Here is a 120,696-nt window from a genome sequence, read left to right on the forward strand (position 1 = left end):
TCAACAGGGAAAGAATCCTCCTGAGCTGCAAGCACATGCCTATGGCAATGGATGGTGGTAATGGCTCCTCTGGGGCTGTTTGTGGACAGCATTCAGGTCTGCTGTGGTGTAGCCAGTATTGCTTTGCTTAAGACAGAAGAGTTTGCACTAGTAAAAATATCTTTAAAACTGAATAATTGGTGTCCAATGAGACAATATTTGTAAGATACTTCTCTTTATTCCAGATCAGTATGGTTGGGTTGACCCCAGCTGGATACCAAGTGCATACCAAAATTTGTTTATAACTCCTCCTCTCAGCTGGACAGGTGAGAGGAAATATAATGAAAACCTTTTGGATCAAGAAAAATACAGGGTGCTTTGCTGGGTGTTTTGTGAAACAGAAATATGGCACATCTCCTTTCTAAGTACTTTTTTTGGTCAGGGACATCAAATGTTGCTAAAAGTCATTAACTGTTCATGGGCTGAGAAAGTTTTTCTCTTTGGGAATCTATATTTTTCAATGACAAAATAAAGCATAATAAATGCATGCTTTGTACTGATAGATTCTCTTAGTGAAACATGGCTATAAGGAAAAAAATTCAGCTGCCCTCTAATAAACATGCATAGCAGTCAGAAATAAGGTCTGCTGAGTTTGCATCTCAGGGCAAAGATAATTTAGAACCATTAAGGTAGTCAAATGACAGTCCTGGGATGGTAACAAAAGTCTTGAAAGTACAGACACAGGACCATGAGGGGGTCCTAATATTGTAAGCACAAATGAGTATTTATTGATCACTCTGGATGCAATCTGGAGAGAAATTTTTTTTAGGGTATAATAAGACATGTTGTTTGGCTTACCTGTGCTGACTGAAGAGGCAGCAGTGGAAAAAAAGTGTGTATCCTGAACAGTGTTGAAAACAAAAATCTCCTGCTAGAAGAATCTGTATATTGTGAAAAATGGTAAGGAAAATCAGCAAATGTCTGCTAATTCTTTTGCCAAGAACTGTATGCAGGATTCAGGTAGCTTAATCATAAATAGAATTGTGCATCAGCCTGTGAAAATTGACTATAACTTATTATACAGGTGTCTTTGGATTGCTTTTGCAAGACTGAAAGACAAATCGCTGAGTTAACTGTTTCTATATTTTGGTATAGAACATGCAGAACTGATCAGTGTGATATCCTCTGCTGTACTGATGTACACACAAGAATCATCACTAAAAATTCTACCCAGGTGTTTGTTTAAGGTTTGGTTGATTATGCTTTGATAAACTTCTTTGGTAATATATCTTTGAAAACTGAATATTAATCATGAATGCAACTGGACTTTGGGAAGGGCTTCAAAATTTCAGTCTGTATTCATGGTCATAGACATATTTTTCTCTCTGCATTTGGAAATAGTGCCCTCTTAATACAGCCACTGTAGCAAATCCTTCTATCTGTTCAGTTGATCACGCATTATGGTTTGGTTTATCCTATCAAGTGGGTTAGAATAAATGAGATTTTCCACAGCTGAATTCTTAAATTGCCTTAAGCTGAACTTGGCTATTGATGATGCTGTGAAAATGGTGAAAGTTGCATGACAGCATTAATCAGTATACTGGGAAAGTAACATCTGAAAGGACAGGAATGAGGTAAATGTCACTTGTTAAAAAAAAAAAAAAAAAAAAAAAAAAAAAAAAAGGCAACAAAACCTAAAAAGTTACATTATTATTTACACCAGTGTTACAAAAATGTAGAAAATACCAAACATAGTTGCTCATTTCCTGTGTGGAAGAAAACCAAAGAAGACAATATATTTGTCTTGAGAATTTCAGACAACATATTTGATTTGATAAAATGCGGAAAACAGGTGATTAACAATATCAAAAGAAGCCAAATTGTGTGAGGTTGACATCAGCTAGCTGCCAGACCATCAACTTGCCACTGTTTCACTTTGGCACAAAAGAGATGTTGGGAGGAACCCTGGGGGGGGGGGGGCGGGGGCGGGGGGGGGGGGGGGGGGCGGGAAGAGGAAGAAAATAATAATTTTTAGCATATAATTAGCATATGATAAAGAAGAGGGGAGAAGTAAGGAAGGAAATAAGGAAGGAAGGCAAGAAAGAAAGAAAGAACAAGGGAAAGAAGGCAAGAAGGCAAGAAGGCAAGAAGGCAAGAAGGCAAGAAGGCAAGAAGGCAAGAAGGCAAGCGAGAAAGAAAGAAACAAGGCAAGCGAGAAAGAAAGAAACAAGGCAAGCGAGAAAGAAAGAAACAAGGCCAGCGAGAAAGAAAGAAACAAGGCCAGCGAGAAAGAAAGAAACAAGGCCAGCGAGAAAGCAACAAAGAAAGCAACAAAGAAAGCAACAAAGAAAGCAACAAAGAAAGCAACAAAGAAAGCAACAAAGAAAGCAACAAAGAAAGCAACAAAGAAAGCAACAAAGAAAGCAACAAAGAAAGCAACAAAGAAAGCAACAAAGAAAGCAACAAAGAAAGCAACAAAGAAAGCAACAAAGAAAGCAACAAAGAAAGCAACAAAGAAAGCAACAAAGAAAGCAACAAAGAAAGCAACAAAGAAAGCAACAAAGAAATAAGGCAGGAAAGAATGCAAGGTAGAAGGCAAGAAAGAGGGCAAGAGAAAAACCAAGAAAGAAAATAGGCAAGAAAAAAGAAGGCAAGAAAGAAATCGAGAGAGAGAGAGAGAAATCGAGAGAGAGAGAGAGAAATCGAGAGAGAGAAAGAGAGAAATCGAGAAATCGAGAAATCGAGAAATCGAGAAATCGAGAAAGAGAGAAAGAGAGAAAGAGAGAAAGAGAGAAAGAGAGAAAGAGAGAAAGAGAGAAAGAGAGAAAGAGAGAAAGAGAGAAAGAGAGAAAGAGAGAAAGAGAGAAAGAGAGAAAGAGAGAAAGAGAGAAAGAAGGCTAGAAAGAAAAAGGAAATAACAGAAGAAGGAAGGAAGGAAAGAAAGAAACAAACAAACGAACTGTAGTAATAATTTCTGTGTGTCCAGACACTCAGAAAGGATGGCCAAATTATTATTACAGCTTTATTCTTGATGTGGTTTCCACACTAGGCTGTTGGAGCACCTGACTTGCTGCTCTTTTGATTTTTAAATGATTAGCTTTTAATGAAAAATACTAAGCTCACTTTTTGGCAAAGTTTCAGAAAGAGATTATATCAAAAAACCTGAAGACTTTTGTGTTTCAAATGATCTGCTGGGAACTCAGTAGGTTTTAACCCTTGTTGGAAGTGACACATGCCATCATGGAGTCACGGACAAACTGGGCCTCACACAGCCTGCAGCCCTGAGTGCTCCTGCCTGGCTTTCCAGAGAGAGAGAATGAGGAGAAATAATACTCAAATAAGTGTTTGTCTAAGTGCTGATATAATTTGGGGTGCTCATATTGGAGAACTCTAGCCTGCAATTCATTAGTCTCTCCTGCTTTTACCCACAGCTCTTCATGAGCCTGCTGCAGCTCTGGTGTAATGAGCAAACTGGACTTGAGGTAAACTGAAGCAGTACAAATAAGGATCACTGCCATATGCACAAACAGTACAAAACAGAGGTGAAGTTGAACCAGTACTCCTAGTAAACACAGAGGCTTTAGGTGGTGAAATAACAGATCCTTACTGTTTCTTTAGAAATGTTATTCATGGAGCAGTAGTAGCTGGTATAAATTTCTTTTACTGACCTCTTTGGTGCACAGGCAAGCAGTCTGAGATTATACCCAAGATTTAATGTGGTATAGATCTAGGAATTAATAGAAGAGCCAGGCACAAATTTTAGAGTTTGATTTCGGTTTGGAGATCTCCCTCCCTGAAGCTTCACAAGCTGAAATGTCTACAGAGTTAGATCAGAGAATAGCAGTGAATCTTAAAATACCAAAGGCAGATTTAGCCAAAATACACTTAAGTAGTTGGGTCTTAGTTCTTTTGGTGTTATGGGAAGTGGTCTGTATCATAATTTCATCAAGATAATAAATCATAAATTTATTTCTCTTATTGGCATTAAACAGCTTTGTGGAACTGAAACTTCAAGTCATATTAGAAGATAATCAGCAAAAAATCACTATCTAGCACCTTTTTTTTAAAATTTGTAGTGATTTGAGGATTTTTTTTTAATTTTATTTTCCTTCTCCAATTAACTTTTGGTATTTACTTGGAAATTTGAGAAACCAAAATATTTTGTCACTAATGCCTCTGTAATCCCTCTTTTGCAAACTTCTTGTCTATATCATGTTCTAATACTTGTGTTTCACTTTCATATATAGTAAGTGTAGTGGTTTGAAAGTAAAACAAGTGAGAGGCTCCAAGTCTGAAATATAATTTAATGAGAAGAAAAGGGAAAAAACGTAAAATAAAATAAATGCAATAATACAAAAAGACCACTGAAAGAGTCAGAATACAACCTGATCAGGGTGATGGAAGCAGTCCAGGTGAGGTGGTCTTCCTGAAGCAGTGATCCCATAGAAAGGTCTGGTAGCTCTGGTCCTCTGGGAATCTGGTGGGTAAGGGCTGCCTGTACTGTCCCAAATCCCAGCTTATATCCGGGTGAGAATGCTTGGCTCCTCCCCATGGGCGGAGCATCTCACAATGGGATGATGAGTCATACAGTGGGTCCTTGATGGCCCATTAAAGAGAGATAGCTCCCGGAGGGAGTTATCTATGAGTCATGGGCAAGGCACTGATGGGCCATTAACAGAAGGCACCCCAGAGGGAGGGGGGCCTGGGAAGAGCACTGCTCCAACAATTGGTTTCATCAGTTCATGGAGATGGTGATAGAATACATCTTCATGTCCTACAACCCAGGACAGTAAGGAATGTGCTTTCTGTCAAACCGTGCATTTGCTTAATCTCTACATGTTTGTTAGCTAATTTCTTTCCAGTCTGAACTCCTTCTCTTTGATGAACAGCCTTTGCTCCTTAAGAGCTTTTGTACCTTTCATCTCTAGACCAGGTGAAGTGCTGCGTTTCTGTATTTCTGAACAGATTTTCTTTAAGAGCATTCTATCTTCACAAAGAAATGAATAGCTCTTGCAGAAGAGATGGGGTTAGTCACAATTTGAAAAGAATGAGAAAGAAAGCAGTCTCCTTAATGAATGCTTTCCTACTGTATGTGACTAATTAAAATCCATTATTGCTTCCTGCTTTGCAAAAAGCAATTGAGCTATGGATCACTGGTGGCTTGTGGATAAAGCCTGAAGAAGATCACATTGTAAAGCAGTGAGAATTTGCAGCTGGATATCGAATGGTAATGTAGAAGTGATGTATATTTGAACTGACTGAATGACCAAAATACTGTAAAGCAAAACTGAGTAAATTCTTACGGCAGACAACCATGGTTGACAATGAAACACCCAAACGCCATTTTTAAAGGCTTTAATCCTTCTGAAGAGATGAACAATGTCTTCAGAAGGGTCTGAGTACACATGGAAATTTGAATATCTACAGAAGGAATTGGATGCCAGGTGTTGAGTGGTGCCCCAAACTTTGAAACAAGTATGTTTCTTTGAGCTAGTCTCCAAGAATTCCTATCTGTTATAGTTCTATTGGAATAACTATATCTAAGCTCATGTATGGAGTTGAGATTTCCTTTTTTTTTTTTTTTTTTTTGTTTTGTTTTGTTTTGTTTTGTTTTGTTTTGGTTTTGTTTTGTTTGATTTCAGGTTTGGTTTTTATTGAAAAACCTGGAAATCTTTGAGCACTTCCATTTTAGAAGGTGTTCAGAGTTTGCAGTTTTTTGATGAGATTTGAACTGGCTAGGCTGACATGGAGAGGGGAAAAGACATGCTAGTTCAAAGTTGATCACTGCTGCCTGAAAGTTTGCCCTTGGTGTAGTTGCCACCACTTTCATAACAGCCAGACTGGAAGGGTAGGAAGAGCTTCATATTGGGTAAGGCAAGAACGGTTTTCCAAATACTAGCCATGTGTTTATGGAGAACTTCTACTGTAAGATGCTTTCAAAGTGCTGCCCAGATCGATACACTGGTACTTAAAAAAAAAAAAAAAAAAAGGTTCTGTCAAGAAAGTTTTGGTAGCGTAAACATAGCAAGGTATTGCACAGAAAATACCATTTTACAGTAGGGTAAGAGCTCATGTACCCCTAGGGGCTGATTTTCGTTGCAGGATATGCTTTCATATCCATTGAAACTGCAATTTTAAATTCAGATGGTCTCTGTTGTGCTCTGATTACTTTATGAAGGGCCTTGCTTTCCAGCTCCATGCTGGCATACTAATTTGATAGTTATTTCTTTTCTAATTTCTTAGTCTCAGACCTAATCTTTACACGCCTTCTAATTGTTTTTTATTATTACATTTACTGTTTTAAGCCCTTCCTTCTCGCTGTACCTTAAGTAGCTTGCTGCCAGTGCAGCATCTTTGCTACACCACTGTGCACACAATGTTCACTGTCTGTATTTGCATAATGAGCTAATCTTTGTTGGCTGATTACTTTGTGGAAAGAATTGAACTTTTAACTGATAATAATTGCAATCTATCAAACTGCACAGTCACCTCACAAATGATCAAAGTGTGTTTGCTCAAAGTTCTTCTGAAATTTAGGACCTCTCACTTTACATATCAACACCCAGCTAGAAACTTTACCTAACATTCAGCTCTATCAGAACAAAAACTGGGATCTTATTAGGTCAGTTGCTCTGGAGCTAATAAAAGTATGATATTTCTAAAAAAATCCCAATACTGTTATTTGTATAGGTAATGATGTATCTTAATAAAATGTTAGTTTGAGGCCAACAGAGAAAAGCATATACTTTTTCAAGCTATAGTTTTAAGCTCAGTGCTTTGCCTTGTGTACTGAGCTTATGATGCTAAAATTTTCTTTGCAAGCAGAACACACAAAGCTATAATTTCTTCAGACAGGTTAAGTATGTCTAAAGCAACATATTAATTTACCCATCACATCTAGCCTAAATTTCTTAATTTATTTTTTGTGGAAAAGATATACTAAGTGTTAGCATTTCTTTCTCTATTTACAGATGAAACTTTTGAGGTAGAATTTGCAAATATATAATATTAGTGAAATTGCCTCTCAGGATTAAATAAAACAAAAACGCGTCAACATAGGCCTTTACTACATGTCAAAGTTGAATATTTTGCTACATTGATAAAGTGCAATTAAAGTCCCTTGGTCTTTGTGAGCAGCACATTCTTTTTGTCAATGACTTTTTCATAAACACAAACCATGAGATTGCTACTGTATTTCAAGGAATTCTTCATACATTCTGTCCCATGTCCTGAAATTTTTTGAAATTGCAACAGAAACTGCTGGTACAAATATTAAGGAGAAGGCTCTTTACTGAAGATCTTGCATGAGCTAAGATGGAGGAGACCAAACATTCTTCTCCATGTTCTACAGTTGTGGATCTGCAGCATGGAGAACTTGATTTGTTCATTTGCCATGAAGAGGGATGTGGAATGAGGAACTGAGCACAACCCTTTCCTGGGAAAAGACACTTGAAGACATATATGTAGAGTACTCCATACTGTTCATTCTTCTAAGCAACAATCAGAGTATTAAAATTATGACAAGCTTCCAGGCAGACTTCTGTTAGGACTTTTGGTAACTTTTAAAGAGTAGCAAACTGAACAAACCCTTGTGTGAAGAGGCTGCGGCTTGTTTCAGAGAGACTGGAGAAAAGCTAAACTTGATTGGTCCAAAACCATTATCAGAGTTGACTGTATTGTCATCAACTTGGAATTTGCAAGTAATGGTTCAAGTATCCCTTTAGAGTTTGTAAGTACCCCAAAGATAAGTTTGCTATCTTCTACTATTCTACTAATATGTATTTTCTATTGCAATTGTGTAACTTCACAGTTGTTTTCTAAAAAGGTGTAGCAGACATGGTATACAAGGACCTTAGGGATAGACACTGGCAGCTGTGGTATACAGTAGAGGAAAAGAACGGATCAATCAGCAAGCTGAAATAAAACTGTGTGCCAAAGAAAATCTGCTGAGGGTCTTAGCAGGGGTTTTTCCCAAAGAAAAACTTTTGTTTGGTTGTAGGTGCTAAGCTGGTTTTCTTAGTGTCCTGGGGTGATTTTATGGTGCAGAATTGTATCTCCATTTGTCTCCATTTACCCAGAAATAACTTTTGCACCTTTAAAACTAGATCTGAGAGTGAAGTGGGGGAGAAGGAGAAACAGTGGAATGTCTGGGGTGGCTGTATTCACAAACATGGAAATAAGAGCTTCAGCTCTCTCTCTCATCGATGGTGTTGTCTGCAGCAGGGACAGTGGGAGAGAACTCTCCTCTACTTTTAGTTAGTTGTTTAAGTTATCTGAGGCAGAGAAGTTCCTTGGACTGTGGCTTTTCTTTTTCTTAGAACTGGTTGGCCCTGCTCTGGACCAAAAATCCAGAAAAACATCAGAGCCTGGGACATGGCATTTTCCAGCACAGGAGGGACTGATAAGAGACTGAGCAAGCCAAGCTACAACCCACGACAAGGACTTTCTGAATTTGCCATCTCTTCAGAACAGTGGGAGGTTCCATTGTTTGATATTATTCATTTTTCCATGTTTGTGAGTACTTTGCTTATTAAACAAACAGGTTTTTTCTGTTTTTCTCAAAGGAGATTTCTGTCTCCTGAACCCGGTGGGGGGAGGGGCCACTTCAATCTGCTTTTTAGAGGGACACCTTTGGAGATTTCCTCCCTAAATTTGCCCTAAACCAGGACACTCAGTTAGAGATAACATTTGGGTTGTTTTTTTTTTTTTTTTTTTTTTTTTTTTTTTTTTTTTTTTTTTTTTTTTTTTTTCCCAAGATTCTGGCTCATTTTTATCTTCTGAAAGGGTCATTTGGAAGACAAGTGCTGACTTTTACCTCCTTTACTCTTCAAAGTCAAATCAAACTGGCTGCTCACAATCCAGAACATGATGCACCATCAAGAATGTTAATGTATTTCTTTAAATCTTTCAAACATTTTCAGTAGCTGAAATTTACAGTTGAAATAAGTTCATGTTGGGAGAAACAAACTATTTTTACTTTTGGATTTTGACACTTTCATCTTCTCTACTGTAATAAATGACAGTTTAAGTGCTTGTGACACAAGTGGAGGAGACATTTTTTCCATGTGCACTATTAGTCATGTTACAGGTTCACCTTGCAACCCTGATGGGGCTCCCACACCCCACCTGAGCGTCTAGAAAACAGCCCTCACAAAATAAGATTATGTCCTTCTGCTGTTTTAATTATATAAACCAGATAGTGGAAGGATCTGGTAAGAATCAGAGTGGCGCAAGCAGTGAGAGCATTTTTTGCAGAGGCAGGGATTACAAAAGGTAGCAGCTTCTTCAGTTGTTTTAGCTGCTCAAAACAGCATGTTCCAGGAGTTCTTTATTACCATTTTGCTGTAATGAGTATTATTTATAATTCCTTGTAATTTTGGTGGCCAGTGCTGACGGCGAGGGGGGCTACTTTTTCATGAGAGACATTTAAAATGATTTGCCATTCTGAAAAGAATCATTGTGCTTTTGGAAAATATTTTATGAAATCTGTTGTCAAAATTCTGTTGAGGCAAACTGTCCCATTATAATTCACCACAGAGAATGAGCTAGTTGATTCAGGGTGGAAAATAATCCCTGTTTTTCTCTGCATAGCATGTTAGTATTGCATGATGTTGTCCATAGCTGTGTGAAACAGCTGGCACTAAGAATTGCCAGAGTGATAGCTGCAGCAGTCATGCAGGCTAAAAACAGAATAGTTCTTAAACACTACACTGATAATCTCCCACTCCTTCAGTTCAGGATGTTTTGGATGCTTCAAGTCTACTGCATGTTGAAAGTCAAGGCAATTATTCAGGACAAAAAATTTGTTTCTCTAGGGGAGAAAATTGCATGGCTCTAAGTGACTTGGCTGAAAATTCATCAAATTTAATTTTCCCGGGAATGTGGAAGGGTTGGGATATCTAGAGACCATGGTTTCCTCTCACTTCCAGATTCTGTACAAGATTAATTTCCTACAAATACCTGAATGACTCCAAAGTGACTTAGACAGATGGTCTAACTGGCTTAATGAGTCTGTAATTTCCCTCAGAAGGAATTCCAGGCCAAATTGTATTTGTTCCAAACTTTGGTTTCCTATTTTCCAACAGGAGGCTTTTCTCCGTTGATTTAGAACTAGAGGAAAAAGGGCATTGTAACAAAAAATCCTGAATCAACATGGGGAATAAGTTCTTGGAGAAGAAATCTTTACCTAGAAAATCCATAACAGAAATTGTAACAGTATACACATCATGGCTTTGTTCACAACAGTGGGCTTTAGAAATCAAGAAAAGGTTGATCTGAAAAAAAACACCTGTAATTTGCCTTCTAATTGAAAATTGTGTTGCAATGGATAGCCTGGACAACTCAAAAAACTTACCATATCTAAACGATCAAAAATTTTGAAGACAAGAAAGTTTAGCTGGATAGTTGTGCTTGTGAATGCTTGTATTGAAACTAAGCAGCATTTTAAAAGCTGAGTCAAATTTTAAAGGAGTCAATTCCCACAACATCTAATTCCATGACAGGCTTTGAGTTAGAGCAGGTAACATGCCAAAAGCAGATAAAATCTTTTGAGAGAGAAAACACTAATTTCTTTTAAATGGTTAATTTCCCTTGGAGTTTTTATTCCTGAGGTGTTTATTCCTTAAAAACGTACCCCAAAAAAGCCTGCTTTCCTCATTCATCATTTTAAGTGAATTTTATGTCTTCTCCTTGCCTTGTTCTATTTCTGAACAGGAAGCTGACCTTGTGAAATATTAGTCAGATGTCAGTTCCTGATTTAACACCATCTAAACTAATTTTTCAAACCATATTGAAACCTCCCTGTGCAGCACTGCTCTGTATATTATGCTTTAAGGCCTTTTGGTTTTTGTGATGAAACAGAATGAAACAACATTATGCTCTGGAGCTGTGGGGATTTTTTTTATTTACTGGTGTTTTGGTATCAGAGGAACAGGGAAGATGTGTTTTCCCTGATAGACTGCTGAGTATACAAAACTTCTTGAATCAGTTCTTGCTAGGTGAATTAATAAAACTGGTACCTCATTCACAATCTGAAATGTGAAGAATTGTTCTTCTTTAGCTTAGATGTTTAATAAAAATGAACTCTAAAAGGACAGGTTCTGTCTATATGGAAATGTCATTTTAAATTACTGGAGATGACCTTGAGTAATCTAGCTTGGAAGAGTCATACCTCTGTCTACTTATGTATGATCAGTTAATAAACAGAATTCCAGAAGAAATGTCATAAATATAGACCATAGATTTGCAGAAGCAGTACCAACACAGCAGCAGCTCTCCAAATGAATTTCTCATGGGAAATAAATGATAGTTACTTCTCCTGTCATGAATACACTGTTACATTTCAAACAAGTTTGTTTTTTTTTTTTAATCTGCTTGAGCTAGGTAAAATTTTATCTTCAGTTCTAGTCCAGTGTCTATACAGGTAGATATTATAATTTGAATGGAAAAATGTGCGCTGAAGTTACCATCTAATCTTGAGTCTATGGACAATTACTATGGATTAGCAAAAAAGTACTTTAAGACAACACAAAATGGTTTAGAAAAGCTGAGACTTTTTATCTGTTGTCCCAGTGATTGAGCTGGACCTATTAAAACAATCAAACCCAGAGTTTTGAGTGCAACTATATACCATTGACTTTTTTCCCTACCACATCTAAAATATTGTTTTAAAGTTTTTAGTTGCTTTCACTGTGTCAGTATTTCTCCTGTTGCATGAATATTCTGTATAGTAATGGAGAAACTGTTTCCACCTGTCATTTCCAGAACTGTCATTTTTACAAAAAAAACCCCAAAAAAACCCACTTTTACTTTTTTTTTTCTTTTCTTTTTTCTTTTTTTTTAAGGTACTCAAAGTTTCCAGAAATAAAATAATTTGGTAAAAGGCAACTGGGCAGACATGAAGAGGTGAAAAGTATATTTGGATATTAGTGCTTTTTTTCCCAAAAGGCTGACTCATGCTGCAGAGACTAAAGGAGGTAGTTTGGAAATTGCATCTTTTTGAAATAATACAGCATGGCATCCCAGCTGATGGTCAGGGGGATTTAACAGACAGGTAGAAGCAGCAGCGCTCAGTTGCCTCAAGTAGGAGCCTGGTTCAGGGCTCCTGACAGCACATTTAGGAGTCATGTCTTCCTCCAACTGGCATCTCAGTTTTTCCAAGTTGGGGATTTATTTAGTGTCTTGTTTGGGGGAGTTTGCACCATTATGTTTATTTTAAATCAAGTTTAGTTACACATTTTAGGTACAAGCCAGGAAATACTTCTTTTCCTTTAGTGTTTAGGCTGTCACTGGGGACTGGGAACAATGAGACAGCTGAAAATAAGAGAGAGAAAAAGCCTGACAGAGGTAAATACTATCATGATGGAAAGCAAGGAAAAAGCAGTTGGAAGAGAAAAACCAGAAAAATACGAATAGATTTTGAGATAGAAACTGTCTACATCTCAGTAGAATAGCTCCCTGAAAGAATATAGGGAGCTGAATGGAGAAATTTATATATAAACCAGCAAAGCTGGATAAGGGAGTCTTCAGATTGGAGGTAATATAGCATGTGAGCATGTCTTCAGGTATCTGTTGCTAAAATGGTTATTTGTTCTCAGACTGTCATTGATCTAAAAAAGATGCCATTGGTTTCCCCATCACCTCCACCTTTATTTCAGTTTACTTGTAAAAGGTGTCAATGTCCTGCCTCTGTCATAGGGCACAACAGAATTTTAAATTATTACCAGGTATGAAGATGTAGCATTTATATAAAATTTTCATGCACTAACTGTTTTATAGATGCTCTCTAATTAATCACTCAGCATATATGGACCGTATGAAAATGTAGCTGTTTTGCAGATGGGAAAACTGCAGTTGATTGAATTGCTGAAAGTAATGCAAAAATTGCTTTTACCAGTAGCACTGCTTGGTAGTCAGGCTGTTTACTTTCTACTATTTCTATTTGACTTTTCTTTCTGGCTATTGTGTACTGCATTTCCTTGGATTAATTTGATGCAGTAGTGATGGAAGTTGTTAATACTAAGGGTCAGCTCTGCAGTATCTCTTCTTTGTTGGGGGACAAGGAATACAAAATGACAGCTATTTATGTGGCAAGAGTCCATGGGTTACCCATATGCCTATCACAAGAGCCTATTTTCCTGAAAAATTTCTGCTGCTGCTAAAGGAACTAATGACTTACTTCATATTTAATCAACCATAGTCTGTCTAGAAACATGTATATATTAGTGTTTGAGTGTTATTCACTACTTGGATGCTAGTTATTTGTTGTTTCTTGTTTTGAGGTATGTGCCAAAATAAGGTTATTTAAGAAATGAGAAAGTGCTATTAAGGTTAAAAGAATAAATATCATGCGAGTCATAATGTTCATTGGCCTCAGTGTCAGGCAAACACTTGGTTCTATCAGTTCTTGTCATAATTCCTTCCTCATATGTGCCAGCCTCTTTTATTTATGTAGGTGAGCTAACACAGTTCAAGAAAGTGCAAAAAATATTTAAAACATATCTTTGCTAGACAAGAGAAAAAGCTAAACTTGTGAACTTATGAAATGCACAGTCAGGAAAGTAGAAATTCGTGGCAAAACCTTTGTCAATGCTCACTTTTAGGTTGCATATAATTTCAAAAATTTCACTGCAAGTTCTAATGTGTTTTATAATTTGAATGAATATGTGCTCAATTCATGTACATATATTCATTTTATCTAGCAAAGCTGTTTTTAATAAATTTTACAGTAATGTTTAGTTTGCCTCCCAGAAATGTGGTAACAATATTGCATGAATCTAAATTTGACATTTGTGGTCTCCAATGGACTTGCAAAACATTTACTATATCATTAATTTCTAATCGAAATATTTTGGGATTCTGGACATTCTGTAAAGAAAATGTTATTGAATGTGTTGACAAAACACAGTATTTTCCCTTCTTCTTTAGCCAAACAATAATTTTTAAAGATTCTAATTTCATTCAGAACGAACGCTAATAAGGCTTTATTACATATATTTATGTTTTTAAAGACAGGAATATCAAGTCTTTTCATTGCATATATTCAAACATCCCTTTTTCTCAACATTATCCAGAAAGTTGGAACAGAAAATTTGGTTTTCATTTGTTGAGTTTTCATGCCCATGAATACTCAATAGCAGTTGTTTCTTAAAACAAACAAACAAACAAACAAAAAACTCTTTATCAGACCCCAGCAAAATATGAAGGCTTTAGTATGGTGCTACAAGCAGATGACAAAGAGACATTGAGCTGAGAACAGGTTCAAGGCATTATAAAGAAGACACTTCAGCATCTTAGAGGTGGCTTTTGAAGCTGCCTTCTGCTAACTGAAAATGAGGCTGTGCACATAACCTGTCTGGGAAAATATGGTATCAAAAGTAGGTTATGACTTATTGAAAAACTGTATTCTGAAAACCCTTATTTATTTTACAGTATGTACATTTCAACAGACTGGCTGCTTTTAGGTGAGACTGATATATAAATGAATCAATCAATCCATCAATCAATCAGCATCCTTTCAAAGGATGTAATCAAAACTGTAAAACAAAGTGCTTGCTTGCATCATCTATGTATTCTGTGCTCTTATGGTCCTCATGTCTTTCAGCAGCATTGGTCTGTAGATCTCCTCCAAGCTTTCCATGTAGTCTAAATAATAACTCACTCGAAATCCATGCAGTGCTTCCTCCTGCACAAATACACATAGAAAGCACTTATTAGCTAGGAAGAAAAATGTACAACTCAAATTTAATGAATTCCAAGCTTCTAAAGATAGCTCATTTTGTTCTGATTGTCAGACCCTGGCTGTTTAAAATAGATTTTATTGTGTTTTATTTAGAAATACAGATTTGCAAATTCTGCTTCCAGACAGTTTCTTTTTCTAATTACACACTTACTATCCAAGAATTTTATTTCATGGAGACATTGCTTACCTCATTTTTGGAGAATATTTCATTGAAGATATTTAAGAGAAACAAAGTAGGCTTTAAGAAGACAAAGCCAGATACTAAAATATTTTTTTGAAAGAGGATTTCTACACTGGCACACGGCATAGGGTTTATAAGTGTGGCCTTTATATCCAGCTAGATCCTAAAGAGAAACAGTAGATCTGTGTTTTTAAAATCAAATATAAAAGAAATCTATATGAAGTGCTTAAATAAAAACAGAATAAACTGTTCTGCACCACTAAAAGTGAATAATTCTTACTAATTCCAAAACACAGAGTAAAAGAAAGCGCCCTCAGGAAACAGAAATGAACAGATAATTTTCCTTCTCATGGCAACTATAATGGAGGGATAAGGAGGATGCACCACAGAACACAGGATCCTGAAGCATGGTTAGGTAAAAAGGGTTAATTTGTTGCTGAACTCATCATCTACTAATCATTATTACTTGGCAACATGTGCTGCAAAAAACTCTCTGGAGGCAGCTTCTGTGGACATAAGCGGTACCTTTGGTGTGTTAACTGTAAATCTCTGCTAAGTAGAATTCTCCTGAGAACATCTACTCAGGCTTGGAAAACTGCACTTTGGCATCTGAACAGGAATTCAAAATAGTCTTTGGATTTCTTCTCCTCTACACAGAAGCAAAGCACAAATAAGATTTTACCTTCCAAGTTGCTCCTCATGCATTGTGAGAAGGCTTACTATGGTGGAATATAAAATTATATCTATCTGTCTGACTATCTATCTATATACATATATATTTGGAACTAAATGGCACATAGTGACAGGACAAGGGAGAATGGCTTCAAACTCAAAGACAATAGGTTTAGATTAGGTATGAGGAAGAGCTTTATTGTGAGGATGGTGAGGCACTGAAAAGAAATTGTGGAACACTCTGGAAGTGCTCAAGGCCAGGTTCAATGGTGTACTGCAAGATGGACTGGATCTGGATGATGTTTAAGGTTCCTTCCAACCCAAAACATTTTATAGTTCCGTTTATTTTTTTAGTTTCAATTAATTAAAATTTAACAACAGCAGGAGTATGAGTAAACTATGTTCCTTTTTCTCTGCAGTGGTCACTCAATAAATTGCAGATATTTCAGTACTGCATTAATTTAAATTCTTTTCTCATTAATTCAACAGTACCATGTCAAACCTTTAGTCTATTTTTACTGCATGAAGCAACATACAAATTCTCTCTTCTGTATTTTACATATTCTATCCAATAATGCCATCAAGATACAGTTTTTAAGATATGTTTTCCAAAACCAGAGGAAAAAAAAACCCCAATACTTTCATTAGACTGTGTATCAAACATTTTCAAGGAAGCTGATTGGGCTGCGATATGTTTTCATGTTTAAGAATATATAAGTTGGATACAAACCAGTCAGAAAACTATTATTCTTAGGACAGACTAAGATGCAGACATCTAATTCTCAAAAAAATTTTGACAGGTGAAAAAAGACTAGAGAAAAAAATTTCCCTGTGAAGAAGAGTAAGATACTGTATCTATTTATGACTGCAGCTATAGCTATGCACTACCCTCCAAAAAACCCCAAACCCAAACATAATTTATAATTGGGAAAGAATAGGAAATTGTGAGGGTGGTTATATAGTAATTGGCGTTCCTTCAAACTACCAGCTTGCTCAGCTTCGTGCCACATCTCTACAAACTTCAGCAAGAGACCACTGTGCAAACCCACCTTTCTAGACAGCACCTTGTTTGTTCAGTGAGATTAAGCCCACACACAGAGAACTGAATCAAATGCTCTCATGACTTAATGTGCCTATTTTCTTTGCTTATGAAGGAAATTGCTCAGTACAAAATGCAGGAAAGCTATTTTCTGTAAAATACTATACACAATTTCCTGCTAGGGAACAAATAAAATTAAAGTATTATTTCACTCATTTAAAATGACTAAGTGAAATTCAGTAAGAGTTTCAGATTAAGTAATGTATACATCCTCAGTATTCACAGCTTTACTTATCCTCAGCTGTTGGAAAATTAAGAAACCCTTACCTTCAAAAAAACCTGAAGATCTCGGGCTTCTGTGTGCTTCAGGATGTCTTGCTGTAGGTGTCTGAACACAGAAATGCACATATATATTTGATAATCAGGACCAAGAAAAATACATATGGCAATATAGTGACAGATCTCACTCCAGTCCATGTAATTCCAGAAACACTGAGTTATCCATTGCAGACAGATCTAGATGACAATGAAATTAGATACAATTAAATCATTCTATACATTCAGTCATAATTGATCAGCTTTATCTCTTTTTTTATACTGCATAACCTTTTCCCTGTAACATTACCCCAGTTGCGAAAATAAAAGCGATTAAGTACAAAAGAAGCTTAAGCAGAAGTACAAGATTCACCATTTTTTAATGCACAACCTCTGATTAGACTCCTAGTGAATTTGACTAAACATAACACCCTGTATCCAAGCATCTCAGTTGTACAACTATATTATGACACCTCCTGAAATTGAGACTCAAAGTCCAAGGAAAGCAAAAGTGATTTATTTTCAAGATTTCATTTTAAATGTGGCCTAGATGACAGTGATGAAGGCATGTTCAATGTGGGTTTTCCTTTCAATTAAAGCAGTTCTCTGCATTATAAATGGATGTTAGGCCCTTCACTAAGACATGTTTCATTTAATGAAGTGAGTATGAACACAGTGACTCCTTTGCCCTGCTCTAAATTACAATGTATTAAGAGGTATAATGCACATTTCATTTGGTTCTAGATGACAAATCTTCTGCTAATCATTCCTTAAAGTGTTTAAAAATATGCAGCAGAATTACCATGATTCTAATTAGATGACAATCACCATAGTCTGGCAGTAAATCTGTTTTGAGGTATTTATTGAGGCACACAATCACTTAAATACATCAGAACTGTTTCCACAGTTCAGAGTGTGTTTTTAATGCTGCAGTAGAACTACAAAATCACATAGAAGATACAGTGGCACCACAAATGGCATTTCAGTAACTCATTAAATAAATGAAAAATATCCTTGCAAGCAGTCTAGAACAGTATTTAATCTATTACTAAGTGCTCACAATTAAAAAAAGAACATAGTGTAACTTGCACAAGAATAACTGAAGGAGTGACTCTCCCCATGTGTTTTCCTTATCCAAAACCTTATTACAAGCACCTTTTTCCTATCCTGAGATAAATTCCTTCATCTGCTACTCTTTCCTCAAAAACAAAACCCCAAGGTGACTACTTTAAGCAATGTTTGTACCACACTGGCATCTGCCCCCATTAAAATGTCTCTTCACCTGAAAATCTCACAGCAGAAAGGAATTTTGAAGGTATAAGATAAAAAGTATTTTTCTTGCCTGGGCACAGCAATACGCTTTCTCACTCTGGTGAGATGTCCTTCACATGGACAATCTAACTCCCTGCACAGAGCTCTTTACCCTTCATCATGATTGCAATCTTTACAAACAGTGCTTCATACATAGCTTTCCATACTACCAAACAACTGCTTGTAAGCAAAATGAAAGCTGGCATTGCAGATAATTATTTTTCTGTTGTAATACATCTTTAATATGAAAGAATAGTGTGTTACCTGATTTTAATAGAGTACCTCATACAAAATTAATTTTTCTCTAATAACACAGGAACTGATTCCTAGTATATAACTACTGCAAATTACCCATTTCTCTCCTATGAAAATTTAGATAATTATTCCAGGGAATAAGATATTCTGTTTAAATGCTAAATCTGAGGATTTAGTATATATTATTTTTAGCAATTTTCTGCATGAACATGTAATAAAGGTCATCAGCTCCGGTACACTGGTACTATTCTATGAATCAGTTACATTCTATTTTCAGATGCTCTAATTCACTATGTGTTCTTATCTCTTATCCTCATTTTTATAAACACCACACAAGTGCCATTTAGAAAAAATGGCCAGTAGTTCCTCAGTGTCTTTGATTTTGTAGATTAAAGTAATTAGGTTGCTGTTACTTTAATACACTTTGATTGGTTACCTGGGATGGAGTGAAACCACACATGTGGAAAGCGGAACAGACAAGGGGTAACTCCGCTTTCAGCAACATTTCAACGTGGTGAGCACTGCAAAAATAGACTGGATGGATGCCATATTCCACTGTTGTAACAGGCAGGTGCATCTGGTTAACAACAACAAGAACATCATCAACAATGAAATTGAGGAACAGGATCACAAACTACAGAAATGTGTCGGTTTTTTAATTCCTTGCTGAGAACAATTTATAAAAATATACACTTTAATATGTAAAATAAGTAATTCTGATTATTTTAGAGACAGGAAACAGGATAAACAAAATAGGTTGTACTACTATTGAGAAAAACATGTAGGTAACTAAAGAAAAGTGTCAATAAATATATCCAGATTGTTACTGTACACTAGCAGTTTAGCTCCTTATTGTATTAATTGTCAAAACAGGGATGGAAAAATTGTTATATTTTAAACAGGAGAACAGAAGGAAAAAAAGGCCTGATTTCTGCTGGAATTTTCCCTCCATTTAATGGTGGAGTAGAATGTCCATGATATTTGAAGTTGTTTTTTGTATGCACATATCTTTGCAGTATGTGTGGAAGGTGTGAGTGAAATTCTATTATGTGCAGCAAAAGGAGCAAAGGTTTTATCACTATGGAAGGCGCTGGATATAAATGCCCAGTTCCAGTTCATGAATCCTTGGCACCCGTGGTTTTTAACACACACAATGGAGCAAAGTTTAGCATAAATTTCATCACAACCTCAGGCCAGACTGACTCAGACTCAGTGCTGAATGGACCACTACCATCATCCCTTCTGGTGACAAGACAGATCACTTGGTATTGCTACAGAAGCCTCCATGCAGAAGAAGTACAGAACCTGATCTGTGCTTCTTTTATCCCAGAGCTCTCTGGTAGAGAGTACAGTCCAGAGTTTATGTTCAAAACATTCAAGGCAACATGACAATTTACAAAGGGTCTTATTTTAAATAGTTGGGAACGCCCACAATGAAAGATAGAAATTATACTTCCTATATTACAACCTCAATCCAGAATACTGACAGTTTCAAATTGTCAATCATACAGTATTTGTGCAGCAACCATTTTTAAAATTTAGTAAATATACTCAAATTACTGAGTATATTTCAAAACTGTCACTAAAAAGAAAAAAATGCATGGATGGACTTGCTTTCTTACTGGACTCTAATAATTAAAAAAAAAGGTCATTCAGCAGTATCATAGATTTCACACAGAATTTAATGACACTAACAAAGTTTGTTTTATTGCCAGCTTTAAAATTCATTAACCTTTTCTTCACTATCAGTCCACATGCTTCATCTCTCCTTTTAAACAAAATTTTGAGCAAATATCAAATCTACATTTTTCCACTAATTTTTCAGGTTCATGTATTTAGCTAGAGAGCCTTAAGGAAAAGATAATCACTAAAAAAACCAAACAAATAAAAAATCTAAGGAAAAAACCAAACTAAGGAGATTAATAAAGTCTCATTTGTAAACTTTCACAGGAGCCTTTCAGAAAGAAATAGGTTATAAATTCTTACGGATAAATGCAGTCTTGGTAGCCAGAGAAATGCTGAAACAAGAAGACATGAAAATTGCTGAAGAAACATCAGTGTCTTCTCCCTGTCTCCTGACATTATGAGGAAGATGGAAGACACAAACCAGTCATAACCAGCATAGTGCTCCTGTAAGCAGCCTGAATGGGAAGGTTAAGGAATTTGGGCAGAGATGTCCTCCTCACTCTCCTGCAGCAACCATAGCTCTCCTCCTTCTGAGGCCCACACACACAGAGAGCCAGGACCTGGGTTGTTAGACATGGTCAAGGGGACACAGAGCTGCTCAGAAGGCAGCATCAAAGCACAGCTGTTTCTCAAATGGAATTAAGAGGAACAATTTAAACTGTTTACCCACACATACTTATTTTTTCCAGTTCATCATTAGTCAAGCAAAATCAATAAAAGTAAACAAAAAGCTAGTTAAATGCAAAAAATCCCTGCACCAAAATGAGTGTGCTTATAAAGTGCAAGAAAGGAGAATAATGGAGGAATAAAACAGAAGTTAAAATTATTGGGAAAAAAAGGTAAAAGAAAAGCCTTAAAATGAGATTTGGCCAATTCTGACTAATTGACCTGAAGTATAATTTAATAGTGGCATGCAAATCTAACAGAAAAGAACATAGCAAAGCATGCTTAAAAGCTGTTACCTGTTTTAGTTTTTTTTAAAGAAGTTCCACAGTAGATCCCAAAGAACCAAAAGTCTAACCACTCCTGTTGATCAGACTACATCTACTTATCACATTTATCACTACATGGGCAGCATCATTAACAGCATTGGTATTGTGGGAGTACCACAAATACTCATTAATGTTCAGAGGTTAATTGCTGCATGCTCTTTGTCACATTCCAAAATGGAAACCACTCCAAAACAGTTGATGCCAAAAGTGAATGAGATTTGCACTTCTGACAAACTATGGGAACAAAAGGGTGAACATTTTCTTGATTGCACTGGGTATGCATTTAACTTAATAAAATTTCTAAGTAAAAGTGCTCTTTAAAAAAAAATTCTTTTCATAAATATTGCATACCTACACCTCTATTAAAAGTACAAACCAGGAGTTGAAATTCTACTGAAATTTTTAGACTATATAACTTATACCATCAGGAAAGGATACAAAGTGAAGATACCACAGTCCTTTGCTGTTGTTTCAGAAACTCCTCACAATTCATTAACACGAAACATAGGTCATTTTCAGCATCTTCTTTTAGCAAGTTTAAGTATTTTCCATACCTATTTCAAAAAGTTAAAAAAATCACATCTCTGTAAATATTTTTTGAAATCCTAAAATGGAAGAACTCATACATAATAAACCTTTATTTTACGCTTAAGCTGCCATATAAATGTTCATCACTAAAACTATGCTGTAGATATACATTTAAATGATTAAATAAAACCTTATATGCTCTTCCAAGAAAGGATACACAGCAAACATCTGCTGCTCATTGCTACAAATCCTCACTCAAATTCCCTTTAGTTCAGTTTTAGAGATTGTGTTGGGGAGGAGTAAGTACTCTAACACATACAACTCAGTTTCCTCACGTACAATATTTAGAATTTGACATAATTATTGTATGTGTAATTATTATAATCAGAATTCAAACTTTAATGCTAAAGATAGCAATCTGTGGAAGTACAGACATCTAAGATTTTTCCATCATCACAGCTCTGCAAATTACGACCTAAACAAAACGTTTGGATGGCATATAACTAAGCTTAGCTAAACAGAACCATTTAGAGAAGTAATGCAAGGGAAAAAAAGACACATAATTCAGGATAATGCAATTTTATGGTAAATCTTACCAGCACGTTACAATTAGTCCTTACAAAAATAGGATAATAACATACATAAACTGTATGTAAGATAATTTAATTATGTACTAATACCTTTTTCAATTACAGTTAGAATTCATTTTCTTAAAGTTTATCTTAGATTTAAATGGTATAAAGCAATGAGTTGATGGATTAAGCATTATTAAAGTCATTCCATGAAAATCAAACAAATCCTAGAAATACTCTAGGGAAATATTTTAATACCATGTACCTGACTGTCATTTCAACACCAAGCTGCTGCAGAGATGAAAGGTTTTCTTTCTTCACATCTGCATCCATGGCTAAAACAAAAGAAAATAAATTAAATAAAGTATTATAAGAAAAACTATTTGAACTGAATGCTAATGTAAAGCTCTTTCTGTGTATGAATACCAATTCTGGAGAACTGCTGCCTATTCAAAATTATTTTGGTAGTGTTTGGAAAGGATTCATAAAGAATCTGCATTCTTCACAGACTTTTTTAACTGAAAATCACCCTCTTTATAAGGAAATCTTCATGGTAAGTATGGTTATCATGATCGTTATCATTAGATTTACAGCAAATGACATCTTTTTCAGCCCCATATCTTAGTGGAACTTGGCCCTTTCCAGCCTAGAAATCAGCCAAGGCACCCTTTTCTGATCCATTTTCTTCCATTCCAGAGGCCTTAAAATTTCCTAGCTGTAATTCCAACTTTATTAGCAAAAAATCTACTTTGATATGAATCACAGGAAACTTTAAAATTATGGATTTAAAAATTAATTAAATCCTGTATTTACATGCTTTTTTTTAATACAGTAAAATAAATATACTCCATTTTCTGCAGTTGTTTAAATTAAAAATCCAAGCTAGAAAAATTTATAAATAATGATTTAAAGCAACCACTATTGTAGCATTTCCTCAAAACTTTAAACTCTAAATTAAATTTCAAATGGGCATTTTCCCTATCAGGTGTGTGTTATCATCTAACTATATCACAAATAAAGCTAACTATATCACAAATAAAAATTGCAGTCCAAAAATATAATGTATTACAAAGCCGAGGGAATAAACCTTTAACACACTTCTTTGAAAGTGCTACTTAAAAACAGCAGGGAATGAAACCCCTTATTACCCCGACAATATTTGCTAAAAATGTAAATAATAGATATGGTGGCAGAAGTTAAAGTATATTCATGTAAATGATAAATGTAAAAATCTAATTAAGTAGATCACACAGTAGCTTCCTCTGTATTTTTTCTACACCCTCAGACAGACAGAGAAATCAAAGGATGAAGGATTCTCTGGCTATTCATGCAGGTAAATACTATGTTCCTGGCACACAAACAGGGACTAAGGTATTAAAGATGAAATAGTTACAAGTTCAGGGAGGAAAGGACTCAAAGAAAACAAAAAACAAAAATCTCCACAAAAAAACCTAAAAACCAAAAAACCCAAACAAATAAACAAACAAAAAAGAAGAAAAAGACCTCAGCCATCAAAAAGAAGATTCCATCTGCTCATATGAGATGAGGTAGGCTAAAACTTTTATGAAGAAAATAATACAGCAAAATTGCACTCCACAATGAAGCAATAAAATTCAGCAGAGGAAGTATGGCAAGAAAAAATATAGCAAAAAACTCCACTGTATTTTATAACTTTTACATATAACAATAGTTTAAGTGTTACAGTTGTGAGAAATTAACCTTGTACCTTTGACAATATATTTAGATGTAACAAAAATCAACTGTGCTTTGAGTAAAATGTTCTTATTCAATAATCTGCTGGGACTGAAACAGTAAACCCACATCAGAGAGGTTTTTTGCAATCCAAAAGACAGAAGTTCAAATATCTTTTACATAGCATACCAGCAGTGCAATCTTTGGAAGAATACATATAAATTTGCAGGGTATTTCAGTTAAAATCCCACAGAGATAACTGAAATATTCATAACTTTTACAGCTCCTGTTCCAAGTTACCTGTTCGCTGAGGCTGCAACTGCCATACTAAGTCAATTAATTTTCAAGTTTGTGTGTACAAGTGGGAAGGCAAGAGGCATACATACATGCTAGAAAATAGGAGCTTGAATGAGTTGGCCATGGCTAATGACTAATTCAGTCTTAACACCACCATGTTCAATGGCAGCAGAGGGCAAGGAGAATTATGATCTCTAAGCTCCCATGCAGTCCTGTTTCCATTTTGAGGTGGAACCTCTTGTGGATGGCAATGCAGGTATCCCAACCCTGCAAGGGTGTAATGAGGAAAAGCTGTACCACAACCCACAGAGTGAGCCCAGTGTCCATTCTGTAACATTTTACAGCAAGTACTGAATTCTCATTGTCCGTTAACATTAAAAGAACACAGCTGACTTCACTGATTTTTGTGGATTTTTCTTCTCTGTTGTAACAATTTCTTAGGGGCTGAAGTGACCTTTTTTCCCCACCACACTTCCTTCTGATATTTTCCTCTGTATTGTACAGGGAGATAAAATTAACCTGGTCTAGATTGAATAATGATTCTCTATCACACAGTACCTAATTAAGGCGAAACCCCTTGCTTTCAGACACCACTGTATTCGACACAATCACAGCTCTGTACCCTGCTAATCCACAAATTGTGCTTCTTTGTCCCGTCAAAAGTTTTTATTTTCTTTTTTGTTTATCACTTAACAAGCTGGGAAGACTAGCCCTAAGAACATTGTAAAGTCATTAAGAATACACAAAGGACTACTTCCCACTGATTAAAAACTGGACCTAGAAAGCTTAAATGCTCCATTAAACTTAGAAAAATGCTATGAAAATCAAGTGGAATATTTAAATACTGCATATTGCAATCCATGGACAAAAGGCTTGCTTGTTGTGACTGTACTATTGTGATGATGCCCATATATCTGATTTAATGCATTGAGTTCATTTAATACAAAATTTTTTGACAAATATTTTTCAATACACCTGATATAACTGTCCTGAAACACAAAAGGTTTCATAACAAAAAGGCATGGAGAAAAATCAGTTCTCTAAATATGAATGCCATTCATCCTCAAAGGCCAGACCGCCTCTCTGAACTGTGAATTAATAATATTACACAGAACTCTGGCTATTATTAAATGGAATGAACTTTGGCAGCTTCATTTTTATTTATCTTTAAGCAAAAAAAATCTATGTTGAACAGATATTTCAAACTTCTTTCTTTAAAAATTAAAACCACTGTAAAACAGAAGCCAAAATTAAACTAGTGACTTGAAGGATATCAGAATTCTCTAGGACCTGACTGACAACTTAAGAAAATTCATAGAAAGCATCTCAGTGGGCAGCACTTTTCAAAATGCTTGTAGCATTCAGGAGCACAAAAAGAGACTCCCATGAGGCATGATTTCCAAAGGCAACTCTGTATTATTATTAAACTCAGGCTATATTTATAAACACTCCAGTGTAAATTAAGTGGCATGCACAGTTCTATGGCCTTCTTTCTGATCAGCCTACACTTCAATTAACTTTACAATTTGTAAGAAAGATTGCATTCTTATTCATTTTCCCTCCTACCATGACAAAGCTTTTATGTGTTTAAGTCAGAAAATGGGCCACATCACATTCATACTGACATGACAGGATGCCAAGCTGAAACAGCTTTACATCATATTTCATATAACTTGTATGGTCTTTGGATAATATTTAATTTATTTCCCTGTTTAAAGTGTTGTTACACCAAAGACACCACTGGCTTCCCTTCTGTCTTAAGTAAAGAATATTACTAAAGCTGTCACTCACATTATTGGTTTAGCTCTTCCACTTCCTGATGCCCAGGCCAAACGGTTTTATGTCTATATAAATAATCTTTCAAATTTGCTAATGGATGCTAAATTTTAACTTTAGCAGTGATAAGAAAGATTAGGTTTCTTGCTAAGGATGAGAAAGACTTTTGATTCAAAGAAAATATTTAAGTACAGATTCTGCAAACAGCTGAAAACACCATGAGAGCCTGAGCTACCTGCATAATTCCCACAAATGCTTTAAAATACTTAGAAGTATAAAGGTGTATTTTCGAACAGATTTCTAGTCCATGGCTTTGTCCATATAAACTGAAATTGTAGAACTCATATTTTTTTTCCTCTAATTTATTATTTTTGTTAAAAAATAGCAGGTTTTCACTTACTCTTCAACAGGTACCTAAACACTGACCCTGTCCTTTGGCAGATACCCAAGCAGTCAATACTAATCTTTATGCTTTGTTAATAATTATCCTTTCTCAATCTGACGTTCTTACAAAAGTTTTCTATTTTAAACATTATTTGGACTCGTAGCAGAGCAAAATTTACAATTTTCTCTCCATATTCTGTTCCACAACTTTGCTACTGTTTCTTCATTATGTCACCTCCTTCACCAGGCTACTTGTCTAGAACACTTCTGACAGACTGACCTCATATTCATTGTTAGAACTGTCTATAAAAAGAATCTTTTTTCAAAGAAAAATATTACTTTTGTTGGATTTGAACTGGGAATGGAGACAATGTGAACAAGATCCAAGAGTAATTGCTGGAGAATGTTGATGGCTTCTCAGAGGTAATCTCATGTGTAATTCTACCTTGACTATTGAAAGTATCTGTTATGTTATCAGTACTCTTTTCATAACAATACAAGACCAAAATATTAATATCTAGAACTTTACTATGTAATGATCATCGCAAATACTCAATACACAAATACTTTCTGGCAATATCTTCATTAAGAATGAACTACATTTTCAGTCCTGTTACCTAAACTGGCAATGGGTAAAATGCTTTCTGATAACAATATCTTCAAAATGGTGGACAGTTTGAAAAAGTGCATTTGTCAAATGATGCAGAAAGAGTGGAAGAATTCCCTTCCTTCTCCTTCCCTTTCAGCCTAATTTCAGGTTGTAGTCCTGTATTTCTCATTTGCTGCTCCTTCTGAACAGCTCTATACTGATACCTTCCCACTAGTGTTTTTTAAATTTCTCAGTTTGTTACCTGACCCACCTGACCCTTCAAAGATTAAGAGCTCATTAAATCGCAAAAAGCTCCTTTGAGATTTTGTTCAGTCAGAGAACTAAGGCTCATCTAGGAGAAGGAACACACCATGACATTTGAGTCTTATGGTCAAGACCTGAAATCCCTGAGGTTCTGTCCCTTTGGCAGTACACAACAGAGCTGTTTCAGAGAGAAAGTCTGTTGGCAACTGAGGATTTGGCAGCAAGGTCACCTGCAAAAGCAGAGCTTCCTGCTGATCACAAAGCGTTACAGCAGTCCCAGCTTTGGGGAGTCTGCAACACATCATGGAGATCAATTAAGCACAGACACCAATACACTAGGATGACTTTGCACTTCTCTGATAAATGGATTTGTCGAAACCTTGAGAAAACGATGACATCTTCACAACGCGTTTCTGTTACACTGAACTGGATTTGTTAACAGAAAGAACGGGAGGCTATTTTAGGAACTTTGTATCCCTAATATATAATGCATGGTATTTTACTACTACAGCAAATTTCAGTTTCTTGCCATTTTATTGCCTATTACAGCTAAACACCAATGATTTGGTGTTCAATGTTTTAGGGTTTATAAAGGAGAAAGAAAAAAATAAAAGCAAACTAGAAACAAGTAATTCTAGGAAAGGGGACAGACAGAGAACGTTAACATATACACAGATTCAGTCATCTGAATAAACATCACAGCAGTACCATTGCTGCTAGCAGAAAGTAAACTTCATGTAAGATTTGTGTTACTGTTTATAATTGAACATTGCAACTGCATTGTGTTTAATCAGATATTTTTCCTTCTCTCTTATCTTGAAAATGGTAACAACCCAATCTAATTTAATTTTTTCACATTTGCAAATTTTATGAGACTAAAATCCTGAGGGATTCCACAGCAGATGGATGACTGTGCTATTCTAATTACAACTAGCTACAGGTTTACAAAGCTGTCGTTTCTTAAGATAATCAAATTCTCATTTCAGGAAACATGATAAATGCTGAATATGTGCTGTACTGAATCCACTTTCATGAAAAATGTGACTTTTCTTCATTGAAATTAAACAACTACTAGAAACTGGTTTTCAGTTCCTCAGGCCCAAATTTATTTAAGAGAATGGTGGATACATACAACTGCCAAGTTCTTGTTGGTTTACTTAGATGTAGAGCTAGAAAGTTGTTACCCTCCAACAACTCATTAGCTTTTCCTCATATGTCTCTACTGTAACTAGTTTTAGAACTTAGGTTAGATGGGTCTTACAGGAGTACATGGAAAATATACTGTGGAATAATATGGCATTCAATTATTCTCCTTGAAGAAAATGCAACCTTCATAAAGACTATCAGAAAACCTTGGGAAATGCACAGAAATGGGGCCAATTGTTATTCAATCTGTGAGAAATCTAGTTTCAGACAAATAAGGTCTGATAAAGACTTGAGTGTGCTTTGTTGTCCCTTTGGTACAAACATAAGAAGCATAATGCATACCTGGGTTCGCAAAGTGCATTACCCTCCCATTGGAAGGTCATACTCTTTATTTTATGATATAAAAAAGAACCCAAAATGAATGTAAATTTAGGTGTATGACCAATTCTTAATATTGCACCCTTTTACTGTTTCAAGGTAGAATTAGAATATGATCACATATTCAGTTTTAGAGCCAGATTTCTGTTTCAAGTCAAACAGCATGAATTTATAGGCTTAAACTAACTTCCCTGGTTAACCCTCACTGCCACACCTGTCTGAAAAAGGTGCTATGAAGTTTAAATAACTATTTTCCTAAAAAGGTTAAAAGAAACCTTTGATGAAATGTGCTGTTTGCTTGAGCAACACTCTTTCCTGGGATGGAGAACTCTTCATGAAAAAAGTCCGTGATAATGTTATTGCTGACAGAGAAAGAACTCAGTAAGGCACCACCAGTCCTTTGCCTACCTCTTACCTCCAGATTACTGACTACCCTTGAGAAGACTTCTTATTGTCCCATTTCAAAGCTTGTCTTCATTAAAGCACATGGAATATCAAAAGCATTTGCACATGAAAACTGTTCATTAGACAATACTTTAAACGTTGGAGCCTCTATTTGATAACTGAACAGGCAAACTTATCCAGAATTAATGTCCACTAGTGCTTGTATAAGACCCCCAAAAAAACTCCTCATTCAGAAAATACAAAAAGAAGTATTAGACAGATGCAGTTTATCATTACAAGAAAATCTTTAAGGCTCAAAAAAAAAAAAAAACCCCAAGAACTGAGGGTTTTATTCTGTTATCTTTGTTTCTGTATCTATTATTTCGGATTTTTCGTTCTAGATAATTAATTGAATATATGCAATTGTCACGGGATTTTCAAACTTGGGACAAGTTTTCAGACTTGTCAACTTCGAAGATGACATTAAATTTTAGATAAATAATGCAGTGTTGATGCCACCCTCCATCTAATCAGTGGTTCATGATGAAATCAATTAAATAAAAAATCTAGGTTCAGCCTTCCTGAATGTATTTAAATCCCAACTTTGACTAAAAGGCTGAGAGGAGTGGATCAGAAGTAAGGTTCTTGATGACTAAGTGAAGGGAGTAAGGCCTGCTGCTTCTCTTTTGAGATCTTTCACATTGGATAGAAGCACTTAGCTGTCAGAATTATGGAAGAACAGGATTGCTGTCATTGTTGGGCTAGGCATCCATTTGGAAGATGTATAGTCAGACATTTGTTCTTCCTCTAGTTAGTTTCTGCAATTTGAGCTTTTAATGGAACAATCAAAATTTTTATTTGGATTAGGAAGTCTCAGAAATATGTAATTAGCAAGTTTTGTGAGTCCGTGGAATTATTTTATTGCTCATTATGCCTCATGAAAAGTAATATAGAACAAGACAAAAAACTTCCAGTATCTTCTTAGAAAAAATAATATTGTGATAGAAATAACTGTTCCATTAACAACTCTGTTCATAAAGCAAAGAGACAGATTCTCAAATGAAATTAAGGGTATCCTGTTAGCAAGCTTTTGGAAGGTAAAGGCCACTACATAGAAAGAAAGACAGCTTCTAAAATTTCTAAAGGGGTTTTATGACTTGAAACTTCAAAGGCAGGCCCCAAATCTTCAAGGATATTATATTTGCATCCTATGGAAAGTAAAAATATCAGTATACATAACAGACTCTCCCTAAAGCAGGCTTTATTCTCCACAGTTAGTAAGAGAGTAACTACTCTAAATGGCTGACCTACAACCTGAGAGAAGGGTCATGAACAAACAGTAAAGAATGAAAATGCATTTTCCTGCATATATTAACATTGGTTCTAAATCTTCTAATTTTACCAGTGCTTCAAAGTATTAAAACACATTAGAATAAATCAACTTTATAATTCATTCTCTATTTTTTATGTCATAAGCATGACATCTGTACAAAACTAACACTCAGATTACTCTGACAACAATAAAAGTTGTTTAATACATATGTTTTAATACCATATAAATATATAATACATTAATACATATCCTTTAATACCATATAAAATATATGTGGACCTTTGTGGGGCTTTCAAAAGGTGAACCAGATTGCTTACATCATCTTAAATATTTATGCCACCAGCTTGACCAATTATCCATATTAGGTGTCAACAAATACCTGAATTTCACCCTCACCTGTTGTACATCTTTCCATTGTACACACAGAAACGTAAAAGCGCATCATTATTAGTTATCTGTTCTATTCACTTGAGCACATTGACTTCTGCTCAGGTATTTCCCTGAGTGAGGTATTTCCAGCCAGTGAAGTAATGGATTCCTGAGCTGTTAAAGAACATTTTAAACAACACCCAAAATGATACAGATACATTTGGAAGAAAGTCAATTTAAATACGATGAGGCTGCATGCAATAAATTATTAGGAGACTGACCTTTACAGCTTCCTGTGCTGAAATAACAATCTGTTTTGCTTTCAGAAAGATGTGACACGAACTTTTCAATTAATTCTGCCAAAACTGCAAGAAGAAAAACCCATTAAAACGTTAGAGGCAACAAACAAAATATGGAACTACGTCACCTAAATAAATGACAATATGTGGGAAAGTAAAGCTATTTAAATTCCTGCATATTTATTCATATTTTTATGGGTGAACAACTCAAAACATGCATTGCACTTTTACATTCCTAACACCATTCTTGACTTAAATTAAATTTTAATAGCTTTACTGAGAATATATTCAGAGTAAACAGAAAGAGAATCTCATATTATCATTATATCCTCCAAGGATTACTTCAGAATTTGTTATATGGTTTCAATATGAAATGAAAATTAACTATAATTAAAGTATAATATCCTACCACATTTATCTGTGTATGGCGATAAGAAGGGAAACAATAAAACAAAGAAACCAAAAAACCAACTAACCAACCAAAAACCCTAAATAAACCAAACAACCCACACAGAGAAAAAAGCAGACACCATCCCAAAATTTTGCTAAAAAAAGCACATGAAGTTTAAGGGCTGTTTCCAAAAAAACTCAAAATAAAACCACCTATGCCATCACAAGATAAAAATTATTCACTTAAATTTATGCAATAGGAGTATTAAATTTGGGAAATTCTGTATTTAATGATGACCATAATGTTCCTCTTTAGTTCTTGCTATGGAACTTTGAGTCTGCAGATACTGCATAGCTAAGTCTGATGCTGACATTTGTTCACTATGGAGTAAATCTTATCTCCCACCCTGATAGGATGTTAGCCAGGAAGTTAGCAAGAACTCTTGGTGACAAATAATTATCCAAACTGTCCCTGATTCTTTAATTCTGCAAGTCTGAGGCTATGGCAACAACACAGGACACCATACAAGTTTAAACAAAGGTGACAAGGAAGCCTTTACACAAACTGCATGGAGGAGGCCCATATGAGGTATGCAATATTAGGAATTTAGGATAGCAACAATGAACCTTTTTTGTAAGTAAATGCTACCCTTAAACAGCTGCTGTTGGATCCATCAATAGGATATAAAGCATACAGATACTCATACTGATACTTCTTCTCACAGGAATGCAAAGCAAGGGAGCTTATTTAGAGAGTAACAACTGTTGCTACCTGTGGGATTTCCTGTTTAAAGACCATGTTACCTGTTTAAAGACCATGTTACCATTTCCCTGGCAGCACTTCCAGTTAATAGCAATGAAGCTCCAGCTCCTGTTCCCTCATTCTTGCACATAACTTCAGGCGCCCATTGCCCAGGTGGGTTTGCTGGTTTTAAACCGAATAGTTCACAGAATCATAGAATGGCATGGGTTGGAAGGGACCATAAAGAACACCCAGTACCACTACACTGCTTAATCAGACAGTGGCAGGAGCAGCTGCAGCAGCACAAGTGAGGCATAGCAAGAATACATGCTAGAGGTGGCAACAGAGAAAGCTAGAAACCTCTTGAGCTAGCCATGATGACAGGAAAACTGACACAAGCAGTTAAAGAGCAGTGCAAGTTCTTTTGAGAATGAGGAGGAGGAGAAAGACAGAACCACCTCCAGCCACAGTCTGATTCTTGTTATTCCAGAAAAACAGTGAAAAAAAAGATACAATAAAGACAATTCTTTTTTCAATTATTTTAAGCAAATATATTGACATTAAATCACTTTTTTTTTGTCTTGACTAAAACATTTATAGAAATTAGTTTACACTGAATGAGTTCAGAAGTTTTTTAAAGGTTGCGTTTTGGTAATGCTGAAGAAGTTTTGAAGTTTCACTAGAAGAGGTAAACATGAATTTGCCACTAGAGTTCCAACTCCAACAGTAAAAAAATTAATTTTGCATTGCAAAAAAACTACTAAATTAAAACTAAAAACCTACATGAGTAATTTATATTGTTATACACTCTTAGGTTGAAAAGCAACTGCTATTAAATATGACATAGCATTAATCACAATTAATGAAACACATGGGGCTAAAAATACAATTTACAGAAAAGAAGCAATTTATTCTTTCTTGAAGAATATAAAAACTCACTAATATGCTTAGTGGAATTTGGCCCACAAACAATAAAACAAATATTTGTGTAAAACAAGCAAATATGTCTATTCCTGAAACTGTAGACAGCAAAAAGCAGAAATTAGACTTTAAATTTATAATTAGCAATATATTTACTGTATGACTATTAGTATGGCAATTACTAATAATATAGTAATTATTACAGGAAATATTATAGTATACTATATTGTAGTATACTAATATTATGCTGTACTAATGTTATGCTATACTATATTAATAAACAGGAACTGTGTTATGACTAGAATATCCATTAATTCAGAAAATTTAAAATCAAGTTGGGACATTGTACATTTCTTTCCTTTTTGTCATAAGGCATCAATATGCTTGACCTAGCAGGTGAATACCTCAATTCAGTGCTTGAGTTAATAGGAGAAGTGGCAGTTCAACTGCTAAGCAGTATTTTTGAAACTCAAGCACTAAACTGATTTCCACCATTTGAAAGTATTTATCTAAGTGCCTGTCAGGATGTTTGAAAATATTTTAATCAAGCTTGAGAGATGAAGACACACAAGAATGTGTCTCAAAACACATGTGGCTAATACATAAAGAGAGGGCTTTCACAGGACACTGCCCTTTCCAAATGAATGTCCATTTGAAATGAAAAATAGCTATTTTAATTTTTGCCTTTTAATACTAAATTATTTTGCTGCCATTTGGACACCACTGTAGATCCATGGTAGGTTCATTTAATTTAACTGGAAAACTAGACAAAAGACATTTAGGCATTGTACAATACAGTGAGTATTGCTGTAAAAGCCCAAATTTTCAGGTAAAGTTTATGTCACCTATCAACACAATGAGAATGTTGATTTTCTTAAAATATGATAGCTTGGTTGTATTAATATTGCAGTTTTTAAGAGCCTAGCAAACATCTCATGGAAATTTAATTCTTACAAACAAACTAAAGAGAATTTTAATTTAGGTGCGTGTAATCATATACAAAATAAACAGAAATTTTTTAAATTTTTTAAATTTCTTAAATTTCTGCAGTACGCTTATAAAACACCTACATTCCTGCAGTTTTCTTTTTCCTCGAAGAAGAAGTGTACAACAGGAAGGTGACTGAAAACAGCTTCAAAACTGCATAAGAACACTGCCTTAAAAAAAGTATGTGATTAAAAGTGTTTTAATAGGTAACAACCACAAGCACTAACCTAATTCTTACTCTGAAAGTTTTAAATCAAAAAGGTTAAAAAGTGCAAAAAAGCATCAGACTTTTTAAAATCTCCTAATATAATGAGTGTTACTGGATCATATTCTATGATCCAGATGTTTCAGAGGAGTTTAAAAGAAAATACAGAACATTCTTTAAACAGCAGTTCTGCTCTCAGGTGCAAGGTGTGACTCTTTGGGATGCTCCTGTGAAAGGCCAGGAGCTGGACTCAATGATCTTTGACATTCCCTTCCAACTCAGCTGATTCTGTGATTCTGTAACTTCTGTTAGAGGCCAGAAATTGAAGAGTGAATATCTTGGACAGATTACTTTTTTGCAAGAGTGATGTTAGAAATTTTCAACTCCATCAACAATAATTCAGATTTATAAGTATACGAAAAACAGAGGTACCAATTCCAGCATTGATGACAACAAGGTGGACCTTGAATTACTGTACATTAAAATGACAAATAAACAACACATTTTTTCTGAAAAGAAGAAAACAAGATAATAAAAATTCTGGTAGTGTTTCCATTAGAGATGAACATTGCATATGTTATATCCATATACAAGCATTATCTTTATTAATGGAAAAAAACAGCCCTTCAAATCCAAACCAAATCTTTAGACACCTGCACCCACATTTGTGTGCACTCACACTGCTTACAGTGGTTCCAAACAGATTTGGGGGGGCAGAAGAAAGAATTTCTGATCTGCAGTTGTTCTTCCTGAATAACATAAAGACCCACTGTTCCAGTCAAATTCTGAGACAAGCTTCCTTGGCAAATCAAGGACGCAAAAAGGAAAACATCTATTTTGTATTATTTAAAAAATTTGTTTTGCAAATACAGTATCAGCATTTTTTTATCCTGAACTAAAAACACTATTACAGCACAAAACAGTCATGGGTTCTTTATCCTATGGGCAAAGTCCTGCAGTTAGATTCAATTTTTTGTTGCAATTGCTAAAAGCTGCAGCACACATTCATCACAAACAATGACACTGCCTCAAAGGCTCATTGTATTTTCTGTCGGCATGTTTTGATAGTGCTCAGATGATGCAGAGCTCACAAAATGTTAAAGGATTCCATAACACTGTGTTGACTGTAACCACTCTGTTTCCATCAAACATTTCACTTATAAAAGTTAAAGAAAATTCCTATGTTTTACAGTAAGTTCTCAAATGCAAGTTCAAGAGTTGCTATCTTTTCTTTTCTTGGTTGTTTTTTATTAAGTAAAAACTATTTGGAAGTAAATTAATAGGCCCTAAAAACTGTTGGAGATGTAAATCCAGATCCTCAGGGAGACAGGTGATGGAAAATCTGAAAGACTCTATGGAACAAGTAATTTTAGCTGAATTTACTCACTATCCACATCATTTATGAATATAAATTTGAGAAGAACAGGATTTGGGGATGGAATATCTCATTATGAAGGGAAGAATGTTAGCATGTAATAGAAAAGATCTCTGCAACACCCCTAATTTATTTTGCTTTGCGTTTCAAGTCTCCTAAAAGTGGAGAGGAATAAGGATGTTGAATCTGCCCAGAAGTCACTTGCTGATACAACACTAACTGAGAACAGATGAAGAAAGAAGTTGCTGGAAGGGAAAACAACAGAAATGCCTTCTGCCATACCTGAAGGACAAAAAGGAGAAGATAATTGAAAAAGGCATGGCTAAAATAGTCAAGATGAGATTCTGGTTCAAGAGAAAAAAAAACAACCCAAAACCACAAGCCACCTCTCAGTCATGTGAACTATTTGAACATGCACTGTGCTACACCTGGATTCACGCAGAGTAAAAATTTTCTACATAAAACTAAGCTATTGTTCAGAGGAGTTGATTTTCCTGCTTCCTTTTCTGCCAAAGCTTAGATGCCAATACACAGAAAGCTCTTCTCTAGATGTACTAAAGACACTTCAGGGAGGCCACAAGCACTGTAAAGATTAGTCCAAAAGAAGCCAAGACATACCTGACCAAGGGGTCTCCCCATGATTCTCTAGCTGATAAGTGATCCAAAGAAAATAAGGAGCTATAAACCCCAACACCCACAAATCTGTGGCACCTAAATGGAAAGAATGACTGGAAAAATGCCTTTGTCATAGTTTATTGTGCTTAGAACAACAGATGTTAGGAGCTGGTTTTCTGCAATATGTTTTGCTTTTAGGAGACCAAGAAAATCCCAGACTTTCAGTCCTGATGCATTAAAAGACATGCAAGCCTCAGGAAAGCTTGTATCTCCTTTTAGCAGTTCAATAAAGCCTTCTTGATGTTTGAGCACAAAAATTACTTAAAAGCTACAGTCAGAGGTGGTGCTTTAGCAGAGAAAACACCAGTCTAAGGACATCCCAAAAGCAATGCATTACCAGAGCATTTAGCACTAAACTATTGACCAAGTTGACAGGAGAGTAATCAACATGGGAAGGGTGAATTAGAGATATTGATACTGTACAATTTGCTCAAGAATTTTTTGATGGAGTTCAAGCAGGTTCTATAGATTCAGCATCTGGTAATCCTGACACGAGATCACAGAATGTTTTAAACAAATCAATACACATTACACTATACAGTCCTTGAATTTAATGTTGTCTTTGCTCATTATATTCTGGTTTGACTCCTGCTAATGTCAGTCCCCCTTACAATGGGCCCAGTACAGAAAGCACAAGTGTGCATCTTTGTTCTGTAAACCATGGAGATTGCTCCATCTGTAACAACAGAGAAAGCTTTGATTTCTGGGCATCTGGACAGAAGTCTCTCACTCCTCTGAAATCTGGGAGAGCTTCACATGCTGCATAAGATACACAGCAGAACAGCTGTCTCTTGTAAAATGGATTCAGCAAACAGAGATGTTGTCTCAAACCACAGAGCTGCAGATATTTTGCTGCTTCTGAAATATCTCCAAGCAGATACAGAACATATGAAGGGCTTTGCAACAGCCAGTTGTATTAACTATTTATCTAAATAATATAAAGGGAAACCTTGGACACTTGTAAACAACAAGCTAGACTACATACTGACCATATGGCCATAATCAGAATTCCAGTGGGAATGGAAGCCACCAATTTCTGAGAACACCTTGCTTCTTTATGGCTACACAAGCTTATATGACATCACAAGGGAATTATTATGTATTACTTCTGCTGATTTATGTCATATAGATGATCTGTGTTTTTGCTTTGGCTGCTTTGGTTTTTTAACTGAGCTATAGCAATGCTCCTGTATAATCACACTGTTCATTAGAAATGCATATGAAAATTAAGAAAAACCTAAATGAACGGGTACTTGGATGTTTAGTATGGCTTAGTTCTAACATTTTTTTACTGAAATTGCCCACTAATATAATTTCCCAACCCAAGCTGACTCATTCACTGATCTCTGAGAAACGTCTGTTTTCTTTCAGGCTTTCTTTTTCATTTTCTCAGTATCTCAATAATGGATTTCTTAGAGATTTGGAACAAAGACTTGTATTTGAACCCTCTTTCTCTGACAAATTTCACTGACAACATAGAGGGATAACAGTCCTAAAGAGAAAAATAGGACATAAAAGCATAAATCTTGTTTTATTGGGAAAATCCCATTGAAATAATTTTCATAATCAACACAAGATAGAGTACTTGTACAGATAATGTACTCCTCAGTGAAAATAACAAGAAGAGTTGCTTACTAGTGGTCTTTTCCCTGCTTTCTTTGTTAAACTTCTTAAGTAATACTCACTTGGTCCACTGATGCTATCTGGTCTGGTTTTCATGACTTTGCAGAACTGTTTTCTACAAATTTCTGCCCATCCAGTTGGCTTGTCTGGACTTTTTAAGAGTTTCAAGAGCTTGTCAAGATCTTTATCTGTAAGAAATGAAAAATCAGTGTTATTCTATAATGGTCATACACTAAAATAACAGTTTGAGTTAAAAGGGACCTCAAAGATCACATACCCCAACTCCATTGTCACATATTTTTGGCAACCCTCATAAGGACATACTACATAAATACGCCTTTTCCTAAGACAATTAACTGGGAAAGCAGTCCTAAAGCTGATGACATTCTGCTTTATACAAAACAGGAATATTCATTCCAGTTACTGATGTGGTTTTATGTTTATTTTGGCTGGGGTAGAACTAATATTTTCACAGTGGCTGGTATGTGGCTATGTTTTGGATTTGTGCTGAACACAGAGTTGATAATCTAGAGATGTTCCAGAGATCTGTGTAAGCAAGGCTTGCACAGATTTGGCCTTTTCTGCTTTCATACTGCTACCCTGGCAAATAGGCTGGGGGTGTGTGGGAAACTGGGAGGAGACACAGCTGGAACAGGTGACCCAAACTGACCAAAGGGATATTTTACACCGTATGATATGCTCATTATATAAAGCAGAGGGAAGAAAGATGAATGGGAGGAACATTCTGAGTGATGTTGTCATAACAGTTGACAACAACAGTTGTTGGTGGTGTTCAGTCAAAGGCTGCACTCGATATCTGAGGTCTTTTCAAACCTAATTGATTCTGTGATTGTGTTTGTTTCCCTAAGTAACCATTACAGGTGACGGGGTCCTGCTCTCCTGCAAATGGCTGAACACCTGCCTGCTGCCAGGATAGAGTGAATTAATTCCGTGTTTTGCTTTGTCTGTGTGTATGGCTTTTTCTTTTCTATTATACAACCACAGAATAAGCTAAGTTGGAAGGGACCCAGCAGGATCATCAAGTTCAACTCCTGGTCCCATTCAGGGCACCGCAGAAATCACACCATGTGCCTGAGAGTGTTGTCCAAACACTTCTTGAACTCATAAAGGCTTGTTGCTGTGACCATTTCCCTGTGAAACCTGTACCAGTACCCAACCACCCTTCAGATGAATAGTATTTTCCTGATAACTAATCTAAACCTCCCCTGACTCAGTGTTATATCATTTTCTCAAGTCCTGTCATTGATCACAAGTGTGAAAAAGATCAGTGCCTGCTCCTCTGCTTCCACTCATGAGGATGCTGAAGACCACAGTGAGGTTTCCCCTTTAGTCTCCTCCAGGCTGAAAAAACCAAGTGACCTCAACCCCTCCACATAAGGCTTCCCCTTCAGACCTTCACCATCCTTGTGGCCCTCATTTGGACACTCTAGCAGCTTAATGTCTTTTTTATGTTTTGGTACCCAAAAGTGCCCCCAGGACTCGAGGTGAGGCCCACCACTCGAGATAATGCAGAGCAGAGAAGGACAATCCCCTCCTTGCCCACCTGACAATGCAGTGCCTGATGTCCCCAGGACACAGCTGGTGGTCCTGGCTGCCAGGGCACTTGGCAACTACCACATAACTGGGCTCCCAGAGTACTTGATGCTGCTATGAAATACTTTCTGGCCATCTTGAGGGGAAAAATAAAGGTAGTACCTGAGACAAGGCAAATGCACATGCATTTTCTCTAGCTACATACAATCCCTCTGCTGTTGGACCATGCAGTTCCAACCATATCAAAGTATTGCAACCTACACTATTACTAAGTATTCACTAGGGCGCTGAACATTCTTCATACCTTGCAAGATTTCCTTTTTTCTGTTTCCACATTATGGATACTACAGAAATGAATGCTGCCATGAAAGGTGACTTGTCATTAAAGCGTTGTCCTAGGGTGACTTTATGATGCTTGTATCCCTGATTGTCTGTACTGTTTATGCTGGCTATTAAGTTCTGCACCCTTAAGACAGGTTCCAATAGTGAAGGGGGGAGAAGAAGCACGGGGTTTGTTTGCAGAAACTGCCCTCACTCCTCTGCATTCCCTCTCACAGACTGTGTTGTCTCCAGCATGGACAGCCGGAGAGAGTTCTCCTTTGCTTTTAGATAGTTTTGTTAGCTAGCTGAGGCAGAGAAGTTCCCCAAGCCATGGTTTTCCTTTGTCTTGGAACTGCTCAGCCTGCTCTGGACTGAAAACCCAGAAGAACACTGGGAGCTCACACCTGTGGCCCACCGGGGCTGGGACGTGGCATTTTCCAGCGCCAGAGGGACTGATAAGGGACTGAAAGAACTGAACTACACCCCACGAAAAAGGACTCACTCTCTCTGAATTTGCCAGTTCTTCAGAACAGTGAGGGGTTCTTTTTTTTTTTTTTTTTTTTTTTTTTTTTTTTTTTTTTTTTTTTTTTTTTTTTTCATGTTTGTAAGTACTTTGCTTGTAAATAAATAGGCATTTTTCATTTTTCTCGAAGGAGACTTCTGTCTCCTGAACTGGTGGGGGGAGTGGCCGCTTGAATCTGCTTTCTAGAGAGACCCCTTTCGAAGTTTCCTCCAAAAATTTGCCCTAAATCAAGAGAAGTGTCAACACTTGTTTGAGCCAATCTATGGATCGATATTGAGGATATTTGCTGTTACTTTTACTTCTTTATACCATTTCTATTTCAAAACACTCTTTTCAAATGATCTCATTCTTTTAATATTATTAGAATAGTTACAACAGAATTATGGTTTTGCATGTTATTTATTTTAAGCTATTCTAAAGACCTTAATGATTTCTAATTATTAGATTGTATCCCTGTCATTGGAAGCTATTATACAATACACAACATTTCAAAACAATCTCATTATAATAACCATTAATGTCCCCAAATTAATTAGGCTGAAATTTTTTTGTTATCCTCAAATAAATAAGTCCTCATGCAGTGATGCTTAGAACAGCTTAACATGTGAAAATTTAATGTGAAGAAGGATTTAACTCTTACAATATTATCAGTATGAGTTCTAGTTCTTTCTCTGCTCTTTTTGTTATTTCTGAAACAGGTGAGTATTGAAGAAAATCTTAGAACTGCAAAGAAACACTCCTCAATACAAGTTCAACAGTTCTTTTACTTTCTCAAGGATTGTAGTAATTCAGTTTGGCAGACAAGGATCAGAGATTACAAGCTGAGATTTAATCAGTCAACGTACCAGGGACCCATGCAACCAAGATACTATGGCACAGTCATGTATTTAATATATCCATTACAAACTGTAACTGGTATCATATTGTGGAAACTTAGCAGCTCATTTTCTTCCATGTAAACCACTTGCTTCCCTTAACTTGTCATTAAATGTGGACTATCACTTCTGCAGCAGGTCATCACAGTATAAAAAATAAATAAAGGACAGAAGCCTGCATTTTTTGGAATGACAATTGTTTACAAAAACTCATGATATCAAAAAAATGCCAGCTCACTTTCACAATTTAGTGGGCAGCTATAACTTGCCCAACAATATTACAATATTACAATATTACGTAGATGAAACTTAAGCAATAGTACAGCTCTGGGCTATACATACTACGTGTTACTGAGGGCAGGCTGTCATACTATCACTACCCCTAGAGGTATTCTAAACACACCAGCACCAAGAAACCAAAGTCTGGCTTTTATCTCTTCTCTTTTCTGGTTTGTCACTAAATGAGTTCACTAGTTATCCTAAATTAATAACTTGAATTTTATTTTTTTCCTGAAAAAATACTAGACCTGCTGAATGATGTGAAAGATAGAAGGTGAGGAAACAGGGGATGGAGAAAAAAATAGAAAGAAGAGAAAATACGAGGAAGAAAATGGCTAAGACCTTCCTCTACTGATGCTAGCAAGCTTTTAAATATAGTCATGATTGAAAAGAACCTAATTTCAATTTAATTAATCTGTTGCACTCCTGCTCTCTTCTTCATATGTGGTTATATTTTGCCATCCCATCCCTTAATTGTACTTACTTTGTGCTAGCATTGGTTGTTCTATGTAATCCCCATGAAAAAACAAAACAAAACAAACCCACATTTACTAGTTTATGAAGCTCTGAAATCACACTATAAATAAGGTACATTTACATGCATGTATGAAATCTGAATCACTACATCATAATAGCAAGTTTAGATTGATCTCCCTTTTCTAAAAGATGCTGCTAAACAATTCTTCAAATAATGCTTCAGCTAGCTCGTTTAGCTCTGCTAAAGCAAGACCCTGAAAAATTCACCAATGTTTTGGAATACATAAGAAATGCTACAAGCCCCTTCTCATCTGACTGCGCTTTGTGGCAGAAGTGTTTTGCTGTGATTAATAACTAAGATCTGTAAATCCAAGCATATCTTACTCAAAATCTAAACTGAGAGATGAATAATCTGACTACAATTTATTTGACTAGTAAACAGAAACAAATTCATATAGAGAAATGTAATTTAGGAAACCACATGTGCATTTCTCATAGACCTTACTACTCTTTCATTTTTTTTTTAATTGAGTGGACTTGAAAGGAAAAGGCAACAGACTCACACAAATATTAAGTCAAACATAAAAAGGAGGACAAGTCAAAGAACGGTAAGCAATAAAGGCATTTATGTGACATTATAAGGGAAAACAGGAGAGATAATACAGCTGATTCTTTGACAGAGAGAGTTTAGAAAAAAATTAAAGAGACTGCCAATACCAGGTATTAAAAAAAAAGGCTAAAATCAGATTTAGAAAACAAAACCAAATAAAACAAACAAGCAAACAAAAAAACCCCAACCAAACAAGAAACCCTCAATGAAACCAAACCTGAAACATGGCAGCAAATTCCCATTCAAGTTAGAAGTATAAAGCAAAAAAACTCAGAGAACAGTGGCTGAGATAAATTATCAAAATACGTTTGATAAGAAATAACCACAGATTTTTGGTACCAATTCTGGACTGCATGAGTTCAGAAGAAAATAAGAATAATGAAAGGTAGGGTACCAAGTTTAGAAAAATGCTAAGCAGTGAATGCATCATTGCAGGACATTTACAGATAATATTCTCCAGCCACAGTCATTACCAACTGTCATAACTGCAGAGCTAGGACCAGAAAAGAAAAACAAATTCTGTGCAAATAGAGGAGTGAATATTACAGTTTAATAGCCTTCTAAAGAGTTTAACTTTTAATAATCTACACTATAGTTTATATTACAAGGAAAAAAAAAATCTTTTCACAATTGTATCCTGAATACGAAAGGACTATATCACTCTTTAAAAACCACTTAATAGTTCTTCCTCAGATTACCTTAATGAAATAGTAATTGAACAATTAAAACAAAAAAAGCAACAGGGTATCTTGCTGCAGTGTAAACAGGTAGAAACGGCATAATTAATTTTCACATATAAATAATGTTCCACATAAATCATTTGAAGTTTCACTATAAATTATCTTTGACAGAAATGAATCATTAATATACTGCTATCCAAAAGTTTTCAAACTCCAACTACTAGCTGAAATTTTTAGAGCACATTAATATACAATCGACTATATTTATTTTTCCATAAATCCTTTCCTGCAGACCCATATACCACACAGACAAATACCTAATATCTGCAAAACCAGGACAGATATTTGTAAACACAGACACACTACAACTTTTCCTTATATCCAGATATATTTTTGGGCAAGTCTGCTTACTCAAAGTGCCCTCAGAAATACTGTCCACAGTAACTACTCCAATGCAGTTACTAAATTTATGTAGTTTAATAATAAACTACAACAGAGTCCTTTTTAATTCAGTGAGTCAAAATATCCACTTGCCAGTGTCTGTAATCACCATAATAGCACACAATAAAAGCAAGAGTGTTTAAAAAGACAGCCTTTCAGGCCTTAGTGCTGGGAAACATGTTCCATATACTGTCAGAGTTAACCACTGCTCTGTTTTTTATTGCAGCTCACTAATTCTCCTCCCTTTGCACCCCAAACTGAACCATAAGGTGTCAGTGTAGCACATCTAACTCTCTCCTTCAAAAACCCTACCCACTTCCTGGGTTTTCTTGATAGAAAACTCAGAGTGAACAAGGCCTTTTAAGTAACCACCCCTCATAAGCTACTTTCAGTTTTATCCATGGTTTCCATAGTACCAGATACAGCCACAGGATAAATGAAGTCCAGAGATCTGGAACTGAAGATTCCTTTTCCCTGACCTCAGTTTGGCCACACTAGTTCCAAAATGTTCTGTTATGGCATCTGTCACTAAACTCCATCAGAGGGAGGGTTAGAAACAGAAGTATTAGTAGTATCATATTCAAGAGTACATCTGTAAAACTTTTTTTTTTTTTTTTTTTTTTTTTTTTTTTTTTTTTTTTTTTTTTAACTCTCACCAGCCATCTCCAATATCTATTATATAAATATATTAAAAATTAACTCAGGTTATGTTTTTACACCTGCCATCACAATTATGTGATGGATATAGGATATATTTTCAAAGTACAAAGAAAAGGTAGGTTTCTCTTGAGGTGTTCATGTCTCTTGAGCAATAAAAGAGAAAACAAATAAAGAGATCAGGACAGACAGAATAAAACCTACAGTTAGAGCTTTTTTAGCTGAATAAATTATACGTTCTTTAACAGTACTAAGAATCTACTAGCCTTAATTATTCATGTCATAGAAACACCCAAAATAAGAGGATGGAAATGATACCTCCCAGGTTACATAATGAAACACTACGGCATGAAATCTGAGCACAGACAGGTTCAGGGAACCAGAGACATCCTGCTGGTCTTCAATCCTTGTCAACAGATACAATGAAGCAGTCATGCATTCTCACTCACACCATGACTTGCAGAACTATTGCCAATGAAAAAGTCTGTGTTGAACCCTGTCCATCTCCTTGCACTAAAGCAAAATGAAAATTCAACCAGTATTTTTCTAAACTCCAAGCAATCTGAGTAACACACAACATGAATTCTGAATATTCACAAAAAAAAAGTTTTAAGATCTTGTATAAATGTAACTCATGGATCCATCTTGCAAGCGTATTCTTAAACTCCTCTGTGAAAGAAACCTTTTATCACTGCTATATCATAGTGCTCAAAAACAGAGTTCAGATATTCTCCATTTTCTATACATGCTCTTGATTTGTTTTTTTTTGCAAGAACTACAATAGCAATTTATGAATTTCATTATTTTAATTTCTTATCTATTTATTCTAATGCTTTCTTTCAAAATAACTTACACATCCTGAAAGCTTCAGCCTAGCAAATCATATGTTCACAGTTCGGTGGTTTGTTTTTCTTTTTTTAATCTAGTACTGAAATAGAACACTTTCTATGGTTTATTTCCCTTTTATTTTCAAACAACAAACAAAATATTTTGACTCCACTACCAAATGTTCTGTTCATTTTGCAGTTTTACAATCTTTTACTTAAGTTACCTTTAACATCAAAAATGCCATTCCAAATCGAAATATTTCTTTGATTTCAATTCTTCATTGAGCTCATTTGTAAACCTTTGAAACTTTATTTCAGCAAAATTATTGTTAGCAAAAGTTATACCCAAGTTTTAGTTGGCTCTCATCCACGAAACTGACAATTGTAATATCTATTTTATTATCCCATTGGGTAATGAAGAGCAACAGAATTAATTCTGAACAAGAGAACAGAGGGATCCTTTGAACACATTTTGAGAATATTAATAATAATAACAATACAATATGCATTTCCAACCCAAGAGTGATACTACTGCTTCCCTAAAGACATTCACTTTGCCATTATTTGATTGCTGTCTTATGAAACTTGCCTTGGGAAGCCTGGAATGGTATTAAAAATGCTAGATACAGAAAACTCCCTTCTTTTATAACTATATGGCCTTTCCTCTGGTCAGCGCAGAAAATCACCTTCTAATTTTTACTTCCCCCAGATGTATATGAACAGTTAATGCAGAATTTCTATTACTTCTGTAAATCTCTCTCTGCTAAGGAAATTCACAAATAATTTCTAATAAATTCATCTCAGGGATACACTAAACACAAATAAATACAATGAATTATTTATTTACGAAACCATTCACCAGATTCTTTTGCATTGTCTATGCAAACTAAAACCTTGAAACAGTTTCTCTGTGTGAATTAAACTGCTGTGCCTAGGTAGTTCTTCAAAGAATTCTTCAGTCTGCTCACATTCCAAATTGATGTTCAATGTGGAAACCAACTATCCTAAACGCTGTCTATTTCACACACCACCAAGCTCTGTAAACACAGGGATGTGAATCACGAAAATAGTGTACAAAAAACTCTGCAGTTTAAGCAAACTGTCTTGCTTCAGTTACTAGAGAGATGATATAAATGTACCTTATGAGTCACCCACCAGAGATGAGCCAGGAGGTTAATCCTGAAGTTTGCGTAAGAATTAGATTACCAAACAGAGCTTTGCAGATTGACAGTTGCACAAAGCCAGACAAGCAAAACCAAACCAACTTATTTAGCTACAATTGCAACCAGCACTGAAATAACCTTAAGTACTTAATGAGATTATAATCTGTGGGATGAGAGGGTGGGGAGCAGAGTGCAGGGAGGAAGGAAAAAGGAATTTTTAAAATTAACTGAGATGCTTGCATAAAATCTACACTGCTTGCATGCTTTCTATGTACCTTGTCTGAATTCAGCTTTCATAGGAATTTCTGCAAGATAACACTTTGGCACAGGGAACGATGAAAACATTGGCCAAGGATATAGACCACTTCCCTAGAAACAGGACCAGAAATAATTTAGCAGTGAAATTAACAGCTTTTTCTCAATTAACACACAAAGGTACAGTTCTCAGAATTACTTCCTATGCACCAAAATTATGCTTGATACTACATTTTCCAACGAGATGTGCCACAACTAAAAAAAAGCATAAAAAATCCAAAAAGCATTTGAGAATATAATTTTTTATGGTGTATATACCACTGACAGTTTTGATTTTACAGTTCCAGACAAAGGAAACTGCAAGTTTTATAAAAAATATTTAAAAATCCCAAAACAAACTAAACTGTATTTCCAACTTTATACACTGATTTAGGTGTCTTTGTTGTGCTGACAGTAATCTGCATTTCATCTTGATGAGACTGACAGACAGTGAGAAGTAGAACATTTGAAGAAGTTGCTTAACAAACACTCCATTGTTAGAACATCAATGAAAGTTCCAAATATTAGATACTACATATGAAAACCTAAGCATGGAAAAAAATCAAATAAAATGAAGATAAATGGAAAGCTAGTAAAGAAAACACAGAAATATAAATGTAAAAAAAAACCCACAAACAAATTGCAATTGCTTAAAAGTAACATTAAAATGGAGCAAAAAAAAATGTCATCTAACGCAGTATGTCCTAGGTACATGACAATCCCCAGACAGTGGGAGCAATGTATTTTCTTAATGTATCACTTGTTTAAAATGTTAACACTTCATAAAGCTAAACGTGATCTGGTATTTTTTAAATAATGTCAAATCACCAGCCAAAATGTTCAGTTAATGAAGGCAGAAGTTACAACAAACTTGAGGTTCTAACCTTATCTAATTCTCTCAAAGGCAAAATCCTTTCCTGTGGTCCTCCAATCAGATTTATCCTTACAAGAATATGGTTTCTCTCCACTGACAGACCATCAATTATAAAAACTCTGTGGGAAAAAAAAAGCAAACATAATACATCAAATGTATAAAAATTAGAACTGCTTTGATTTACTGACTGTTTAATTCAGAAAACTTTAATAAGCAAGAATATTTTGAGAAACATACTGGAGTTAAAACACAACCTGGAATACGCAAAGGCATAAATAAACAGAAACATTTTCAAATGTCTCCAAGCATTGTTCTAAATTTGTGCTTCCCTACCTACTACTGATTAGAAACATTTGAGCAATTACTGGACTCAAAAGAGTAGAAAATCTCATAAATTTTCTTATGTCACCTAAAAACGATATCATTAGGGCAGTGACAGTGATGGACCATCAAAATTTGCTTCTTATTTCGCCTACCAGTATACTTCTGCTGTCACAAATAAACAGTCATTTGTTATTTGAAACACAGCCAACTTGCTGTCTGAAGTCTCTGCGCAGCCCTAGGTATAAAATTTTTGAAAGCAGTAAAATCCAGTTTTTATTCACCAAGTTCCTTAATAAAAGTTTTGCCTTAGCAGGGAAATAGCAGGTTTCCTCTTCAAACAATAAATAACTATCATCTTCACCCATACTCTTTGACTTATGTTCTGTAATGGTCCCATATACCAAACAGTAGGAAAATACTCAAAACTCAGCATGCCGTGAGAAAGAAAAACATGTCAGTAACTAAATGACTGTCTGCTTCTGTCCTAAAAATACTTTTTTCCTTTTGAAAGGATGCACTGTGCAATTTCATTTAGAAGACAGTAGTGGAAAGTCACAGAAGCTGGGGAGTTGACTAAGCTACAAATAAATTCTTGGAGAGTTCACAAAGCTACAAACCAAACAATAATAACAACACTCCCCCATAAAAACCTCAAAATAGTGATGATGCCTTTAACTCATGAACATTAGAACAATACCCTGATTTTATATTAAATACATAGCATTAAAAATTGTAAAATTAAAAGGCACACTTACATCTACAAGTTTTAAACATTTTTTGTTTAAGAAACAACTTAAGAGTAATACAACTAAAAATAGTTAAATAATTGCTTTTTATTTCTTATACTTTCAGGGTGAACATGAGAGAAAGAGAAGGCTATTGTATCTTTTCATAATTTAAAACTGCTGACAAACCTGTATGTAAGGAAACTTAAGGACATTAGAAGCCAGCTTAAGTGAAAGCCTTTTTATGTTTAAAGCTACTAAGGCATTCATGTATTTGTTCTCAGAAGAGTTTGATAGCTAAAATAACATTTGCATCGATCACTTCTTACCTGGATCCTTCTGAAGTTTCTGTGACATTTTCCCCCTGAGCAGTTAGTAAAACTTGTGACACTTTATACTGAGTCTCCAAGAGTAAAAGGGTATTGAGCTCACAGCACAGCACATTTAACAGCCTGCAGAAGGACATATTGAAATGATAGCACATCAGTCAGGACCCCAGCAATGCACAGAAAGATAAGGGTGAACATGTTTATGAGATCTTGCAATGGAATGGGAAGGGAGGAAAAAACAAAAAAAATCCCACTTGAAGTGTCTGAAAAAAACCCAGACACAACTAGGTCAGGAACACGCTTTTATATCCTTTTTAACCACTTAAGTGGCACAACCTTAAGCAAACAGGGAATGGTTCCCAACAGATTTTTTGTGTGCACTGAACAACCAGAGAAAATACCCACTGGTCAGCTCTGTCTGCTTTTGAGTTTACATCACAGGGTAACAAAAATGATCCAAGCTTAGTAAGACATTCCATGTGAAATGTAATAAAATTATACAATGATAGGCCGTTGAAGCAACTCAGAATTAGGTTGTCTGAAGGAGGAGGAAGCAGGGAGGTAAGAAAATATCTTTCCTTTAGAAAAGAGGCATTTAAGCCCTTCCATATAATCAAATTTAACACAGTTCAAAAGCAATAAAAGATTTAACATGTAACATAACCAACAAATCTGCTGGGTTGGGTTTTTTTTTTTAGAGAAACACAAGTGGTAAATGAAATTAATAATAACAAGTACTAGCACAAGTCAGTACATTATATACAATTTTCTTTCCTAACTTTGGGGCAAATTAGCAGGGTAATTACTCCAATGTATTTTTGTATAAATCTGAAGTAAAGCAATCCAAATCATATTGCTTTTTCTTTTAACTAATCTGTTCACTCCAAGACCACAACAGAATAATTTCATTGAGGGCTTCAGTTCAAGGAAAACAATGTAACTAAACATTCTTGTTACTGGTTTTATTTCCTGTTTTAACACAGTAATAAAATGCAACATAAATTAAGGCTGATCAGCATTATATTTTGCATTCACATAAGATTTGATATGAACTACAAAATACACTGTTTTAAATTCATAGTCCATTAGTCAAAGCTTATTTTCTTCCCGGTGATTCCCAATATGTTTCTACTGACAATAGCAAAAAATCCTAAGCCATTCTCTCAGTATTTAACACCTGCAAATTTATACAGCTGTGGCCAAGGATTAAATAGTCAAGATGAGAATATGTCTCAGTTTTTTTCCTGTTATTTGTTAAACAACTTCATCTGTTCAATTTCAGTACTCGTCAGCTCTGTTTCTTTTACATTAACTATTTTGTGACATCAATTTGTTCTCAGTACTTTTCTAAATTACAGAAGAAGAAATTAAATAAAGTAGGAGAAAGAAACTATATTTTTTATTAATATTTAAAAGCAGAAAACCAGAAAAGAGCACTGAAACCATTCTGCAGATGGATAATTTTTCTGTTAAGTACAAAAAATGGCAAAGACTTGTTTCCAGCAGTTAAAAACCACTTGGGAGAAGACTACTAGCTGATAATGCTTTATAACATCTCCTCTTGTAGGCAAGGCAGAATGAAAAAGCAACCCAAGACCAACCAACCATAAGCAAATAAAATTAGGTAGATAGAACAGTGGTAGAATAAATGACAGATCTACTGTGAGCAGCTGCCTGGGCATTCAAATGAAATTTTCACCTATTTGGAAGAATACATTTTAAAAAGCTATTACTGAAGTACAGGATATTTGGTTAAATGCAATATTCCATTAACCAGCTTCCAAAGACATAAATGTATAAGGGTAAAGTTTACAATTAAAAAACAAAACACATTTTACAGTGTGTATACTTGCAACCATGCTTGAATACAGCTATGGAGCTTTTTTGTTTGCTTGTTTGTTTTTAATTGCATTTGGAACATCAGAATTGGATCAGATTACCCATCTCAATATCTCATCTATAAGTACATGCTTATGATAATGTATAAAATCTGTACAGATCTAACACAGTAAGATCAAAGAATATCTTTTTGAGATAAATTTAACAATTTTCTTTGGAAAGCAGAACACAGAATTCCCAACCTGAATACTGCTGAAAATTGGAAGATACACTTTGATGGAGTTCTTATACCTGAGAAGAACCTAATGCAACAGCACAGGGTGGGGACCAATCAGTCAGAAGGCAGCTTTGCAGGGGATCCTGATGGCCAATAGGCTGAACATGAGCCAGAAACACCATCCTGGGCTGTGTAATGAAGAGTGCTGCCAAAAGTTGCTGAGGAAGGTGACCTTGCCCCTGTACTGGTTCTGGTAAAGTCATACCTGGAGTGCTGGAACCAGTTCTGGGGTCCCCAGTAACTGCATGATATGGATGCACTGGAGCAGGTCCAGCAAAAGGCCAAGAAGATGTTTAAGGCTTAGGTCATCTGACATAGAGAAAAGCTGAGTGAACTGTGACTGCTCAGCCTGGAGAAGAGGATCCTCAGGGGAGATCCTGTCAGTGTGTATACACATCGAACAGGAAGGTTTGAAAATTGAGTTAGACTCTTCTCAGTGATACCCAGTGAAAAGACTAGATGCAATGGGCATGAACTGAAAAACAAGACCCTCCATTTTAATACACTGTGATGGTGGTAAAACAGTGGAACAAATTGCCCAGAGATACTGCAGGATCACCAGCCTTGACAAAATTCTAAACCAGACTGGACACAGCCCTGAGTAATTCTCTGTAGTTGAACCCACTTTGAGCAGAGCAGTTGTACTACACAATCTTCCATCTCCCTTTCAATTCTGATTACATAATTCTGAGATCACTACTAATAAGATATACCATACACCCAGGAACAAACTTCAATGCATATAAAAGAAAAGCCTATGAGTAGGCAGTCCTTTATAGAAGAGGAATTTTAAAGAAATTCCGAAATATCAAAATACATATCACAGTTGTGAAAATAGGCTAGGAATAAATAATTTTGTTCTGAATTCTGCATTTCCTGCCCTATCAGTCTTTCTTGAAAGGTGCTCCCTGGAAGGGATTCTACCACTTCAACTACAGTTTCACAACTAATACTTCACTGTAGAAATTTCTAACCTAAAAGAAAGTACTCTAACTAGTATTTTGCTCCACAGGCTATCTCCATGGTTTTGGTATGTGAAATCATAATGACTTCCTTAATTATGACAGAACAAAAGGTCATTTGTGGGATATAAATTAGCTAGTAAATAAACATTGCTAATTTTTATGTTGTCTCCCTAAATTTTTTTGCCTGAAAATAATAAAATTAAACCATCCATGATTTACTCTGAGTTGCTAAAAATGCGTATTGTGATGATAGCTTAACATCTCAATATTTTTTCTATGAGTTCCTTTTAAGAACACAAAACAGTATGTCCTTTGTTCTTTTTCCCAATGTCAAACCACGTTTCTCTCAAACAGGACCTTTATTATGGTAAATCCAATTCCATTTTTCTGCAGTTCCCACTATACCACCATACACTATTCTTCCTTACTTTCACAATATATGTTCTTTCCAAAGCCACTCTGATGTTCTATCCTCACTTCAGGCATATCTGCTAATGGTCAGCTGGCAGTTAAAGATACTATTCTTGAACACAGCAGCTGTAACAGTCTGTGGTGGGTTGACAACAGTCAGCAAGTAAGCACTCTTACTGCTGCTCACTCCCTCTCCACCAGTGCCTGGCCAGTCTCCAACCAATGAGACCTGCAAGACCAACCTCCAAGCCCCTCAGTGCTTATTACTGAAAGGGATGCTTCATGGTACAAAACATTCCTCTGGTCAGTTCAAGTCAGCTGTCCCAGCTGTTTTCATTCCCAACCTCTTGCACATTCCTAGCCTACTTGCTGGGTAATACTGATAAAAAAGAAAGCCCTGTTGCTGAGCAGTTGCTTGCACAGTGTCAGTGGAAACATGCTGTGTTACCAATACTCTTTTGGTCCCGAATTCAAAACACAGCACCCACGTGGGGGGCTATTAAAAAACTTAACTCCAGTTAATCTCTCAGGAATAAATATGAAAAACTGAAGAGCAATAAAACAAGGACTGGAACCCCTTTGCAGTAGCAGGACCTCCTTTTCACTGAAAGAGAATGTACAATGAAAGTGAAATCCAAAGCCAAACTTGCATTAAAAAATTCCAGTGTCATCATCATGGGGGACAGCCTCAAAACATTTAATATCAGAGCTTACATTAACAACATTAACAATTTGATTTACTCTATTATGCTTTGAGTAAGAGCCTAAACTTCAAAGAGAATGTGGATCCAAAGAGTGAATGGCAATTATTATCAAGTGCCAGAGAGTAGAAAAAGGCAATGGCTAGCAAAAAAAATTCTAAAGAAGTCAAAAGCCACTCAGTCAGTGCTGGAACACAAAAAGCATTTGGAAGCTTCAGCTAAGCAAAGCTTTGCACACTGCCTCTGCAAACTGAACAAAAGACCTTAGCAATGAGCATATAGAGGATGCCTCTGCACTTGGTCTAGCTAAAGGATTGAGGCTTCTACTTGTTCACTGAGGGCAGGGTATCTTTCTCTCTCTCTCTCTTTTTTTTTTTTTTTTTAATTTATTTATTTATAAATAAATAAAGAAATAAATAATAATTAAAAAAAAATAGAAAGGGAGTTTCTGGATACAGAACTTACACCTTTGGTGCCTGTATGCTGGAAGCTACTACATCAGGGCAGTCATGTTTCTCCCAGAAAAAAAAAACCTCAGGGACTAATGTATTCTTTACAATGTTTTCCACATGAAAAGATTTTCAAAAGAGCACCTACACTTCAGCTACCCAATGTACCTATAAGTCACATGTAATGTGGTTGCTAATGATAAAACGTTTCCCTAGCTAAACAAAAACGATTTTCATGAACACCACTTGCCAGCCTAGAGGACTCAGAAGTGAAAGGTTTTAATTTCCCTCAGTTAAGTAAAGAAAAGAAAAGTCAACCAGCAAGTGACATCTGATCACACAATCTAATGTTCCTATTTTATTAATAATTATTTGTTTTAAATAAATAATAAACCTAACAAACTTCTATTAATGTATAAATTAGCAAAAAATTGAATTAACTGTGTAACAGATAATGATCACAGATAAAGTGGAAGCATTCTCACATAATCCTGTTGCAAATCTCCATCACTAGTAGTCATTGCTAACCCAGACCTTGTCCCCTTTTACCTTTGGATTCTTCTACTCAAAATGCTTTTTAATGAAGAGAAAAGAAAAGAGAAACTAAATATAAACAGCACTGTGTTGCAATCATAAAAATCACACATTCTCTTAATTAACAATACACATAATGCAAGTACAATTAAGGAATGATCTATTTCATAAGATGAGGCTACCTCACTATTAAAATGCAATTATATAAGGGGGGTGTTTAGAATGCAGTTGACAAAAGTAATGGAGAAAACTGCAGGGGTGTTTATTATCTGTATTTCCTGAACTCACAAAGTTATGTTTTGCTTATCACATTTTTTTTCATTTAATTCATTCACCTGGATTTCACTGGAGCACTCTAAATGAAATTTTGACAGATATGTACTGCTTTAAGGCAAATTTCAAGACACTGATTGATTTTGATGTCAGTATAATATAAGCCATCTAAATTTTATTTCCTAAATCTCTCTTCTAGTTTTTTAGAGCAAGAGAATAGATATAATGCATTTTTATCGTTTTCTGCACTCATTTGATAAGCAAGAAGACATAAATAAAAAACATATTTACCATGATATTTATATAACAAAGAAAATGTGACCTAACAATGTTGAAATCTTTATTGCACAAACCTGAAAATAATGACCCAATATTCATTTTCTATTTGCAGCAGACAGTAGCTTTACAATCCTGAGACTGATACAGATGAGCACATGACTTAGACTAATATTTAGAATTTTCTATAATTCCACAGAAACTGAAATGCATTTATTCACAGAGAGCATTGTAATAAATAGTGGGGTTTCAGCCTTGCCTTATAGAAGCCTAAAATAAATCTATTTTTCATTGCAGTTCAGACTACACTTCTACAAAATGAGCTATCTTCAGATATCTTAATGATAGACAAACATATTGTGTCTTTAAAATTAAACAGTCTCAATTTGCATATCTGAAGGAAAAGGATCTACCCTCAGAGTTTTCCAGGTATTGCCTTGCAGAAGGCCAAACTCTTTAACAGAGTGCTCTTCCTTGTCACTCCATGCTCACTAGCAGGAGGCACCTCAGAGAAGTGCAGAACTAACAAAGGCTCTTTGGATTCAGAATGTACATACAAAAGATCTTTCAACTTCACAATATTTAGTTTGATTGATTTATGGTGAAAATAAGCCACTGGGGAAAAAATAAGATAGCCAAAGAAAGAAAAGGTCTACTTTTCCTCTTTAAGGTATTCCAATGCCCCTTACTGCCATATTATATATCCACAAAAGAGAGATTCCAGGAACAGTGTGTTACCAAAGTAATCTATTAAGTAAAGGGAATTTTTGCAAAGCTGCCTGTAAACCAACTGTTATCCCCTTGCATTGCCTACAGTCTACACATATTCCAATAATGTTTCTCCTGTTTTTTACTCAAAACTACACTAATTGAGTATCTTGGAATTTATTTTGGGGTATTGGTAATGTTTAGAGACAGGAACCTGATTATCAAAGTTAGAAATTTTTACCCCGTCACACTTTAATCCAGCTAACAAAACAGTGTCACTAACACTCACAGAAAACTTACTTTCTGAATAGAGAGAACAGCAATATGTAAATGCCTGAATACTGCTTCAGGCAAAGACTTAGAAACTATATATATTATGCATAAATTTTCTTGGCACGCTGTAAAAACCCAAAACCCATGAATGCATTTACTGTATTGAAATCCTAGACAAATTGTGTTGATAACACATAAAATCGTTAATCTGAAAGATTCCTTTATCATTAATATAAGGTAGAGATTCAAAGAGCTTGGCCTGAAAAGGAAGGTGATGAAGACTTCCAGTGCCACATTTCAGGAAAACTGTTATTTCTCATATGCAATATCTTTTGAAATCAGATTGATGGGTACACTTGTATCAGAGAAATAAAGCTGATCAATAAAATACGATAATACTGTATTTAGTATGCAAAAAAACCATATTTCTTTATTTACTGCTCTGAATTTCCTTTCTGTATGATTTCTGCTCTGATGGCAAGTTCAGAACGTTCTACAACAGAAAGACCACTGAGAATTTCTGTATTAGTTCCTGTGCATCCAGATTTTCAGCCAATACAAAAGAGTACCTGAGACAGCCTTCAGTGTTCTTTTATCAACTCATATTGGCCAACTGGGAGACTTCTCAATTCTAAACAAGCGTAAATCTGCTTTGAAGCTGAAAGCTGAACTGACAGTTTGAAAATCATTCTATACACAAATTGGGAACTTTCTATATACTTGCACATTTCTATTCCTATCGCCAACTTCTTGTCTAATGTTTCCTTTTAATAAATAATAATAATGATTATAATAATTATTAATAATATTATTAATTATTAATATTAATTATGATTATTAAATGTTATTAATTATCATTATTAATATTAGTGATAATAATAATAGTGTCAACAACACTTTTTTACCCAGTTAGCTTAAAAGGACCTTCAAGTGAACAAATCTTGTCAGAGAAACACATAATAGAAGCAATTAATGGAGTAGAAGATCACTGTTTGAAATTACTGAAGAACCATACTTGGCCAAGATACTTCCCAGAACTTAAAAACAAAACCAACCAACCAAAACCAAACTAAACCAAACAAAAAACCCCAAACAAACAAAAATTCCCCTAACAAAACCAAACAATAACATGAAAACCAAATGAACTGCAGATTTGAAATCAGCTACAGCTTGCAGTGGAACTAGTATTTGACCCTTAACCACACAAACCTAATCTACATGATTGCACCATAGGGAGTTTTCTTTAAAGACTAAGACATATTGGCTATGCACACCAAATCTGGCTTCCCTACATTTTCCCCTTGATTTCTACTGCATGCACACCACTTCACAGAGCGTTTAAGATTGAAAAGGGAAGTTGACAGCACAGACCCTACCAGACTGTCCTTCAAAATTATAATTCAGAATTCATACTTATTCAAAATTAAGAAAACTATCCTCCAGAGAATGCAATAATAACACTGCAAACATAAATATATACACCTGCGCATTTCGGATTAAACAGACTGGAAATACTAATGTCTTTTTTGTTTTATGTGCAGTTAACACAGCTAATAACCAAAATAATTTAAGACACTGAAGCTCAGTATACACATAAAGAAAAATGTAGTTCCAAGTTGCTGAAGTTGTTTAACAATCAAGTAAGTAAATATGTAACTGTTTTCAAAAACAAAAGCAGGACCTTACACTATAACCTGTAAGTTAAACAGATCCGAAATTCAGCACTCAGATCTGGGTGGGACATGTGTATAAATATAGTGTATGGCCGAATAGATCTGTGAACAATTAAATGAATGTGGGTTTGGCTGGATTATTGGTATTAAGTCTAGCAGCAACGTTTCTAGAAAAATGCTTCACAAAATCATACTGTTTTTCAATGCTGCAATTATCACAAACTGGTCGTACACGTTTTGGATTTTACTTTGCTTGTTCTTGTTATGAGTTATTTCCAGAAAGCCTAATGTAAAATGGTTTGTTCTTTTTTATTCCCCTCCTGTTCCTCTTCCTTGGTTCATCCCCAAGTTGTTTGTCAGATATTTGTTAAGTGTTAATCATTAGTTACATAACCCTCTGGTCCTGTCAGTCACTCTGGGGCCTCTCCCTGCGTCCAGAAAATTCCAAGAGAGGTGCTGAGTGACTGGGCAGAACCAAGGGGGTCCCCTCCCATTTGGTTATGATTTGATGTTGCACCTGTATGTCATGCTAAGAGTAACTCCTTACTTTTCTGTCATTGGTTTGTCGCTGTACCCCATCCCTGAGACCCACCCCCCTTTATAAGTTGCTCTCAGCACATTCTTGGGGTCTCTTCTGACACAGAGCCCTGGGGTGAGGATCCCCCTAATCCAATAAACTCTGTAGCCCTGTCTCCGAAGAGTCCTGCCTTTTCTCTCCTGCCTTCGCCACGTCCCTGCTTTTGGTCAGCCAAGAACCCCCAGTGTTGTTATGGTGCCAGGGCTGGCCGAGCTGGGTGACACAGGCACTGTGAAAACAAACCTAAATACTTAATTTCTACATAAAAGCAAAGAGAAATATAGATCTTTTGCTCTAATTTCATCTGTTAAGCATCTAATATTATTTGGTTTAACTCTTGCTGAATTTAGAACATTAGATGGAATTTGGTCAAGGAGCAAATTGACTACAGAAGGCAAGGTTCATTTTGCAGAACATGGATGTCTGCAGTCAGTAGCATTCACATGAAAGATCATGGAACTTTAAAATAAACTGTATACCTCTTACCTTCAAGTAATATAGGGCAGGGTTACTTGCAAGTCTTAATACTCTAAATAAGTTTTAATACTGTAAATCCTGAGTTAGAAAGGACCTATCAGGATCTAGTCCAAGTCCTGGCCTGGCACTGCAAGAATCACACCACGTGCCTGAGAGTGTTGTCCAAATGCTTTTTTGCACTCTTGTCAGGCTTGATGCTTTGGCCACTTCCCTGGGGAGCCTGTTCCAGTCCCCAACCACCCCTTATTTTAAACTGTAAAACATCTAATTTTCTCTTGATGCTAATTACATCAATGGAAGCTCGGTGAAATTTTCTACGGAGTCAGTCTAATCCTTAATGACAAACAGTATTTTATTTTTCAAATTTCATCTTAAGACTTCTTATTCCTGTATGAGCTAGTGATTTCCTCCAAAGCAGCATTTATAACTTCTGATTTATATGTCAAAATAATTTATTTCCCAACTCCAATCTCTGCCACTGTTCATCTCCCCTATGCTCATCCTTATCAACAAATTACATTGTGTCTTATGGTTATTCATATATAGTATGAAATAATTTTACTGTGATATCAAAATACAAATATGGCTACAAAAATCTAATGTTTCAGGACTTAATCAGTTGGGCTATATCTTTCTCAAGCAAGGCTACCAAGGTTTTCCATATTATGAAGTAAATCCAATAGATTTTTATTTCAATTGTCTAAAATAAGTTCCTAACAAAATGTGAATTCAAGCATTTATATATTCACAGTTGGAAAAAAGAATAAAAATGGAGAAACTAATTTCTGTGTTAAAATTATAAAGCACTGAATATTACCATACATGAGCATAACAGTGTGAGCATCTTTTAAGTGTACCTTCATATTCTAGAAATCAAATTATACACTACTCAAACTAAGTTTTTATGAAATAGGTTATATGAAATTTATGAAATAATTATATGAATACTTAAAAAACAATTTTAAGTACAGGGAGACTACATAAACCAAACTGACATAAACATAGAAAAAATAATCTATTCTGGTGTACACTGGATGTACAAATTGTTTTTTACAGTAAAGTAGGCAAAATAAAATGCAATTTCTATTACTGCTTCTCATATTACAATATATCCTTTTACAGATAATCAGATTCGATTCATCACTGTTCTCATTTTGTGGGCCATTTTTCATTTAATCTTCTTATGTAAGAAAGAGGGGAATTTCACCTTCATACATAATAAAAGCCAAACAATGTTATCTTGTCAGAAGTAACACATCCAAACATATTATATCCTATTTGGTTAATGCGACCAGCGAATAAAAAACATGCATCTTACCTCAAACCAAATATATGGGATTGTTCATAATTGAATAAGGAATGAATTTTAGCTTCTGAGTTCAAAATTATAAGCCTGTCAATGATATCCTGTCAAAGGAAGAGAAATGTAAAAAAGATATGATTTTATAATTTATGCACATCATAGTTTCATAGGGATATTTATAATTGAAGGAAAGCTATTATTAAAACACACACGGAAATTATTTCTGTAACAGGAGGTGTTTTCCACATGAAAGTCAATGCAAAAATGAGAGCAAAAATGGGGGAAGGTTAGGAAAAAAGTTATTAAAAACATGAACATACAAAAAGATCCTTGCATATCAACTTTCCTAGTTTTTCTTTAGTATTAAACAACAACAACAAAAAAGGGGTTTTATTGTATGTTTGAAGTGTGTGCATGCGTATTTTAATGAAGAGAACCAACAACTCCTTTAGTATAATAACCCTTTCTCACACTGGTTAGTACTACATGCTTCAAGACACAGCCATTTAGTCTCAGTTTAGCAAGGCTTGTCTTGGATGTTGAGGCTTACACCTTTCATATTGGAGCATCCCATGTAACAGACAATGACTTGTGTCTGCTTCCCACTTCTTCCACAAAGCCAACCTAATTATCTTCCCCTCTGCCTCACTGCATATGCAAACTGTTTCTGAAGAAATTATTTCATTAAAAAAAATAAGGAATGAACAAAAATATTTTTTACATGATTTTACGTGATTTTACATGTCAGAGACAGATTGTTGTGCTATAGTCAGAAGAAACAGATTGTAACATCCTTATTAGCTTTATTTCATCTTGATTAAAAACAAATTTTTATTTTCTCCACATTCTAGAAGTACAGTTTCAGAGACAGCAGAGGGAATTATTATTCACCTAATTAGATCAATGAGTCACTTCAATAAAATATGAAAGGAAAGTTAAGACCCATACTTTAATGAAATCAGCAAAACTCTGGTTTTTCAACAGAGAAAACTAAAAATCATGAGTGAAACTCACAATAGTAGAAAAAAAACAGTCTAGAATTTTTCAAAGTACACCGTCTTCATAGAATGTACTCTTATTTAAAATAGAGTAAAAGCCTATTTTTCCTTTTAGATTTTTGAGGTGGTGGGAGAGACAGCTTTTTACACATAGTATATTTACGATAAAATTCTCAATTAAAAAACTCTACTTGGACCTGAAGGCTGTTCATAAAATTGATAATGCAAGCAATTGATTTGTTTGGGATTTAAAATCTTTTTTAGATCTTTGTACATACAAAGACTTAAATGCTAAGAGACATTTCTCTGGCATCAACCTCCTCTCATTTATAAATCAAAGCTTGAAGCTGCAAAAGAGTACAAAGAGCAGGCACAGTGAGAGGACTACTGAGAAAGGAGACTAAGCTGTGATTTGGGATTTTAGGAAGGAAAATAATGAACAAGGTCTAACACAGGATTAGATCCAAAAAATATGTGGATAGATCTGCCCTGCTCAACTACAGAGCATAGCTTAAATATTACAGGTCAGATGTCATCTACTTTGAATACCTAAGACAAAGCATCCAAGATTCTCCAGAATCACTGAAGAAAATCACCTATTCTAATATCTTTCAAAGCTACAGGTCTAGATGGTACCTTCTAAACTAGATTTCCCTGAGTATATATACCACAGAAACCCTCAAAGACTGGAGGCAGGCAAAAGAATCCTCAGTTACGTGTTCCATTTTCTAAAATAATGCCAAACACAGTAAAGAGAAATTTTTACATGCCTAACACAGAAAAGAGAAATCTTGCATGTATTAGGAAAATTTTCCTGAGGGCACAAATAAAAATCTGATTAGTCCACAGTTAAAAGTTGTAAAAGCTCAACTGATAATTTGTTCAGTTGGTACAGCTAGTCAGATGAAAACAGAAAGGAAGTAAAAAAGTTTAAATCCTGGGTATTCAAGAAATAAAGGATACACAAAAATGATTAAGTTCTGTGTATTAGCAAATATAGTTTAGCATAAGCAAGTCACATTCTGTGGCAATGTGACACAGTTCAGAAATAGAGAAAAAGCAAAGCACACAAAGTAGTAAGGTTTTCCAATTAAATCTTCTAGTAGCACAGAAGTTGCTTTTACTTTGCTTCCTGTAGTTATATCTGGTAAAAATCTTTTATCTTTTGGTTTCTGTAATCACTGCCCAAAAACATGGCTATAACAAACCTGTATCCCTTCTTAACTTCAGAAGTTTTCTGAGTACTTAGACTCAGCCATTATACATTAAATTACCATTACAGGATTTGACTATTTCCTTTCTGTTAACTAGATAATTTTGGAGGCCTATTTTACATAGCTAGATGTATCTTGGATGGCTAGGTTTACAAAACTCACTGCTGCACAGTAGTTAAGTGAGACAAGCCTCATCCAAAACATCTTTCTCTCCTCGGGGAACATTGAATAATTGTATCAGTATTGGCACTTCTTGAAACCTAGCAAATTTCATAAAAATACTCAAGCACTTCAAAAGCTAAAATACCACTGGCTTTCAAAAGTTCAAAAATAATTCTTGAAATCAACCACAATTTGAATACTCTCAAATACTTATCACCTTCAGCATACATCTATCTTCCTCACTTCCAGTTCCTTAAAAAACTTGATAACTGAACAAAGCTATCCATTGGTGAACTAGCATTGAGCAGACTGGAAAAATGAAATTTATCATGCAATTTCCTCCTGAAATCGTCAAAACAGTATTGCAAAAAAGGACTCAAGAATCCATTCCAAACATAACATACACTATTATGATAAACTCTGTCTAAACAACTGAAAATACCACAAATCCAAAGCCTGTGCTAAACAAACACTTCAATATGCCAGCAATTTAAACTGGTAACTCATTAGAAAAAAAAATCTGACTTTAACTGCCACACAAGGTCACAAATTACTTGTCTGTGCTTTACAGGTGAGAAAAAATGCTGTGATTTACTGCAGTAGAATGATTGAATACAAAATAATACTAAATACAGAAATGGTGAAGCTATTTTTCTGAAGTATGTTTTAATCAGTAGCTTTCCAAATACTGGTTTTTTTTTTCTTTGTGTGAATCATATGTCCTATTAAAAAAATTGCCTGAGGTATGGGGCTTTTGTCTTTTAATTTTGTTGGGTTTTTTTGGGTTTGGTTTTTGTTTGTTTGGTTGGTTTTTGTTTGTTGGTTTGTGTTTGTTTGGGTTGTTTTTTTGTTTATTTGTTTGGTTGGGTTTTTTTAATCCACAGATAGTGTAATAGAGCAATGCTGTATAAAATACAAATATACATATTTTCCAACATTTTCCAGTATGTAACTGTATGCACATCCAAACATGTATATTTACGTTACTTTTTCTGTGGAAAAACACAGTTCTAACACAAGTTAAAATAACCTTTAAGATTTAAAAATGAAAATTTAGGTAAATATGAAGTGATGTGTGCATATACTGCCCTCATGCTGTATATAATACAAAATGCAGAAAAATTCAAAATCTTTCAATAAGAAAAACACTTATTCTTTTATAACAATAACATTTTCTCAGGAAAAAATGTCTTCACAGAAGTATTTTTCTTTCAAAATACTTACAATTATATCTGTGGGTACTTCACGGAATGAGTACGTAGCTTTATTTGGTATATCTCGTTTACTCAGTAGCTCAAAAACGGCTGGGTGAGTGAGCAGGTTTACCAAAAACAAAAAAGACTAGAGAAAGAAAAAAAGGAGGGAAAATAGGGAATATTAGTCAGTCAAGTGCAACCAAGTAAATGTTAGCAATTATTTGCCATTTACATTAACTTTGTTCTTACCCTTTTACAGGCTGAACTTAACATAAATAGACCTGCCCAAAATAAGACTGCATACCCTGGTAGGCATCTCTGTAATCTAAAGGGCAGTAGTGTCTGCAATATTTATTATCTATCAAACTGTTCAAGCAATTTTGAAAATTACAGTATTTCATTACCACATAATTCTAAAATTTAGAGGCAAAGAATACTCTAAAGCACATCACTCTTCCTGATTTTATTACAGCAATCTGGACATAAACTGATGGCCAGCATTTAAGACATAGTTTTTCATGACTGTTATGCATTATTTCATGGTTAATCCTTGGCATTGTGAACTGCCACATGACACAAGAATCCTTTATCAGTTATCATTTAACTAGTGTAGTACACCAATTTTGACGCATGTGCCAAGAAGCAGGTATAGTTGTAATAAAAAATTTGCAGAAAGGTATGTGTCATCCTATCTGAACCACAGCACTCTTTCTTTCTGTAGAAAAACATAAGATTAAATAATTTCTCACCTTCTGACAACTTTGGTCAATAGGGTCAACTGGAGTAGATTTGGGTTGGATTATTCTCAAATCATCTTTTCCACACTCCAAAAGAGCCCATAATTCAGTTACAAGTGCCTTTATAAAGCCTAAAACAAATGTTTGTTCTAAATACAAGTTTCATATTAGAAATATTTTACACCACAACTCTAACCAAGACTCGTAAAATTCTCTGTACTAGAGGCTGAAATTTGACAACAGAGATCACCTGAGGGTTACTATCCCTGCTATTCTCAGTCCTTTGGTCAAAACTACCTTTCTAGAGCAGTCTGCTTATGTTCTATCTATAATCTGTAGCAATGGTTTCCAAAGACTATTGCATTAGAGTAGGATTATATTTATGTATCTTCTATGTAAATGAGCTTCCAACCTTCTTTAAAAAGTTAACTGCAATGGATCAAGGCTTAGCTAGTATTGTCTCTGCAGTTCTAAAAATACAGATTCACTATAACTCATTAATAAATTAAAACATACCACAGTGAAAAGGACTAAAAAACCCTTTAACTTTAAGAGAAGAACTACTAGCTGAATTTAAATAATTAAAATTTAAAATGTTAAATATTTAAATAGAAGAGGAAAGAGCCATTTAACTCTGAAATCCTCAGACGTAAAGGTTGGAAATCAATGCTGCTTATTATTGGTATATCATTTGTCTCTGATGCTGAAGGGCACAAAAGGGCCATAAGAAGCAATTTGGCTGAAAACCTTACAACAGGACAGATGGGTAACTCCTCAGCAGATATGCTCCCTGCTTTGTGAAAAATCCCAGAGGCATAAATAGTAACTAACTAAGAAATTAATCAGCTTCCTTGACTGGCAGAATTTGCCTGCCTTTCTGACAGTCTTTCAGTCAACATCAGCCACTTCTAGATACTGAGAGAAATGATTTGCAACTTTTGTACTCATGGATTTTCACAGCAACTTAAGATATTACCTTCATTTTATTTATGAGATTCTAGTTTTAATATAATGGCCACCTGGACTGTTGATGATATGGTAACAGTTACCTGAGATTGACTCTGAAGGCGCTTTGAATTGACAAATTCTTCTCGTAGTACAATCTCATTTACATCTCACCTAATGTGTAACTGCACCAGTGACATTTGGGCCCTTGCAGTTCCTCACCCTTTGAGTAGTCATTAACCATGGAAATGTACATACATATTATAGACATCAACAGTTATTAATCTTGATCTGCACATCAATAAGAAGCACCTGCAAACATTTTTAAGCAGTACAAATGTCTTCACACACATATGGGAAATTTCTGGAAATCCAAACTAGTGAAGTAATGATTTTGTACAGTATCAGAAGGAAAAAACCCAAACAAACCCTAAAATGCTGCATCAAGATTAATGAATGACTTGTAAGCTGAAGAGAAATAATATCCATCAAGAAGAAAATAACAAACATTTAGCTTTTGTTAATACTGTATAATTATTTTACACAGTTGATCTTTTTTTTAACATCTTTCTCACTGTCTTTTTCCAAAGTGCAAGACTACAGCATGCAATTATTCCTAATAACATAATTCTTCAATTTACCTGAATTCTGCAGAGCTACTGTAGCCATTGGTGTTGTTGCCATTTGGGTAACAATGATTCTATGACCAAAGTCTTCATACTCATTTGTCTGTTGATAAGAAGTATAAAAGTGCAGTGTTAGTAATTCAGAAGAATAAAACTCTCAAATGATCTCTTAAATATTGATCTTTCTTACACTTGTTTACAGAATTTAATCCACTTTATGTTTGGACTTGAACAGTTCATAGATATTATTTTCTACAGACTTAGCAGGGTCAGATTCCTAACCAAACATCTTTATCAAGTATCTTATAAAAAATTTAAACACAAAATACTGTGGCTGAGACAAGCAATATGAGCAAATAAGCCCATTATTATTATAATATTTTTGTACACATTCATTAGGATGCCTTTGGCACTACTTTTTTTGTCATAAAAATGCATATTATCTGATTTTTTGTTTCTATTTCAAGCTTTGTCTAGCATATTTTGATTTCAACATGACCTACCAACATAGTCTTAAAAAATTTGCACTTAGAATAAAAAAAGTATATTTTCTAGCATTTCAAACTTTATAGTAAAAAATAAACTATAAAGACTCTGCAATGCTTACTTGGATTTTTTTTGAAAAATTGTTAAACATAAAGTTCACACAGTCATTCATGGCACCTGTACTGTGAAGCAGAAATAGTCCTTTGGGTGTGGTAGAAAAATTCAGCAAGGCATCTAACAAAGTCTCTTCCCATAACAAACTGCAAGAATAACAAAACAGCAATTAAAAACTATATGTAAAAAAAGCATAAGTAAAAAAGAAAAAGTACAATTCCTAACTTTGAAAAACAACAGTATTTTACTCACTTCACCTTATGCTTAATGTATAAGTTTATGCTAGATTTAAAAAAGCATTTGGGAAAAAAAGATAATACACTAGACTGCATTTTTGTGCATTTTGAACATTCAAACCCAGTGTGGCAAAAACTAATGTTAGGTATGAACACAGAGGAGAGAGATGATGTAACAGAGAACCCAAAAGACCTATGCTATCCCTAAACATATGCATGACTTACAATCTGACTCTATACAGTCTTAAGATATTAAGATGAAAGTTACATGTTGGCAGAACAGGCACAGAATTTCTCAACAATGTGAAAACACTATGAAGAACTCATATTTGAGGTGCTAAAGGTTCCTGCAAAAAATTGGTACAGAATTATGAAGAAAGGTGCTATATTTGCACAATAGCTTCACATACTAAGAGCAGCAAATGGAAAATCAACATTGCCCTGAATTTTCAGATTCCCAAATATTTGTGTATATCTCATCTTAATGATTACAAACTTCTATAAGGAGACATTAAGTTTCAGTATAAAGGGATGGACACATTTCACTCCATATGTATTAGGCTTTCAGCCAAAATGCTGCTAATATTGCTACATAATATTTTGATGGTGTAAATATGATTCAGCAGAACAGCATTTTAAATTAGCACCACATTGAAGGCATAAGATAAAGAGATAGCCAGTTTGTTCTGTGCTTTCTAATCCACATTTTCTGTGAACCAAATTCTTTAGACAATAAACTATAAATCGATTTTACATAGATTAGACACCACCCTTTAAGCTAAGAAAGTTCTCAAAGGTCAGGAAGAATTTTGTAGCTCTACTGAGAACCTATGCTAGGATAGTTTCCTTGCCTACTACTGTCCTTTTGGCAAAAAGACTGTCCTGGGTTTGGCTGGAATAGAGTGCGTTTTCTTCTAAGTAGCTGATAAAGTGCTGTTTTTTGGATTTAGGATGAGAATAATCTTGGTAACACATTGATATTTTAGTTGTTGCCAAGCAGTGCTTATGAAAGACAAGAACTTTTCATTTTTCCATGCTCCGCAAGTGAGCAGGTACACAAGAAAGCATGAGAGAGCACAGCCAGGAGAGCTGAGCCAAACTGGCCAAAAGGATATTCCATAGCATAAGAAGTCATGCTTAGTACATAAACTGCAGGGACTTGGCCAGAAAGCTGGCCAAAAATCGCTGTTAAGGATGAGCTGGCCATCGGTCAGAGAGTGATGGGCAATTGAGATGTGTGTCACTTGTTTCTCCTGTGTGTTACTTCTCTCTCTCTCCTTTTCATTAGTATTAATGTTATTATTACCATCATTAGTAGTAGTAGTAGTAGTATTACTATATTTTACTTTTCAACCTGTTCATATCTCAACCCATTTTTTTTTTCCTGATTCTACTCCCATGCCATTGGAAAGCAAATGGCTGTGCAGTATTTAGTTGCCAGCTGGAATCAAATTACAATGACATTTTGTTACAAGACATTTCAGGTGTAGTTAAAGCAGCAGTGTGTGTTCACACTTACACATGTGCATAAATTAAGTACCAAGTTACCTGTTTTTTGATTCTTGATTTATTGATGAAGTGGAGTCTGCATCAGTTACAGGAGTAGGCACTCTTTCTGAAAGCAAACTTGTCTGTAAAATGAAAATAAATAAACACCCTAATGTTTATTTACATCATTTTAAAATTCCAGATCTTGTTCATTCTCTTGTTATATACAAAAGAAAAAGTCACAGTGATCAACTTGTAGTCTAGTCTTGGCACAGAATACACTATTCTACTACATTATTTTTATTCCAGAAAAGCTTATTTTTTTTACTTCTTCCTTGGGTATAAACAATTTTAAAGCTAGTACATGTTAAATATTTTTCACTAGAATTCTTTAAGAAACTTCTTTACTTTCCAACTGGAGACTCCCAAACTAAAAATTGAGATTTAAAAGAAAAAAATGAAAAAAAAAATTGTAACACAACTCTACTGCATTTCTGTCACAGGTAATGGAAATAACAGCCTCTGGAATCCTTATACCAAATTTATTGATTAATTATGACACTTTTTATTTTATTTATAAATTATATAAATTTATCTATATTGGTATGGATGTCATTAGAGTTACAGATAATATGTATAGTTATAGACCAGAAATATATGCACATATTTTTTTATTTGATTATTTAAATTCTATTTGAAAATAACTGGCATGAAAGACTGCATATTTAAAATTAATTATTTGTTTTATGTTTATGGGATAAAAAGCAAATTACACCATTAAAATAGACATATGCAGCTATTAATTTACTGCCTTATAAATATGATGTACAAAATCAACAAAAGATTCTTCTAATAAACTATTCAATTGTACTGGATCTGTTGTTCCCCTTTTATTATCATCTCTATAAATTCTGTCTCAGAATTTCATCAGAATCTGCCAAAAAAAAAATTTTTTTCTCCATCAGTCTTAAAGCTTCAGGAGACATGTAAAAGAAAAGGATACAAGTTATCAGTCCAGCCATTAAAAAGTTGACACTACTGCTTGGAAAGAACCCACCATAGTTTACTGTTTTTGTTACACTATAAATGTTAAGATATTTTATAAACTTCAGGTGTTTTAAAATTGAAAAATGACAGAAAATAATTTTAAAAGTAGTAAGATGACTGGGTTGACATTCCTAATAATTTTTTGATTCTTGAAGTCAAGAATATGTCAGTTCTACTACAGTTTATATTTGACTACCAAAGTGAAGGGAAGAAATAGCATTTTTTAGGGTAAACTTTGTTTTTGTTTTTATTCAACACATTCAGTCTACTTATCTTGTATATGTCAAGAAAATTTGTCTAAATTATGCTCTGTACCATAATAAGGGATTTTAATGCGGAAAGAAGTCTTTTGTACAAAGGGTAAATGCCGCGGTTCTTTAGAGGAAATAACTGGAAATGCCCATCAAAAACTTTTAACACTCTGCCTGTGATAAACATTAAACAGAGTAACAGGCTAGTTTGAGTAAGACTGAAGAGTTACACAATAGGAAAGAATCAGAAAGAAGATTGCTGAGTTACATAAATTACAGCATGAATCAAGTGAACTAAGCTCCTTGATGCAATAAAAATCCTCAAGTTCTCAATGCAAGGAAGAACATAAGTTTCATAACCAAGATTACTTGATGAGAAACAGAATTTACCGTGATATAATTATGATTTTAAGTAGTAATATATTTTATTTTCAAGACAATGTATGCCTTCATGGCAGTAGTAAAACAAGAAACAGTGAGAAACATCCATAAACTGGTGATTTAAGGATCTTCTATTCACGTTCTACCCTTCTAGTATTTTCTGCCTCAGTTTACATTTTGACTGTATTTTTTAAATATCTCATAATAATAAAAGCATACAGTAGAAGCATACAAGGAGGGAGAATAGCTGTTCCATTCTTTTTCCCTTGCATTCATTTTAACTCCCTCTTCCTCATCTCCAGAAAAAAAAAAAAACAAATTTAGTCTTTTAGTCCATTCTTTCTTCCAGCTCGATCTAATATCTAATATAAAGAAAAGATAGTCCCATTTTTCAGTGTAAAGTGAATAAGACAGCTAGACTTTGGTTTTCCACTATGAGTCTTAATACCTACAGTTTAAAGATGCTTCCAGTTAAGCTAGAAGGCACAGTTGAAGATTTGTTTGCTACTTTTACCTAAATTGTGCCAATGTTATTTTAATGATTCAAATGTTGGAATTTTCTTCCCTGTGAACTTTCTGAAAACTGCATTTGCGGGATCTGCCATCATTTCTCCATCTTAAGTAATCTTTTGCAATTGCATGAGAATTTTCACACTGCATGTGATTATCAGAACAGTGAAAATAGAACTGACGATGATGAGGGGACAGGACCATCATCATTTTATGAAGCAAGGACCATCATCATTTTATGAAGCTAGGCTGAGGGAGCTGGGCCTTTTTAGTCTCGAGAAGAGATGACTGAGAGGGGACCTCATCAATATCTGTCGGTATCTGAAAGGAGGGTGTCAAGAGGAGGGACACAGGCTCTGCTCTGTGGTGCCAGGCAATAGGGAAAGATCCAATGGTCAGAAACTGATGCTCAAAAAGTTCCACCTGAACATTGGAAAGAACCTCTTTACTGTGCAAGTGAATGAGCACTAGACCAGATTCCCCAGAGAGGTTGGGGAGTCTCCCCACTGGAGATACTCAAGAACCCTCTGGACACAATCCTGTGCCATGTGCTATAGGATTACCCTGCCTGAGCAGGGAAGGTTGACCCATTGATCCACTGTGGTCCCTTCCCATTTTACTTCATTTGGTGATTCTGTGATAACAGAAAGCAAAATACACAGAACTGTTGGATCCAAGCTCTTTCTTTCCTGTAGAAAAAACACCCAATTAACAATCAAACTGAACTTGAAGTACAGAGTCTAAACTTCATAACAAATCCATGTACACAGGTAAGACAAAAACTCCAGCCTGGCACTTCTTACTATGGTCTCTTGAGAATATTTCAATGTCACCTCACTATTTAACAAATAATTGTTAATTTTTTTCCTCCGTACGTCCCACTTGACACAAATCAGTGTAACTAAAAATTAGTAAGAGCACATCTCAGGAATATTTTCTTTCAAAATATCCCAAACCAAGAGTGAAGACAAGATCTGTGGTGCTCAGTGGTTATGACACAAGTAACTTCTACCATCAAGGACAATGAGTGACAGGTCTACCAATGCATCAAGAGTTCCTGTTTTAATCTTAGGCATAGAAGTCTCAAACTAAATTTCTGCTAGGTTCACATTCAGATGGAAAAATTGCTAGTAGAACTTCAATTTTATAACATTAAAATATAATATGCTTAAAAAATAATTTACCTATAAGAACAACTATTACACAAGCTGAACCTCTCACAGTAAGATTCTTTCCAGTCCAAAAACAAGATTTACCTTTCTCCAGGCCTCTGCAATAGATTCATGCAAGCTGTAAGGAATTAGCACCTGTAGGCCTTCACAAGTTCTGTACATTTGACAGCATACAAAAATGAAAGCTCCTTTAATAACTGGCGTAAGCTCAGATCCAGATAAAAGAGAAATGTCACCATGAAGAAGTTTCTTTGTGAACTGAACAAGTACATGAGCAGCTGTAGAACTAGAAATAAAATAATAAATTTAAAATTTTGCTTTGTAGTAAGCTTTGAAACAAATCCTCTGAGTAAACTTACTTAATTTTTTTAGGGGAAAAGAAACTATGGAAAGAGACTATGACCCACTGTGGAGGGACAAACTATATTATAGCTTTTAACACCAGTCAGAAGAAAAGAAACACATAACAAGTGATGTCATTTTGGCAAATAGTTTTATATATGCAAAAATATATCCATTGCCTTTCACACAGCCCACAGGACCATGAACTACACAGACTCTATGTTTTATAGGAGTCCAGTTGGGAAGACAGTTCTGAGATTTCTCCACTTAGAAGACATACATTCCAAATATTTACATGACCAACAGCTTAGCTGTTTTCAAAGGCTCATCTCAGTTTTACTGCTGTTACAAGTTTTAGGATCAGCTAACTATCTTCCACCCATAGGAACACACTGATCCTAAGTAAGATACAGTGTTACACCTGGTGGCTTCCTATACAAGATCTATCTCTACTACATGCATTGAAACGTGAATGCTACATTAAATTTATTCTTTCAATAAATTTGGTTCGTTTAAATGCTTATTCTAAAAACAAGGAAAGAAAATTGAAGAAGAGAGGCCTTTGGTCTGAAAAACAACACTAAGAATATAATGGACTACATTCAGAGAAAGAAAAGCTCTCGCATAAATTAGAAAAAGAAGAAAAATATTAAAATTTCCCTTATTGTAAGTATTTCTTTACACTGTCATTTCAACCTGTATGTATGTCCCTCATACATTCTATAAAATACTACTTAAATTTACAGTCAGCTATTTTATACAAACAAAACCAAAATGTATTATCTAAAGTGAGCAAATGAGTCTCATAAGAACAATGCAATTCACTGAAGTGTGCACTAATGCCATCCATTAACACACTCTTACCTGTCTTTGGCAGTTTTTTCATTCTCTCCATAAAGAAAAAAAGGAAGACCATCTTCTGAAGCAGCAATCCTTGCCAAAATATCAGCTACATCAAGTAAAGTGGTTTCAAGACAGTTTATATTCACCTATTTGGAAGAGGGAAAAAAAAGGAAGCTCTAAATTCCATGCTTTTGTGAAAGCTGTTTTTTCAAGTCTGTCTTGGGTGTGCAGAACTTGAAGGCCACCTTTCTGATGATTTCTAAATGTCTTAAACACAGTAAGTTAACCCCCTGTGTTCAAATGTCATCACACAGAAATCATCATCACAAGGGGCACTAATTCCCAATATTTCTATGATCCTTATAGAAATGTTTACAAGGAAAAAAAACTCTACAATAAAACCATTTTTCTTTTATCAATACAGACAATAGTAGCTACCCATGAAGAATTACATATTTTACTTACACTAACTATTGAAAACACCTAACTTACAAGTTGCCAACTGAATTTAAAAATAAAAGTAGGTTGCCTTTCAAATGGTAGGTAGAGAAGGTAGAGAAAATATTCATCCAAGAAATATCCAAATGACATCAAAAAAAAAGCAAAAACCAACGAAAAAAATTAGGCAGTGTGTTTTTTCCACGGAAACAGTCTCACTACAGCACAATTTTTGCTATTATTCACTTCCATGTCACACCAATCATAGTGACAGACTAAACTATTCAATGCACACTATGATAGTTAATGTACAAAATACCCCAGAAGCTACCATATTATGTGAAAATATGGAAAAATTATAATATTCCGTGCACATAAAAATAATTTGAAAGTTTATTACAAACCTCTGTGCCACTCAGCAAACTTTGAACAGGATGAAGCAGAGCATCCATCACTGTGTCTGTATACAAACATTCGGCAGCACATCCTGTTTGATCACAAAAAACTTGCAGAATCTCCATAACAAGACTTTCTGGAGAATAGTTTTCTGTTGAACACAAGAAATATTTATTTATACTTTAACTTACACAAATATCTCTATATGATTTATGTAGTTGCTTCTGAATTATTATTAATTTTGTTAAATGCTCATTCAACATAGAGGGAGGAAGAAAGGGTAAGGGTGAAAGGGAAGAAGAAAACTGTATTAATTACAGGCACAAATTAAAATTTGCAAAAGAAGCTATCATATGCCTCATTATAACTAAATATATTAGTGTATAAGGAAAAAAAAAGCATTTACCTGTATGTGCTGTCAGAGCTGTCTTTGGGTAACTTGGAGAGTAATAAATAAGTTGAGCAAATAATACCAACACATCAGTTATGGATACACTATCTATAAATAAAAAAAAAAAGGAAAGTACTTTGTAAATTAAAGACTATGTTTAATTTTCCAAATAAAAAATGGATTTTGTAAATTATGTAAAGAATGCTTTGCTGTATAGAGGAAATAAATTATGTACAAGAGATAAAGCAAAGGACATACATGTTCTTGAGATTCTACTAAGGTATTTCATGGTCAGCTTATAAGATTTGATCTTGCTCTCAATTTAGCCATTTGAAATTTTACAGTGTCTTTCAGTGCAACAAATAGCAGTCAACATTTAAAAATACTGAATATACATGACGTGATAGTAGGAAAAAAGCATTACCTTACTATTAAATTAAGTGAAACAACTGGAAAAGAGAGAGGCTGCCTGAGACAAAAACAACAAATATAGCTAAATGCAAGACGGGAACAATCTGGAACAATGCTCCAGATTTAATGTAATTATGCTAATAAATCAGCCAATTTGTGAGAAAAGAGTTGCCATCTATAAAGCTGAGAAGGACACTATTAAGAAGAGAAATGGCAAGATTGTTGCATTTTTACAGGAAAGGAAAAGCAACCACTATCCCTGGATCTCTGCTGGAGACAGGCGTTAACAGACAATGCATAAATGATGAAAGCACTTTATTAGTAGACACTTCCTACTCACACCTGCTCTACACTGCATCTATCAAGTCTTGATCTTTCAATCAGAGGGACAAAAGACAAATCACAAAATAGTATCCAGTAATGTCTGGAATTCTGCATTGAATTAACAGAGACACTAAAGCAATGGAAAGCTACAACTGCCCTTGCACACTTTTGCTCGCCAACCCTGCACCATGTAGATTTCTTTGGCTGTCCAAAAGCCTTTCTACCTCATATCTTGTGTCCCTATTAACACCTCTGTTCCACAGGTATGGAATTTTTCTCCTAGATTTATTTTATCTTAATTAACAGATTAAACTCAGAGCACTTGTTTTCAATTTGCAATTAGCTTGAAATACTGATTTTTCTTTCACCCCTGAGAAACAGTTTTGGTCCCTGGACATGTCTCTCTTCCAACCAATTACATCAAATGGTTTGACAGAAGCCATAACTCACACCTAGAAAAACTGAATCACTTACACACTGATCCAACTGTCCTTTAACACGAAATTAATATATTAAAACACATAAGTAATCCATTCAAACACATCCATCAAAGAATAAAAAACTGTGTGTAGATGCTCATATACAGATATATATACACACACACCACCTTTATGGAAGTTTCCAGGCCCAGAATTGGTAAACAAAGTACTGTTCTTCAATGTCCACAATATTGCAATAAAAATATATAAATACACATCAAGAATGGATACAGTTTTTCTCAACAAGTTCCATTTTCCTCAGCTCTTACCTTACCTTTTTTATTTTTCAGCTGTACTGGAAAGAGAGTCTGGCCTTGCTTATAGATCAACAGTCTTCCTAAGAGGCACAGTGAATGAACAAAATAGATGTACTGCAATTCTGGCCCAGTGTAAGAAAAATTCTGCAAATCACCTGTAACAACAAAGCAAAAAAAAAAAATTACCCTTATAATTTACTTTACAGTACCTAGCTACTTCTTGCACCACAAGCAGATCATTTTGTACATCAAGACAGCTTAAGTAACGAACCACTGCTATTAGTTTTCTCTCAAAAGACAGTCATACAATATTTGCAGAGGAAATAGAATAGATAGAGTGTCTTCCTCTTGAGGTAGCATGCTCAAAAACCCAAAGAATGTGGATGTATGTGCAAATAATGCGAGACATGCAAAGATACTCACTACAGTGCTGCTGGGAAAAGTCAGTGACTTGGGAATTTTTATTAACTGCTGCCTTGCAAAATTCAAAATAATCAAGACATTGCTGGACTGCTGCATTAATCTGTGGAACAAAGCACAAAGTAATAAAGCACCTGATATGTCACAATAAACTCATTTTCTCTTGTATCCAAGAACTTAAATATCCACTTCACTTCAATTACTTCATTTTTCAGTGCTTTGGATGGATTAACCAAGAGGAGGCAATATTTTACAGGACTATTAAAATATATAACCATTACTATTACATTATCATACAACCAGCTCTATACTCATAAAGATATACACAGTCTATGAAAAAAAGTATAGAGAACATGGAAGTGTTTTGAGAAGTCAACAGCAATCTGTGACTACCCTATTATCGCTACTGTGGAAGATAGTAAATTTCCACATGTGAAAAACTTCGTCTTAAGTACACTTACAAAATTGTAGGTTTTGTTGACAGTTTGCTGTCAGTGGCATTACTGTTCTTGGTTGTGTTTCATTGTCATAGCACTATAATCTAATCAAGGTATATAAAAGTTTAAAAATTATAAGCATGGTTGTAGCAAGGAAATACAAAGTACACTGCCCTGGTTTCAGCTGGGATAGAGCTAATTTTTCCTATTTTCCTATGATCTATGAAAAATAGTTGGATTTATTATAGCTTGGACCTGCCAAGATTTATTCACAAGTGTAAATATACAGACATACATAAAAAAAAAATCCCAACCTTAATCTGATGTTCATCCTGTGCTTATAAATTAGATTAGACTACCCTGCTCATGGACTTTCTATTGTAAACTCTTTGTTGCATGGATCATCCTTTATTCTATGCCATGTTCTATGCACACAGGTAGAAAAGATAAAGGTCTCTTACAGTTGTCTGTGTCCTTTTCTCCATCTTAAGGTTTTATCAGTCCCATATATTTTACATTTGATTTCGTTTGTATAACAAGATTTTATAAAACATAGCCATATCCTGTTTATATGAATGGATCTCACATCTACAGTAGTCTTATTAAAAACAATGAAAATTCCACCCCAGTAAAGAGATCTGTCCACACAAAATATATGATAGAATAAACAGCTATATTACTAAATATACTTTCCCAGTTTGATTTATCTTGCTGACTCTGAACCCTTAATGCTTCAGAGAATTCAAGGGCATTTTAGCCTCTTTTCCTCAAAAATGCAAATTTAGCACATGGTATTTATGGTATTTATCATGCACCATTTGTAATTTTTATGCTTTTTATTGGTTATTACTTAATATGAATGAAGCATAACAAATTAATAAATTATAATCCTAAATTAACACCTGCAATAAAATATCCAAATTCCTGTTACTAAGAGCTGCCCGTAGACGCTTCTTTGCATTTATCAATGATCCATTTAAACAAAGAAAAATTGGGGAAAAAAAATAAAAATCCAATATCTTATCTAGCTGAAGAACATGGAACAGCTCCAACAAAGAGGAAAAAAATTGTCCAAACCACAATGTACTAAAAAGACTAAGTTGTAAATAAATTTGCCTCGGTAATTCATAGAATCATAGAAAGGCCTGGGCAGAAAGGGCCCTTAAAGATCATTATAGTTCCAAACAATGCCATGGGCAGGGGCACCTTGCACCCCATTCAACCTGGCCTTGAACACTTCCAGGGAAGGGGCATCCACAATTTCTCTGGGCAATCTCTTCCAATGTCTCACCAACCTCACAGAAAAAGAAGCTCCTCCTAATATCTAATCTAAATCGACTCTCTTTCAGTTTCAAGCCATTACCCTGTGTTCTATCAATAAATTTTATTTACAGTCTATTACTGAATATATAATCAATAAAGCACATTAATAGAAGTACTTACCAAGGATTTATATTTCTTTTCTAGAAGCCTAAATACCACTCTTCTGCTGTAACATGCATGCTTGAATGACAAAGAAGATGTAATGTCAACTGCAAAGAAATGTTCTGTTTTTTAACTAAAAAGTAGAAAATATCTCTGATTCTGTTCTAATAGGCATCCTATATACAGTACATGTTCAAAGTATTGAACTCCTGCCCAAGTAAGCCAGTATTATACTCAACTGAGACTTTTGTTTGCAGTACATTTATGACTATAAAAACTCATCATTAGAAAAAAAGTGTAGTAGAATACGTAGTTAAAACACAAAACCACTAAGAACACTGAAATGCTGAACTAAGCCAAGTAAATCCTAAATTGTAAGTTTATATACGGTAGGCTGGAAAAAGCTCTAATGTCCACTGAAGTTAGCAAGTTGTGCGTAGTGTGTAATATATATAACTGTTCTTTTATGCTCATCACTTCTTCCAAAAAAATAATTGCATCTTTTGATGGCTGTCAGTCAATTCTACCAAAGGAAGTGAAGATACAAAGCACAGAAAATACTCAGAAATTTCATGAAAACAAGTAACTGAACAGAAATTGAGGTGGAGAGTAATATTGAAAAGCAGTGGAGATAAAAGTAAAAAACCCTGCACTTCCTTAATTACAGTTCTGCGTATAGGTTGTTATAGGACACAACAGGTCTGTGATGTCAGAATTGTAACTTTTCAAAATTAATGTCTGACATGAACAAGTTATGTGTTGTTGAGTTGCGGGTTGTTTGCTTACCGTCCACTTCTTAAACCACACTGCTTTGATATCCAGCAGAGCCAAGAAGTGCATTGGACTCAAGAAATCTGGAGAGGCAGGATGATTAGGCTTGTGTTTTAATGACAAAAGTGACAAGGTACTCTCCACTACTTCTTCCATGTACCTTATGACAGAAATGGGAAAACATGGACAGAAAACAAACAAAAAAAAAATCACTGAAGTCCTTCCACCAGTAATACCCAAGAACAAACTTCTCATAAAACCTTGTTCAGATAAATCATAAATACCAACAGCATTATCTTTAATTTGACCTTGTATGGTCATTAATTCTTTGTAATACCATGAATAAAACTAATATGCATCTATATTCTCTTAAGTTTTTACAACTTTTAAGTGCTAAATATTACACGTACTACACTTGCATCCAAATTATTTTTTGTTCAAAAGTATTTAGAACACTCCAAAACCTAAGTAAGCAGCCCAATATGACTACTCCTATGCAACTTCCTCATTTTACTTTTCTCACCCTCTACTTTTATTTCCCCTGTTGTCACTGACCAGCCACTGTGCATCCTATAATCAAGCCTTTGCTAAAATTTCATACATCTTATTTCATGTCAGTAACTATCAAATTAAGAAACAGTTACAGGGTTTTGAAGGTGACATACTTTTCTGGATGTCGAATCCAGGAAGATGGTGCTTCCTTTTGGTACTCATTTAAAAGGCGAACCTGAAAATATAATTATTAAAACTAAAAAATAATAAATACATAATGTTTCAGTACTGATAGAAAAGGTACAGAAGGTTCATTTATACCTTTTTAAGTAAACGGTTTACATCTGAGTTAGATACATCCAGACCAGCTGAAATATGAAGAGAATATTCTCCAGAAAGAAAGTACAACTCCAAGTGTCTTGCTAAAAAGAGAAACCCAACAAGAAAAAACCACTTCACTTCCATGACAACAATGACAAAACAGACTGCCTTATGCAGTCTTCGTTATAAAATTTAACTTTTTAAAAAGTACATGACCCATGAAGTTTGAAATCTAATTAAACACACATACCTAAACTTGTGTAGACTTCTTTTGTCATATTAAATGGAGAAGAAGAAAAGGTTTTTGCATAGAACCTAAGAATTTTCTCCTAAGGGTGAAAAAAGCAAGCAATGTATTAGAGTCATTAACTGTGGACTATAATTGCAAAATAATCACTATATCATTACTCTTAATGTTGCATATGCTTAATCTAGACATCTGTGCAGATGTTAAGCATATATCTATAAAAATATAGTTTCTGATCACAGAAATAGCCAGTTAAGAGGAAATTTTATTCAAACACTTGAACTACAGCACCAGTGCAAAGCCTCACTGAGTAACAAAGTAGACCAAGGAACACTACTTTTCCAATTAGACTTGGAAATCACTTTTTTAAAAGAAATTGTAACTCAGGTGAAAGAGAAATATATGACAGAAGCTGGGGGAACTTTCCTATTTATTTGGTAATCACTTTAAAGTCTGAAGAAGCAAAGAAGTTTAATTGACATAATAAATAATCTAAAAGCCATTTAAGCAGCTGTCATTTCTTTTCCTCATCACTGCCTGTGTAATATTACTATGTATCATTTTCTCATCACCATGGAGCATAAACCTGACTTGAGCAGGAAATATTAACATGACTTATTATACAAAGCAGTTTTGTTAATTTTTTTAATGTGTGTTTTTGTGAAAAGAAATTCAAACACCTTCACTGCCATTAAAAGAAGTGCAAATGAGTACTTTGGTGTCTAAAAATCCTATTAAAAACCTGTTGCAGTCCTTTAAACCAAAATTTACTGGAATCCTGTATTTCTGTTACTTCAAAAAATAGTTTATGTGATTCACAGATGAATAATAAAATGTCTTGAAGCCTGCTGGACTACTTATAATATGGATGTAATTTCTTACACCTCTTTGGTAGTCCTTTCTTTGGATACAAATCTGATAATCAGATACAAAACACTCCCTTACACTGAATGTTGCATCAGGATCTGCCAGAGAGATGGTCAGATGCTTACGCAGACTTGGCCAGCTCTCAGAGCTCAGGATATCAGAGGCAGGGGCCAAGCATAGCGTCTGCAAAGCTTCTTGGCGAACCTGGAGCAGTCAAAAAGATAAACACCAAAAATTCATTCACAGCAACCTCTGTAATGTGTAATTTACAAGCCAGAGGGAGGGAGGGAGGACAGGAAGGAACAGAACCTGGCTGTAGAACAGATAAGGAATAACAAGTACTTATCTTCTGCTATATTTTTACGGCTATTTAGACAAAACACTACATCACTGACTGGGGGAAATGCATGTATTTGAAGAAGCAATAAAACCATTTTAAATGGGTTTTCAATACAGGATGCAAGGTTTATGTTCTACTTTCTGCCCATAATCAAATACTTTTCTATTGGGGAATATAGCTCTGTAAAGCTCTTAGCTAGGAGAGGCAGACACAGTTATTAGACATTATGTTATAATGCTGAATTTTCATCAGCATTCTAAATAATTTCAAGTAATTTTTTTTTTTCAATTCATAGACAACTGCTATCTCTACCAATTTATTTCATCTTACGGAAAGAAATTGTAGGACATTTTAATAACATTTAATAGCATCAGACTTTTTGCCTGTTTTTCTAATAAAACTCCACAATGTTTGTACGAGCTTTGTATCTACCATGCATTTTTCAACTGCGAGACAAGCCCCAGCAAGTCTTATCAAGACAGCACACTCAAACTGGTATTTCTCCAAGCTTCAAAAATACCAGTGGCTGGTGCTGATTGTTGGTTAGAGACACAAATTAGTACTGCCACTGACATGACAGCAAAACTAACCTGGACTCATATTTTCCATTTGGCAGCAGGTTAATGGTAAATCAGCAAGCATCTCTCTCTTCTGACAAGAGTAACTCAAAGGGGCACAGAAAATTTACCAAGAAGGGCAAGGGACATGTATACAGGACAAATAATGTTCAGTACCTATATTTATCACGGAACAACTTCGTTTTTTTACCTAAAAATGCCAATCTATAGCACATATCTCTAAAAAAATAGGTATTTGTTGCAACACTAGTTTTTGAACCAGAAGGTTACATACAATAAAATATTGCAGTGCAGAGTAGTTTCTGCACTGAAGGTAAGATAGATGAACCAACAAAGACAAGTTTCCATTCAGGTACATAAGAAGTCTTATGTACACACAGGCTGCTCTCCAATATGCCATAAACATTCATTTATATCAATGTTTCGTTTCTGCTTTTAAACTTACTTCCTTGGGCTGACTAGGGTCAAGCCTTTCTGCAAGCAGCTGCAATTGTTCTTGACTCATGAATGCATAACTCTGTAATACACATTATAAAATGATCATTAGTATATTTTATTAAACTGAACAGCAGAAGATTAAAATCATCAGTCTTTCTGATACCTAATTTACTTTTAATAATTAGGACTCCAACATTTATACTAATTTTACCATAAAGTCAGCATTGCAAATGTTTTCTGCTGTTTGCCCAGAGTTAAACTTAAAATAATGAAATTACTATGACATATTTTGTTTGCTGTACTTCCAAGTTTTCTATATCTTTAAAAAATGCCTTATAATAATTCATTCAGCAAGAAATGTAGCGTACATAGTACAGTAGTCTGGAAATGAGCTGCATGTTTTTTGGCTTCTAAAGTAAAGTCACAAAAGATAGATGATGTACTGATTTTATGTCTGTCTTTCTATACTATATTTGGACAGGTGCTTTGGAGCATATGGGCATCATATTGAACTCATCTAGCATATGATGCCTAAAGTAGCTAGTATAAGCTTAGTAGTTAAAACTGAAAGAAAGGCAAATAATTTGAGTTTAAGATATAACAAATATCGGAATAATTAATCTTTCTCTAGGGTCACACCACTGCCAGAAACTTAACAATTTTGCAGTATCATACTTATTTCATAACACAGAAAGAAAACCCATCGTACTTGGTTGAAGGAGGAGTCGCTGTCAGAACAGTTGTCTGTGTAATAGCCACTCTGCCGTTCCTTCTTTGCTTTACTAGCCAGCTCCTTATCATGCATTTGATCTTCTTCAAACTTGTTAATCAAAGATTCTACCACAACCATCATGATGTTCTTCAAGGCATGTATCATTTCTCTGTATCTTCAAAGTAAAGATGATATTAATATATAAGAACATAAAATTACCACGTAAAAAAAAGAAAAAAAAATTGCTACATTATGAATAACTGAATATGACATAATGCTAACTGGACTTGAACTCACTGAATTTACAGAAATTAATGAATACCAAATCTAAATACAAACTCAGCAAGGAAACATATATGTACCTTATATGTTTCAGTTGATGATCTTTTAAAATTACAATAAAACTCCTTTTTTTCCCCTTCCAGAATCATACCACTATCATAATTCTATTTTGGGATATTGTTGAAAAATAACAACATGAGTCCACCAAAAAGGAGGATCTGTCCCTGAGGAAACAGGCCAATTCTCACTCATGTTACTCTTTGTTTCTTGTAGTTCAACATCCAATTTTTCTTTTGCGATTAACCTTGAGCAGAACCAGTAGAAGTGAATACATCATCCTGATTCAAGATCTTGAGTACAGGTCATGCACACAAAATTATTTTCTTTCAACAAAACCAGGTTTTGTATAATTTCCATAAATTGAAAAATAATACCCACAGGAAAGCTATTCAAAATAAATAATGCTGCAGAAAAGCATCCTATCGTAAAATGTTGATGGTTTATTTAAAATTATTTTTTCTTTATTGGTACAATTATTTATTTTACAGTCACCAAAGACACAAATTATCATATTCTGCTTTAATATCCTCCTCCATGTTAAATTCAAAATATAACATCCATATTTAGTTCATTGGAGTTTCTTCTATCAATTTTAATGAGCACAAACCCCTAAGGTCCTGATCCTTGAAACAAAATTATATAAACAGCATTATCTGAAAAATGGTCACAAACATCTATTTTCCTATTTTCCTATTTTGCAACGCATAAAAATGACCACTGTTGCTAAAATCCTCAATACCTCAAAAATGTCACATATTTGTTATCTTTTTAATGTAATTGTCCTCAACCTTAATTCCAGGGTGTTACAAAGCATGACAATTTGCAATGTAGGGTGGCAATATCTGAATTAGCACTGATTTTGGTTACAGGTTGAGAATTGTTATTGGTTCAGATCTTATTTTTTCAAAACACATCATGAAAAAGTGAAAGGAAGATTAAGATACCAAAGAAGTACAGGTGTATACTCACTCTTTTGATTCACGGGCCTTCTTAGTAAGATGTTGGACAAGTGTGTCATAGCCAGATATTTCACCCTGATTTTGGGCAGAGGTACATTTTTCTGTTTCTTCTTCAATCACAGGTCCCACAGTATTTTTTATGTATTGTCTAAGGTATTTCACAAACTCATAGCTGCAAGATATTTGCAAAATTAAAATGTAATATCTCCTTGAATTCACCTTGAAACATTTTCAACATTTTATCAACAACCACCATCTTCTCTCCCAACAGATCTCTTACTCTAGGTTAAAAGTTTATGACTTGCATAGAAATAAACGTCAGGAATGTAAAATAACACATATCAGTTTGATTTTCTGTAATACAATCATTATCAGCATATTGTAGGAAGAAACAATACCAAGTAGAGAAAAGAAAACAAATAGTTAGTTTACCAAATAGCATGATTTCACTTTATGCTTCTTCTAAAAGTAAAAATGCACTCAGACAAAAGGTTAAGGTTTTGTAGACAAAAACAAAGAGCATTAAGAAATTTCAAATTCCAAAAGAAACATTCCTTGTAGCACTCTGAACGTGTCTTAGACTATAAACTATCTGGTAATATTATTTACCCATTATACATACAAAACTAGAAGATACACAGAAAACACAGTTTATAAATTAGGGCATATGAGAACACTTATGGCCTATGAAATTGTGTGACATGATAATACACAGATCTCAGCCAAACTGACAAAACAACTGTCTGTGATTACACAAACATACTAAATTCAAGGATTCGCCACTTTGCAGTCTTATGATCAGATACCCACAGACACTTGCTAAAAGAATAGAATAATCAGAGGGAGATTTCAAACTAAAGACTCTCCCTGGGTCCTCCAACTTAATATTAACTATAGAAATTGCTAAAAACTACTGCTCATTATTATTATTATTATCATTATTATTATTATTGCTCATAATAAATCAAATTTTCTTTTTGGCTAGTTCTGTGATTTGTATAAAAGGCAAGGCAAACAGAAACACACAAAAAAGTAATCATATAGTAACAGTAGATGCATAATTGTTGCCTCAAGTTTGCCTGCTTTTCACTGTTTACATTTTGTTCTCACACAGCTTCAAGTAAACTATGTATGTTTTTAGAAAATAATCTCATGTTTACATTCATCTCCTCTATGAGGAGAAAGATGATTGATGATGATGTTCACCAATGAGGTAAAAGAGGTGGCTACCTGTGTAGCCAATCTTGGCCTGTCTGTAAATTTGTATCTATACGGAGTCAGAAAAATAAAGTAGAAGCTTTCCTGCTTGACCTCCTGCTGGCCTGCTTCGTCCTTTCGTGCTCCTAACAGCAGCCGCAAGTGTGACCCTCCGTCACACATAATTTTACTTTCCTTGTATCAAAAGTAGATGTGCACTTACTTCATATAAACTTGGATTAAAAAAACCCAAAAAAAGCAAATGACAAAGTACACAAAATTGTATCATGATGGATATTTCCTCACTGGATTGCCTACCTCAGGTTCCATCAGGTATGTCAGTATTTTTGTTTTCCCCTATCTTTCCACTCTTGTTCTAAGTGAAAATAACAGTAATACACCTCAAGACAGATGCAAAATATGTTCATTTCTGTTTTCATTTGTCAATTTGCACACAACTCTCCACTGCATGAAAGCTTTCATGAAAATGTCTCCCCTTTGTTTTATAAGGGTAACGCTTCCAGGGTATATATTTGTGCAGTGACTCCTTCACTCTTAAATATACAGTAACCACATCACTATTTGCACCACTACTTGTATGTCTACGGTTCTAGTCGTCATCTTCTGCATTATTCTTCCATCTTAAACATGTTTTGTAACAATTATGTGCTTCAACAGTGACAGCACTACTTCTTCACAAGCAGAATCAATTCAGACTGATCTGGTAGGATTTACAAAGGAATCACACTTGGAGTGGTGTTAAAAATAACCTCTAATGTAACAGAAAACATGCTACTTATGTAGTTTAAAATCCTGATGTCTACTTCTGCACAGAAGTTTTGTACTTGATTCAATTTTCCTTTTTATTAGCTTTCTGAGGATCCTGCATTTCTGTCTTTTCCACATCAAAGTGGGAACAAAGGGTAAAGGACTCAAAATCTGGTAAAATCAGTGCATCAAAATAAGCATGAGGCAGAAATAGTACTGCTCAAATGCTGAGCTGGAGCACTGGACAGTCCAAAAGCACACACTTCTGGAGCTTGCAACCTGGACGGACAGGTTAAAGAGGAAGTTTCTTTATGGCCTCACTTACAAATGACCATATGACCTCTGACTTTCCACGAAAACCAGTCTGTACTGCCATGGGTCACAAGACAAGAATGCCTCCAGAAATGTTGCAGCACCAGATAGGAATCTTCACGCTCTGAATTTAAAGATGACTTAATTTTCCATTAAATGTAAATTAAAACTGTTCTCAGAAAAAGAAAGTATCTTTAGGATCATAAATTTTCTAACATACAAGAAAGAGTCAAGAATGGATGTCAAGGTTTCACTGTTGTAAAAGGAAAAGCTATATAGGAAGTGCTTCAACCACTTACAGACTTTATTCCCTCATCCTGGGTAATCTATTAGATGCTCAGAAAAAAATGACAGAAATAATTTCAAATTTTTTTGTTTGAGCTTTATTGCATATATCTTCTTTAAATAATGTTTTTCATTCAGAATTACATGTCTTTCGACTTCGACATGTTTACAACCAAATTCTTTTACTCTCATGCTTGTCACCCAGCAACCTACTACTCAAAATTCACAAGAGTACAAGTAACAGTGTAATCCAACACAATTTGAAACAAAAACTAGACCTGAGCTAAAATGCCTTATAAAGAATCTTCAGAACACATGCAAGCATCAAGATTTTAAAATTACAGTGAAATCTTTGATAAACCTTCGTTCTATTTCACTTATTTACTGTTACTCAGCTCCTACCACTGACAAAGGAATGCTAATACCTAGGTAAATTTAAAAGAATGTAAATAGTGCCACTTCTAAAAAAAATGTTAGGGAACCAGCTTTCTCAGGAGAAGTTCGGTCACAGAGCTCTGTTTCTTATTAAAAAGTCTTCAGGTCATTTCAGCCTCATATTCTCTTGGCTTGTCATAAAATGTGTACTAAAAGTCTCCCATGTATTAAAAATAATCAAGTTATAACATCATGGAAAGGAAAGAGGAGCGTGGGATCCGAAAATCTAGATTGCATCTATGTGACACTGTCAAATCTGATTTAACAGAAGTGTGATGGGGATACATTTCTCTTTTACTTAAAACATAATTAAAAGAATAATTGGAGTAGATAGATAAGATAAACATATTTAGTTATATAGGCCAGAGAGAACAATCAAATATGGAAGCCAAATGGTCCTCTGAAATAGTACTCTATTGAGACTATGGTGTCTAGCAGGTGTCAAATATACTGAGAGTTCTCAGTGACTACTTCTTCTAGCTCCTTTTCATGCGTGCATTTAGTACATTATGTGTGCACATGCAGCAGAGTCCTCCAAATTCCTCTCTCACAAACAGCTCATGAAGTACTACTGCAGTAAAAATCCAAGAGTGGATGGGGAGAAAAAGCAAACCAAGAAAATGGCAACATTAATTTTATTCTTTATATTAGTATCATCTGAGAGCTGATTAGTGACAGGAGTATCTATATATGTATAAATATACACACATTTACAAAGCAATATAAAGTCTAGATATTTTCCAGGAATAACACAGTTTAAAACACACCAACTTCTTCAAAAGACTAAAAATAACAAAAAATATTTTTACTTGTGAAAATTCTCATCTGTTTCCTCCAAATGCAAGAGAATTTCTTCTGCACATTCTACAGATGGGGCTCCAGTGATTTTTTCCTTCACACTTTGCAGCAACTGTCTAAGCATAGACTGTAATAGAGCTTCATCTTCACTTGTAAAGTGAGACATCTGTAAAAAACAAATAGAATAAGAAACTCACACGGTTTTGCTTTCCTTCAAGATGCTAAGAGAAGCACAAATCGCTTAAGTTGCCACTTTTTACTATTAGCAGCAGGATTTTCGATCAAAAGATACAATCATAGGATAAATTTGACAGAGCTTATCCTCAAACAGAAAACAAAACAATCAAATCAGTTTCACTAAAACTCCTGATATTGTAGCATAATATTCTTAAAGGAGATATTACATTAAGAAAAGCTTGAATATTGCTATTTGTACTTGCCCATCATAGAGACAGACACAAGACAACACAGTAAACTAAAAACATAAAAAGGAAGGAAGGTTTTACAGATGTAATAACTGTATCTTGATACAAAAACTTTATAAATAGTCTCTCACCTGCTTCTCATCCACTATTACTACCCAGTTCTGACTTTGGAATCCCTCTACTCGGAGCTATTACTCTGCCCTTGACTGAAAGTGCTGTCAGCTTTTGCAAGGACCAGGTGGAATTATCAGAATAGTTTAACTGCCCTGTGCTAATCAACGGCAGGGACCTGACAGAGTCCTGTCAAATTAAATGGAAACTGCTGGGAAAAACTGAGAGGAGAAAAAGCATTGAGAAACTGAAAACATCTGTCAAGTCCAAAAGAGAGATGATCTGTTAAATTTTCAAGAGCTGCAAAAAAAAACCTACACACGCTCATTTTTGATCTTGATTAATCAATGGCTTAAAAATCTTTATATGCCATGGAATACTTTCAAACCTCAGTGGCAGTTTTACATATTATAAATAAACTATAGGCTAGAAATATATTTTATATATGTTAAATATATTAAATAAAAATATATTATATATTTCCAGCCTATTTAAGGAAAAATTGCTTAAGACATATTTGTCTTTTGAACGAAAAATTAAAGACTCTCTAAGCACCTGTAAATAAACATCACGCACGCACTTGACAGAGACAATATAGTAATTTATTGTTTAAGCATCGAAGAGAGAGAAAGAGAGGAAGGGAGGAAGGGAGGGAGGAAGGGAGCTCTATAGCACCAGCTGGAAGAATTATCTTCTATGAAAGGTAACAATTCATCAAGGTAGCACTTTTCCGTGGTAAGTAGCACAGCTAATGAACATTTTACTTTGGTCTATCATGATTCAATATTAACTCAATTATCTCACCAGAAATTTGATTGAACTAAACTCAGAGCAAACAAACAAAACACCTCAAATCCCTTGCAATAATCTTAACTCACTAATTTTCAGCCCTCTTTTTCTTATAGAATCTCAAGATACTTAATCAGTCAACACACTTCTAGGTCTATATAAACATCAGACAGTATCCTAATCCACTGGGCGGGGGGGGAAGCTCACCAAGTATTTGGGTATAACTAGGCATTTTTAGAAGTGCAAGGTATCCAGATACTGACTGGTACTCAGTGCAAAGCCCTGCTCAGGTTATCCATAGAGAGAAAACATGCGAATAGTGCAGCTTCACCTCCAGTTTGCCTTGAAAGGTCTTCACCTGACTTACATAATCGCTAACAAAGATTCCTATCTGACATTTCATCCGTAAAGGTTTGTGGTTTGTAGAGCTTGTTTTTTTGATGGTTGTTGCTTTGGGGGTTATTTCCCAGCCGGCACATCGCCCATTCAGTTTCCAGGCAACGTTTAAATGGTCGTTTTCTCCCTAAATTACAACTTTACCCAAAGCTCAGTTTGGGCAGTCTCACAAAGCTCCCGGCACTATCCCAAATGCAAATCCTGCCCCACAACTCAGGCAACCATTCAGAAGCGGCCTGTTGTTGCCAGCATTTATCCTTACACCAGCCTCTGGCTGGGCAGGGAGGTAATTCAGCAACAAACCGAGCAGAGCAGCTCTCAGAATGCGAGCAGTGCGAGAATCCCTGTCCCTTCTGGCGCTTCTACCGCCGGTCCTTTGGCTGCGCATCGGGGCTGGGCAGCAGCCAGGATTCCTGGGGCACGCCACGCACAAGAGCGGCCGGTCTCTTCCCAAGCGTCGGGAGAGAGGGTACGCCTGCCCAGGTGCTCCCCTCAGCTATCGCTGACAGCGCGGCAGAGCTCTGCCCGGCCACGTCGGATGCGCTCGCCCCACTCACCCGCTCAGCTCCGCCACGCTCCCCCGCGCCGGGAGCCCCGCGTTCCCAGGGCGGCTCCCCGCGCCGGGAGCCCCGCGTTCCCGGGGCGGCTCCCCGCCCGCACCCCGCGCCGGGAGCCCCGCGTTCCCGGGGCGGCTCCCCGCCCGCACCCCGTGCCGGGAGCCCCGCGTTCCCGGGGCGGCTCCCCGCCCGCACCCCGCGCCGGGAGCCCCGCGTTCCCGGGGCGGCTCCCCGCCCGCACCCCGCGCCGGGAGCCCCGCCGGGATTCACCTTGGGCGGCCGCGGCCCTTGGCAACCGCGGCGCCGCCGCCGAGTCTCGCCGGGCCCTGGAAACATCGCGAGAGGCCGCGTGGGCCGCCCGCGCCCCGCCCGCGCGGCCTGAGGGCGGCGGGGTGAGCGCGGAGTGTCCGCCCGTGCGGGCGGCGCCGGCAGGGCTCGGAACGCTCAGCGCTCCATGGCTCCTCTCTGGTCACCCCGGGGTGGTGGCCCCCAGGCTTCCCACTGAAATCAAAGGAATACAGTCCTACCTGTATTCCAAATTTACATCAGCAGGGGAGCAGGTTGTCTCAGTTAATAAAATAATGAAAGGCGAGGAATTTTTCACTCCTCTTTAACTCTCCGTTCCCTCCTGTGATGAAGGAAATGTTACAAAAATATGAAACATTATTTTTTTTTCTCCAGCAAATAAATACATAACACAAAAACAGCAAAAGCAATTTGATACGAAATAATTTCTATTAGGTCAGCTATAATAAACCAGAATTTGGTTATTGTAAACACTCATAAGGATGTTTGTCAGTGCTTGCATGCAAAATGTTACACATAGTGCATTATTTTGCTTTCCTCCTACATTTTTATTCTGATGGTGAGTGATCTTCCATGATTATTTGTCCCTTAAATCTTAATCTTCCACGTAACACTAATTTTCCACAAGGACTTGTCCCTTTAGCTGGATCTGTAGCCCCTTCAGTTAACAGAGCTGTACTTAGTTGTGGGGATCCACTTGTACAGTAGAATTAAGCTTGCAAACTGCAGTATTTCTATTGAAAAGGAACTATTCAGGAGAACACAAACCTCTCTTACTGCTGGTTCTCAGAAACCAGATTTTGATTGGTTGCAACAAAGTTTCCATGATACCTTTAGCAGTGAGCTCTCCAGTGCTTGGACGTGGTCAGTGCTCTCAGGTACCCACAAAATAAAATGGGAAAATTTGTCTGCTGACTACTGCTTGCAAAGGGGCTCCAGTAAGCTGGCCAGAGTCCTGTTAGCTTGGCCATGCACTCTCCCCATCTTATAAGTGCACTGCTTGGAACGGGCTACAAGTGACACAAGCTTATTCCACATACATGCCAGGGTCTTCCTTCACAGGCAGCAGAATGGTTTGCTTCTTTTCTGTCCTCATACCAACTGAGAGGTGCAGTGGTGCAACACTTCTAATTCCTTCATCACTTCACAAGCACTGATTCAAGTGACAGCATCTCAGTCTCACAGCTGATAAGGAATTGAAAAAATCAATATACGTTGTGTTTAGTATTCCTAGTCCTTACTTTAAGTCCTTACTCCACTTTAAGCCTTCCCTATCTTATAAGAAAATTTTCACCTTCTAAGATTTTCACTTGTAGTGGCATCAGAGAAGGATGTCCTCATGATGCCTGCAGTGATCCTGAAATCCTTCCATTCCTTTCTACCCTCTCCTACCTTCTGTATTGCATCCAGCTTCTTTAGCCACATTTTGCAGCCATTGGCATCTGGAGCCCTTCTTGTGAGCAAGCTGGCAGGACTCAGATGCCATTTGCCATGATTATTAGGATGCATCCAGGCAGACACCCTCTGAGGGTGATACTCCAGAGTGAACAACAAACTGGTGAAATTCCACTCTCTCTTACTCTAGGAATTCCTTCTCATTGGTAAAAATATTCCAGATGTTCTCTCTTGTTTGCACAAACAGGAAAGCCTGGCTCCTAACCCTGGTTCAGGAAGGCATGAGATAAAAAAAACTCTTCATAAGATCTCAGCATTGTTAGAAAATCACAGTGCTGACTTCTATAATTTTAGGAACTTAAAGGAAGAAACAAAGACACAAATTCTTAGAGTGTGTAGCATATTAGGTGAGCAGTTTCAAACTGTGAAACATTGCAGGAATGTGAGTAATTTATTATGGAGGAGTTTAATTTAATTTATATAATTTTCTCCCCATACCTTGAACATGTCCCAAAATTTGAATTATCACTTTATTCCAAATTTCTGTAAATTTAAAAATTTTCTGCAGTGTCTTCAATGTGGCAGATCAGGAAAAAAAGAAAACTGTGGAAAACAGAGTAATCTTTACAGCTAGCGGTAGGAGTGGAAACAGCTTGTGTTGGTGCCCATGTCATTAATTTCTCTCCCCACTTTCTGCTTTTTCTAACTTTTCTCTTTTCCTTCACTGTAACTACCCATAAGAACACTCTTTTTCTGGATGACACACAAAGGTCTGGGAAATTTTTGATTTTATATAGTTGATGCACAGCTGTTAGTTTCTCCAAGACCCTTTAGCTAAGACTTTCACCAGTTCTGTATGTAGGACCTACTAAAGAAATTGGGGTTTAGTATTTGATTAAAAAATTTAGCATAGCAAGTATCTATTGAAATTCTAGTTTATCAGCCTTTTCTTGTGTGATACAGTTTTCAAAGGAGTATATACCAAAGAACTAAGAGGGAAGGCAAATTCTACTTGACTAAGACAAACCCAACCAAACCAACAGCAACTCCCATTTCAGAGCTAAATCAAGATCAGAAGGAGCCAAGGTGTTCTCTCTTTAGAGTTTCCCAGACTGGGATTAAAATATGAAAAGAAAGAAAGAAATTAGGAAAGTAGAAGTAAATGTGAATTCTGGTTCTGGAGGTAGCACAAGTCTTCGCCGCCTTTTTTGCATACTAGCATCCCTTAAGCAGTTTTTGAGCCTCCAAATAAAAGATGAGGACACTTCACCAACCCTTGTATGAATACTGTGGCATTTGTTGCCCTCTCACATCACATTTATGACAGTTTCCCAAATTTGGGGGAACAATGAACATGCTTTAAGACATCACTAGATCATAATCTAATCATAAATATCAAAAAGGAAACAGCTTAAAATATTACCGCTGATGGGAAAATCTTTTTAAATAACCTCCAAAGGAAATTTTCTGTTTTGGAGACCATCTGTCCTTTCCTCCCTTTGCACTCTGGGGAAATATTAACCCCTGGATAGATGTTTCCGTCAAAACAAACACTAAGGAACTCGTGGGTAAATGGTCACGAGGGTTGCAGGCTGGATGGAGCACTTATGCTATCAGCTGCACTTAGAAGTCTTGTGTAAAAACACATACAAACATAATTTATATCAGTTCCATAACAGGGAAAATGTAAAGTGTCCTGACAGCCTAAAGTTACATCAGATGACTTTGTACATTCCTGTTGAGAGCTAAGCTGGTATGTGATGCATGTAAACTATTACAGGAATAAAAAAAAAAAAAAAAATTGGGTCGGCTTGCTTATTTGGTGATTAAACTTCAGTTATGCTGACATTTCAAAAAGACTGAAGCTCTTACTTTGCTGTTCCTGATCTCTTTTTTCTGAAAAGTGAGAAACAGGCAGGAAATCGATAGGACTGTCACATAACATTACAAAGCACCAACTCTGAATCAGCCTGCCCAATACCACTCAGGAATGTTATTGATTAAAAATGTAACTTGATGAATATATAGGTACTGCTTTTTCCATCTCTATATTATGATGCAGTTTTCAATAGATGCTCTGCTTACAGTTGTAAAAGTAACTACCAGAACTGAGGTGATAAAATCTATACTGCAATGCTAAGTAACTACCTCAAAGAATCAAAGACAAAATAAGCTTCAATGACAATATAAATATCCAAATGCCAATAAAATAATTTTCCAATCCACAGCTTTCTTTTGGTGAAACTTTAAGGAGCCAAGGGCATGTGTTACTAGCTCTGATTGTCCTTAGGCAGCTCTCTTAGCATCAGACTCAGGTCTTTATTGGAAATTGAGAATAACAGAATTATCTTAATATGCCATTGTAAAAATTAATCTCACAGAAGTACAGCATAATAACCAAGTGGCATTATAGATTTTGACTTTATTTTCCATTTCTTTTCTAATTAATATTTTGGTCCTTTTTTATCATGTGTTTCCTGAAGGTGGCAGCAATATTCAGGAGTTGCGTGAATGTCTGACTTTTGAACCTATTGACCTGTAACACAACCTAGTTAATAGTTGCACATGAATATTCCTGTGCCTTAGAATTGTCCATCTTTCATCTTGTCCTTACCAATGACTGTTTCTGCTACCTCTCAAAACACTACTTTGATATCCTGAAGTTGTATATTTTTATAATTGCTCAATTTATGTTCATCCTTAGTAAAGTATTGCTAAAGTAACTTCCTTCAGATTTCCTCTCAAGATCAGCATTAATTCCTGCACTTGTCACATTACCATTTCAGAATTCATTTACATCACTACCTGATGCGGTATTCTTTTGCTGACACTGACTGCTGTTCCTCTTTACATTTCTGCTTCCTCTTAGATTTCCCTAAAATGTGTCATTGCTATCACTTCCTTTATTACACCATTATTACTACGAAGTCTGCATAAGTGTTTTTGTTACTTGTGGTTTAAGTGATGAGCCACCAAATCTTCTCTTTCCTGTTTCCCATTTGTCCCCTGGAAATTGTTTCTGTCCAGATAAACTGCCCTCCTTACCTAATGGCTTATCCTGCTATAGTTCTGAATCCCAGCGTCAAACACAATACAGTTTCCTTCCTGCATCATCAACCTAGTGCTGTCTGTAGTCTTAATATTTGCAGGGAGTCAAATACTGGAGACATTTGCTGTGTAAGCTGTTGTTTTATATTCTCTTGTTAATATAAGTTATGGTCCTCTTGTAAGAGTCTCTTCTAGAAGTACAGATTAATCTAGTCAGATGTGACGCACGGATAACTTTGTTCTGTTCATTTTTGGAATGTTGTAAAATGCTTGAAAAGTAAGCAAAACATGCTCTTTGCTGCTCATTTGAAGCTGTACATCTTGTGAGACAGGCTCAAGAAGACAGAATGTGGCCCATCCTTTGCCATGCTTTATTCCTTTGTGTACTTTCAGCAACATGAATTTTGTGCTTTGTTTTTCAAATATTTTGTGTCCTAGCAAACTGTGACCTCCTCCTCAAAGTGATGTTTTAAAGGGATAGTAAAAGCATCGCTTGGTAACAACACTCTTTATTTAAATTCCAGAAGACACTTGGTTTTACTTTTTCTTTTATTTCGCTTATGTAATGTCCATGACCCTAACAGAATTTTACATCTGAGAAAAGTTTTTGGAGATTCTCTGAACAAATACAGTATATGAAATAAAGAAAGGTGGATGAAGAATAGCACCAGTCCTGAATGCCTTCATGCACAAAATATGGTCTTTTTATAAAAAATTATTTTAAGATTGTTGTGTAACAGAATCTATTGTGCGATTGAATCTTATTAGTAACGCACATTTCTTAAAATAATGAATCAAATTTCTTTGGGGGGAAAAAACTGCTATAGTTTTGCATTATTGACATCAATATGCCAGCCTCACCTCAATATAACTTCAGTGACTTTTAGTGTAAAGGATGGATTTGATTCAGTAAATCTGAAAATACATTTCTCTGACATGAGAAATAATCTCTAAATAACAAGAAGAATATTTAGTATTTTTACTGGTATTTTTTAGTGCTTTCAGGATGTGAGTGAAATTTCAGTAGGGACATAATTTTGTCAGTCAAATTCCTTTCAATGAGGAATAAGACAAATACTTCTGTATCTTGATACACTTGTGCACTGACTGTTAGAAATTTTGTAATGCATATTTTATCATACAGTCTGTAGTGCTGAGTTGTGTGAGCCAAGGGCTCAACTTTGCACTTGGTCTTGTTGAACCTCTGACAACTGGCCTTGGTCCATCAATCCAGCCTGTCCAGATCCCACCTCTCCTCTTCAGTTCAGAAAATTAATCTTTTCAATTCTTCTTTTTAAGGGAACCACCTTCTGCATCCAAGCAATTGTACTTTTGCACCTGTCTGGGGCAACTGCCAGAACAAACATACACAGAGTCCTTGTTCTTCTGGGTTAGAAGTTCATTTGAATTCACAAGATGAGACTCAGGTCTCTTGATTCAGAAGATCTTTTATATGTGAATGGTCTTGTTTACTATACCAGACCTGCAGTATGCAAGTCAGTGCTGCTGAGGAGGAAAGAGCTCAGATTCAGGAGTAGAAAGTAACTCTTGATGAGGGTTGGAACTTGTCTTGGGTTTTGTAACCAAAAAAACTATTTATTCTATTCAATCTATTGAAACCCAGTTGGGGAGATTTTTCTTTATCTGTTGTAACACAGAAGGGAGGGGGTAACTGCCTTCTCTGATAACGAGCCAGCTGTTAAAAACCGGGTGGAGCAGTTTCTTATCTCTGTTCATTCTTCCACTACCCCCATGGGAGTATCTTCCGTTAATGGGCCATTAAAGCTCGGCAATGACATGACACATTACATCATCCTATTGTAAGATGCTCTACCCAGGGAGGAGGTGCCAAACCATCTTCACCTAGATAAAAAGGAGCCACAAGTGTCACCAGACATCCAGTGCTCCCATGGGACTCCCAAAGGAAGACCGGACCCATCCCTGTACCCTTGGCTCCACAGGATCATCGCTGCTTCCAACAGGACCACATCTGCCACTTCAGGAGGGCTTACTTTTCTTGGATTGTTTCCAACACCAACAGGGTATCAGGTTGTATTTCTGACTCTGCCAGAGTTTTCTAGGATTTCTCGTTTGTTTGTTTACTTGCTTATTCTTCTGTAATATAACATTGGTATTTTTAATATTGCTAGTAAAGAACTGCTATACCTGTTCCCCAAATCTTTGCCTGACAGCCTTTTAAGTACACATTTATAGTAATTTGGAAAAGGGGAGGAGGGGGGCTTTCATTCCAAGGGAAACTCTAGTCTTCCCTGGCATATACCTGTCTATCTAAACCAAGACAGAACTTCATAATCTGGCTTTACAGTCAAAGCAAATGTAAGAATATTCTGTTTCGATAAGGCTGAATGTAATCTTTATCCCTTTGTCATCTATCAGATGGGTTTTATAAACTTGTGATTTGATTGTAGACTGATTATTCTGCTTGGAATCCTTGGAGCACTCCTATAGTATGCACAGTTTGCTAACAGTGTGATAATTACTCTTTTAAAGTCTGATTCCCTTTTTGTGCATTCTTTTTTGCCTAACCGAGGTTCTTGGGCGTGCATTGGAGAATAATGCAATAGCTGGAGGGAAGAATTCATGTGGATGTAGACTATAGGCTATTGTAGGTTGATTAACTTGATTTATGCTGATGTATCTATCAAAGTACACCAGTGGAAGATTCAACCCCAGTTTTAAGAAGGAAGGAGGATATACTCACAGATGAGTAGTTCTTGGCAAAGCTCTCAGAACACTTTAAAAATACATTCCTGCTTAGTTTTTAGAATAATTTTGCTAGCTACTCTGATGCTTTATAATGTTTGTAGCACTAAATAATTGTAATACCATTATGTTTCATACTCTTTATTTTACTGCTTATGCACCATATGGTATTGATGTGTATTATATTGCATATAACTCAATACAATAAACATAGTATTGCAAAACAGAGTTGCTGGATTTTTATTATGGGTAGGTTACCTACTGTGATGAAAATAATATAAAATTATAGGGAAATTATTATTCTCTTTCTTTCTAGTTTTTATTCAAGAAATAACCCATGGTAAATTAGGTGCAATTCCACAAAGTTTTATGGAGGCATAGATCTTGGTATAAAACAGTAAATAAGCTCTGCTAGGATTTTATGGTTTTTATACTTGTCATTTAAAATTAGTTTATATTTGTAATGCTTTGCCTCAGAAGTTACATGAAGATCACTCCTGAGCATTATTGCACATTCTCGATTGTTTCTGAAGGGAATGGATGCCAAGAATCTAACTTTGCAGACCAGAAGCATTTTTTTTCTTTCTGATATTTACCCCATGCAGATTTTTTTTGCATGTTAACCATGACATAATCATAGGAATTGGGGAATTCCTATCCATCAAAGACTAAATACTTAGCTAAGAGAGTAAATTTAGAGACTAAATAAATTTTCTCTTGTTCTATATCATCCTAAGCTTAGTGAGATGAGCTGACCTCTGCAGAAATGTACTGTGTGGCTCATTTTCTTGATTTAATTCCAGAATAGGATCTAAGAGCCAAAAGGAACCATTGAAATTGCATTTTTTAGGAAAACCTTCCTCTCTCAGCTTTCCATATTGTGAGCTCCACAGAGAAAGGAAGGGAATGAAAGCATTCATTTCCCAAAGGAATTACAAATTCAGTAAAATCCTACAGAGCGATGAAGCTTGACTGTAGCATCGTGGTTAAGTACTGATGTGGGAGTGTTGGTACTTTTCTTTTTATTAAGTCCAGTCACTGTTTAATATAAAATGCATGATCGCTGACAGCAGAGACAGTCCCACTCACTCCTACCCAAGTGTTTCTGCGGAGTCAAGTTTCCAGTTGTTGGCTTTCCTTCCCTCTTTGGTCAATCATGACCTCCTTCACAGATTTTCAGCAGAAGAGGGAAGCCCTGCTCAGCCTGGCCTGCTTCTCAACCACTAAAAAAATTCTCCTAGGAGCAGGTTTGTTTTGAGTTTCCAGTTAGACACTGTCAGTGGGCACTGTGAGACTGAAGTGTAAAGAGGTGTGTAGGCATTTGGAGTCTTCAGAGCTAAACAGGATGCTACACCATAATTTGCAGTTTCAGACCTTTGGAATCTGGTCGTAAATGTCTTCCGTTTTTCCACATGTGCCTCTTTTTCTAGGTCAATGGAAGGTTATATATCAATTTCTGTTACCTAGGATAACATAACTAGGATAGGATATAGAAGATGTCTGTATCTTTATATAAGCATAATTGTTTTTTTCATATTTTCACTTACTTTGAGTAAATGTAATACTTTTTTATCAGACAGACAGATGTAACAGCAAATTAAAACCTGCATGGGATGGAAGGAAATGAGAGGCAACCTGGATCAAACATATAAGAAACTGATTATATGTGCTGTATGTTTGGAAGCTTTATCGGCAAAAGAGGCAGCATGTAGAAAAATTCCTGTCAGTCTTTCACATCATCTGTCTGTCAAAGATGGTTTGTGTTTTGTTTAATGTTAGTTGAACCTGTCATCTCCGAACACTACATGTTGCTTCTATCAGAGCACCAAAGCCTTGGTTCATAATGCATCATGCAGATTCACACATCCTGAATATTTTTTCCAATGTGAATAACACAGACTTTGTCTTGATACTGTCACGATTTTACAGCAGTACAAAACCAATAGAGCCACTTCTCCTGCATCATCCTCCCCTTCAGTTTAATGCTAGTTTAGCACAGCTATCAGAAAGAAATTACATCTATCTGCCCTAGAATTAGTGTCCAGCCATTCTTGGTACTATAAAGGAATGTGGTGCAGGCCCCATGGAAAGACAGGCCAGGCTCAGGCTCCCTGCAATCATTACTATTCATCCTGCTGCAACTGTGTCCCCCTGGAATTTTAAACACAGGCACTGCAGAGGCTCATTGGGAACAAGTGAAGCTGTTCAAGTGCTGATTATTCTGGCAGAGCCTAAGCAAATTAGTTAATAATTAGGTGTGAAATTAATGTACACCTTCTGTTTTCCTTAGTAGATTTCCCGTGTTGTTAATTTGCTTCTGCACCACCAAGGGATAAAGTACATTTAAAGAACATATGTGGGAATGAGCCAAAAGTGTCCCCAGGTAAACCTTGTTACACTTGTTATCTAAATTTTAGTATTGTATAGAGCTTTGTCTGAACTCTTCAAAACGTCTCACTCCTTAAATCCTAACTATGTATAGTGAATATTTGAGCAAGATTTAATTGGCTGATGAGAAAAATAAAATATTGCTTTATGTTACATTATGTTAGATACATAGTATATTTTTTCATTATGTCTTATCCTGTATGTTTACCTTTCAAATGTGATATTTGAGGTTGTTTATAGAATGTACTAGCTAAAAATTGTGTGACATGATGTTAGACCTGCAGTGTGGTCCCTAATGGAGCAATGTGTTGTTAGATGGATTTTATGTATTTCTTTATGTTAAGCAGGTTGTTTTACTCAGAGGGAGTGTTTTGTGATTCTTTACTATAGGAAATACATAAATGAAGTTAAGTAGACCTGAAAGCCTCTGTAGGAGCTTGTAATTATAGGCTGCACCAAAGTCCACAATGAACATTATTGACATTTCAATGAAATTGCAGCTTTCGCTGTCCACAATGTAGAGTGTGGGAAGATCTCTTGGAAATGTGAGGTGATGCAAGATAAAGTTTGAATCTCTGCTCCTCTTAAAAGGTGCAGTTAGAGACTTTTTGCTCTAACAGGCTATTTTGGGGCCCTTCATTATATTTAAAGCTAGCTATGCCAAATTGTTGTCTCATTGCTGTATCTTGTTAACTTAGACCGTGCCTTTTTGTTTTCTGTAGCCTCTCTGACTTTTTTTGACTGCTCCAATTTACTGGACAGGGATTGAAAGTATCTGCAGCACAAGAGCAAATATGTAAGTGTGGAAGCTTCTATGGGAGCAGGTAGAAGCAAGTGTCTTGAGACGTTTAAGCACAGATTGCTGTAACCAGCAGGGCACATTAGAAAATGAAAGGTTCTTTCCCTTTTTCTAGGACAGACCTGGTATGGGAGATCTAAGAGATTGTTTTGTGTCCTGTTTTGAATTTTGTGCTGTTCAGGTGTCTCACTTCAGTTGGAGGTAAGAATACCATTTTGGTCAACTAGGATCATTGCAAGATGACATGACTTTTGACAAACTCCAGCAGTCTTTGAAGTAGCTCATGTACAATGTGGATAATTTCCCAAACTGTTCTTAATGCATATGTTAAGCAAACAATCAGAACAAAATTGAGATAACCCATCAGGTTCAGATTAGTCTTCTTGCAATGATATTAACAGAGGAAATTTTTGTGATCTTTAAGGGTTTATTGTAGTGGTATACCAAAAGGTAGAAGTTTCTTTTCTTTGGATGCTATTTACCATCAAAAAAATCTAGGAATAATCTGAAGGATAAATAGTTAGGCTACTTGTAAACTGTGGTGGGAATATATGCCAACATTTTGGTTTACAAAGGATAGTATTTGCATATAAATCCAAAGAACAGTTTATGTAAAAAATTTTAAAAGGCTGATTCGTCAAAAATCGGTCACAAAAATACATTAGGATTAAGTAGAATCTAAATGTTATGGCTGGACTTAAGTGGCTTGATTATACTTTTTAATATCTGGCATTGAGTTTTCATAGTTCTAATAAACTGAATTTCTATTTCTTCCAAAAATTGTTTCTAGTGTTTATCCCATTTGAATAAATATTAGTGCTTGGACTGGCTGGCAGAAGAAGAGAGGCAAAACCCTTCCACTCAAGTCACTGCTGGTGAAAGCTCTGAGAAGCACCTGCCATCTGGACTGTGACCCATGCCTGGGTGAGGAACTGTGTCTTCATCAATAGTTAAAGCTGGTCTGCTCAACATGTCCTAGGACAAAAAATTTTAAGGCTCTCTTTGTGCAGTCTTAGGTTAAAATATATTTAATGCAAGCTTGTTGTTATTATGGATTTCGTCAGTTTTCTGCTGTGGGTGTTCTGTTTCTTCCCCATCTCTTTTTATAATCCCTTTCCAAGGCCACCCATTCTGCTTCATGTGTGTTTGTGAGTAATAGAGGACCATTTTTACCATGCCCATAGCTATTAATCTTTTTGAGTTATGTGTCTTTCACTTCAAATACAAGGTGTATTTCTGAGCTAAAACCCTCTCATCAGTGTTAAATTATGAATATAAGAAACTATTTTATTGGTCTGTGATTTGCATCCTCTCTTTTTCTCATAACTAGCATACTTACTTCTTCTTGCCACCAATGCAAAAGCTTTCCTCTTTGTCTTCTTTGGTTTTTTTGCTTTCACTTTTGTTGGAATTTGCAATAGGAATAGGAAAGTGGGAGAGGTACTTGAAGGATATTGAATCCTTGCAGCTCTAATCAGAGCTCTATGAAGGGCCCGCTGTGTTACTCATTTCCCTCTGCTGTGCCAGATTCTTCTCCCTCCCTCTTCCTTGACCCAGCTTCCTTTGATCATCTCTCTTCCCTTCCCTTCCCTATCAGTGTCTCCAAGAGGTACATAGCCCAGAGTTGCTATTCTCCTTTATGCCTCCACCATTCTCCTGCATGCCTGCCTCCCTTACTTTTTAATTCCTTTTCCTTTTCTTTTTTTTTCTTTTTTTCCTTTTTTCTTATTTTTTTTCTTTCCCCTTGTTAGGCATAGAAAGGTCAGGATCTTGTCCTCTGGGCTTTCTTGAACTTTGGGTACTAGCCATGAGTTCATTTCGCTATAGGAGAATGTCAGAGTCTATTTAAATCCATGGAAAGGCTCCAATAATTTCAGGGAGGTTTGGTACTGGCCGTGAGACCGTGGCTGTGTTGGGCAGAATTTCTTTCTAAAGCAACCTTATCCAGGAATCCAGAGGAATGCCATGGCTTACCCTCATTCTCCAAAACACTTGTTCACTGTTATAGTCAATGGTAACTACAGCAGCAGTGAGAAACTCTTTCTTGACTTTTTTTCTTGAGCTATTGGAATATTACTTTTTCAGTGATCACGATACTATGATTTTTTTTCTCCCTTTCCACAAAAAAACCCCTTTTTCAATTAGAAAGTGGCCAACTGATTAATAAAATACATTTGTACTTTTACAATGATGCTTCATGTATCAAATATTCCCATGGTATGCAATTTCTTTAATTTTTCTAAAGAAAACAAGAAAATACTTATTCTTAACTTTTACTGATACCTACCCAATTGTTACCCAATTGTCATATCGAGGTTAACATTTTTAAAGAAATATCTGTAACAGGTTATGTTGCCCTTCAGTCAACTCCTTGCTAAATTAGAGGTATTCAACGCTTTTAATTGTACCTTATAACTAGTCCCAAGCTTGTGATCATTTCTGTTACTCTTCACTGAACTTCTTAATTTAATGATGTTTTTCTATTTCTGGAAAGGAGTTTAAAAATTTTCAACTGATCAGCCAAATAGTCCTATTCGAGTTTCAATATTTGACTGGTAATTTTGTGTAACAAGGTGGGCATGATGTATTAATAATTCAATGAGTTATTGAAGAAATTACTTCATATATCTTAGAACTTCTAATTTTCTTCTTGGCACATATATCCTAACTAAGCATACCCAACTATTCATGACTTCTTGGCTTAAGTTACACAAGATCTTTCATCTGTATTTTTTTTTTTTTTTTTTGACAGTTACTTCTGACCTCAAGATGCAATTTTTCCAGCCTTTAGGAATAAATTAGAATTTCCTCTGGAGTATTTTTTTCTTTTTTCTGATAACTAGAATTTCATGTGTTTTTAAATCCTTGGGGTTTATGTGCTGGATTTGTGCTTCAAGGTTACGTCAAATGAAGACAGTACAAATTCTATGCAAGCTGAACCACAAATTACATTTTGTTGGTTGATATTTATAGTCCTTTCCTCTCATTTTACTGATTTCTCAACTGTAGAATTTTTTTTATAATTTCTTATCCCTGCCAACTGAGATGTTCGGAGTAATTTCATTTATTAAAAACATCAGAATGATCCTTCATCATGGGAAAAAAGAGGTCACTGCAACACTGATAATTTTGCTATTTTAAACAGCCAAAGAATTGTAGTGTGAGACAGATTAGCCATTTGTTCAGTGCTGACTATGAATTGGAGTCATGGCAGTGGACAATTGTTAATGTCAAAACCAAATCCTAGAAATAATTATCAAATCTGATTTAGAATTGCAGGAGAATTGTAAGGAGGATGAGACAAAGGAGATAATAAAGCAATTTGGAGAGATCTCTGATGTTATCATGTTCAGGCAAGCAAATGGTAAATTGTCCCATCTGCTTCTAAATTTCGGGCTTGGATGGAATTCCTGAATTAAAAAAAAAGAAAACCTCAACAAAAAAACCCAACAAAACACTCCCCCCCAAAACAAAACAAGAAACAATTGAACAAAAAATACCCCAGCAAAAGAAAACTGATTAATAATGCATGTCCAAATGCTACAACAAGTAGTAGATGGGTCATAGAATAATAGATCAGCCTAAGTTGGAAAAGATAGGAAGTTCATATGGTTCAAACTTTCATGTGAAAGGGAGCCCTAATAACATTATCTAGTACTCTGTCCAGTGTTATCTTAAAACCCTATTATGATGGAGCCTATCACATAGCTGGGAGATTGTTCCAATGGCTGATTGCTCTCACTGTGAAAAAATTATTTCTTATATCAAGATGAAACCTGTCCTTATGGAGCGTGAGCCCATTGTCCTTTGTCCTCTCCATGTGTGTCCTTGTGAAGTGACTTCACTAGAAGTGACTTTTATTTTTAAGTACTGGAAAACTGTGATGAGGTCACATGAGTCTAATGAGAGAAAAGGCCTAATTCCTTCAGTTTTCCTTGTAAGTCAAGTTCTCCAGCAACTGAATCATCTTTGGATTCTCATTTGGACCCTCTCTAGTCTGTGCATGTCTTTTTTTGAATTGTGGAGTTGAAAACTTGAAACCATTCTCAAAGCACATCCTCATTTTTGTTGGCTAATACCTCTGCAGATAGCCTTCAGAGATGTAGTTACGAGTTACATTCCTTTTACTGTCTTGAAACTCAGCTAAATCTTGGCTTTTATACACCTTGCATTATTAGCATACTGGCAAATTTTTCTACAAGACTCATTTTATATATATGTATATATAAATATAATTTTCAAGAGCACTTTGAGAGGAAGAGTACTTTTAGTTGATGAAATATTTCTTTTTTGTCCTGTTAAATTCTGGTAGGTTTCTGCTGAGATGCAAATTCCTCATAGAACCATTGGCTTTCTTTAATGCATGGACCACAAGAAAAGACTATGACAGTAAGCTGAAATATTCACAGACTGTGAAACTCTGCCTGGGCTGATTTAGAAGACAAGGCAAAAAACAGTTATTCTTTCTAATGGAAAGAAATTGCATCAATAATGCATCAGTATGCAATGCCAAAATATATATTTAGGACTGGAATTAGATCTATCTCCAAGTCTGCTGCAGTACTCCCAAAATTTGTGTGTTTCCCTGAAGTATGATATACAGAGTGGATGTGGGGAGAAGAAAAGCTGTGTTCTTGTCAATTGTCTCGCAGACAAACCAGGCAATTGCAGTCCCCATTTCATCATATTAAGCTACATGTGTATGGAGAAGGGAAGGAAGGGAATAAAGCTATGGCAAAATTGTTTTGAGAAGTGACACATAACCTAGGAGTGTCTCAGAACTTTGCAACTACATAAATGTTGCAGAACCTTCCCTTTCACTCATGTTGCCAGGAGCCTCAGTCACTCACCAGGGCTGAAGTGTTCAGGTACTGTCTAAACACAGAAAGAACTGTTCCTGTCAGTTTACGATGACAGAATAAAAATAATCAGAGAAGGCAAGAAGCATTAAGTAAAAAAAAAAAAAAAAAAAAGGAAAAAAAAAAAAGAAAAAAGTATTTTCTGACTCAGAATTCGGAAATGTCAAGTGAAATTTTCTTGCAAAACCAGCTTTCAGGCATCTTAATAATATACTAGGATTGGGCACATACCCCAAGCAGAGATTTAATACACAAAGCAATGTACTTTATAAGTTTTTTGTGTTTAACTTTCAAACCATAGCTCACATTTCTTTAACAACAGGCAATTAAGAGTGTTCAAATAAATGTATCCTTCTAGCAATAAATGAAAACAAAGGCACTGTTTTATACTGAATTCAAATGAATTAGTTATGGTCATCACTTATCTCCTGGGGAAAAAAAAAAGCTGCTTTCACCTATGTTCGTAGATTTCAGCAGCTTTGATGGGATTTTATAAACTAAGCCCTAAATTCTGCTGTCAAGAACAAAAGATCATCTGAAAGAAGTGGAATTTAATGAATGGGGCTCTTGAAAACACCAGCTTTTAATGAAATCCAGCAATTAATTAAATGTGGTATTCACTCCAAAGATTTCAAATCCATCTAGTAGTAAGAAGGACATGTAATACAATCTGTTTTACACAGAAGTTGGAGCAATTTCTACTAGTTAGAGTAGTCTCCAGAACATTCATCCCAGAGAAAATCATGGAGCAAGTCCTCTTGAAGGACATTTTGGGGCAGGTGAAGAAGGAAGTGGTTGACAACAGAGTGATCAATCATACCTTACCAAACTGATAGCAGTGAGTGTCATTTGCCTTGACTTTAGCAAGGCTTCGAGCAGTCTCTCCTTCAAAATTCTTGGAACTAAGTTGAGTGATTACACTGTGCATGGGTGAACAGATAGATGAAAAGCAGTTGGATGGTTGGGCTCAAAGAACAGAGAGCAGTAAGAGAATTGTGTTTACCTGGAGGCTGGTGGCAGTGGAGTGCTACCAGTGCATCTATGCTGGGACCTGTTCTGTTTGACATCACAGGAGCACCCCAGTCTGACCTCAGCACTAAGCCTTCTGTAGCAGGGCTGCAGCAAGAACCTCCCAAGCATCTTTATCATATAGCCTTTGTACATTTGTCAGTGTCTGCATTCTTTAAAGGATATGTTTAGAAATTATACTTTTTTTTTTTTTTTCTTTTGGAAGTCTCTTCTTATCATGTTAGTAACTTTTTTAATTGCTTGCAGTAAAGCACCAGGCATGACTGAGCTCTTTTGAGGTTGAGCAATATGTTACTTACATGTGAAAATTTAAACTAGTGTATACTCTATAGGGTTCTTAAAAATGAGGATTTGACTTTAAATGCCACAGGAAAAGAAAACAAAATCAAAGTAGTAGGAATAAATCTATTTACTAATAAAAAGATTTGCTGAGTGGCAATCCTACTTACTAGAATTTGGATTCATTTGGCAGAATGAGCTTGGGGTCAGAAAAAGTCGTTGTGAAACCACTGAACACAAAAAGCCAGATTCAGCGCTCACATGTATTCGCACAGCTATCGTTTACTGGGAATAAGATTGGCGCAGAGCATGGAAATGAATAAGCCTTTGCCGAGAAAAGAAAAATTTAGACATATTTCAGAGACCACATCATAGCAACATCTCCCCCTTGTGCCTGTGGTTGTGGTCTGGTGATCTGCTGAAGTGGGGAAGAAGAAAAAAGCATGAAATCAGACAGAAAAATGTCTCTGCAAACGCCAAGCAGCAAGAGGGTTGCAGCATAGTGACAAAGTGCCTCACTAACTCCTTTTTAAAAAGCTGACACATTTTAAAAAAGTTTATTAATTCTTTACAGTAATTTGAAAAACTATGAATGGATGTGCTTTGTAAAAGTGATACTCTGCTTGTTGAATCTTAGATGTATTCCTTCTGATCAGGCATTTTCCTTTACTATTCTGTTTTTCCCTCTCCCCATGTATGACAATTGATAACTTGTGTTACAGGAAGTCAATCAATAGATCTGTTTTCACTGCATTACTAAAGGTTTCTTTAAATGGTTTTATTAATGGTCAGGAAAATGAAATTAATTTTACGTGAAAATATAGCTTACTGTGTGGTCAATTAAAAATTACTTAAAGTACTTTGAAGATTACTGGACTAAATTAGGCTGTGCAAAGTTGGAGGGGCCAAAAAACCACCAAGTCTAAATTTTCCTAGATCTTCAGGACAAAACACTAATTCTAAAGCAGTTGTTTATCTAATAAATGTTTGAGACAGATTTGGGGGGGTGGACAGTAGAGAATAATTTTGATAGAAATTCCTATTCTTTAGAATTACTAAATTACTACTAGACAAGTCAGAGTTAATTTTATTCATATCCTTACCTTTTTTCTTTTTCCCTAGGTTGCAAAATCTTTTTCAGTTATTTTCAGTGGGACCAGATGGTCATAAGTGCTTCTGCTTTCAGTGCTCCTGAGCAGACCTTCAGGTAGCACTTAACCAGTCTAATGGACCTGAGGAGATAGTGCTGCAGTGTTAGCTGAGCTGCATTTCAGTCCAGTCAATGGGTCTTAGCACAGTGAATTCCTTTCCTTGCTATTTTTTTTTTTAATGGGAAAAAACCCAGAGTCAGCAGTGTGAGTTTTAAACTGTGGAACTTTAGTATTTACTCAAAGGATAAATGCAGCCATTCACGATCTAGTCCTGTGTGCTCTCTAGATGCAAGGTGCCTGCAATAGGAAGCTGGTCCCAGGAAACCAGAACAGGATCCCTGCCTGCCCAGCAGGGCTTGAGTGTTTCTCTTTTGGTAAGGAGCTCTGCCTAACAAAGTGCACAGGACAGGAAACATCATCGTGTCTGTATGCCAGTGCCTGTGACCACTGATCTAACTACAAACAAGTCATTGGACCCATGCTGATTATGCATGTACTGAGTAGGAGATTACCAGCGAGAGCAACAGCAGTTCTATCTAGTAATACAATGACGTGATGGTGGCAGAAATAGTTAAGAAGAAATAAGTGTTTCCATTGCTTTAGGCTTTTGCTTCAGCACAGCACCATAGTGCCTCATCTTCCTAGTCACACACTGTACAAGTGTACTGCAAACATTTTAATCCTCCATTATACCTGTCAGAAATAATACTTACATCACTAATGTATATAACCTTCCCTGCCATTGACCATTCAGCCTGTGTCTGACTAGCAAAGAACAGAAGCCCACAGTCCTCTGAAGAAAGCAAGCAGGCAGCTGTACAGCATCCAGTGAGCCATATGAACCTCTGACAGATGAGAGACAAAACATTTGAGTTGGCCATAAAGTTCCCACTTTTCCCACCAAGGAGGACTGTGTTTAGCCAGTGCTGCATACTTGTTAAACACTGGCTATACACCTTGCTATGTGTGCTGTGTGTGTGCAATTTAGTAAAAGTCATGGCAACGTCTTCCTCCCCTCCAGTCCTATATTGCAACTTCCATTGTAATGATTAAAAAAATAACCACCACCACCACCACCAACAACAACAAAGAAGAAGAAACATGAAAAATTGATGGGGTTGTGTGTTTGCTTTAAAAATCACTAGCATATTTGGATACGTTATGTTTAATAAAATGACACATGAAAACATGCTTTTTCTTTTCTAATTTAAAAAATGTACAGATACTGTAGTTATGATTTGATCTGCTCCAACACAGACACTTGATAGTCTTTTCTACACTTCCCTCATTTTTGTATTGTGCTTCTAAGATTTCCTATTAATTCTGAGATTTTGTCATTGTTTAGTGCAATTATAACACTTGAGGAGCACTCAGCCCTCACAGCACCCTGAGCATGTCTTTTGAAAGCAAGAGGGAAAAAACTAATTATAGCTACACAGTGATTTCTCAATGCATTTAAATACAAGACTGGATACAAACAAAACAGAATCTATGTATTGAGTGGCAGGAAAGAAGTGGTTGCATCAAGGATAAAGGAAAGGAGGCTAGATGTGTGCTTGAATTGCAAGGTTATTTCTGCCATATGGCTTTTGCAGTGGTTGCTGGAGGCTTGAAGCAAGCCATCACCTGAATTTGGTTATTTTAAGTGATAGTTGCCACTCCTTTAATGCAAAAAAACACATTGAGGTTCTTGTGTTAATTTTGATCACTGTGTGACATGATTAACTTCAGTGGGTATGGAAGAAGGCTGCACTAGGAGGAGAAAGGGGATGGCCATTCAGAGCTCCCTCCTAGTGCTTATACAGAGTGACACACTGTGAGGATGCTAAAAGGTGGAGATGAGGGTTTTCAGAAAAGATAGTTGATTTTTAGGGTGTTTAAGTATATTTCAGGGAACTTTGATGGGGCATACTTTTAGGAAACATTGTGTATTCAAGCTTCACACAGTTCCTTTGCACACATCACTCCCAGCCACTGCTGAAAATCTCAGGCTACCTTCTTGCATCAGTTGTAGGAGATGGGAGAAGCCTCCCAAAACTAATTAAAAGAGCCACTTTGGCATCACAAGAAAGAATATCTTCTGTGAATAAAGCATTCCAACTTCTGTTTGTGTACCCTTCCTCTCCAAATAATGGCATCTGTTCTGTACTGTGCCAGTTAATCTTGTAGTGCTTGTCCATAACAGCAGGAAATTGAAATTTTAAAATTTTATTTAAGAAAGCTGAATAAAGAGTTTGCATTCTTCCAGTTCAACTACTTTTGAAAATAAACTCTCAGCATACAGATGACAGAAAGCACAGTAAAACCTGCAGCCTCTTGCAGACTCAGAGCAGATACTTTTGGCTGGAGTAGGAGCTAGGGCTTTTGTAGAAAGAGAAGGACCAGCATGAAAGGCCAGGAGAAAAAGAGAAAAAGGGTTGGGGAAACTATGATGAAAGAGGTAAGTTGAAGACAGAGACATAATGAAATTTAAGTTTGTGTTAGAAATATATAATGGCATTACTTGCCCAGTAGTGGAAAGCTGTGAGCCTGTTGATGGAATAGACTCAGTGCTTGATGCCATCTGTTCTTGCTGATGGAAACATTGTCTTAATGAATGTAGAGGGTGGAACATTCCTGAACATGTTAATGCTATAAACTGTTCATACATTAGCATGGTCTGTTGCAGAAATGTTTGAATTAGAGAAGGAAATTACTTGTAATAACAACTCTACAAGAGTCCTTAATGATCTCTTGCAGATCTACTGCATGCGAGTGACTGACTCAGAGTGATCTGAGAACATTGCAAAATCTTATCTGCAAGCATAGATCCTGTTTGTGGCTGCAGGCAACGTACTCAATTTACAGCCAAAGCTGAAAGCCCCTTGAAATCTGGCTCTTAAGGTCGTACCCTCTCTCCTAAAGTTTGTCAAGGCATCTTCCCCTACAAGATATTCCAGGAGAGTTTTCTAGTGCATGCTTGCATTGTTTTGTTTTCTTTTTGATGTGGGAAAACCAGCAACATTTCTGAGTGTTCAGATAATCAGATTTGCATTTTGTTTAGCCAGTCTCACTGCTACTATTTTGAAAATAATTCTCAATATAGTTTTATGCTCCTGTTCTGGTTTCCTGGGACCAGCTTCCTATTGCAGGCACCTTGCTTCTAGAGAGCACATGGGACATAGATTGTGAATGCCTGCATTTATCCTTTGAGTAAATACTAAAGTTCCACAGTTTAAAACTCACATTGCTGGGTCTGGGTTTTTCCCCATTAAAAAAAAAAAAAAATAGCAAGGAAAGGAATTCACTGTGCTAGGACCCATTGACTGGACTGAGATGCAGCTCAGCTGGTCAACTTTCAGCTAAAAAATAACAACAAAGAAATTCCTGAAGAAATACAGAGTCCCTGGCATTTTCTTTTCTTTGGTATCTTTCTTTTTTAGACTGTGTGATTTTTAAATTCTGATATTCTTTTGATTTAGTTCCCTGATTTATTTCCTTGAGATTAATATTTGTTAGGACAAAACAGTGGGGTTCTTAGATGAAACATGGAATCTTTTCTGTTTAAGATTTTGCTATGTTTCCTAGAAAAGTGAGATTATAATTTTTAACTTTCTAGTTTTTTCTTTCACCATAACTGGATTCCTTCAGTGAAGAATTCTTTGTCTCTGCACACTCACAAACTTTGTCCTGTGCTTTACAGCTTGGCACTGCTATAAAGCTTTCTCCATAGTAGATATTTTACCCTATAAATATTTGCATACACTTAGCACCTCTCTTCAAAAGTGTCACACTGTTAGTATTGATTTTTTTCAATTTAATATTTTTCCATTACTTTCCTCAACCTTCAAAGTTCTTTAATTTACCTATTTTAACTGTGAAAACTCACTGATTTGTATCATTATTATTATTATCCTGCTGGGTAAATCTGAAGTAATTTAGAGCTGTAAATCTCAAACTATATAAGGGAAGAAAACTTAATTTGTTTAAAGTATTTACATTAAGGAAAATTATTCAGTAGAACTGGATTATAAACCAGTTAGTTTATACAATACTGAAGTCAGTTATTTTAGATTATTCCAAGAGTCTAAGAATAACAAATAAGGCAAAAATGAATACTTTAACTGTGAGGCTGCTAACTAGAAGAAGAAACAAAACAAAATCAGAAGGGATTTAATGGCATAGTGGCAAATGGATAGAAGGCATGCAGGCAATCTAAATTTATTTGATTTCTCTCCCTGTTTGTGCTTATTTCACACCACCAAGTTAGTCCATTGGAAGTCATACTTCATTTATAATAGTCTAAGTGATGGGAAAATCTGGCTAAAAGGACATTCAAAATCTCCTTAAGTACCAACCACATAAACAGGAGCCCAAAGGAAACACAAATTGAATTAGCTAAGGTGAGGTCCATGTTAAGACATGAAGTCCTAAGATTTCATGCTAAAGTTCTTTTCTGCCTGGACTTCTCTGGAATGTAACTGTTTACCCCTTTTCCTTGACAGACTGCAAGTGACAGAAGTGTTCCAGTGTTCAGGGGCTCTTACAGTAACCTCCAGCCTTTGCTTCAGCTCTGTCTGCACATGGGTCATTAATTCCACATCATCAGTGCTGAGAATGAAAGTAAAAATAACTGATTAGAGCATTCAGTTTAGTGAGCTCAAAGGAATCTCATAAAATTGTTTCTGTCCCTATCTGGTGGAATAGCAGTGGTGTGTGGGCAAGTGTTGATCTGTTGCCTATGTGAAGCACCCTGCTGTGCAGAGCTGGGCAGTGCGAGACCAACGTTGTATTTGTGAGTTTTCATTGGCAATGAGGCTTGTAAAGTACCCTGCATTTGAAAGGAACATGTAAAAATAACAATGGGAGAATGATCCATCTGTTAACAAAATCCCTTTTTATTGTACAGCAATTCAGATGAAAATTCCTGGGTTAAGTGTGGCCTCCTTTTGCTATATTACAATACATTATTGTGGGTAATTGTTTTGAAAGATTTTGTGGGACAATAAGCATGAAATTCAGTTATCTATAAATGGCACTTAGTTTGAGATGTTCTTGGGCCCAGTGTGTGGTATCCAGATGCTCCAGAACAGTGTAGGCATCCTGTTTGTCCTGTGATACATCTGCCAGACACATGCATATATCTGAAATGCCCTAAGTCATCCCAAATGGCACTAAGTGTCTATTTGAGTCTGCTGAATCAATCCTTCAGTATAAGGTCACTTTCAGGTGAGTTTAAACTGAAGCTGGGTTTAAGCCAACTAACACAGGAATTAACTCTAGTTGAACTTAAAGGAAAGTCTTGTCAAAGGGCTGAGCACCTCCTATATTTCTGTTCTTTCTCACAGTCTCATGAATATCCTAAGTGCACCAAATGGCCTTAGTCACCTGTAAATAAAGGCAGTCTCACCATGTGCAATTCATGCAACTAGATTTTATTCTTAACATCTACTTAATTTCTGTATAGGCTTCTACGTCCTGTATATAAAACCATACCTGTCACTGAAGTCTGCAATGTTAGTTCAGTCTATTTGCTTTTTGCTAATACACTCATCCCGCTTAACTCTTAGGCACTTAATGTCTATAGGATCAGAGTGGTGAACACAGAAATTAAACAAATGAAAGTGAAAGACAATCAATTCCCTCTCTTTAATTTACAAATAAAATACAGTGTCTTGTGATTTCTGATGGGAGGATCAATTTAGCCCTGGCAGTGTCCTATTTTAACATGCTTTTTAACACAAAAAATGACCCCCACTGTCATGCAAGTTTTTTTCCTCCAACTTACATCACTGTTAGAATCTGCTATTCTTATAATTTTTGAATTTTCCCTGGTAAACTCAAATTAGAACACGTAGTTTTTTGTTTTCCAGGAATGAAAAAATAAAAAAAAAATTAAAAAAACAAAACAAAAAAAAAAAAACAAAAAAACCCAAAAAAAACCAAAAGGGAGCTAGTTTTCTGTATCAGGAAAATACTTCTTCAAAGGTGACAGGAGAAAGAGGTGTGGATGTTTGGCATATTAGCATCTGACTGTAGTTATATTAAGTCAAAATGCACAAGGCAGAAATGTGATACTTGTCAGGTTCCTACTGCAGTAACATATTTCAAAGCTGCACAGATCAAGTCACCTTGAAGAATTCTTTACTCAGCCTCAGGAAGAGCTCCAGTTCAGAGCCCATCAAAAGGGTGTGAGTTTCATAGTGGGAACACAGAACATAGTTCCAAGCCTCTCAAAGGCAAACCAGAGCCAGAGCTTTACAATATGTCAATAGAACCAATTTCATAATATTGTAGTGACAAATTAGAAATGGATTTCATTCTGTGTTTTACTTAGGTAAATTTGATTGTTTCTGTGGACCAATGAGTTTGATAATTGGGCATCATTGCTTCCAGTGAGGTCCCTGAGCTGTGTCAAGAGTGGTCCACAAGAGGTATTCCATAAGAATAAATCCATGTCCTGCATGAAGTGGTGATCCTACCAGAAGTGGTAGGATCAGCAGGAAGGGTTCGTGGTGGTCTGGAAGGATCAGACAAGCAGATGCATATCTCCAACAAAAAATCATAGTGCTTTGGTGGCAAACACCTTCAGTGCACCCCTCCCTTACTAAAATTCCTCGTGTCCAGATAGAAATTTATACTCTTGATGATGACAAATTATTAAAAAGATAAAGAAACTAATTTTTGTAAAGAAATATTATCTTATCCCCCAGCTTTTCCCACCTTTTTTGCTAATAATTCATTCTCCATCCCAAAGATTGCCAGCATTTCTCAGCAAAGCAGTCTCTAGTCCTGGAAGTCATCCCACTGAAACTCTGTAGGAGTTCCTGGGCAGAAAGTTCTTATTCATTTCACTAAAATAATTTGTAAGGTGAAGGGTGCTTGTGGATCAGGCTGCTGTCTCCACAACAATCATTGAGACAGCAGCATATGCAGCAATTTGACTGTGACATTAAAACCATGCACCCTGGGCTCTCAGGCAGGTGACATTGCTAGACTGATATTGTACAGCTTCTGATAATTTTCCAGTTTGTGCTCTCTGTTTTCTCTCTTTTGAGAACATGTGAGCCTTAATGTTTCTGTGCTTAGTGAGTCTTCCTCTTGCTTTCTCTTATATAAACACAGAGACCACAGCCTGTCTCTACTGAGCACATCGAGCATTAAAATAACAGATTTGTTTTCAGAACAAGAAAGTAATTAATTCAACTCTTGATTATTGAACAGCTGTGTTGTCTTTTAACAAATCTGAAAGTATTTCTAGTTCCATAATCTGCTGCTTTGATACTGGTAAACATTTTATTTGTGAGTTCATTCAGCTACATCTGTAGGAGAGTCTGAAAACCCTAAAGCACAACTTGCTCCTTCCTGATTACACTGAACATTTTACAGGTATGGAAACATTGCATTTTAGTTGGCTACAGTAATTTAGATAGAAAGGTAAGTGCTGCCAATTCCAGTGCTAATTAAACAGAATTTTTACTGCAGCAGAAAGTGATATATCCTATTCTTCCAAATATGAGTTCAGTGCAATCTGTCTTTTAATTGCTTTGCAAAAGATTATTACATTTTTCAAATAAATACTAGAAGAAAACTTCAACTAAAATCCTGCTGAAGAGGAAAGTGCCTTGTATAAAAATGGTTTCATATAATTTTGTTCTGCATTCTGACAAATACGCAGCCATCAATACTTGCTTCAGTATGACAGAATTGTTAACATTAATAGCTAGCTATTTGGGTGTCAGTATGAATAATTATTTAAAACATTGATAAAATTGCCATCATGTTTTTCAATGGACAGACCATGAAAAAAACTACATTGCCCTGCAGTATTATTTAATTATTCAGCAAATTCAAATCTTGAGAATTTTAGTAATTAAACTCCAAAATGAAAAAATGCAAAAACCAGCCAACTCAAGACAAAAAGAAAATTCAAGCTTTTTGGTAAATTATGCTTTGGGCAGAAGAACACTCTGTAATATATATTAATGCTAATCCTTCAATACCCAAGCTATTTTGAAAACCATGTGACAGGAATTCATATGCCTGTGTTTGTGTTTATAACTGGCGGAAAAGTTGAGGATAAGACATCTCCTAGGATCTCCTAGAACCACCTAGAGAATCACTGCTAGGAATAACCCAGTCTCTGCTCAAAACTCAAAATGGGAGTTTTGCTCTGAGAAAGTGAAAAAAAATTTCCACTGTTGGTACTAAGATATGGGAATAAGATATGAACCTGTTGATCATTTGGCAAATCACGCTAGTGCACTCACCTGTGCAAAAGCTCAGCCTTGGAAGCAATTACTGGTTCACAATCTGGAGCACAGGAAGGGTTAACCTACAGAAGAAATTAGATCAGGAATAACTGGAAGACTTGTGGACCTTCAGCTTTGGGAGGAGGCACTGAGACTTGCAGACTGGAATACCATTCCCTATTTAATAATCACAGTCCCCAAATGGTATTCACCTTTCAACTCCAAATAAAAATTTGCACCTGCTTATAAGATGTCAATTATTATGGTTTTTCTAATTTTGCATTTTAAGACTGGATGCAGTAGATCCAATGAGTATTATAGAAGTTTTACATTGAAAAAAGCTGAATCTGTCTTTTAGTACAGCCTCTTTCATAGACATGTCTTCCTTTAATACATTGCCAGAAGTGGTATGTTTCAAATATAACCCTGCTCGATAAAAAGAGAATAGTTTCCAAAAACTGATGGAAAAAAGCAACCAAATGAGTTAGAGTGAGATCTAGCAAACCACTAATGATGCAGCACTGCATATTTGCACTCCATAACTTTGCATAAAATTCATAATGGAGATACACTTAGTATTGAGTGTATCCAAACAATAAATCTCACATAAATGAGATACATTTAGAAACTATCATTTAAATTAAGCCCTTACAACTAAGATAATTCCCATTTCCTACATTTATCCATTATTTGGTCCACCATGAGCCATTATTTGAAGTCCAGATTATTTCAGTACGAAATCTGATTTTGAGAACTTTGTAAATCCAGAAAAGTTTTTAATACTGAGCAGAGCACACTGCTTATTATGAGAACAATAGAAATAGAAAACAAGGTAAAAAGACAAACAAACAAAAACCCAAACTGAAAAGGCAAACTGAAAATTGTGTCAGTGTAATGGTCACAATGGAACAAATACCTCAATATGGTTGTTTTAAGAACAAATCAGATTATATTTATAGAAGTACAACCCATGTTGAAGCATTTATCACATCACTATTTCTTTTGTACCATTAATATTTTGTACAGACTTGTGTGCATTATTCTTCCATAAAAATCCCTCACACTTCTGAAGGATGCACCACTGTTAAGAGCAACTCCATCTTGAGAGTTCCTTCCAGATACTGAAAATTCTAAAATGTATTTCTAAACAGATAGCAGTTACTAGAAATGTCTGTAGCAATATTGAATAAGTTTGTACATTCTCATCATGCAGTGCATGGCTTTCAGTAAGGAGTTTTATTTTCTCGGTGCTGTTTCTTTTTCAGATAATTTTGTCTTCTGTGATTTGATATCTCTTTATACTGTTCACTTCATTGAGACTGATCTTCAAAGCCTTCAAGGAGGACACAAGACGAGGACATCTTTCATTTTCCTATGACTATATGTGAGATTTTTCCCAGTAAAATGAAGGAGAAGACCCCAATTGTTGAAATGCAAAATCAGAAGATTTAGAGCTGGAAATAGCTTTCATTATGTCTTCTTTCGTATGGTTTTGCTGTTTCAAAATTGTTGTCTTTTGAGAGTTCATGTCCAAGCTAATTATAAACAACTCAGGCCATACAGAGACTGAGAACAAAAGGAAGTTTCCATTTCCTGGCAGCTGGAAAATATTTCCTTCATTCAAGAGCATCTTTCTACCTTTTGTTTTCACTTACTGTATTTTATCACCTTCCCTGCACAAAACCAAATAATCGGCAAACAAGAAAATCCAAAACTTTACCACTGTCCTTCATTTCTATTTATATTACTGGCTTGGAGTTTAGATTGTACTGTTTTTTCTACTATCTTATGTTGTATTCTACATTTCCTTTGGAACAGTCATACAGGATAAATCTTATTATCAGTGACTTTTTTCTGAAAATCAAATATTAAAAACAAATTAATATGTATCCCAGCTGGTGGATGGGGTCCGCCACTTGGGACCCAGAGAGCCACAGCCACCCCAAAGGATGTCTCGCTAGAAACAGCTCCTTGGGGGGTCAGGGCGCTCCTCAGCTGGGCAGAGGGGCTTCTCAGCATTGGGCAGAGCAGTGATTTTTCAGCTCAGTGATTTCAGCTTTCAGTGATTTCAGCCCAGTGCTCTTAGCTCATGCCCTTGTGACTTTGCCCCTCTTTTAGCCGGCCGTGGTGAGAGAGAGAGAGGTCTCGTATGGAATTTCCGCAGGTGGTACTTTATTGAGAGGGTACCAGCGAAAGGGATCCAGGGACGAGGAACCTCTGCCGACCAGAGGAAACTCAGGGGTTCTTATGGGACACCAGGGTGGGAGTAAAAGGGTACAGAACCAATCATTTGTAACAGATCTACATAAAATCCCGAGGGGGCTTGTGGGTCTCCAGCCAGGTCACCGTAGCTAGGAGGTTTGTCTTTGTCTTAGGTGCTCTGGCTGAAGTTGCGAAATTCTTCCTTGACTCCTCAGCTTGGCTCCCTCCAGGGCAGAGCAGCCGGGGCTCCGCCCACCTCCACAAATATGCATGTGTACATGTCTTTTTTTAGGGGTGAACAAGCAGAGTATATGTTCTGGAAGGTCCTTTGTGGCTTTCAGAAGTCAATCAATATAGCAACCACAAACTGTAGCTTACAAATAACTCATACTGGAAATCAGGAGTTGGAATTATGTGTTACAGGAGCATTCTCAAAATATTCCTAAAATACATTAATGTAAATATTTAAATGGATAGTGTTGAGCAATGGATACTTTTGCAATTATCAAACTGTGCATGGAAATATCATGTAAATATCTAAATGAACTGTCTAAATTAATTAAAAATTCTAAATACTATGGCTATAATTTACTATTACATGACTGCTACAACAACTTAAGACTAATGGAAGTCTTAACTTTTGAATGGAATTCTTGACTTTTTGTTAATTTATTTACTACTTTTTGTTAATTTATTTGCTTGACTTTTTGTTAATTAATTAATTTATTTTTGTTAATTTTATCTACAGTACAAGTGGAGGGGCTCCTGTGCTTTGGTTATCCTATAAAGAGCAATAAGAAAGCATTTTAACTCCTGCTGCTTACATCCACCAATGACTTGACACATAAGGTTATTTGCCTTAGAGCTTGTTTTGTTTTTTTTTTTTTTTTTCTTCCAGATGCATTTAGTACCCTTTCTAAAAGAGACATCAGATGGGAACACGTACTCAAGTATAATTACCAGTTTTTGTTTTGGTTTTGGTTTCTTCTATTAACTTACTGTAAAGGAATTTCAAAGCTTCTAGAGATAATTAGATCACAAGTGAACTAAGTACTCTTTTTTTCTGCAGGTAAAAATAATCTCCTGAGAAAAACACTAAGGCTTGACATACTTGTCTCTGAAGTTGAAATTGTTGTTAAAACAATTGCTCTATCATATTTCCCAGAAGGAATTGACCAAATCAATTATAAGTAATCATCACTTTCTGTGCAACTGACTTACACTTTAAATGAAAAATGTCTGTGTTGTAGGTTTATTGACAAAAGTATGCAACATATTTTTCCCAGAAGAACCAGAACATTTTAATAGAGTGACATGAATGACAGAAAAGAACCAAGAAAACAATTAATGACAGTTAATTAGTTTTACTAATAGACCTTGAAAACCCTGGGGTACTAGCCAAATCACTACACCATGTAAATGGTAAATATGTCCTGGGATGCATCAGGCACAGCATCACAGCTGGGCAAGGGAGGGGATTGTCTGGCTCTGCTCTGCACTGGGGTGCCCTCACCTTGAACCCTCTGTTCAGTTTGGGGTGCCACAATATCACAAAGAGATTAAATCATTAGATAGCATCCTTGAGGGGAAGCTATATGAAGAACAGCAGAAGTCACTTGTTCTGTTCAGCCTGAAGAAGAGAAGGCTGAGGGGAGACCTCACTGCAGTTACAACTTCCTCATGAGGGAAAGAGGAGGGGCAGGCACTGATCTCTGCTCTGTGGTGCCCAGTGACAGGACCAAAGAGAATGGATTCAAGTTGTGTCAGAGAAGGTTTAGGCTGGGCATTAGAAAATGAGTCTTTACCCAGAAGAATGTTGGGCACTGGGACAGGCTCCCCAAGGAAGTGGTCACAGAACCACCATGATAGAGTTCAGGAAGTGTTTGGACAGTGCTCTCAGGCACATGGCGTGACTCTTGGGGTGTCCTGTGAAGGTTTAGGAGTTGGACTTGATGATCCTGGAGAGTCCCTTCCAATGCAGTTTGTTCTATGATTGTGTGACATGCTGAAATCCTGATACACAAGTTAAAACCAAGGACTAACTTTCTGAGATGTACTCTCTTTGGTAAAAGTGAATTGATTTTGCAGATAATCCATGCTGATAGATAGCCAAGCAGGCATTCTATCAGCTTATCTTGGTTTTTACAGGAAAAACAGAACAAAATAAAATATTGTTGATCACCTTGTCAAAGGCCGAAAATGTTATGACAGGTTTACATTATAGATGGTGATACAGGTCTAAAATGCATTTCGAGAATCATTACTTTCAGATGGAAACCCTTCAGAACTCACTAGTTTCTAGTTCTCAGGTATTCATTCCTGAGCTTAGAGAAGAAGGGTTACGATGAACCAAGACTCCTGATGCATGAGTGAAACTTTTTTTTTTTAACATATAGTCAATTCTTGCAGTCCTGAATTGAAACAAAACAAAAACACACACACACACACACACACACACACAAAAAAAAAAAAAAAAAAAAAAAAAAAAAAAAAAAAAAAAAAAAAAAAAAAAAAAAACCCCACAAAAAAACCCAAAAAAACAACAAAACCACCACGGAAAAACCCATCACCAGTGTATAGCGTTTTTGGCCCCTGAACTGCCCGGCTCTCTCCCGTCCCTGATCCAGCCCC

At 35.8% G+C, this 120,696-nt stretch overlaps 1 protein-coding gene and 1 long non-coding RNA gene across 2 annotated transcripts; one reads left to right on the forward strand and one right to left on the reverse strand.

Moving 5' to 3' along the window:
• Nucleotides 1-14,159: 14,159 nt before the first annotated feature.
• Nucleotides 14,160-89,990, reverse strand: TBC1D32 (TBC1 domain family member 32). The gene is made up of 34 exons (XM_066315313.1): nt 89,925-89,990; nt 87,388-87,542; nt 83,592-83,753; nt 82,278-82,455; nt 81,576-81,647; nt 80,291-80,416; nt 79,349-79,427; nt 79,099-79,199; nt 78,951-79,012; nt 78,301-78,445; nt 77,533-77,592; nt 75,656-75,755; nt 75,250-75,387; nt 73,777-73,869; nt 73,379-73,521; nt 72,558-72,682; nt 71,436-71,637; nt 68,051-68,133; nt 66,274-66,412; nt 65,682-65,769; nt 64,108-64,226; nt 63,387-63,503; nt 59,804-59,892; nt 49,053-49,175; nt 47,685-47,793; nt 46,782-46,875; nt 38,162-38,287; nt 31,164-31,247; nt 22,536-22,605; nt 21,609-21,724; nt 20,479-20,633; nt 18,929-19,069; nt 16,939-17,127; nt 14,160-14,662 (listed from the first exon to the last, which is right to left on the reverse strand). Exons 1-34 carry the CDS (start codon nt 89,988-89,990, stop codon nt 14,543-14,545), a joined length of 3,969 nt encoding a protein of 1,322 aa, XP_066171410.1. The 3' UTR covers nt 14,160-14,542.
• An 11,108-nt stretch (nt 89,991-101,098) lies between these two features.
• LOC136358420 (uncharacterized) lies at nt 101,099-107,946 on the forward strand. Its single transcript, XR_010743091.1, has 3 exons — nt 101,099-101,238; nt 104,627-104,703; nt 107,604-107,946. It is a non-coding gene; the product is annotated as an uncharacterized lncRNA (long non-coding RNA).
• Nucleotides 107,947-120,696: the final 12,750 nt, after the last annotated feature.

This window comes from Sylvia atricapilla, chromosome 3 (genome assembly GCF_009819655.1).
Source record: "Sylvia atricapilla isolate bSylAtr1 chromosome 3, bSylAtr1.pri, whole genome shotgun sequence".
In the NCBI taxonomy this organism is placed as follows: domain Eukaryota; kingdom Metazoa; phylum Chordata; class Aves; order Passeriformes; family Sylviidae; genus Sylvia; species Sylvia atricapilla.

What these genes read in the sequence shown, in the direction of transcription:
- TBC1D32 (XM_066315313.1), bottom strand. Translation starts at nt 89,990, where the DNA reads ATGTTTCCAGGGCCCGGCGAGACTCGGCGGCGGCGCCGCGGTTGCCAA. An exon ending in AAAAGAAATATAAATCCTTG is followed by an intron (nt 75,756 to 77,532) that starts GTAAGTACTTCT and finishes TTTGTTCCACAG; the next exon opens with ATTAATGCAGCAGTCCAGCA. An exon ending in GAAAAAACTGCCAAAGACAG is followed by an intron (nt 71,638 to 72,557) that starts GTAAGAGTGTGT and finishes TTTTATTTCTAG; the next exon opens with TTCTACAGCTGCTCATGTAC.